The sequence below is a fragment of the Salvelinus fontinalis genome, chromosome 2 (assembly GCF_029448725.1).
Source record: "Salvelinus fontinalis isolate EN_2023a chromosome 2, ASM2944872v1, whole genome shotgun sequence".
In the NCBI taxonomy this organism is placed as follows: domain Eukaryota; kingdom Metazoa; phylum Chordata; class Actinopteri; order Salmoniformes; family Salmonidae; genus Salvelinus; species Salvelinus fontinalis.
The window spans coordinates 14,721,227-14,849,081 of record NC_074666.1 but is presented as its reverse complement, the minus strand read 5'-3'; the positions used below and the strand labels follow the sequence as shown (position 1 = coordinate 14,849,081).

General features: G+C 44.1%; 2 protein-coding genes and 1 non-coding gene across 6 annotated transcripts; 2 read left to right on the top strand and 1 right to left on the bottom strand.

The window, feature by feature from the left end:
* The first annotated feature begins 6,155 nt into the window (after positions 1-6,155).
* On the top strand, positions 6,156-43,711 carry LOC129812787 (macrophage mannose receptor 1). Its single transcript, XM_055864662.1, has 49 exons — positions 6,156-6,345; positions 8,115-8,260; positions 8,354-8,466; positions 8,759-8,892; positions 9,175-9,398; positions 18,367-18,482; positions 18,590-18,708; positions 21,345-21,480; positions 21,566-21,648; positions 21,861-21,980; positions 22,090-22,191; positions 22,335-22,493; positions 22,621-22,703; positions 22,991-23,135; positions 24,272-24,316; positions 24,556-24,723; positions 24,853-24,972; positions 25,517-25,627; positions 25,711-25,743; positions 26,275-26,409; positions 26,557-26,703; positions 29,838-29,972; positions 30,091-30,245; positions 30,452-30,596; positions 30,696-30,750; positions 30,959-31,025; positions 31,139-31,272; positions 31,388-31,431; positions 31,771-31,944; positions 32,089-32,243; positions 32,370-32,483; positions 32,569-32,684; positions 32,920-33,071; positions 33,163-33,368; positions 36,259-36,658; positions 36,791-36,960; positions 37,083-37,153; positions 37,256-37,356; positions 39,233-39,352; positions 39,447-39,584; positions 39,686-39,840; positions 40,009-40,108; positions 40,220-40,455; positions 40,586-40,772; positions 41,025-41,273; positions 42,694-42,876; positions 42,967-43,023; positions 43,129-43,274; positions 43,542-43,711. Exons 1-49 carry the CDS (start codon positions 6,303-6,305, stop codon positions 43,584-43,586), a joined length of 6,492 nt encoding a protein of 2,163 aa, XP_055720637.1. The 5' UTR covers positions 6,156-6,302; the 3' UTR covers positions 43,587-43,711.
* Positions 43,712-53,667: 9,956 nt separating this feature from the next.
* On the bottom strand, positions 53,668-121,053 carry LOC129812767 (AF4/FMR2 family member 1-like). Of its 4 annotated transcripts, none has more exons than XM_055864622.1 (19): positions 120,848-121,053; positions 112,676-112,793; positions 103,410-104,243; positions 82,218-82,277; positions 81,403-81,489; positions 81,047-81,083; positions 76,040-76,094; positions 71,500-71,653; positions 68,923-69,885; positions 66,900-66,991; positions 64,463-64,676; positions 64,190-64,281; positions 64,020-64,083; positions 63,766-63,902; positions 63,439-63,510; positions 63,155-63,248; positions 60,886-60,932; positions 57,540-57,769; positions 53,668-57,244 (listed from the first exon to the last, which is right to left on the bottom strand). In XM_055864622.1, exons 1-19 carry the CDS (start codon positions 120,862-120,864, stop codon positions 57,120-57,122), a joined length of 3,492 nt encoding a protein of 1,163 aa, XP_055720597.1. In that variant the 5' UTR covers positions 120,865-121,053; the 3' UTR covers positions 53,668-57,119. The 4 variants fall into 4 exon arrangements, with proteins under 4 accessions (XP_055720597.1, XP_055720605.1, XP_055720614.1 ...); XM_055864630.1 differs by having other exon boundaries at positions 57,540-57,766; XM_055864639.1 differs by having other exon boundaries at positions 82,218-82,259.
* Positions 111,882-111,958, top strand: trnaa-ugc (transfer RNA alanine (anticodon UGC)). Its single transcript has one exon. It is a non-coding gene; the product is annotated as a tRNA-Ala (tRNA).
* Positions 121,054-127,855: the final 6,802 nt, after the last annotated feature.

Genomic DNA, 127,855 nt, shown 5'->3' with positions numbered 1-127,855 from the left:
CCAGCTTCAGAGATTTTTGCAATTCGTTCCAGTCATTGGCAGCAGAGAACTGGAAGGAAAGGCGGCCAAAGGTGGTGTTGGCTTTGGGGATGACCAGTGCAATATACCTGCTGGAGTGCGTGCTACGGGTGGGTGTTGCTATGGTGACCAGTGAGCTGAGATAAGGTGGGGCTTTACCTTGCAAAGACTTATAGATGACCTGGAGCCAGTGGGTTTGGCGATGAATATGAAGCGAGGGCCAGCCAACGAGAGCATACAGTTCGCAGTGGTGGGTAGTATATGGGGCTTTAGTGATAGACTACATCCAGTTTGTAGAGTGTTGGAGGCTATTTTGTAAATTACATCACCGAAGTCAAGGATCGGTAGGATAGTCAGTTTTACGATGGTATGTTTGGCGGCATGAGTGAAGGATGCTTTGTTGCGAAATAGGAAGCCAATTCTAGATTTAATTTTGGATTGGAGATGCTTAAAGTGATTCTGGAAGGAGAGTTTACAGTCTAACCAGACACCTAGGTGTTTGTAGTTGTCCACATATTCTAGGTCAGAACCGTCCAGAGTAGTGATGCTAGTCGGGCGGGTGCGGGCAGCGATCGGTTGAAGAGCATGCACTTAGTTTAACTAGCATTTAAAAGCAGTTAGAAGCCACAGAAGGAGTGTTGTATGGCGTTGAAGCTTGTTTGGAGGTTTGTTAGCACAGTGTCCAAAGAAGGGCCAGATATATACAGAATGGTGTCGTCTGCATAGAGGTGGATCAGAGAATCACCAGCAGCAAGAGCGACATCATTGATATATACAGAGAAGAGAGTCGGCCCGAGAATTGAAACCTGTGGCAGGGGCTGCTGAGATGTTGGCCAGGGTAGGGGTAGCCAGGTGGAAAGCATGGCCAGCTGTGGAAAAATGCTTATTGAAATGATCGATTATCGGTGGTGACAGTGTTTCCTATCCTCAGTGCAGTGGTCAGCTGGGAGGAGGTGCTCTTATTCTCCATGGACTTTAGTGTCCCAATACTTTTTGAAATTAGTGCTACAAGAAGCAAATTTCTGTTTGAAAAAGCTAGCCTTAGCTTTTCTAACTGACTGGGTATATTGGTTCCTGACTTTCCTGAAAAGTTGCATATCGCGGGGACTATTCGATGCTAATGCAGTACGCCACAGGATGTTTTTGTGCTGGTTAAGGGCAGTCAAGTCTGGGGTGAACCAAGGGCTATGTCTGTTCTTAGTTCTACATTGAATGGGGCATGCTTATTTAAGATGGAGAGGAATTCACTTTTGAATAGCAACCAGGCATCCTCTACTGACTGGATGAGGTCAATATCCTTCCAGGATACCCAGGCCAGGTCGATTAGAAAGGCCTGCTCGCTGAAGTGTTTTAGGGAGCGTTTGACAGTGATGAGGGGTGGTCGTTTGACCGCAGACCCAGTATGCACGCAGGCAATGAGGCAGTGATCGCTGAGATCCTGGTTGAAGACAGCAGAGGTGTATTTAGAGGGCAGGTTGGTCAGGATGATATCTAAGAGGGTGCCTATGGTTACGGATTTAGGGTTGTACCTGGTACGTTCCTTGATGATTTGTGTGAGATTGAGGGCATCTAGCTTAGATTGTAGAACGGCCGGGGTGTTAAGCATGTCCCAGTTTAGGTCACCTAACATTACGAACTCTGAAGATAGATGGGGGCGATCAATTCACATATGGTGTCCAGGGCACAACTGGGGGCCGAGGGGGGTCTATAACAAGCGGCAAAGGTGAGCGACTTGTTTCTGGAAAGGTGGATTTTTAAAAGTCGAAGCTCGAATTGTTTGGGCACAGACCTGGATAGTATGACAGAATTCTGCAGGCTATCTCTGCAGTAGATTGCAACTCCGCCCCCTTTGGCAGTTCTATCTTGTCGGAAAATGTTATATTTAGGGATGGAAATGTCAGGATTTTTGGTGGCCTAGCCAGGATTCAGACATGGCTAGGACATCGGGTTGGCGGAGTGTGCTAAAGCAGTGAATAAAACAAACTTAGGGAGGAGGCTTCTAATGTTAACATGCATGAAACCAATGCTTTTACTGTTACAGAAGTCAACAAATGAGAGCGCCTGGGGAATATGAGTGGAAATGGGGGCTGCAGAGCCTGGATTAACCTCTACATCACCAGAGGAACAAAGGGGGAGTAGGATAAGGGTACGGCTAAAGGCTAAAAGAACTGGTCATCTAGTGCGTTTGGAACAGAAAGTAAAAGGAGCAGGTTTCTGGGCGCGGAAGAATAGATTCAAGGCATAATGTACAGTCAAGGGTATGGTAGGTTGTGAGTACAGTGGAGGTAAACCTAGGCATTGAGTGATGATGAGAGAGGTTTTGTCTCTAGAGGCACCGTTTAAGCAAGGTGCGGTCACCGCATGTGTGTGGGGTGGAACATAAGGGCTAGCTAAGGCATATTGAGCAGGGCTGGAGGCTCTACAGTGAAAAAAGACAAAAATTACTAACCAAAACAGCAATAGACAAGGCATCTTGACATTACGGAGAGGCATGTGTAGCTGAGTGATCACACTCTTATCAAGAGAACATCCCTGGTCATCCCTACTGCCTTTGATCTGGCGGACTCACTAAATACATGCTTTGTTTGTAAAATGATTGTGTCAGTGTTGTGCCCCCCCTCTATCCGTAAAAAATAATAATAATGGTGCTATCTGGTTTGCTTAATAGGAATTTGAAATAATTTTTACTTTTGAGAATTAAGTTTATTTGAGCAATTACAATGACTTGATACTTAAGTATATTTAAAACCAAATACTTTTAGACTTTACTAAAGTAGAATTTTACTGGGTGACTTGCATCATTTACTACAAAGGTGTGTCTACTTTTACTCAAGTATGACAATTAGGAACATTTTCCACCGCTGTATATCAGTGAACAGGCTAACTTAGATTCAGATGAAGGTACAGATTCAACCGTTTTATGTATGTAAATTAGGATTCTATGCTTTTATTGTTGTGCTGATGGTTTTGCTGCGCCACCAATTCACCATACATAAATCAAGGCCTCGATAACAAGCGATAACCGACACCCGCATAGCTGATGCTTTGGCCGTGTTGGAGGTGTCAAATAGGTGAGCAGCTGCTCTTGATCACAGAAGTCATACCGTCCTACTCGTGTGAGAAGTTCAGAACGAGAAAGTGTAGGCTATATAGAAATAATGATGCTGAAATTGAAAAATCCTTCAATTAAATAACGAGGGTTTCTATCATCGTAATGGAGGTGTAGATTACATCTCACATTCCAGTGTTATAACTTGTAAACAAGGCTAAACGACGCTAAAGCGGGTCTGAGTAAAAAGTTAAAAAGTAACCATTCAAGGCAGTTTCGGTGATATAATGTTTACAGACTAAAAGTATGTGGGGTTTAGGAGAATCATAAAAACATATTTTGGACTTTGAGATTTCATAATTGACATCGTGTCAAATGTACCTCCTGATCATGAATCAGCCCATTATTTCATTCAACTCGAGACATGGATGTGAGAAAACGTTACACTGACACGCTCTTTCCATGACATAGACTGAACTGAGGGCAACTCAGTATTAGGGTTCCTAATGTTTTTTTACTCAGTGTATAAACACCAACAACTATGCCATCAACCAATGTTTTTATTTAACTAGGCAGTTAAGAACAAATTCTTATTTACAATGACGGCCTACCGGGGAACAGTCGGTTAACTGCCTTGTTCAGGGGATTTTTACCTTTTCAGCTCGAGGATTCGAGCTAGCAAATGTTCGATTTCTGGCCCAACGCTCTAACCACAAGGCTACCTGCTGCCCCGTTAATGGGGCAAAATGTTCACGTCAATTTGATCAGATCATGAAATCTATAAGAAATGTGATGTATATATTCGAATATATGTCACGGACTACCTCCCTTTTATTTAAATATTCCGCCCCACTTTATGAACTACAATTTATGAGGGCTTTTTAGGGAATTCATAAAGACTATTTATGACCTTTTTATTTAATCAGCGAGTCACCGTTGAGACTAGTGTCTTTTTTTACGAGGGAGCCTTGCATATACAATTTCATAAAATAAATAAAAAATCGAATGCAATATAAATCTAACAACACATATTGAACAGACAAGCATTAATATACACAAAACACAGTCAACTCAAACACATTCTTCATTGTACAAATCCTCTGTCTGCTGCCTGAACTGCCCACTAACACATCTATTCGAAATGTATTTTGGAGATGTGGAGCAAGACAACTAAAGGCTGACTTACCAAACTCTCTGGACACCAAATGAGTCTCCAGAGTTAACCGACCCTGTGAATGAGTTTGTTAACTTGTCATTTTAAATCTTTACCAGTAATGTTAGGTAAGTCGGAAGCTTGTGGAGCAGGGCTTTGTAAACAAAAAGAGTGTAATGATGTGATCTACTGTGCCTTCAGACGGTTTTCACACACCTTGACTTATTCCACGTTTTGTTGTGTTACAAAGTGGAATTAAAATTGATTAAATTGTCATTTTTTTTGTCAACGATCTACACAAAATTCTCTTTAATGTCAAGGTGGAAGAAAAATTATAACATCTGTAAAAACTAAAAGATTATAGAAAATAAAACATTAATATATCTTGATTAGATAAGTATTCAACACACTGAGATAATATATGTTAGGACCATCTTTTGCAGCGATTACAGCTGTGATTACGGCTCTCTGGGTCAGTCTCTTAGAGCTTTTCACACCTGGCTTGTGCAACATTTGCCCATTATTGTTTTCAGAATTCTTCAAACTCTGTCAAATTGGTTGTTGATCATTGCTAGACACCCATTTTCAGGTCTTGCCACAGACTTTCAAGCAGATTTAAGTCAAAACTGTAACTAGGCCACTCAGGAACATTCACTGTCTTCTTGGTAAGCAACTCCAGTGTAGATTTGGCCTTGTGTTTTAGGTTATTATCCTGCTGAAAGGTGAATTCATCTCCCAGTGACTGGTAGAAAGCAGACTGGACTTTCCTCTAGGGTATTGCCTGTGCTTTGCTCCATTCTGTTTATTTTTTTATCCTGAAAAACTCCCCAGTCCATAACAAATACAAGCATACCCATAACATGATGCAGCCACCACTATGCTTTAAAAAATGGAGAGTGGTACTCTGTGATGTGTTGTGTTGGATTTGCTCCAAACATAACACTTTGTATTCAGGACATAAAGTTCATTTCTTTGCTACATTTTTTGCAGTTTTACTTTCGTGCGTATTTTGGAATATCTTTTATTCTGTACATGCTTTCTTCTTTTCACACTGTCAGTTAGGTTAGTATTGTGGAGTAACTACAATATTGGCCTCATGATGAAATCCCTGAGCAGTTTCCTTCCTGTCCGGAAACTGAGTTAGGAAGGATGCCTGTATCTTTGTAGTGACTGGGTGTATTGATACACCATCCAAAGTGTAATTAATAACTTCATCATGATAAAAGGAATATTCAATGACTGTTTTTTTTTGTGAGGAATTGGAAAACCTCCCTGGTCTTTGTGGTAGAATCTGTGTTTGAAATTCACTGCTCGTCTGAGGGACCTAACAGATAATTGTATGTGTGGGGTAAAGAGATGAGGTAATCATAAAAAAACAATGTTAAATACTATTATTGCATATAGAGGGAGTCTGTGCAACTTATTATGTGACTTGTTAAGCACATTTTTACTCCTGAACTTATTTAGGCTTTCTATAACCAAGGGGTTGAATACTTATTCACTCAAGACATTTCAGATTTTCATTTTTAATTCATTTGTAAAAATTTCTAAAAACATAATTCCACTTTGACATTATGGGTTACTGTGTATAGGCCAGTAACACAAAAAAGTTATCAATTCCATTTTAAATTCTGGCTGTAACACACCAAAATGTGAAAAATGTCAATGGGTGTTAATACTTTCTGAAGCCACTGTAGATTACATTTACAACAGATTGACCAATAGCGTTTCTATAAATAGTGAGAAGAACAGGTCCTAGTATCGACCCCTGCGGAGCACCTTTATGTACTTCAAAGACATGTGGACTTAACCCCGCCAACAGTAGGCCACTTTTGGTGATGGTTTGGCATCACAGCTCAGGTCAAGTGTTTGTCATCCCTGGTTTACTGCCCCTCAATCTTTGGACCTTGGGCTGGTTCTTAAAAGAAGAGAAACTGTGCCAGGGTGCTCAAAGCTGTGTTGAGTTGCAGCAGGTACATACCCATTTCTAGAGAACGTTGAGAAGACTACTCCTTTAGGATGTATTAGACCCTGAGAACTAAACCAAGACTATATATTGATCTGCTGGATAAAACACATAGCATGCTGCTACTGCTTTTCACCCTCTGTAGTCTGATCAATTGTGGTAAGTATAATCATTATTTATATCCAGAATTGTCTTTCTATAGAACCTAAATTCATCTAGTTTAATATCAAGTTCACATTGCTATAATTTACATGGAATACTTACGCTGCCCTATGTATTTATTTGGACAGTGAAGCTAAAACCTTACATTTGGCTCTATGCTCCAGCATTTTGGATTTGAGATCGATTGGTTCATGAGGCAACAGTACAGAATGTCACCTTTTATTTGAGGGTATTTTCCTACAAATCTGTTTGTACCGTTTAGAAATGAAAAGCACTTCATGTATTGAGTCCCCTTCATTTGAAGGTGGCATAAGTATTTGGACAGATTCACTTATATGTGCTTTAAAGAAATCAAATGTGTACTATTTTGTCCTATTTCCCTAGCATGCAATGATTACATCAAGTTTGTGACTCAAACTTGTTAGATGCATTTGCTGTTGGTTTTTGGTTGTGTTTCAGATGATTTTGTGCCCAATAGAAATGAGTGGTAAATAATGTATTGTGTCATTTTGGAGTCACTTTTATTGTAAATAAGAATATAATATGTTTCTTATCTACATATCTACTTATTCTACATTAATGTGAATGCTACCATGATTACGGATAATCTTGAATGAATTGTGTGTAATGATGAGTGAGAAAGTTACACAGGTATAAATATCATACCCCCCCAAAAATACAAACCTCCCCTGTTATTGTAATGGTGAGAGGTTAGCATGTCTTGGGGGTATGATATAAAATGCTAACCTCCCCTGTTATTCTAATGGTGAGAGGTTAGCATGTCTTGGGGGTATGATATAAAATGCTAACCTCCCCTGTTATTCTAATGGTGAGAGGTTAGCATGTCTTGGGGGTATGATATAAAATGCTAACCTCCCCTGTTATTCTAATGGTGAGAGGTTAGCATGTCTTGTGGGTATGATATAAAATGCTAACCTCCCCTGTTATTCTAATGGTGAGAGGTTAGCATGTCTTGTGGGTATGATATAAAATGCTAACCTCCCCTGTTATTCTAATGGTGAGAGGTTAGCATGTCTTGTGGGTATGATATAAAATGCTAACCTCCCCTGTTATTCTAATGGTGAGAGGTTAGCATGTCTTGGGGGTATGATATAAAATGCTAACCTCCCCTGTTATTCTAATGGTGAGAGGTTAGCATGTCTTGGAGGTATGATCTTTGTGCCTCCGTTACTTTCTCACTCATCATTTATACACGATTCATTCAGGATTATCCGTAATCATGGTTGCATCCACATTAGCGTTAAAGTTTATGATGGAAGGAGGGCACGATGCCCTTTCAACATTGGCACGAAGAGGTTGTGGAATGTTTCCTCATGTAACCCAATAGAAATAAGGATAAAAATAACAACACTGGGAATAGCCATGATAAGTTACGATCAGTTATACTGGACTGAAGTAATTTATTTTTTCTTGTTGTGTAATTAAGCAATAATGCACAAGGTCGTGCCTAAGAACAGCCCTTAGCCGTGGTATATTGGCCATATACCACAAACCCCAGAGGTTCCTTATTGCTATTATAAACTGGTTACCAACATAATTAAAGCAGTAAAAATAAACGTTTTGTCATACCTGTGGTATACGGTCTGATATACCACGGCTCTCAGCCAATCAGCATTCAGGGACCGAACCACCCAGTTTATAATGTTCCATACATCTTATTGTATTTGCTTTGTTATTTTCCCATAAAGTGAACTATGATCAGTTAGACCTGCAGCTAAACATACCTGTGATTGTTGTGTTGTCAGCCTTCAGTCAGTGTGAGGAGGGATGGAGGCCCAATGAGGACAAGTGTTACTACTTCTCTACCGACACAAAGTCCTGGGATGATGCCCGTACAGACTGTGTGCGACGGGGGAGCCATCTGATGAGCATCCTGGACATTCATGAGAGGGTGAGCTTCTGGGTTTGAGATGCGTTCTACAGTAGTCTAGTTCATAACTACTGTATATGACTCTGTACTGTGACCTCTGCTCTCTCCTGGTAGACATGGGTACGGACTCAGGTTGGTACAGAGATTTTCTGGATCGGTCTGAATGACATTGCTGCTGAGGGAGTGTGGGAGTGGACTGACGGGAACACTTTCCTCCCCTTCTTAGCGTACGTAGCCATCTTATGATCTTCAATGATCTGACACTATATTGAAACATCAGCAAATTATGGTTCCATGAAATGAACCATTTGGTTGGGGGTAATCAAGTGCTGTTAATCATTGACTTGTATCAAGCACAGTAACACTCCATAGTAGCCTTTTGTTGTGTGAAGGTTGTTGGTGATTGGTTGATGGGCACCATACTTCGCAGGATGGTTGGGTATCAAGCCATCATTTGACCACATGATTATTAATATTCACCTCTGATTTTCTCATGTGTGCTTTGTGCCCTCGACACAGATACTGGAAACCAGGGAATCCTGACAACTGGGAGGACAACGAGGATTGTGGGGAGGTGGTGGGGGGAGAGCAAGGACGATGGAATGATGACGTCTGCACTAGTCGGCGGAAGTATATATGCAAGCGCCCTAACCGTAGGTTTAACTGGCCAATCGACATATGTGCAATTGAGAAAACCCTTTTGCAATTTTGTTAGCACAGCTGAAAACTTGTGCTGATTAAAGCAACAATAAAACTTGCCTTCTTTAGACTAGTTGAGTATCTGGAGCATCAGCATTTGTGGATTCGATTACAGGCTAAAAATTTCCAGAAACAAAGACCTTTCTTTGTAATTGAGATAATATGTTGTCTACAATAATGCTTATGGGACCTAAGAAGGTGAATGATATACGTACACATTTCACTCCTTTCCTCAGCTAATCCTCCAACAACGTGCGACACAGCCAACGGATGGAGCCAGTATGGATCCAACTGCTACAAACTAAAGACAGACACCAGGAAGAGCTGGTTGGGAGCCAGACACGACTGTGTTAGAGACGGGGCGGACCTGGTGTCCATCGCATCACCGGAAGAGGAGCAGTACATCACAGGAAGACTGGACGATTCCTTCTTTGACCTTTGGCTTGGCTACACCACTCTGGTAATCAAAACATACAGTATATGACCCATCCAAAAGATATCAGACCCAAGCCCCTAAATCAATATAGTCAGTACAATCCAGGATTAATTAATGAAAGAAAATATAATCCTTAGACAGATATCATTTCAATGTACGTTACCCACTGGGCACACACTGGTTGAATCAATGTTGTTTCAACATCATTTGTCAAGGGACTGTGACGTAGAATCAACGTGGAAAATTACATTGTATTTGAAAAAAGTCATCCACCAGTATTGTTCTCATCTAATTTCAACCAGCGTTGTAAACTTTGAAATTAGGGTAAAACTTTAACTTAAATACATTGACTTAATCTGAATAACAGGTTGTGACATCAATCTAATTTCAACATAATCATCAGAACTATGTATATGTTGAAATTGCATTGAAAATTCCATATAGAATAATTAAATATTGGGTGGTTAAAATTGTTGAATTTAATTACACAGATTTTATTTGACGTTGTTTCAAAGTTGATAGTAATGGTAATTGTGAATCAAAGCCAGTGTTTCATCATGCCATCAACCTAAATAAAGAGTTTAGGCCTTATATTGAAATCAAATGTGATGTCACAGTCCTACCTGAACAGTGACTCCTACTGGCATTTGAGGGGTAATGCTCTTCAGTGAGAATGAGTCTCCCATCCAGATGTCTACCTCTACATACCCTGCTTAGCTTTGGCAACAAGCGGTGTACAATTCAGCTGAGCTATCTTGTCAACACTGATCAGCTTCAATACTCATTTGTGTTGACTACTTTTTTATATATTTAATTAACTAAGCAAGCCAGTTAAGAACAAATTCTTATTTACAATGACTGCCAAACCCGGACGACGCTGGGCCAATTGTGCACCGCCCTATGGGACTCCCAATCACGGCCAGTTGTGATACAGCCTGGATTCGAACCAGGGTGTCTGTAGTGACGCCTCAAGCACTGATATCAAATCAAATCAAATTGTATTTGTCACATGGGCCAAATACAACCTTACAGTGAAATGCTTACTTACAAGCCCGTAACCAACAATGCAGTTTTAAGAAAATACCTAAAAAAGTAAGAGATAAGAATAAGAAATAATTAAATAGCAGTAGTAAATAACAACAACGGGGCTATATACAGGGGGTACCGGTACAGCATCAATGTGCGGGGGCACCAGTGTAATTGAGATAATATGTACATGTAGGTAGAGTTCTTAAAGTGACGATGCATAGATAATAACAGAGAGTAGCAGCAGTGTAGAAGAGGGGGGGGGGGGGGGCAATGCAAATAGTCTGTGTAGCCATTTGATTAGAGGTTCAGGAGTCTTATGGCTTGGGGGTAGAAGCTGTTTAGAAACCTCTTGGACCTAGCCTTGGCGCTCCGGTACCACCTGCCGTGCTGTAGCAGAGAGAACAGTTTATGACTACGGTGGCTGGAGTCTTTGACAATTTTTAGGGCCTTCCTCTGAACACCGCCTGTTATAGAGGTCCTGGATGGCAGGAAGCTTGGCCCCGGTGATGTACTGGGCCGTACCCACTATCTTCTGTAGTGCCTTGCGGTCGGAGGCCGAGCAGTTGCGATACCAGACAGTGATGCAACCAGTCAGGATGCTCTCGATGGTGCAGCTGCAAAACCATTTGAGGATCTGAGGACCCATGCCAAATCTTTTCAGTCTCCTTAGGGGGAATAGGTTGTCGTGCCCTCTTCACGACTGTCTTGGTGTGCTTGGACCATGTTTGTTTGTTGGTGATGTGGACGCCAAAGAACTTGAAGCTCTCAACCTGCTCCACTACAGCTACATCGATGAGAATGGGGGCGTGCTCGGTTCTCCTTTTCCTGTAGTCCACAATCATCTCCTTTGTCTTGATCACGTTGAGGGAGAGGTTGTTGTCCTTGCACCACACGGCCAGGTCTCTGACCTCCTCCCTATAGGCTGTCTTATCGTAACTTGTCGGTGATCAGGCAAACTGTTGTGTCATCGGCAAACTTAATGATGCTGTTGGAGTCGTGCCTGGCCGTGCAGTCATGAGTGAACAGGGAGTACAGGAGGACTCTGAGCACGCACCCCTGAGGGGCCCCCGTGTTGAGGATCAGCGTGGCGGATGTGTTATTACCTACCCTTACCACCTGGGGTCGGCCTGTCAGGAAGTCCAGGATCCAGTTGCAGAGGGGGGTGTTTAGTCCCAGGGTCCTTAGCTTGGTGATGAGCGTTGAGGGCACCATGGTGTTGAACAACGAGCTGTAGTCAATGAACAGCATTCTCACGTAGGTGTTCCTTTTGTCCAGGTGGGAAAGGGCAGTGTGGAGTTCAATAGAGATTGCATCATCTGTTGATCTGTTGGGGCGGTATGCAAATTGGAGTGGGTCTAGGGTTTCTGCGATAATGGTGTTGCTGTGAGCCATGACCAGCCTTTCAAAGCATTTCAATGGCTACAGACGTGAGTGCTACGCGTCGGTAGTCATTTAGGCAGATTACCTTAGTGCTCTTGGGCCCAGGGACTATGGTGGTCTGCTTGAAACATGTTGGTATTACAGACTCAGACAGGGAGAGTTTGAAAATGTCAGTGAAGACACCTGCCAGTTGGTCAACGCATGCTCGGAGTACACGTCCTGGTAATCCGTCCATCTGAATGTTGACCTGTTTTAAGGTCTTACTCACATCGGCTGCGGAGAGTGTGATCACTCAGTCGTCCGGAACTGCTGATGCTCTCATGCATGTTTCAGTGTTACTTGCCTCGAGGCGAGCATAGAAGTTATTTATCTCGTCTGGTAGGCTCGTGTCACTGGGCAGCTCTTGTCTGTGCTTCCCTTTGTAGTCTGTTATAGTTTGCAAGCCCTGCCACATCCGACAAGTGTCGGAGCCGGTGTAGTACGATTCGATCTTAGTCCTGTATTGATGCTTTGCCTGTTTGATGGTTCATCAGAGGGCATAGCGGTATGTCGTATAAGCTTCCGGGTTAGAGTCCCGCTCCTTGAAAGCTGCAGCTCTACCGTTTAGATCGGTGCGAATGTTGCCTGTAATCCATGGCTTCTGGTTGGGGTATGTATGTACAGTCACTTTGGGGACAACATCATCGATGCACTTATTGATGAAGCCAGTGACTGATGTGGTGTACTCCTAAATGCCATCGGAAGAATCCCGGAACATGTTCCAGTCTGTGCTAGCAAAACAGTCCTGTAGTTTAGCATCTGCTTCATCTGACCACTTTTTTATAGACCGAGTCACTGGTGCTTCCTGCTTTAATTTTTGCTTGTAAGCAGGAATCAGGAGGATAGAATTATGGTCAGATTTGCCAAATGGAGGGCGGGGGAGAGCTTTGTACGCGTGTCTGTGTGTGATGTAAAGGTAGTCTAGAGTTTTTTTCCCTCTGGTTGCACATTTAACATGCTGATAGAAATGAGGTGAAACTGATTTAAGTTCCCCTGCATTAAAGTCCCCGGCCACTAGGAGTGCCACCTCTGGATGAGTATTTTCCTGTTTGCTTATGGCGGTATACTGCTCATTAAGTGCGGTTTTAATGCCAGCATCGGTCTGTGGTGGTATGTAGACAGCTGCGAAACATACAGATGAAAAGTTTTTAGGTAGATAGTGTGGTCTACAGCTTATCATGAGATACTCTACCTCAGGTGAACAAAACCTCGAGACTTCCTTAGATATCGTGCACCGGCTGTTATTTACAAAGATACATAGGCCCCCGCCACATTTCTTACCAGAGGCTGCTGTTCTATCCTGCTGATAGAGTGTATATCCCGCCATCCGTATGTTATTAATGTCGTCGTTCAGCCACGACTCGTGAAACATAAGATATTACAGTTTTTAATGTCCCGTTGGTGGGATATACATGCTTTCAGTTCGTCCCATTTATTTTCCAGCGATTGAATGTTAGCTAACAGTACAGACGGCAAAGGCAGATAGCCACTCGTCGCCTGATCCTCACAAGGCACCCAGATATCTTTCCGCAAAATCTCAGTTTCTTTCTCCAGCGAATGACGGGGATGAGGGCCTGTTCGGGGGTCTCGGAGTATATCCTTTCCATCCGACTCATTAAAGAAAACTTCTTTGTCCAATTTGAGGTGAGTAATCGCTGTTCTGATGTCCAGAAGCTAATTTCGGTCATAATAGACGGTAGCAGCAACATTATGTAGAAAATAAGTTACAAACAATACAAAAAAACAAACAAAATAGCACCGTTTTTTAAGAGCCAATAAAACTGCAGCCATCCTCTCCGGCGCCATCTTTTCTTTTGCCTTAGACCGCTGTGCCACTCGGGAGTCTAAATAACATTGAATAGTTAAAAGTAATTCCTCTAACTTTTCTTACAGAAGTTTTATGCAAAAGTACATTTCGAATAAATTTGAATTTGGGTTTATGTAGGCTTAATTGACATGTGATTTGCCCAAAGGACACCGTCATTTCAATGTGTAGCTAGGTATACTATCATTCATCTCTGGTTGATTGGATCTTTGGAAGTTTAAGAGTTGTCACCATTAGCCCTATAAATAGAATGCCAAATTCATGATATTAATAATACACTTTTACCGTTAAATATTGTCTTGTATATGAAGAATGGTTGGTTGACTTCAAATTGAATCTCCAAGTTTTCATCTCAACCAAAATTATAAGTTGAAGAATGGGACTAAATCAAATCAAACTTGATTTGAAATGCTTTTAAAGTTGGTTTTGAATTAGTGCTATTCTTCAACTTTGATTTTTGGTTGAGATGGAGACATGAATCCAACATCTCAATCATTAATTTGTAGACAAACTGGATATTAAATTGTGAACGCAACCAAACATAAACATTTGAAGGAAATGTATCTTCTGCTTGGATAGTATAAAGAGTTGGGGATTGCCAGGGTCCTCGAGACGATATTATCACCATACTTAGGTGCCGCTACGGTATGTATTGCGATTCTCACAATTCTACATGTATTGCAATTCGATACTGCACATTAATTGGAATTTGAAGTTCCAAACATACTGCTCACCACATACAGTTGAAGTCGGAAGTTTACATACACCTTAGCCATATACTTTATATACATATACATATATATTTAAACTCAGTTTTTCACAATTCCTGACATTTAATCCTAGTAAAAATTCCCTATTTTAGGTCAGTTAGGATCACCACTTCATTATAAAATTGTGAAATGTCAGAATAATAGTAGAGAGAATGATTTACTTCAGCTTTTATTTCTCTCATCACATTCCTAGTGGGTCAGCAGTTTACATACACTCAATTAGTATTTGGTAGGATTGCCTTTAAATTGTTGAACTTGGGTGAAGCGATTCGGGTAGCCTTCCACAAGCTTCCCACAATAAGTTGGGCGAATTTTGGCCCATTCCTCCTGACAGAGCTGGTGTAACTGAGTCAGGTTTGTAGGCCTCCTTGCTCGCACACGCTTTTTCAGTTCTGACCACAAATGTTCTATAGGTTTGAGGTCAGGGCTTTGTGATGGCCACTCCAATACCTTGACTTTGTTGTCCTTAAGCCATTTTGCCGCAACTTTGGAAGTATGCTTGGGGTCATTGTCCATTTGGAAGACCCATTTGCGACCAAGCTTTAACTTCCTGACTGATGTCTTGAGATGTTTCTTCAATATATCTACATAATTTTCCTTCTCATGATGCCATCTATTTTGTGAAGTGCACCAGTCCCTCCTGTAGCAAAGCACCCCCACAACATGCTGCCACCCCCGTACTTCACGGCTGGGATGGTGTTCTTCGGCTTGCAAGCCTCCCCCTTTTTCCTCCAAACATAACGATGGACATTATGGCCAAACAGTTCTATTTTTGTTTCATCAGACCAGAGGACATTTCTCCAAAAAGTATGATATTTGTCCCCATGTGCAGTTGCAAACCGTAGTCTGTTTTTTTATGGCCGTTTTGGAGCAGTTTCTTCTTCCTTGCAGAACGGCCTTTCAGGTTATGTGGATATAGGACTCGTTTTCCTGTGGATATAGATACTTTTGTACCTGTTTCCTCCAGCATCTTCACAAGGTCCTTTGCTGTTGTTCTGGGATTGATTTGCACTTTTCACACCAAAGCACGTTCATATCTAGGAGACAGAACGCGTCTCCTTCCTGAGGTGTTATGACGGCTGTGTGGTCCCATGGTGTTTATACTTGCGTACTATTGTTTGTACAGATGAACTTGAAACCTTCAGGCGTTTGAAAATTGCTCCCAAGGATGAACCAGACTTGTGGAGGTCTACAATTATTTTACTGAGGTCTTGGTTGATTTCTTTTGATTTTCCCATGATGTCAAGCAAAGAGCCACTGAGTTTGCAGGTAGGCATTGAAGTACATCCACAGGTACACCTCCAAGGTACACCTAGTATATACAGTGCATTCGGAAAGTATTAAGACCCTTTGACTTTTTCCACATTTTGGTAGTTTACAGCCTTATGCTAGAATGGATTTTTTTTAAATCACTCATCGATATACACACAATACCCCATAATGACAAAACAGATTTTTAGCTACTTTTACAAATTTATAACAAATAAAAAACTTAAATATGACATTAACCTAAGTATTCAGAACCTTTTCTCAGTACTTTGTTGAAGCACCTTTGGCAGCGATTACAGCCTTGAGTCTTCTTGGGTAGGACGTTACAAGCTTGGCACACCTGTATTTGGGGAGTTTCTCCCATTCTGAGCGCTCTAGAGAAGGTTTTCATCAAGGATCTCTCTGTACTTTGCTCCATTCCTCTTTCCCTCAATCCTGACTAGTCCCCCAGTCCCCGCTGCTGAAAAACATCCCCACAGCATGATGCTTCACAGTGGGGATGGTGCCAGGTTTCCTCCAAACGTGAAGCTAGGAAGAGTCTTTGTGGTTCTAAACTGCTTCCGAATGATGTAGGTCACTGTGTGGACCTTCAATGCTGCAGACATTTTTTGGTACCCTTCCCCAGATCTGTGCCTTAACACAATCCTGTCTCGGAGCTCTATGAACAATTCCTTTGACCTCATGGCTTGGTTTTTGCTCTGACATCAACTGTGGGACCTTATATAGACAGGTGTGTGCCTTTCCAAATCATGTCCAATCAATTGAATTACCACAGGTGGACTCCAATCAAGTTGTAGAAATGTCTCAAGGAGGATCAATGGAAACAGGGTGCACCTGAGCTCAATTTCGAGTCGCATAGCAAAGGGGCTTAATACTTATGTAAATAAGGTATTTCTGTTTTTGATTTTTTTTAATGAATTTGCAAAAACTTCTAAAAAACTGTTTTTGCTTTGTCATTATGGGGTATTGTGTGTAGATTGATGAGGGAAATGTAATTTAATCAATTTCAGAATAAGGCTGTAATGTAACAAAATGTGGAAAAAGGGAAGGGGCTGTTTTTGTGAAGTGGAAACATCAGGGGTCTGGTGTAGCTCAGTTGGTAGAGTCTGGTGTTTGTAATGCTGGGGTTGTGAGTACAATTCCCACAGGGGACAAGTATGAAAATATATGTACTTAAGATGTTCTGGATAACAGTCTCTTCTAAATGACTTAAATGTCTAGGAGCAAGAATGGCTTTCAATGAGGCGCCTTCATAGGATGCCACCGTTCCAACAATAATTTTGTCAAATTTCTGCCCTGCTAGAGTGGTAGGCCACGTGAGTGCTGAAGTGTGTAAAAAATGTCTATCTTCGGTTGCAACACTCACTACTGAATTTCAAACTGCCTCTGGATACAACGTCAGCACAAAAACTGTTTGTCAGGAGCTTCATGAAATGGGTTTCCATGGTCAAGCAGCTGCACACAAGTTTAAGATCACCACGTGCAACCCCAAGTGTCGGCTGGAGTGGTGTAAAGCTTGCCTAGTTAAATAAAGGTTAAAAAATAAATAAATTGGGATGCTGGAGCAGTGGAAATGTGTTCTCTTGAGTGATGCTTCACTGTCTGATGGATGAATCTGGCTTTGGCGGATGCCAGGAGAACCCTGCATGCATAGTGCCAACTCTAAAGATTGGTGGAGGATGAATAATGGTGTGGGGCTGTTTGTCATGGTTCCAGTGAAGGGAAATCTTAATGCTACAGCATACGATGACAATCTAGATGATTCTGTGCTTCCAAATTTGTGGCAACAGTTTGCAGAAGGCCCTTTTCTGTTTCAATATGACAATGCCCCTGTACGCAAAGCCAGGTCCATACAGAAGTGTTTTTTTGAAATTGGTGTGGAAGAACTTGACTGGCCTGCCCTGACCTCAACCCCATCGAACACCTTTGGGATGAATTGGAACACCGACTGCGAGCCAGGCCTAATCGCCCAACATCAGTGCCCGACCTCACTAATGTTCTTGTGGCAGAATGGAAGCAAGTCCCCGCAGCAATGTTCCAACATCTAGTAGAAAGCCTTCCAGGAAGAGTGGAGGCTGTTATAGCAGCAAAGGGGGGACCAACTCCATATTAATGCCCATGATTTTGGAATGAGATGTTCGACGAGCAGGTGTCCACATACTTTTGATCATGTAGTGTAGCTTTTTATTTAGGTTGATGGCATGATGTTGAAACAATGACTTGATTCAAACAACCATTTTACTTTCAACATTGAAACGAGGTCAAATAACATATGTCTAATGAAATATACAATTCTACATCATTTCAACAACCCAATATGTATAGAATATAGGATGACAAATATTTGTTATGTTTCTATGTGGACTTTTCAACATATACATAGTTCTGATGATTATGTTGAAATTAGATCAATGTAACAACCTGTTAGTCAGGTTAAGTCAATGTATTTAAGTTTAAGGTTTACCCTAATCAATTGATTACAAAGCTGGTTGAAATTAAAAGAGTAATGGTTCATTTTTTTTTTTTTTTTTAATAAAATGTATTTTCCACATTGATCCCTCTTCACAATACATAGACAAATTCAGTTGAAACAACATTGATCCAACTAGTGCGTGCTAGCTACATGTATTCTAAAACTTACCCCTTGGTATAATGAGTTTTCATTTTTGTTTTTTCACAGAAATGCACAACAATATCATGTCAGGTTGAAATTGACAGCACTCAGTTCAGCTGGTCTGATGCTTCTCCTGCGGCCTACACCAACTGGGGAACTGATCCTGTGCAGCCAGATCTCAGGTAGGACAGGACATGTAGGGTGACAGATCTATATAATCAACTGTATCACAGTGATTGTGCAGGGTGTATTCTAGCTTCGTAGTCAAAATATGTTCTCTCCCCAACAGTGAAAAGCAGAACGGGATTTGTGTGGCAGTGATCAAGGAGGCAGGACAGGACTTTGGGAAGTGGAAGTCCCATATATGTCGTCATGAGCGTCCTTACATGTGCAAAAGAGCACTCAACAGTAAGCTCAGATCTTCAGAAAAACATTACTGGATAAATAACCATGTGAATTATGTGGTATTAGCTCAAATTACTGTGACATGACATGCGATCTTGATTCAACTTAATACATTGCCAATTATTATATGGTTTGATATGGTCCTATTTAATTTTCTCAAGGCAATTCAATACAACGCAACAATGCAGATAAAAGTGGTCACTGCTCAATAGAACTCTGTGGCGCTGCTCGGCGGCAGAACGGCGCTAACTCCAAACGTCTACTGAGGCTCCTGAGTGAAAACATGGGCTTTTTCTAAATGAAATCTGCTCAATTCAAAACTAAATAGGGAGTAAATATATATTTATTTTCAAAGCTAAAAGACTGAATTTCAATATCCATCCTCCGTGAAGAGGATCCTGTTTTTATTGTGTATTTCTGAGTCTTTCCATTTACGTCGCCATAGAAACGGCCCCTCTCAACGCAGATTGATCGCGGTTATATGCAATGAAAGCCAATATGTGAAAATGACGAAGGTATCAAGTTGATTTTGATTTGTCCAACCAGCGGAAACACCTCCAAATGGTACCACCTCACAACACCAAATATGGAAGAGATACTGCCAAGAGCAGCGCAGTATAAACTAGCAACGATCACAGCAAATTCATGTTCTTATTTCATCAACACTGTCAAGTGCACGTATATTAGCTAAGGTGACAATATTGTAGAGAACAATCTAATGATTAATTATATGTAATTTTATAATAACACAGGGCAAAATAAAACAACGTTTTGACATTGATTTCGTAGCACCCTCTTGAATGGCCCGTTTTTTTCTACCTTGTACAGCAGTGAGTGAATGTTATATACCAGTGGTCACCAACCTGAGTCAAGATCACTTTGAATCAAAATGCAGATTTGTTTTAAACTTTACTTAAAAAAACGTAAGCCTATGCAACATTAACCAATTAAAAACAGAACTTTAGCAATGAGGTTTGTGCAGTAAGTGTAACGGTCTGTCTTGTGGTGAATGAGCGGACCAAGGCGCAGTGGGTGATGAATACATGATGATTTATTTACAGAGGAAGACGAACACGAAAAACACTATTGAAAAATTACAAAACAACAAAACGAACGTAGACTGACCTAAAACATGAGAACTTACAAATACACAAAGAACGCAAGAACAGGTACAGACTACAAACAAACGCTACAGTCCCGTGTGGTACGAACATACATACAGACATGGAAGACAATCACCCACAAACAAACAGTGTGAAACAGCCTACCTATATATGATTCTCAATCAGAGGAAATGAACACCTGTCCCTGATTGAGAACCATATAAGGCTAACAGACAATGAACCTAAACATAGAAACACATAACATAGAATGCCCACCCCAACTCACGCCCTGACCAACTAAACACATACAAAAACAAGAGAAAACAGGTCAGGAACGTGACAGTAAGCTAATACAGCTAATACATTATTACCACATATTGGGCTTTGCTTGAATTGCTCTGCCAATGCATTGTTGTTCAGGCCATTTAAAAAATATATATTTAAAAATTTGAGGTAGGCTTTATGATCACCCCGGTAATAGATCCGTTGTTGTATTACTTGTGAAGCACAGCTGAGTGAGCATACATTTAAATAATTTGCTTTTTATTTTTTATTTTCACCAGGCTGATGGTGCCTGCATCTGATGGTCAGTCTCAGCGGAGGGAGAGAGAAGCAGACTGAGAGTCTGTCTCTCATCATCCCTCTGGTCTCCCTTCCCTCCACTGACACCTTCCAGATGATAGCGAAACTTGAGTCGCACCGCATTAATGCACAAATTCATGGTGTCACTCCTATGAACAGAGAATGTGAAATATTCCTCGATATTAAAAAATACCCAAGCCGCTAATAACAACAACGCAAGCCTATATGTAACCAATGTGAAATGGCTATCTAGTTAGCGGTGGTGCGCGCTAATAGCGTTTCAATCGGTGACGTCACTCGCTTTGAGACTTTGAAGTAGTGGTTCCCCTTGCTCTGCAAGGGCCGCGGCCTTTGTGGAGCAATGGGTAACGATGCTTTGTGGGTGACTGTTGTTGATGTGTGCAGAGGGTCCCTGGTTCGCGCCCGGGTCGGGGCGAGGGAACGGACTAAAGTTGTACTGTTACATATAGATACACTTTCCTACTCATTCATTACTGCTGCACTGCTTGTTGTAGCGCTGAGTGGAAATAGGAAGGATGTGCATTTTATGGCTTATAAAAGTGTTAAATACAAAGTGCTTAAAAACATAAACTAAAACATAAACTCACTCATAAAAACAGCAGCTCTTTGCTGTATTCGTATGACAGTTTCTTTTATAATCATGGTTTTAAACGTTCTGATATCTCACAGTATAAACTTTTCTGTAGCTATCTTTTATGCCTACATTACTGCAGACACTGCCATCTGAGCCATCTGTTTGGCCAGCGGTAGACCTAGCAGTAGTGCACTTGATTTGCTACCTAGCAAACCTAGCAAACCTAGCGGTAGACCCAGCGGTAGTGCACTTGATTTGCTCTCTGGGCCCGCCCGGGTAGGCAGAGTTTGTACCAGTCGAGCGTGATCTACTGGTTGGTGACCACTGCTCTGTACTGTGTTGTATTTTCCTCTGAAAAGCAATTTGCCCTCCCGGTTGGATCAGCTTCAGTGGGAACTGTTACTGGGTGGTCAGCAACAAGATGTTCCTGACCAGCTGGCATGAGGCTCAACAGAAGTGTTCAAGTGAGGGGGCTAACCTGGTGACAATTAAGACGTAAGAAACAACACATGATTTACTGAACATAATGATTGATAAGAAAATGAAAACATTTTCTAATTCGTATCACTTGTTGTTTTAGTCAAGAGGAGCAATACTTCATCAACACTCATCTGCCAGAACTGAATCAAGGGGAAGTGCCTGATGTCTGGATTGGTGTTGCAGGTATAGCAGACTTACAGATTTAACCCCTAGCTTTATTTGGCTAATATCATATGAGTTTTTCACTGTAATCTGTGACACTTGACCGATTTGGCATTGACAAGCACTGCTGGTTGCATCGTTGTAAAGAGAGACTGCAAAATATTTACTAAAACTCACATTTTAAATCAATGAAAAGGCCAAGTCTACAATTTCCTGATTTGTGATGTCACTAGATGAGGACCAGGATGGTACATTCAGATGGGTGGACAAAACAGATATTACGTTCTCCAATTGGAAACCTAGCTTTCCCAAGAACACAGTAAACCTCTGGGACTGTGGTCAAATCTACACCGGTAAGGGCATGTGGTCTATACTACACGTATCACTTAATCAATCAACAAACTCCCTGGATCATAGACGAAGAAATGTACAAAACTTTGTTTTATTGTTTTTGTCTTACAGGAGATTTCTCTGGAAAATGGGAAACAACCAATTGCTTCAAAAACCTGGGATACATTTGTAAAATGGTGGGGGGTCAAAATGTTAAGCCTACCTCTGTTCCAGGTTAGTGGAACAACTGTGGCTGACAACTGGAAGCCCTTTGCTTTGTATTCCTTCAAATCATATCAATGCAAACTAATACGTTCTTTATTCTATCAATATATTGTTTGACATTTAACATAATACTTTACATTGTGTTGGTGTAGATTCTCATTGTGATGCTGGGTACCTTCTCTATGGAGACTACTGCTATCACTTTGAGACTGAAATGGTGAAAAATTGGCAAGATGCAGAGAGTTACTGTGCCAGTCAAAGAGGCCATCTGGCAAGTTTTCATACTCAAGAGGAACTGAGCTTCATAACTAGTGAGTGGTTGACTAAATGTAAAAAATAAATAAAATAAAAATAAAAACATCTATATTTTGTACAAATAACAGGTAGTATTTTCTTTTCTTAAAAATATTATATTCCATTGGAAATGTTATTTTGCAGCTCATATGCCCGCACCATCCTGGGTTGGTCTTAGTGACAGTAGGACAGAAGGAGTGTGGGTCTGGTCGGATGGGACTCCATCCGTGAGTGACAAATATTACATTTACATTTACATTTAAGTCATTTAGCAGACGCTCTTATCCAGAGCGACTTACAACTTGGAAAGTTCATACATATTCATCCTGGTCCCCCCGTGGGAATTGAACCCACAACCCTGGCGTTGCAAGCGCCATGCTCTACCAACTGAGCCACACGGGACCACAAATATGCCATTGATTAAAAGTTTGTGGGCCAATTTTTTTTGTGGTATACACATTTGAGAGAGTTTAGCTTAAATTAACATTCAGTTTGGCTTCACTCTCTCTTCCAGGACTTTCTACCATGGGCGTCCAACCAGCCTGATAACTGGCAGGGCAATGAGGATTGTTCCAATATTAGGGGATTCAACCACCATGAAGCAGGGCTACTCAATGATGACTTCTGTACCTCCACATTAGAATTTGTCTGCAGAAAAGGTCTGATTTGTCCTTTCACCACTTCCCATTGCTGAATGTTCTTTGTAAAAAATATACACATACAGTGCATTCGGAAAGTATTCAGACCCCTTGACATTTTCCACATTTTGTTTCTTTACAGCCTTATTCTAAAATTGATCAAATTTGTTTTTTCCCCTCATCAATCTACACACCACACCCCCCACAAAGCAAAAACAGATTTTTAGATTTTTTTGTGAACGTATTAAAAATATGAATAAAATATCACATTCAGAGACTTGTCCCGAAGCCACTCCTGTGTTTTCTTGATTGTGTGCTTAGGGTTTATGTCCTGTTGCAAGGTGAACCTTTGCCCCAGTCTGAGGTCCTGAGCACTCTGCAGCAGGTTTTCATCAAGGATCTCTCTGTACTTTTCTCTGTTCCTCTTTCCCTCAATCCTGACTAGTCTCCCAGTTCATGCCGCTGAAAAACATCCCCACAGCGGATACTGCCACCTCCATGCTTCACCGTAGGGATGGTGCTAGGTTTTCTCCAGACGTGACACTTGGTATTCAGGCAAAATTGTTCAATCTTAGTTTCGTCACACCAGAGAATCTTGTTTCTCATGGTTTGAGAGTCTTTAGGGGCCTTTTGGCAAACTCCAAGCGGGCTGTCATTTGCCTTTAACTGAGGAGCTGCTGCTGTCTGGCCCCTCTACCATAAACGCCTAATTTGGTGGAGTGCTGCAGAGATGGTTGTCCTTCTGGAACGTTCTTTCATCTCCACAGAGGAATTCTGGAGTTCTGTCAGAGTGACCATTGGGTTCTTGGTCACCTTCCTGACCAAGGCCCTTCTCCCGCGATTGCTCAGTTTGGCCGGACGGTCAGCTCTAGGAAGAGTCTTTGTGGTTCCAAACTTCTTCCATTTAACAAAGATGGAGGCAACTGTGTTCTTGGGAACCTTCAATGCTGCAGAAATGTTTTGGTGCCCTTCCCCAGTAGCTTGCTGAGGATTTTTTTTTAAATGTAATCAATTTTAGGTCTGTAACGTAACAACATTTGGAAAAAGTCAATGGGTCTGAATACTTTCCTAAGACACTGTATATTGGCTCACTATTCAAAAGTAAATGCCTGTTGACCACAGAATGTTCATCACTCAACTGTATTTCTAATCCTCAGCAAAAGGTCAAGGACCTCCACCCATACCTCCCACATCGGGGCCAGGTAAAAGGAGCAGCTTCTCTCCTAAGTTTACCATTCTTTGCCTCTCAAAAATCTTTCACTTGCAATTTCCAACAAGAAATCAGTTTGACAGTTGTCCATTTTAACCACACACAATTATTTTTGTGCAGTTAAAATGCAAAAAAAAAACTGGTTTATTTTTTTCAGAGTGTGTTGTAAGACAGGGCTGTAGTCTAAGCCCTAACCTATTCCAAAATATATCATCCGAATTTTTCCTGCAGATTGGAATGAGAAGTGTGGCTCTTGGATGTCAGACCCGTTCAATGACTACTGCTACCTGTTTAACTACCTGTCCATGAGGAAATGGGCTGATGCACGTGCCGACTGTGTAAACCAGAAAGGGGACCTTCTCAGCATCACCGAGCCCTTTGAGCAGGCCTTCATTCAATGTACAGATGGGTTAAAAAAAGTGCTATTAAGCTTCTCAGTTTAATTTTTTTTTTTTATTACAATAATGTTGTTTATTCACAATGGCAATTGAAGTGAATAGTACTCTGATGTGTTGTGTTCATGAACAGCTAAGGTTCAGCTGATTCCTACGGGGGTCTCTGTGTGGATGGGGGGACACGACTCCATTACAGAGGGGGGTTGGGAGTGGACTGATGGCTCTCCTTTCAGATACATCCACTGGAACGCAGGTAATAGTCCTAATGCTTTCAGATACATCAAATCAATTAAAATTGTATTTATCACATGCGCCGAATACAACAGGTGTAGACCTTACAGTGGAATGCTTATTTACAATCACTTTTAACCAACAATGCAGTTTTAAGAAAATATTTACTAATATACTTAAAAAAAGTAAGACAATAAAATAACAATAACGAGGCTATATACAGGGGGTACCAGTATCGAGTCAATGTGCAGGGGCAGAGGTTAGTTGAGATAATTGAGGTAATATGTACATGTAGGTAGGGGTAAAGTGTCTATGCATAGATAATAGATAATAAACAGCGAATAACAGCAGCGTAAAAAAAGGGGGGGGGGGGATCAAAGCAAATAGTCCGGGTAACCATTTGATTAGCTGTTCAGCAGTCTTATGGCTTATCCACTGAAACGCAGATAATGCTTCTTTTTCAAAACGTTTTTTTGCATGTATTTTAGGGGGGTGACTCCCCCGAGTGGCGAGGTGGTACAAATACCAAGCACCACATTTCTCTACCTCCTCTTTGCCTCACTCAGGCAACCCAGACAACTATGGAGGAGAGGATTGCCTTTCCATGCTTATCAACACCGGCTACTGGAACGATGACAACTGTGATTACAATAGAGGATATATATGCAAGCGCAGAGGTAACCTGGTCCTGTACAGATGGTTGTGTTTTTGAACATTTTCAAATGTTATTTTTAAACCCTACTTCCATGGTTTCTTTCAGGAAACACACCAGTTTCTCCTCCACCCCATGATGGTAAGATAAATGAACCCTGCTCTTATAGATAAATCATTTATTTTACTAGGCAAGTCAGTTAAGAACAAATTCTTATTTTCAATGACGGCCTAGGAACAGTTGGTTAACTGCCTTGTTCAGGGGCAGAACGACAGATTTTTACTTTGTCAGCTCAGGGATTCAATCTTGCAACCTTTACGGTTACTAGTCCAACGCTCTAACCACTAGGCTACCTGCCGCCCCAATAAACTTGGCGAGGAGGGTTTGACCTGTAGTAGAGTTAGATAAAACCACGTCGTCCATCAGAACAGCCACATTATTCAATGGTAGTTTTAAACTATTTCCCTTGTTCACAGTAATCTCAGATGCCTCTACTGTTAGAAGTGAGTTAGAAAGCTCTCTACCTGGGATGGTCAAGGAATAAACTGTGGACTATTAATGCTCTTTGTTTACTATTGCCTTTTTAAAATCTGATTTAAGAGTCTGGAGACTCCTTTTTCACTGTCTTTGAAACCTGTTGACCGTGTTTGTACGGGTTGTGATCTCCTGTAGGGTTTGAAACTGCTTACATCTGCGAGGACTCCAGTGCTGTCCTCCACTGTGATACCAACAGTGTCATCAACATTCAGTCAGCTTTCCTTGGCCGCAAGAGTGACAAGATCTGCCCCCACCAGGAAGGAGCTTCAGGTACAGAACAAATTGCTTTTACCTCTGAAACTCAAATAGGTTATAGCTATAAGAGCAACTAACTCCTAATGGCATATCATTTATGTGTTGGGCTTAATACAGTGCTTCAGGCAGTCATGTTACTAACGCATTGGTTATCCCTATCAGGAACATGCACTGTAGATGGCATCCTGCCTTTGGTACGAAAGGCGTGTGACAACCGACCCTTCTGCTTCTTGTATGCCTATACTGAAACTGACCCCTGCCCTTCAATCTCCAAATACCTGGAAGTGGTGTACAGCTGTGAGCAAAATGGTAGGCAACCAGACCCAACCCCCACCACATCCAACCCTAACCAGACCCAACCAGACCCTAACCAGACACAACCCCCACCAGACCCAACCAGACCCTAACCAGACCCAACCCTAACCAGACCCAACCCTAACCAGACACAACCCCCACCACATCCAACCCTAACCAGACCCAACCAGACCCTAACCAGACACAACCCCCACCAGACCCAACCCCCACCAGACCCAACCAGACCCTAACCAGACCCAACCCTAACCAGACCCAACCCTAACCAGACACAACCCCTACCAGACCCAACCCCCACCAGACCCAACCAGACCCTAACCAGACACAACCCCCACCAGACCCAACCCCCACCAGACCCAACCAGACTCAACCCCCACCAGACCCAACCAGACCCAACCCCCACCACATCCAACTCCCACCAGACTCAACCAGACCCAACCCCCACAAGAACAACCCCCACCACATCCAACCCCCACCAGACCCTAACCAGACCCAACCCCCACCAGACCCAACCCCCACCACATCCAACCCCCACCAGACTCAACCAGACCCAACCAGACTCAACCCCCACCAGAACCAACCAGACCCAACCCCCACTAGACCCAACCCCAACCCCAACCAGACCCTAACCAGACCCAACCCTAACCAGACTCAACCAGACCCTAACCAGACCCAACCCCCACCAGACCCAACCAGACCCAACCCCCACCAGACCCAACCCCCACCAGACCCTAACCAGACCCAACCCCCACCAGACCCAACCCCCACCACATCCAACCCCCACCAGACCCAACCAGACCCTAACCAGACCCAACCCCAACCAGACCCAACCAGACACAACCCTAACCAGACCCATCCCAACCAGACACTAACCAGACCCAACCCAACCAGACACAACCCAACCAGACACAACCCAACCAGACACAACCCCAACCAGACACAACCCCAACCAGACACAACCCTAACCAGACACAACCCCAACCAGACACAACCCTAACCAGACACAACCCCAACCACACCCAACCCAACCAGACCCAACCCCAACCAGACACAACCCAACCAGACCCAACCCTAACCAGACACAACCCAACCAGACCCAACCCAACCAGACACAACCCCAACCAGACACAACCCTAACCAGACACAACCCCAACCAGACACAACCGTAACCAGACACAACCCCAACCCAACCAGACCCAACCCAACCAGACCCAACCCCAACCAGACACAACCCAACCAGACCCAACCCTAACCAGACACAACCCAACCAGACTCAACCCAACCAGACACAACCCCAACCAGACACAACCCTAACCAGACACAACCCAACCAGACCCAACCCAACCAGACACAACCCAACCAGACCCAACCCAACCAGACACAACCCAACCAGACACAACGGAACCAGACACAACCCCAACCAGACCCAACCCAACCAGACCCAACCCCAACCAGACCCAACCCAACCAGACCCAACCCTAACCAGACACAACCCAACCAGACACAACCCAACCAGACACAACCCAACCAGACACAACCCAACCAGACCCAACCCAACCCGACCCAACCCCCACCAGACCCAACCCCCACCAGACCCAACCCCCACCAGACCCAACCCCAACCAGACACAACCCCCACCAGACCCCACCCCCACCAGACCCAACCCCAACCAGACACAACCCCCACCCGACCCAACCCCCACCCGACCCAACCCCCACCCGACCCAACCCCCACCAGACCCAACCCCCACCAGACCCAACCCCCACCCGACCCAACCCCCACCCGACCCAACCCCCACCAGACCCCACCCCCACCAGACCCAACCCCCACCAGACCCAACCCCCACCAGACCCAACCCCCACCAGACCCAACCCCCACCAGACACAACCCAACCAGACCCAACCCAACCAGACCCAACCCTAACCAGACACAACCCAACCAGACCCAACCCAACCAGACACAATCCCAACCAGACACAACCCTAACCAGACACAACCCCAACCAGACACAACCGTAACCAGACACAACCCCAACCAGACCCAACCCAACCAGACCCAACCCCAACCAGACACAACCCAACCAGACCCAACCCTAACCAGACACAACCCAACCAGACCCAACCCAACCAGACACAACCCCAACCAGACACAACCCTAACCAGACACAACCCAACCAGACCCAACCCAACCAGACACAACCCAACCAGACCCAACCCAACCAGACACAACCCAACCAGACACAACGGAACCAGACACAACCCCAACCAGACCCAACCCAACCAGACCCAACCCCAACCAGACCCAACCCAACCAGACCCAACCCTAACCAGACACAACCCTAACCAGACACAACCCAACCAGACACAACCCAACCAGACACAACCCAACCAGACCCAACCCAACCCGACCCAACCCCCACCAGACCCAACCCCCACCAGACCCAACCCCCACCAGACCCAACCCCCACCAGACCCAACCCCCACCAGACCCAACCCCAACCAGACACAACCCCCACCAGACCCCACCCCCACCAGACCCAACCCCAACCAGACACAACCCCCACCCGACCCAACCCCCACCAGACCCAACCCCCACCAGACCCAACCCCCACCAGACCCAACCCCCACCAGACCCAACCCCAACCAGACACAACCCCCACCAGACCCCACCCCACCCCCACCAGACCCAACCCCAACCAGACACAACCCCCACCCGACCCAACCCCCACCCGACCCAACCCCCACCAGACCCAACCCCCACCAGACCCAACCCCCACCAGACCCAACCCCCACCAGACCCAACCCCCACCCGACCCAACCCCCACCCGACCCAACCCCCACCCGACCCAACCCCCACCGACCCAACCCCCACCCGACCCAACCCCCACCAGACCCAACCCCCACCCCACCCGACCCAACCTAACCAGACCCAACCCAACCAGACCCAACCCCAACCAGACCCAACCCAATCCAACCCCCACCAGACCCAACCCCCACCCGACCCAACCCCCACCAGACCCAACCCCCACCAGACCCAACCCCCCAAAAAACTGAAACCATGAATCAGTGTTACATTATTTTACTGCACTTATTTACATTATGTGCCTCTTGTGGTTGTGTTTTGATCGTTCAGTGTGTCTGAGGGGACTGGGTGTGGAGGATGGTAACGTCACTGACGCCATGCTGTCCGCCTCGTCCTCACAGAGTTCACACGGTCCGAACGGAGCTCGTCTGAATGGTGGCTCTTGCTGGATGCCATCAAATCCCTGTACGTTCCACCTGGCACCTCGTCCTTCATCTCACATTTGGAATTTGTGAAAGAATTCGATTTTTCCAGAAATTAACTTCAATCACGTTCATTTCCCTCTCCACTGACATCACCACAGTAAACTCCTGGATCCAGGTGAACCTGGGTGAGGCCAAAAAGATCACAGGTGTTGTGATCCAGGGGTGTCCTACTGCAGATCACTGGGTGACTAAATTCAAGATCCAGCACAGCATGGATGGAAGCAAATGGACTGACTACAAAGACGATGGAGGGGTAAATCACATCAAACATACACAGCCGGTTTCCCAGGTACAGTTTATGCCTAGTCCTAGACTAAAAATCAGTCTAAGACCAGGATCAATATGTGTCTGGGAAGCCAGCCCACAATTTGTAGGTCTTTGGTCCAAATGCCCCATATTGGGATAGCTGGATTATAAACTCCAGATCATAATTGCACTTTGTTCTTCCTATTTGTCCAGGTATTCACAGGCTGTATGGACAGAAACACTCCAGAGACACAGCTTCTGGGCACTCCTGTCTCTGCCCAGTATGTCAGGATTCTTCCCCAGGAATTCAACGGACAGACTGGTCTTCGCTTTGACATCCTGGGATGTATACCTGAATGTAGGTGAAAACTGTTTTGCTAACCTCTTAGCATTTCTTTTTGTTGAGAAATGTTTTGTGTCCACTCAGAATACAGAGAGAGGTGTTTTCTTTTCACAGATGCTGTGTCCTGTGATGCAAAGCCCAACTTTAACTTTGCAAATGATCGTATGACGTAAGTCCCTGCAACTACTGCCCTCTACTCCAAAATGCCTGCTCAGTTGCAGTAGTTCCTAACGACTACGCCAAGATCCTGACGACTACTGTGTCAAGTTATTTTGGGTATGGGCTGAGCAGGCAGTGTGAAGTAGAGGCAAAATAGGATTTTAATAAAACATGAATGGAAAATACATGAAGCTAATTTCACATTGTGTATCTTTCAGTGTACACTGCCCAGCAGGATGTGCACAAGCACTATATACCGTTTATGGCTCTGGCATATATCGTGGGGTGAGTGAATTAAGTGATTTTAACCATCAACTACCCAATGATACAACAGAAAATGTGGAGTGAGGAATGTGAGGATATTGATGTATGTTGATATGTGCTTGCATTACACGAAGGACTCCGACATCTGTGCAGCTGGTATCCATGCAGGAGTAATCCTGAATGATATCGGAGGAGACTGTACTATGTTGAAAGAACCAGGCCAGAACTTCTACAGCGGCTCCACCAAGAACGGCATCACCTCCAGGCAGTGAGTGTCTCATTATTGCACGATGGTGCACTGTCTACACTAAATTAATTAATTAATTAATTACGAACCAAACCATGCAGCCAATACCAACATAGTAACCTTTGACCCTCAACAGGTATGATGGGAACTATCAAATATCATACCAGTTTGCAGATCAAGGTATGTTAGACTACACCAATGCTCAGACATCAATCAAGTAACCTAAGGACACTAATATGGGCTCCCGAGTGGCGCAGCCGTCTAAGACACTGCATCTCAGTGCGAGGTGTCACTACAGACCCTGGTTCGATCCCAGGCTGTATCACAACTGGCTGTGATCGGGAGTTCCATAGGGCGGCGCACAATTGGCCCAGCGTCGTCCGGGTTTGGCCGGTGTAGGCCGTCATTGTAAATAGTAATTTGTTCTTAACTGGCTTGCCTAGTTAAATAAAAAAAATATGATTGGAATGTTATTGAATGTGCTGTAGGCTACATGCTGTCTCAACTCCTACTTTGCAGAGTTGAGATGCTCGGGGCCTGACTGGTATGAATTTGGAGAGTTCTGCTACAAGCCCTACGGAGATAAAAAGACATGGCATGCAGCCCGTGGAGAGTGCAGGAAGCTGGGAGCTGACCTGGTGTCCATTCAGTCCATGACAGAACAGAGCTGGCTGGAGAGCTACCTTTACATGGGTAAGAGTCCACCGGGTCTCTATGGGAAAGTATGGGTCCGTATGGGAAAGTATGGGTCTCTATGGGTCCGTATGGGGGAACATGAACGCTACTTATTGTTGGAAAGCTTAGCTGACGACTCCTTTTGATGTGTCTTCCTCGTAGCCACCAATGATGTGTGGATTGGGCTGAATGATGTGGGCTTCTCAGGCCTGTTCTCCTGGTCAGACAACCACTGGGTCACTTTCACCTACTGGGCACCAGGAGAACCCAACAACCATCAAGGCTTCAATGAGGACTGTGTGGAGATGTTTTATCAGGTAACACGGTTAGCTTGGGCACACATGCTTAACTCTTAACTATTACCCCAGACTCTTATCCTTACTGTTATCGTCACTTTAACCTGACGTTTGTCCAACCGAAAGTTTTATGTTCTTTTATTACAGACTGGTAGATGGAATGATGTCCCCTGCACAGAACTGAACACTTATATATGCAAGATGCCCAAAGACCACTACCCGCTTCCCTCCGTCATGCCCACTGTGTACGGATGCACACAGGTGAGTGCTTGTCCTGTTGTACTTGTACCTGCCTATAGCTGTCCCTCTGCAGCACCACATCAGTGTGTGTGTGTGTGTGTCATAGGGCTGGGACGCCTATGGCTATTCCTGTTACTGGATGGAAGAGACCGCCAGAACCTGGTCAGACGCCAAGGCCTTCTGTGAGCAGCAAAACAGCAAACTGCTACACATTGGGGACATGTGAGTGTGATTACCTCAGCATCTCACAAGATGTGTGTATGTTGTGGCAGATACAGATCATCAGTCTGGTGTATTTCAATCTGTTGGAAACTGGCTGGTCCATTTTTATTTCTTATCCAAAGGGGCCATCACATTCAAGACCAACAAACCCTTAGAATCTTGGCATGCCTCAAGATGTCTATAATGCTGGTCTTTGATTGGTGTTGAATTGTAATGTCTGTGATGTCTTTCCCAGTTATGAACAGTCCCACTTCACGGTGAAACTGGCTGGATACACTGGTTTGTGGTGGATCGGACTGAGGGCCGGGGGTGATTCAGGAGGGGTGGATTACATCTGGGATAATGGAGCACCTCTCACCTTCACACACTGGGATCGAAACCAACCAGGTACAGTCATTTTACACCCATTAACGAATCTGAAGTATTTTCATGTTAGTATATCAGTTGAATTGTTTACCATTGATTTGTGATACTCCAGATAACCATGCGGGAACCTGTGTTGGCATGACTACGGGCCTTACTGGTGGGTTCTGGGATGACAAGCCATGCACTGAGGTGTTCCCATTCGTGTGTGAGACACCAAGGCCTGACATCACCCCGCCCACTAAACCTCCAACTCCTCCCCCTTCATTGGACTGTGCGGACGGTTGGACGGCTGAGCGACACTTCAGGAACTGCTACAGGGTAAAGATACAGACTAGCTTCCTCTGAACTGTTACAGCGTAAAGATATAGACTAGCTTCATCTGAACTGTTACAGCGTAAAGATATAGACTAGCTTCATCTGAACTGATAAACTGTAAAGATATAGACTAGCTTCATCTGAACTGCTACAGGGTAAAGATATAGACTAGCTTCATCTGAACTGATACACTGTAAAGATATAGACTAGCTTCATCTGAACTGCTACAGGGTAAAGATATAGACTAGCTTCATCTGAACTGATACACTGTAAAGATACAGACTAGCTTCATCTGAACTGATACACTGTAAAGATATAGACTAGCTTCATCTGAACTGCTACAGGGTAAAGATATAGACTAGCTTCATCTGAACTGATACACTGTAAAGATACAGACTAGCTTCATCTGAACTGCTACAGGGTAAAGATATAGACTAGCTTCATCTGAACGGATACACTGTAAAGATACAGACTAGCTTCATCTGAACTAGTACAGGGTAAAGATACAGACTAGCTTCATCTGAACTAGTACAGGGTAAAGATATAGACTAGCTTCATCTGAACTGATACAGGGTAAAGATACAGACTAGCTTCATCTGAACTGATACAGGGTAAAGATACAGACTAGCTTCAACTGAACTAGTACAGGGTAAAGATACAGACTAGCTTCATCTGAACTGATACAGGGTAAAGATATAGACTAGCTTCATCTGAACTGCTGAACTAGTACAGGATAAAGACACAGACTAGCTTCATCTGAACTGCTGAACTAGTAGAGGGTAAAGATACAGACTAGCTTCATCTGAACTAGTACAGGGTAAAGATACAGACTAGCTTCATCTGAACTGATACAGGGTAAAGATACAGACTAGCTTCATCTGAACTGCTGAACTAGTACAGGGTAAAGATACAGACTAGCTTCAGCTGAACTAGTACAGGGTAAAGATACAGACTAGCTTCATCTGAACTAGTACAGGGTAAAGATACAGACTAGCTTCATCTGAACTAGTACAGGGTAAAGATACAGACTAGCTTCATCTGAACTAGTACAGGGTAAAGATACAGACTAGCTTCATCTGAACTAGTACAGGGTAAAGATACAGACTAGCTTCATCTGAACTAGTACAGGGTAAAGATACAGACTAGCTTCAACTGAACTAGTACAGGGTAAAGATACAGACTAGCTTCATCTGAACTAGTACAGGGTAAAGATACAGACTAGCTTCATCTGAACTAGTACAGGGTAAAGATACAGACTAGCTTCATCTGAACTAGTACAGGGTAAAGATACAGACTAGCTTCATCTGAACTAGTGCAGGGTAAAGATATAGACTAGCTTCATCTGAACTAGTGCAGGGTAAAGATATAGACTAGCTTCATCTGAACTAGTGCAGGGTAAAGATACAGACTAGCTTCATCTGAACTAGTACAGGGTAAAGATATAGACTAGCTTCATCTGAACTAGTACAGGGTAAAGATACAGACTAGCTTCATCTGAACTAGTACAGGGTAAAGATACAGACTAGCTTCATCTGAACTAGTACAGGGTAAAGATACAGACTAGCTTCATCTGAACTAGTGCAGGGTAAAGATACAGACTAGCTTCATCTGAACTAGTGCAGGGTAAAGATACAGACTAGCTTCATCTGAACTAGTGCAGGGTAAAGATACAGACTAGCTTCATCTGAACTAGTGCAGGGTAAAGATATAGACTAGCTTCATCTGAACTAGTGCAGGGTAAAGATACAGACTAGCTTCATCTGAACTAGTACAGGGTAAAGATACAGACTAGCTTCATCTGAACTAGTACAGGGTAAAGATACAGACTAGCTTCATCTGAACTAGTACAGGGTAAAGATACAGACTAGCTTCATCTGAACTAGTGCAGGGTAAAGATATAGACTAGCTTCATCTGAACTAGTGCAGGGTAAAGATATAGACTAGCTTCATCTGAACTAGTGCAGGGTAAAGATACAGACTAGCTTCATCTGAACTAGTACAGGGTAAAGATACAGACTAGCTTCATCTGAACTAGTACAGGGTAAAGATACAGACTAGCTTCATCTGAACTAGTGCAGGGTAAAGATACAGACTAGCTTCATCTGAACTAGTGCAGGGTAAAGATACAGACTAGCTTCAACTGAACTGTTACAGCGTAAAGATACAGACTAGCTTCATCTGAACTAGTACAGGGTAAAGATACAGACTAGCTTCATCTGAACTAGTGCAGGGTAAAGACACAGACTAGCTTCATCTGAACTAGTACAGGGTAAAGATATAGACTAGCTTCATCTGAACTAGTGCAGGGTAAAGATATAGACTAGCTTCATCTGAACTAGTGCAGGGTAAAGACACAGACTAGCTTCATCTGAACTAGTACAGGGTAAAGATACAGACTAGCTTCATCTGAACTAGTACAGGGTAAAGATATAGACTAGCTTCATCTGAACTAGTGCAGGGTAAAGATACAGACTAGCTTCATCTGAACTAGTACAGGGTAAAGATATAGACTAGCTTCATCTGAACTAGTGCAGGGTAAAGATATAGACTAGCTTCATCTGAACTAGTACAGGGTAAAGATACAGACTAGCTTCATCTGAACTAGTGCAGGGTAAAGACACAGACTAGCTTCATCTGAACTAGTACAGGGTAAAGATACAGACTAGCTTCATCTGAACTAGTGCAGGGTAAAGATATAGACTAGCTTCATCTGAACTAGTACAGGGTAAAGACACAGACTAGCTTCATCTGAACTAGTGCAGGGTAAAGACACAGACTAGCTTCATCTGAACTAGTGCAGGGTAAAGAGCCTCAAACACTATATGAACTGAAGAAACAACAACATAGCGTTATCTGAAGTGCTACAGGTTGAATCTGGAAATGTTTGTTGTAGCTCTTCATGGTGGACTTCTCCAAGAAGAAGAGCTGGTCCGCAGCCCGTGAAGACTGTACCTCCAGGGGGGCAGACCTTGTCAGTATCCATAACATGGAGGAAGAGAACTTCCTGTCCACGTACACCATGGGGAAGACCAAGTGGATCGGTCTGAAACACAACCCTACAGATGGAGGTTACCACTGGAGTGACGCTACTCCTGTGAGCCACACCAACTGGGGACACGGGGAGCCCAACAACCACGAGGGTCGTGAGGACTGTGTAGAGATGGTGAGCAACACAAATGGAACGTCCTCTTGGTGGAACGATCTCAACTGTGATGCCCATCAGGACTGGATCTGCATGATCTCCAAGGGGAAGAAACCCATCATACCCCCAGTGCCCCCTCCTCCTGTTCCAGGTAGCCAGCTTAGTGCACCTCTGATCGCACTGTTAAACCATAAGATAGCACCATAGAGTCGTGATCATTGATTTGTTCCGGAAGTTTATATGACCTGTATGACCCCTGAGAAATGGCTTGTATGTTTTCCAGCACCTGACTGCGGTACCAACGCTGTCTGGAGGAAGAACAATGGCATCTGCTACTACTACAATGACACCGACATAGTAGACTTCCAGACAGCTATGTCCCGCTGCTACGATGAGAAGGCTCAACTGGTCTCCATCTTAAACAAAGATGAACAGGAGTACATCAACACGATGGTGTGATATGCTTGTCCAAGCAGACCCTTTTTTTGTTTTGTTTTTTTTGTTTATCGGTTGTGCAGATGTTACAAAAAATCTCAGTGGGCGGCTCCTCTCAGTAACGTTTCTTGACATTGCAGATTGGGACGGGACGAGCTGAATCATCATGGATTGGAATGTATGTGTTTGGGATTGCAGCAGACCAATACCAGTATGTATTTTTTTTTTGTATTGATACTACCCATACTGTTGTATAATATGGTGTGGGACATTGTCAAGACTGCTAACCACCTATCTCTGTTCCCCTACCCAGGTGGGTGGACTGGTCCCCTGTCACATATGTTTTCTGGGGTCCGGGAGAGCCTAATAATGCCAATGGGGAGGAACAGTGTGTCCAGATGAACAGACATCAAGGTACTGATGTCAACAGGTTGAACTTTCTGGAGAGAAAAAATAGAATAAAAATAGAAATAAAAATATTAAACACCCATCCAACAATTTTGGTCGCATATTTTGCTGTACAACCTGAAAGAGATTTGCGTCAGTTCAAATCTGGCATCAGGACAAAATGTGATTCATAGTCACCGAATATATTTTAAGTAGTTTAATTAAACTCAAACGATAAATGACAAATGCAATTTTCGTATATACGGGTTCGCTGTTTCACCGCGCAGGATGAACAGAGAACTGGCAAGAAGTACGTAAACAGCTGTTCTTATACGGTGATGACATCGTTTCAACGCGTCTGTTGGCCTATCACAGTAGAGGCTGGGCCTGGTTTAGACTCTGCCCCCCTTTGCTGGCCCCTTGGCGCGTTCCTTTGTCCACCTCTGGTTGCTGGGTAGATTAGCTCCGTCTTGGGTCTGTCGATTCTACACTAAAACAGTTCCTAATATGGTATTGTCCAGTATTCTAACCTCTTGGTTGGCCTAGAGAGATGCACCCTTCCCCTCTCCAGACTGTCCACAACTTTTATGGCCTGTGTTGGTCAGTCCTTACACCTACACACACTATACAGAGGGGGGTGTGCGTACATGTGTGTAACAAAACAATATTCCTCTTCAACCAATATGCTAACAGGCTATTATGCATAAACATAAATCCTAACAAACCTGACATTACGGTGCCTACAACAAGAATCAACCAGATAATAATGATTAGTCTTCGCTGTACTGTTGTTTTCGAGTGCCTTAGAGATAAAAGTGCGCGCAGATTCGTTACTGTTGTTGTTTCATCATTACTACAGCGATAAACGGATTGTCAGGTAAAAAGATACTGTATGACCCATATACTACCGACTCAATGTTTTCTTTTTTTCCTATCGTGAATTGTCTATACTGTAGCGACCCGCACAGACAGCTGTGTGTTATGTGTTAGGCTAGTAGGTGGTTGTGTTCGCGGGGTCCGACATGTCAGTCAACCTGCTATCTGCCAATCACGGGAATGCCTGGAATGTTCTGATGCCGGGCATCCTGGCGGTTGGCGGAGTGGCGTGGAGGGGGGTTGGGCAGGGGGATGGAGCATTGGAAGTTAAGACCAGGTTTTGCCTTTGTTCTCTCTCTTACGTCTGGGCTTCACAAGAGAAGGTCACGATTGGCTTGTGGGTTATCTTTCATTTATTTGGCGTGGGCTACGGCCAAACAGTAGCCTGTGTAAAGTTGGTTTAATAAACCGTCCATTCGTAAACTCAATCCTCTGTCTGGACAGTCGTTCTTTTATGATCTAGTCAGGTCATTACAATACGTTCGTTAACCATTTCGCAGGCTGTACCAAAACCTCTCGCGGGAATTTGTTGACACCTTGTTCAGTCATGTAAATTCATTAGCTAGCTAGCAAACTTAATTAGCAGCATATCCAAACATTTGAGGAAAGAAAGAAAAAGGGCTACTTCTTCAGAAGATATATCATATCATTGCAATGAACTTGACGCTCTTAAAGAGACAGTGTAGAATTTTCAATGGGATGCATCTCAATACACTATGTAGAAACCTAGTATTCCACAAATGACTGGAATGTCAATGACAGGTTTTTGTATCAACATTTTAGATTTTTATAAGAAACAATGGCTTTTTACAGGGTTAAGGCACTAAAGTAGCTAAAACTTTATATAGGCCCAATATAGGCTGTATCTCAATCAATTTATAAATCTTATTTTCTGGTGCTTTTATGTTGTGTTCCTAACTTTTATGTCGTGCTACTAACTTTTTCATTTTGGGAGCACCATTCTACCACTGAAAATTGTTAATTTAGTGCCCTGCATTCAACATATTCTGCATGTTGTGTCTCGTAGGTAATTGGAATGATGTCAACTGCGCCCGTACCAATGCAGGTTACCTGTGTAAGAAATACCCTGGTGAAGACCACACTCCTCCTCCTCCCACCCAACCCTGGACGGGATACTGCCCAGCGGGTACGGCAGACACATCCCCATTAATACTACAGGTGCTGATTGTGAAATGATCCCCCAAAACACTAGTAGTAACCAGTGTCTATGTCTGTTCTAGGATGGATGCTGTTCCGAAACAAGTGCTTCATGTTCCAAGGGCACAAGCACGGGATGAAAGCCAACTGGGACTCTGCTCGGAGTTGGTGCCAAAGTAAAGGAGCAGAATTAGCTGTCATCGACAATCAATATGAGAACGGTAAGCTACAGAAGAAACTCTAGCTTTAGAGATCCAGTCGATCAAAGTTCCTTTGAATTTTTTCACGGTGGTTTTATATTTGAATGGCCTCTGTTCTCCAGACTTTGTGTCCAGCTATCTAAGGGATCTGAAGCTGCCAACATGGATTGGTTTGACAGACAGCCTGGTGGAGGGAGGGTTTGGCTGGAGTGATGGTGTGAGTCCAGTGTTGTACACCAACTGGGCCGACAAGGAACCCAACAACAATGGAGGACGGGTGAGAATCATGCACAGCTCCAACATACTTCAGATGAGGGGTTTTTGAAGGTCACCATGAATGTCAAAGATTCTAAGGTTTTTCAACTCATAGACTGGATCGGTTTAAAACGAGATAATAAGCTACAAGTTTCACAAAGATTAGACTTTGACCTATTTCCTCCCCCAGGAGCACTGCACCGCCATTACCCATAACCACTTGGTGAGTGGACGCTGGAACGATGACTTGTGCACTGAGGAACATAGCTGGGTCTGCTCCATGAAGAAATGTTAGTGCTGACTTTTTAAAAAACAAAACTTTTTTTTGCACACAACTCACTCTTTGTAGCTTAATGATTTTGTGACTTTTTGTTAAAAGTTCTATAATTTAATTTTGACAGCAAGTAGTATGGCTCCGCCAGCTCCAACCCAAAACCCCTGCCCCTCTGGTTACGTCTCCTGGTATAAGAACTGCTACAAGCTGGTGGAGGAGCCGAAGACGTGGGAGGCAGCTCAGGTGGCCTGTGAGCAGGAAGGTGGTAACTTGGCCAGCATAGACATGAGCTACGACCAGGCCTTTGTGGCTGGGGCTATACTCCAGGGCAAAGCAGACGCATGGATTGGACTAAGACGCAAGGTACTTGCCAAATCCTCTTTTATAGAATTGAACTGGCATTAATCACAACAAAGATCATTTGAAGTTGTCATTTCTTTGATTACGGTAAGTGGACAGGGTGCTCTTGGTTGATGGTTTGTTGTATCTGCAGGATGATAGCAGTTCATATAAATGGACAGATGGCTGGACAGTGTTCTTCACTCACTGGGGACCTGGGGAGCCTAGTAACCACAAAGCAGAGGGCTGTGTGAGCATGCATGCAGACCCTATATTCCACGGAACATGGAACGACACCGATTGTAATTCTGCTAAGGCCTACATCTGCAAGACCTCCTCGGGTAGGAGCTACAGAAAGGATTCACATCCCTTGACGTATTCCACATTTTGTTGTGTTAGTAGAAATTTCTAGTAGTAGCTTAGTAGAATCCCCTCCCCCGGCTTAGACAGGGCTTAGACTCGTATGGCATAAGCAGACTAATTTAACTAGCCCACTCTTGACAAGTGCACTATATTTTCCACAAGTTACCATAATTGCAGTTTCAAAATGTCACCTGTTAAAATACTAAATGTTTATATTCCTCTCTCCTCAGAGTCTCCTCCTCCAACCCCAGCCCCTGGAGATGGGAAATGCCTTTTTGGCTGGGTTCCCTATGGTCGCTACTGCTACTTTGTATACAACGGGCCCCAGGGATTCTCCTGGCCAGAGGCCAGACACTACTGCCAAATAGTGAGAGGAGACCTGGTGTCCATCCACAGTAGAGCAGAGGTGGAGTTCATCACGAAAATGAATTACACCAGAGAACACAACGTCTGGATCGGCCTGACCAGGGACAACAACTGTAAGTGGGTCGTTCTACAAAAACGTGCCTTTTGCATACCTTCTTTATTTGAAGTAGAAATAAAAACCTGTTATATTAACTGAAGTGCCCTTTAAAATAGACCCATGGAGAATTCAATATATCCGATTTTTTAATATGAATAAAGTCTTGCTAAAATGCCCAAAAATTCAGCATTTTGACAGGTCCCTCTACCAGCCCTGTGTCACTTCTAGGAAGATTTCAACCCACTTAATCCAATAATTTCTCTAATGTTAAGACCTAGTTATTGTGTTGCTTTGACAAAGTCATTTCTGGAGATGATTATTATTATTATTTTTTTATTATTATTATTATTTTTTATCCCCTTTTCTCCCCAATTTTTTCGTGGTATCCAATCGCTAGTAATTACTATCTTGTCTCATCGCTACAACTCCCGTACGGGCTCGGGAGAGACGAAGGTCGAAAGCCATGCGTCCTCCGAGGCACAACCCAACCAAGCCGCACTGATTCTTTAACACAGCGCGCCTCCAACCCGGAAGCCAGCAGCACCAATGTGTCGGAAGAAACACCGTGCACCTGGCCCCCTTGGCTAGCGCGCACTGCGCCCAGCCCGCCACAGGAGTCGCTGGAGCGCGATGAGACAAGGAAATCCCTACCGGCCAAACCCTCCCTAACCCGAACGACGCTAGCCCAATTGTGCGTCGCCCCCCGGACCTCCCGGTTGCGGCCGGCTGCGACAGAGCCTGGGGGCGAACCCAGAGACTCTGGTGGTGCAGTTAGCACTGCGATGCAGTGCCCTAGACCACTGCGCCACCCGGGAGGCCCTGTGAGATGATTATTTATTTAATGTGATTAGTGATTCATTTACATCTGTCACTCATTTTTAAGGACAACCCTGTTACGTGACCTGAACTCTCATTTTAATGTGGTGAAACTATTCTTTTAAATATTTGGTTCAATAGAAACATTAAACATCTAATAGTTAAATCATAGTGTAAAAGCAGGTGAGATGCTTCTACTCTTTTTTTGCCATTTTCTGGTGTTTTGTGGTGAAAAACTGAGCGGGTCGAGTATAACACGTCAACCCCGTTACCCATAGATAGACAGGCTAGAAATGTTTGAGCAATTACATTTTTTGGGGAAGCTTGCATTCAATTGCCAATCCCTGTTGCACACAACCAGCTTCCATTCCCCCTGTCACGAGAGGATTTATGGCTGATTTAAGATGACAGAGTTACGTTCAACCGTGTTACTTCTGGAAAAATTGTTTTGTATTAAGTTGAACATGTGCTCTTCATTACAGACTTTTAAACCAAGTTACACTTCTCAAAAGGCATCAAATTGGTGGAACGACCCAAGTCCCATTGTGCACTGACCTTTAACCGTATGGTTTTCTCACCTAAGTGTCTAACGTTATACTAATATTTATAACTGTTTCCAGTTGGCTGGAGTTGGACAGACATGCAGGCCTTGGCTTTCCTAAACTGGGCACCTAACGAGCCCAACGAAGCCTTCCACCAAGGAGACGTGGGAAGAGAGAACTGTGTCGAGATGTACCCTGACGGCCAATGGAATGATAACAACTGTGTGCAGAAGAGAGGATATGCCTGTCGCCACCGCCAATGTGAGTACTCAGTATAACTGATACAGACAGGCGCAGGGTCCATCGATGCAGTATTTTCACAAGTGAATGCCAATGTTATTTCTCCTGCAGACTACACCACAGATGGCGGTGGTATAGTCATTCCCACTGATGCTCCCGAGGCTAGCAGTAAGTTTGCTATACTAGTTGCAACATTGAAAAAATAAACATAGATCGTTCCCGAAACCATAGATCATAAAAATATTCATTCATATTTTGTCCTTTGTTAAACAGGTGCAGGACTGATAGCTGGGGCTGTGATTGGGGCTATTGTTGTCTTCACCTTGATATTTGGACTGCTATATTACGTCTTCAGCATCAGAGGAGTCAAGCTGAGTGACGTCAGCTTTCCAACAAGAACAGGAAGGAGCGTTGATGTGGTAAGTGAAGCTTATGCTTAAGAAACCACGGTTGCTATAAAATATGTACATGATGGTAACAGAGCACCAGAGAGGAACTAGCACTTAGCTGTAAACAAAGCAAATAACAACAGGGATAATAGACATCCTTGCCTAGTTCCTCTTATCTATATTTGAGATAAGGGGCGATGTTCATGTGAGGAGGTTTACAGGGATTCATGAACACTCTCCAAATGTTCAAATTTAAGAATCTTCCCTCAAATGACACGATTTGTTCTTATATTGCAGCCTGCTTTCAACAACCCCAACTTTGGAGGAGAATCGGAAACATGAAACATGGGATTTGGATCAGTTTTTGTATATTTGTAATGAACCATGATTGCCACAGTTTCTCTTGTATAAGAAATCACCATGTCAATAACTTAGGTCTGTTTAAATAAAGCATTAATACAACAATCTCTAAGAACTTTTTGAGACATACATTTTTGAGAGAATATATTTTCTATTAATCTCTTTAATTCTTATAAATCAGTCGGCAACATATAATATTTTAATTTCAAATGTTTATACTTTTTTAGGTTGATGCTTGTCTGTGGTAGTATATATCGCACTACATTAGTAATAAAATCCCTTTTCTGAATACCAAAGAAACTGGGCTACAACGACCACCGGAGATTTAATATATCTGCCAAATGGTCAAGCTATTTTACGATAATGTATGGAATATTATTATTTACTGTTGTATTTAATGTATTGATAATGCACTATTTTCTAAAGGAGGTTTGAATTTTTAAAATACTATTTCTAGGTGTCTTGCGTGCCCGGAGACCTTTCAAATGTGTCTGTGGCTGAAAAAAATCATAGTTATATTTTCCCTTCATTTACTTTTGTTATTTTTAACCTTTATTTAACTAGGCAAGTCAGTTAAGAACAAATTCTTATTTACAATAACGGCCTACCAGGGAACAGAGGGTTAACTGCCATGTTCAGGGGCAGAACGACAGATTTGTACCTTGTCAGCTCGGGGATTGTGACCTTGCAACCTTTCGGTTACAAGTCCAACGCTCTAACCACTAGGCTACCTGCCGCCCCGAATATAGCATCTGATTTTACTTTTGTTTTATAAATGTTTTGTTATCATTTCACCTCATAATTCAGTTTGCTTGTGTTAGACTGCAGTCCCTATGTCCAGAACAGACTGTGGGAGGCACACTGTACTACATAGAGCCATGACTACATGGAACTCTATTCCACATCAAGTAACTGATTTTAATAGAGAAAGTACAAAATGTTTTGTAAATTCATACACTGTATGCTGTAGCTTGTGTTGTGCTTTTATTAATAGTTTGAATGTTTTTAAAGTACACTACGTGGCCAAACTTATGTGGACACCCTTCCAATTAGTGGATTTGACTATTTCAGCCACACCCGTTGCTGATAAGGTGTATACAATCAAGCACACAGCCATGCTATCTCCATAAACAAGCATTGTCAGTATAACGGCCTTACTGAAGAGCTCAGTGACATTCAACGTGGCACCATCATAGGATGCCACCCTTCCAGCAAGTCAGTTCGTCACATTTATGCCCTGCTAGAGCTTCCCCAGGTCAACTGTAAGTGCTGTTATTGTGAAGTGAAAATATCTAGGAGCAGCAACGGCTCAGCTGTGAAGTGGTAGGCCACACAAGCTCAAGGATCGGGACCGCCGAGTGCTGAAGCACGTAAAAATCGTCTGTCCTCGGTTGGAGCACTCACTACCTAGTTTCAAACGGTCTCTGGAAGCAACGTCAGCACAAGAACTGTTGGTCGGGAGCATCATAACATGGGTTTCCATGGCCGAGCAGCCGCACACAAGCCTAAGATCAACCATGCGCAATGTCAAGCTTCGGTTGGAGTGGTGTAAAGCTTGCCGCCATTGGACTCTGGAGCAGTGGAAACACATTCTCTGGATTTGTTGAATCCCACTTCACCATCTGGCAGTCTGACGGACGAATCCAGTAAAACGCTACCTGCCCAAATGCATAGTGCCAACTGTAAAGTTTGGTGGAGGAGGAATAATGGTCTGGGGCTGTTTTTCATGATTCGGGCTAAACCCCGTAGTTCCAGTGAACAGAAATCTTAACGCTACAGAATACAATGACATTGTAGACGATTCTGTACTTCCAACTTTGTGGTAACAGTTTGGGGAAGGCCCTTTCCTGTTGCAGCATGACAATGCCCCATGTAGTGTATTTGTGGATTCTGGGATTAATTTATTTTCTACCTGATACCTTTCATCAAGGTTTTCGATTTAGTTTTTTTTGTAAAAGGTCAAGGTAAATTAATCCATGAAAATAATATAATTTAATGTGTCTTAAATTACCCAATTTTTATGAATTTGATGATATAAGCTTGAAGCCCATTCAAAAACAGTACGAGACTTGAACCAGGATGAAGACTTTCATAGGGTATATAACGTTACCCAGGACCTTCTAATTAGCAGGTTTTGTATGGGTGGAGTTTTGGCTTGCCAGGTGACATCACTAGACAGTATTAATGAATAGGCCAATAACAAAGAGAGTTACAAACTAGAGGGCAGCATTCCAGAAAGAACTTTCGGATGAAAATGTATTTTTCTCCTGCAAATGATTTAGAAGCCGATTGTCTTCCTGCTTTGTATGCATTAGCTTACCTGTTGTATTAAACACTCCTCTTTCTGACATTATTCACACACTCTCAGCATTCGCTGCTTCAAGTTCAGTAGCCCACCGCTCCTCTCCTAGTTAGAGACATACAGTACATTCGGAAAGTATTCAGACCCCTCGACTTTTTCCACATTTTGTTAAGTTACAGCCTTATTCTAAAATGGACTAAATAAAAAAATGGCCTCATCAATCTACACACAGTACCCCATAATGACAAAGCAAAAACAGGTTTTCAGAATTTTTTGCAACTGTATGTACAAATAAAATACAGAAATACCTTATTTACATAAATAAATGCTACATAAGTATATGCTATGAGACTCGAAATTGCTCAGGTGCATCCTGTTTCCATTGATCATCCCTGTTTCTACAACTTCATTGGAGTCCACCCACAGTTGACAATGCAAGGCAGAGCAAAAACCAAGCCACGAGGTCGAAGGAATTGTCCATATAGCTCTGAGACAGGATTGTGTCGAGGCACAGATCTAGGGAAGGGTTACAAAACATTTCTGCTGCATTGAAGGTCCTCAAGAACACAGTGGCCTCTATCAACCTCTACAGCACAGGTGTCAAACTCATTCCACGGAGGGCCGAGTGTCTGCGGGTTTTCTCTCCTCCCTTGTACTTGATTGATGAATTAACATCACTAATTAGTTAGGAACTCCCCACACCTGGTTGTCTAGGGCTTTATTGAAAGGAAAAACCAAAAACCTGCAGACACTAGGCCCTCTGTGGAATGAGTTTGACACCCCTGCTCTACAGGATCGGTGGGTCCCCCACTGGACGGTTGAGCTAACGTAGGCTAATGTGATTAGCATGAGGTTATAAGAAACAAGAACAACTCCCAGGACATAGACATATCTGATATTGGCAGAAAGCTTCAATTCTTGTTAATCTAACTACACTGTCCAATTTACAGTAGCTTTTACAGTGAAACAGAGGAAGAGGAATACCTATGTGAGAATGCTGTTCATCGACTACAGCTCAGCATTTAACACCATAGTACCCTCCATATTCGACCCTGGGTCTCGACCCCGCCCTATGCAACTGGGTCCTGGACTTCCTGACCGGCCGCCCCCCAGGTGGTGAGGGTAGGTAACATCTCCCCCCCCGCTGATCCTCAACACAGGGGCCCCACAAGGGTGCGTGCTTAGCCGCCTCCTGTACTCCCTGTTCACCCATGACTGCGTGGCCACGCACGCCTCCAACTCAACCATCAAGTTTGCAGATGACACAACAGTAGTAGGCTTGATTACAAACAATTACGATACAGACGACAGGGAGGAGTTGAGGACCTTGGGGGTGTGGTGCCAGGAAAATAACGTCTCACTCAATGTCGACAAAACAAGCGAGTTGATTGTGGACTTCAGGAAACAGCAGAGGGAGCACGCCCCTATCCACATTTACGGGACAGCAGTGGAGAAGGTGGAAAGCTTCAAGTTCCTCGGCGTACACATCACTGCCGATCTGAAATGGTCCACCCACACAGTGTGGTGAAGAAGGCGCAACCGCGGCTCTTTAACCTCAGGAGGCAGAATAAACTTGTCTTGGCACCTAAAACACTCACAATCTTTTACAGATGCACAATTGTTGTTGTACTTCATAATATTTTTGGCCTTCCTGTGACATCGGGTGCTGTAGGTGTCCTGTAGGTGTCCTGGAGGGCAGGTAGTTTGCCCCCGGTGATGTGTTGGGCAGATCACACCATCCTCTGGAGAGCCCTGCGGTTGTGGGCGGTGCAGTTGCCGTACCAGGCCACGATACAGCCTGACAGGATGCGCCGCACCTGAGCCACGGACAGTTTTTATTCAATTGAATCTTTATTTAATTAGGCAAGTCAGTTAAGGACAAATTATTATTTACAATGACGGTCTACCCAGGCCAAACCCTAACGACCCTGTGACAATTGTTCACTCCGCTACCACCCAGAAGGCAAGGTCAGTACAGGTGCGTCAAAGCTGGGAATGAGAGACTGAAAAACAGCTTCTATCTCAAGTACATCAGACTGTTAAATAGCCATCACTAGGCGGCTTCCACCCAGTTATGTAAACCTGCACCTTAGAGGCTGCTGCCCTATATACATAGACTTGAAATCACTGGCCACTTCAATAATGTAAAACTAGTCACTTTAATAATGTTTACATATTTTGCTTTACTCCTCTCATATATATATACTGTATTCTATTCTACTGTATTTTAGACTATGCCACTCCAACATTGCTTATCCTAATATTTATATATTGCTTAATTCCATTATTTTACTTTTAGATGTCTGTATCGTTGTGATTTGTTAGATATTACTACACTGTTGGAGCTAGAAACACAAGCATTTCGCTACACACGCAAAATCATCTGCTATACATGTGTATGTGAGTAATAAAATTAGATTTGAACCTGATGGTCCCACTGACAGAGCTCAAGAGTTTGTTCTTAACAAAATACCGGTCTCAACGTCAACAGTGAAGAGGCGACTCCAGGATGCTGGCCTTCTAGGCAGAGTTCCTCTGTCCAGTGTCTGTGTTCTTTTGCCCATCTTAACCTTTTATTGTTATTGGCCAGTCTGAGATATGGCTTTTTCTTTGCAACTCTGCCTAGAAGGCCAGCATCCCAGAGTCGCCTCTTCACTGTTGACGTTGAGACTGGTGATTTGCGGGTACTATTTAATGAAGCTGCTAGTTGAGGACTTGTGAGGCGTCTGTTTCTCAAACTAGACACTATAATGTACTTGTCCTCTTGCTCAGTTGTGCACCGGGGCCTCCCACTCCTCTTTCTATTCTGGTTAGAGCCAGTTTGCGCTGTTCTGTGAAGGGAGTAGTACACAGCGTTGTATGAGATCTTCCGTTTCTTGGCAATTTCTCACAGGGAATAGCCTTCATTTCTCAAGAATAGACTGACGAGTTTCAGAAGCCTTCATTTCACAAGAATAAACTGACGAGTTTCAGAAGAAAGTTATTTGTTTCTGACCATTTTGAATCCACAAATCCTGATGCTCCAAATACTCAACTCGTTTAAAAAAGGCCAGTTTTATTGCTTCTTTAAACAGAACAACAGCTTTCAGCTGTGCTAACATAATTGCAAAATGTTTTTCTAATGATCAATTAGCCTTTTAAAAAGGATAAACTTGTATTAGCTAACACAACGTGACATTGGAACATAGGAGTGATGGTTGCTGATAATGGGCCTCTGTACACCTATGTAGATATTCCATAGAAAATCTGCAGTTTCCAGCTGCAATAGTCATTTACAACATTAACAATGTCTACACTGTATTTCTGATCAATTTTATGTTATTTTAATGGACAAAAAAAATCATTTTCTTTCATAAACAAAGAAATGTCTAAGTGACTACAAACTTTTGAACAATAGTGTAGCTCAAGAGAAAGTGCAAGTGTCCACTCTCATCTTTCTTGCGGCTTCAAGTTCAGTAGCCTACCTCTTTTCTACTATAGGGCGTAAAATTGCTTGGACCATGGCTGCCAAGCAAACTGCGTCACGACTAAAATAACATTTGCTGTACTGCGGTCTTGTCCCGAGACCAGTTGTTGTGGGTGCCGGATAGGACAAAAAGCCAGCGGGAACAGATGACTTGCTGTATGAAAAACTGTGTGAGCGGGATGAAGAAATCCCATTAAAGCCCCTCCACTGCTTAATTGGTGCCCATCCCATCACCACTCACATAAATCGCTTTTTTGCTAAAAAAAAAAGTTTTTTTTGGACTATATTAATAATGGAAAACTATTACAGTAAGGTACTTAGGTTAATGATTTGATATTAAGATAATGGCTGGATTGGGCCTTTTATAGCCTAGCTATCTAACGTTAGTAGCTAGCTAGTTGACTAGAGTTCTTAATCCCCCATTGATTGGGGATGGCCTTTTAGCTGTAGCCCCAGAGAGATCCTATTGAATTACTATCATTAATTAGTATTTTAATTCCTAATTCTATGTGTAGCCCCCTATCCAAACTTCTAATATGCTAGCTAGCCCAGCAGTAGGAAACGTTACTCAAGCCACAAGCTGGTGGTGGTATCACCGGGGTATCACAGATACGCTTGATAACATCGTAGTAACGTTAATTGTACTGAATGGTTTACATGGTGATTGTGGATCCTTGTTTAACTGTTCATATTTAATTTAATACAGTGCACATATTAACGGGGGATTACATTTTTTAAATAATAATATATAAATATAGGACAAAACACATCACGACATGAGACAACACTACATAAAGAGAGACCTAAGACAACAACATAGCAAGGCAGCAACACATGACAACAACATAGCAAGGCAGCAACACATAACACCGCATAACACACAACATGACAACAACATGATAGCAACATAACATGGTACAAACTTTATTGGGCACAGACAACAGCACAAAGGGCAAGAACTGAAGGTAGACACAACAATATATCACGCAAACAGCCACAACTGTCAGTAAGTGTGTCCATGATTGAGTCTTTGAATGAAGAGACTGAGATAAAACTGTTCATTCCAGTCGCTAGCTGCAGCGAATTGAAAAGAGGAGCGATCCAGGGATGTGTGTGCTTTGGGGACCTTTAACAGAACGTGACTGGCAGAACGGGTGTTGTATGTGGAGGATGAGGGCATCAGTAGATATCTCAGATAGTAGGGAGTGAGGCCAAATAGGGTTTTATAAAGAAGCATGACCAAGTGGGGTTGCGACAGGTACATAGAGATGACCAGTTTACAGAGGAGTATAGAGTGCAGTGGTGTCCTGTAAGGAGCATTGGTGGCAAATCTGATGGCCGAATGGTAAAGAACATCTAGCCGTTCGAGAGCACCCTCACCTGCCGATCTATAAATTACGTCTCCGTAATCTAGCATGGGTAGGATGGTCATCGAAATCAGGGTTAGTTTGACAGCTGTGGTGAAAGAGGAGCAATTACGATAGAGGAAACCAAAGTCTAGATTTAACTTTAGCCTGTAGCTTTGATATGTGCTGAGAGAAGGACAGTCTACCATCTAGCCATACTCCCAAATACTTGTATGAGGTGACTACCTCAAGCTCTAAACCCTCAGAGGTAGTAATCACACCTGTGGGGAGAGGGTCATTCTTCTTACCAAACCACAAGACCTTAGTTTTGGAGGTGTTCAGAACAAGGTTAAGGGTAGAGAAAGCTTGCTGGACACTAGGGCCAGCTGAGTATAAGACTGTATCATCTGCATATAAATTGAATAGAGAGGTTCCTACTGCCTGAGCTATATTGTTGATGTAAATTGAGAAGAGCGTGGCGCCTAGGATCGAGCCTTGGGGTACTCCCTTGGTGACAGGAAGTGGCTGAGACAGCAGATTCTGACTTTATACACTGCACTCTTTCAGAGGTAGTTAGCAAACCAGGCCAAAGACCCCTCAGAGATACCAATACTCCTTAGCCGGCCCACAAAAATGGAATGGTCTACCGCTAGTATTCCCAAACTGGGGTATGCGTACCTCCAGGGGTACGCGCAATGTTGTCAGGGGTATGCCAAATAACAATGTGATTCACATTTTTAAAAAATATATATATTTTCTTTTTACTTCACATTTTCAAACAGTCAATTTGTATTTTCCAATGGGGATATACATTTGGGTGAGTTTTTTTTCTCGCCTGAGTAGCCTTGTTTCACTGCCATAAAATAAAATAAAAACATCTAGTGTTTAGCGATATAACAACACAATGTCAAATACAGGAAGCCTTATCAAATAATGAACATCCAATCACATTAACCGTTACTCTCTCACGGGAATTCCACTAACGGTCCATATGTAGCCAAACGTAGCTGCTGCTCATGTTGGTGTCTGTACTGATGGTGCAAAAGCCATGACAGGGAGACATAGTGGAGTGGTAACACGTGTGCAAGCAGTTGCTCCCGACGCCACTTGGGTACTCTGCAGCATCCACCGAGAGGCTCTTGCTGCCAAGGGAATGCCTTAATGGACACTACAGTGAAAATGGTTAACTTTGTTAAAGCAAGGCCACTGAACTGTCTTGTATTTTCTGCACTATGCAATGATATGGGCAGCGACCATGTAACGCTTTTACAACATACAGGAAGGAGTGCGCTGGTTATCAAGGGGCAAACTATTGACACATTTTTTAAAAAGTGAGACGAGCTTAAGGTTTTCTTTACTGACCATGATTTTCACTTGTCTGACCGCTTGCATGATGACGAGTTTCTCACACGACTGGCCTATCTGGGTGATGTTTTTTCTCACCTGAATGATCTGTATCTAGGATTACAGGGACTCTCCGCAACTATATTCAATGTGTGGGACAAAATTGAGTCTATGAATAAGTTGGAGCTCTTTGTCTGCATTAACAAGAACAACACACAGGTCTTTCCATCATTGTATGATTTTTTTGTGTGCAAATGAACTCAAGCTTACGGGCAATGTCAAATGTGATATAGCGAAGCACCTGAGTGAGTTGGGTACGCAATTACGCAGGTTACGGATGACACAGAACAAATTAATTTGTTATCCCTTTTATGCCCTGCCTCCAGTCCACTTGCCGATATCTGAACAAGAGAGCCTCATCGAAATTGCAACAATCGGTTCTGTGAAAATTGAATTTAAACAGAAGCCACTGTCAGATTTCTAGATTGGCCTGCGCTCAGGAAATCCTGCCTTGGCAAATCGGGCTGTTAAGACACTGATGCTCTTTGCAACCATGCACCTATGTGAGAGTGGATTCTCAGCCCTCACTAGCATGAAAACTAAATACAGGCAGACTGTGTGTGGAAAATGATTTAACACTGAGAATCTCTCCAGTACAACCCAACATTGCAGTTATGTGCACCCGTTCAAGCACACCCTTGTCATTAACCTGTGGTGAGTTATTCACAATTTTCAAGGAACATATAAGGTTTATATGTAAGATGGTTAAACAAAGAGCAAGATTAATTATTATATTCTTATTTGTCCCTTGGTCCTATAAGAGCTCTTTGTCACTTCCCACGAGCCAGGTTGTGACAAACTCACTCATGTATAATAAATGTATCGCGTTGTGTGTGTGTGTGTGGCAGGCTTACAATGATGTAAAAAAAACAACACATTTGAGTGTGCTGACCCTGGTGCTAGAGGGGGTACGCAGCTGGAGGTGAATGTTAAGGGGCAGGGGACTATAAAAAGTTTGGGAACCACTGGTCTACCGTGCCAAAAGCTTTGGCCAAGTCAATAAAAATAGCAGCACAACATTGCTTAGAATCAAGGGTAATAGTGACATCATTGAGGAGCTTTAAGGTTGCAGTGACACATCCATAACCTGAGCGGAAACCCGATTGCATACCAGAGAGAATACTATAGACATCAAGAAAGCTGATCAGTTGATTATTGACAAGTTTTCCCCAACACAAACAGGGCAAAGTAGAAATAGGTCTATAACAGGTAGGATCAGCTTGATCTCCCCCTTTAAATAAAGGACGAACCGTGGCTAACGGGAACCTCCCCAGAGAGGAGATGGGTTAAAAAAGGTCAGCGATAGGCTTGTCAATGATAGGGACAGCAACCTTGAAGGGTCTAAACCACCTGACCCAGATGTTTTTTTTGGGGGTCAAGTTTCAGGAGCTTTTCTCCCGTTTTTTGAAAGTATTCAGAGGGGGGTTACATGTTCTTACATTGAATTCATGTTGTATAGCAGACGTCATAATTATGAAATAAATCAGAATGACATAGTTCGATGTGGCACTACTGTAGTTATAGCAGAATAATTCACACAGTCAGCACATTTTCCCCAAAGTTTATTGCCTCAAACATTTTACAGTACAGAGGTCTGGTCTAGATGTATTGTTGAGCCAGTTAAAACATTATCAACAATTCATCTTCAGCTACAGCAGCCAAGCTACAAAAAGGTCTGCAAAACAGCATCTTTGGGGGAAAGGAACTTGAGTCAAAGAAAACCAAAATTCATTGTCAATCAGTCTTTATACATCTCTGTACATTGCAGCTCAAACTATTTACATATTTCCACAAGGCAAAAAAGTTTAATTACAAAAGATTTCTGCACATTTTCCCAGTAAATGACCAAGGTGATGTTGTTCCTTTTAGTGTGATATCATATATTTATGGACAATAATTATACACACAGAATACCTACAACTGAAACGCAACATATTTTTTTTTAAAGATTGAAATGAAGCATGACAATAAACCTTCAAAAATATGAAAAGGACATGTAACATGACATAGAAACCAGAGCAACGTTTTAGTAAGTACAAAACGTAGAACGTCGTCTCAAAACAGGACAACGTTTCATTTCATGTGCAGTTTGACATCCAAGTTGGGTAACTCAAAGTATGATTGATTACTTACAAAGCAGCCTACCTTGGAGAAAAAAAGCAGAAAATTATATATATATATATATATATATATATATATATATATATATTTATAAAGCCATGGTACCAGTATACTCTATTCATACGGTTCATATTTGTGATAAAATAAATACAAACCCATTTTTCTTTTGTGGTTCCATGTGCAGCCCTTATATATTTGTCAGCCAATAGAAATAGCTTTTCCAGTGAGCTCCATTTTTTTTTAACAGTATAGTAACAATAAAACAATTCAATTAACTAAACGGCACAGATTTTGTCAATTTTAAGCAAAGCATGGTGATGTAAACCAATCTCCAATCTTTCATCAAAAACAGTATTTTATTAAATGTTCTATGTATTGTTTTGCATTTACCGCTCGGTTTTATTGCTCTTAACCAAAGCTTTACGACAAGCAAGAGGACTGTGACACGTCAAAGTTGTCTTTTCTGTCCAACCCGGAGGAGAACACTGAAGGAAACCGAAAATACACTGAAACAAGTGCAAATGATACACGTTGTTTAATCTTGCTGTAAAGCATTGTTATGTTAATGCTGAAATGAGAGAGGCAGGGTTGTATATAGGCTTAAATATCAGAATATTGATTGACTGGTACAAAATAATAAAGGATCACTAGTATTTCGCCATCAATAACATCCGTTAAAACATTAAATAAACCACTGATTTAATCAAATACAAGTGTGTAATTGTAATACCATCAAACCACCACCTTTTTGAAATCAGAAAAACAAAACACCAAGTCATTCATTCTACAGAAATTGAACAGGGCGCTTTAAAAAGGGAAATTATATCAATTCATTCTACAGAAAGGCATCGTCTTCGTCTGGTAATCTTTGATCTCCACGAATAGATAAATGTCCATGATAAAAATTAATACTCCCCTAGAGACATTGACTGTGTCCCAAATTGGACCCTATATTAGTAGCCTACTTGGTCAAAAATAGTTCACTATATAGGGAATAGGGTGCCATTTGGGACGTCTTGTCATCTAGGGAGTTGTGTGGTCTAAAAATGGTGGTAATAGGTACTGAAGAGATACAATGGGCAATAGGGTCAAAGGCCAGTTGTAAGATTTAGCCAATCATTTGCCCAGTCACTTCTGCTAACCTGTGTGGTACATAAACTGTAATTTTCGACTACCGTACGGAGAAAAAACCCCAGCAATCATTTAGATGTGTTGACAAGTGTTATTTTCAAATGACATGGGCTGTTATCGTATGTACGCACAGGATGTGACACCAGAGCTACGCAGAGGAAGTAAACAAAACAGCCTGTCAACGCTTCCTCACAGGTTGCCAGTCCTACAGTGAATCATTTCCAACGGTCATGGCTGTTAGTAAAGGGAAGAGTCTCCTGCTTTCAAAACTCCTACCACATACTCAATCCACTTTTGACTTCAGTTAATGGGACTTGCTTTGTAAATGATCAATACAAGTTGATGATATATTCAATAAGTATTCCATTTGGGAAGACAGACGCAAGTGTCCTTAAAAAACCCCATCTAAGGCACTTTTATATCTACTGAACGATGCCATGTCTGTATAAAAACTGGTTTGATGCGCAGCTTCAGCCTGCGTGTTAAAAAGCATGTATGCTGAATAGATTGCAGCACTAGAGAAAACCCTCACAACCATCACATTAGGCCACAGTCCCTCCCTCTCTCCCCTACCATCAGACAGCGTTGCTCTGCTTCCCATGTGCAGTGAAGATGAGGTAGTTACTTCCTGCTTCCTGTCTGAAGAGTAGGGACCAGTGCTACTGGTCAAATCAGACTATTTGGTTTCTTATCTAAATTTCTCAGATGAACAGTTGTTGATAAAAAGGGAAAGGAAGTACGAAATCCAACTCAAATCATATTTCTGTTATGACTGATTGAACATAGTGGACCCGCCCTGGCACGTAGAATCCATCTCTTTTGAAGAGAAAAATGGGAAAAATAATAATATATCTCCACAAAAAGCATCAAGGACCATCTGTCGTCTCCATTCAAGAATACTGATGTCCATATTTCAGGACAATGCATCTAGTCACTTAAATACTTTATGGTAGAGCAGAGACATACTAAACTATATCCTGCCGAATTCGACCAGTATTATTATAGACGTGTCTGGGATGGATAGATCACTTCTATAGGACCTTTTTAAGTTGGCTGTGAAGTAAAACATTGGCCATATCAACGCTTTTGATCAAAAAAAAAAAAAAAAAAAAAACAATATATTTATAGTTATATAATAATAAAGATCATGATAATGAGACTAATAAATAAGCTTTTTGTCATCACTGCTTTGCATTACCACAGGAGAAAGGTGAGAGGCCTCTCTGAACCCCAACCAAAAAAAAGCAGGTATCTTCAGACAACCATCCCACAGGGACACGCCCTCACTGACCTCCAAGACAGACAGGGCAGGCCATGAGAAGACACCCCTACTGACCCCCAGAGGGGTGTGGCTTTCCACGGGGAGACACCCCTACTGACCCCCAGAGGGATGTGGCAGGGCCAGTCAGCTGGCTGTGTGGCCCGTTGTTGAGAAAGGGAGGGAGTCCTATTCAGCTCAGCCCCCCCTGAGCTCCAGAGGATGTGATAGTTGTTTATTGATGGACCCTTCAATGTGACCAACAGAGGACAGGGAACCGGAAAATGCATGTAATCCGTGTGTGTGTGAGATATATATAGATATATGTAGTTGAGAGAAAATGAAATAAAAGGTTACTTGGTATCCATGTGAACAACTTGTAGAGGGACTTGGGATCCTGCATTCATCTGATGGCCCGTCAATAAATAAAACCAAAAATGATGTTGTGGACAGGGCAAGCCAGGGCTGGGGCGGGGATGAGAAGCGGTCACTGTGCCTCACGGGTGTCCAGTCGGAGCCACTGCAGTCCCTGCCGTGTGTGACGCACCAGAGAGCTCATGGTGGACGTCAGGCTCAACGGGCCCAGAGTCAAGTCCAACTCAGACAGCAAACCTAGAGAGTCATGGAGAGATAAGGAAATACACTGAGTAGGAGAAATTAAACACTTACATGAATATTACTACAATCAAAATCAAATTTATTTATAAAAGCCCTTTCTACAATTAGCCGATGTCAAAGTGCTGTACAGAAACCCAGCCTAAAAACCTCATCCCCAGTATCTTTTCCCCACGGTGATCCTGACCTCTAGTGGTGACATGAAGAACTACAGGTATAAAGAACCCATTCCTGTGTAATAATATCCCTGTGACTTTAACCCTCCCTTCCACCATCCCTTGCTCCTCCTCACCACTGCCTTTGTGGGCCAGCTCGTCAGCCTGCTCCCAGATGTCGTGAGCACTCAGGAAGAGTGCCGTGATGTTGACGTAGGAAGACGCCACCTGCTGGATGACCTGTGGAATGGCCACGGTGCTGACGGTACCTGCCCCCGCCCCGCTGCTGTGGTTGGAGCCCGGCCCAGAACTGGCTGTGCTGGCAGGAGATGGCATGGGAGACATGGGGGATGGGGTACCCGTGCTTCTGGGGAAGAGAGAGCAAGCCAGGGCATGAGACTGAGGGACAAATCATTCACTAAACCCTAAAACTCAACTAAATTGTCTAAGAAATAAATGTGGAAATTGAGCAAGTTCAGGTGACTAAACTGCTTGGATTGTAAACTGTCATGGTCAAAACATACTGATACAACAGTAGCTAAGATGGGGAGAGGTTTGTTCATAATAAAACACTGCTCCACCTTCTTAACCACACTATCAACAAGGCTGGTCCTACAGGCCCTAGTTTTGTCACACCTGGACTACTGTTCAGTCGTGTGGTTAGGTCCCACAAAAAGGGACTTAGGAAAATTGCAATTGGCTCAGAACAGGGCAGCATGGCTGGCCCTTGGATGTACAGAGATCTAATATTAATAGAATGCATATCAATCTCTCCTGGCTCAAAATGGAGGAGAGATTGACTTCATCACTACTTGTATTTATGAATGCACCGAGCGGTCTGTCTAAACTACCGGCACACAGCTCGGACACCCATGCATACCCCACAAGACATGCCACAAGAGGTCTCTTCACAGTCCCCAAGTTCAGAACAGACTATGGGATGCACACAGTACTACATAGAGCCAAGACTACATGGAACTCTATTCCACATCAAGTAACTGATGCAAGCAGTAAAATCAGATTCTTTTAAATAGATAAAATACACCTTATGGAACAACAGGGACTGTGAAGCAACACAAACATACACACACACACTGTATATATGTGGTAGTAGTGGAGTAGGGGCCTGAGGGCACACAGTGTGCTGTGAAAGTATTGTAAGATTTTTTTAAATGGTATAAACTGCCTTAAGTTTGCTGGACCCCAGAAAGAGTAGCTGCTGCATTGGCAGAAACTAATAAGAGATCCACAATAAACCCCAGGAAGAGTAGCTGCTGCCTTGACAGGAACTAAAATGGGGATCCATAATAAACCCCAGGAAGAGTAGCTGCTGCCTTGGCAGGAACTAATGGGGACCCATAATAAACCCCAGGAAGAGTAGCTGCTGCCTTGGCAGGAACTAATGGGGATCCATAATAAACCCCAGGAAGAGTAGCTGCTGCCTTGGCAGGAACTAATGGGGATCCATAATAAACCCCAGGAAGAGTAGCTGCTGCCTTGGCAGGAATTAATGGGGATCCATAATAAACCCCAGGAAGAGTAGCTGCTGCCTTGACAGGAATTAAAATGGGGATCCATAATAAACCCCAGGAAGAGTAGCTGCTGCCTTGACAGGAATTAAAATGGGGATCCATAATAAACCCCAGGAAGAGTAGCTGCTGCCTTGGCAGGAACTAATGGGGATCCATAATAAACCCCAGGAAGAGTACTATAGCTGCTGCCTTGGCAGGAACTAATGGGGATCCATAATAAACCCCAGGAAGAGTAGCTGCTGCCTTGGCAGGAACTAATGGGGATCCATAATAAACCCCAGGAAGAGTAGCTGCTGCCTTTTTTTATTTTATTTTTTATTTCACCTTTATTTAACCAGGTAGGCTAGTTGAGAACAAGTTCTCATTTGCAACTGCGACCTGGCCAAGATAAAGCATAGCAGTGTGAACAGACAACAGAGTTACACATGGAGTAAACAATAAACAAGTCAATAACATGGTAGAAAAAAGAGAATCTATATACAATGTGTGCAAAAGGCATGAGGTAGGCAATAAATCGAATAATTACAATTTAGCAGATTAACACTGGAGTTATAAATCATCAGATGATCATGTGCAAGAAGAGATACTGGTGTGCAAAAGAGCAGAAAAGTAAATAAATAAAAGCAGTATGGGGGTGAGGTAGGTAAATTGGGTGGGTAGTTTACAGATGGACTATGTACAGCTGCAGCGATCGGTTAGCTGCTCAGATAGCAGATTTTTAAAGTTGTTGAGGGAGATAAAAGTCTCCAACTTCAGAGATTTTTGCAATTCGTTCCAGTCGCAGGCAGCAGAGAACTGGAAGGAAAGGCGTCCAAATTAGGTTTTGGCTTTAGGGATGATCAGTGAGATACACCTGCTGGAGCGCGTGCTACGGGTGGGTGTAGCCATCGTGACCAGTGAACTGAGATAAGGCGGCACTTTACCTAGCATAGCCTTGTAGATGACCTGGAGCCAGTGGGTCTGACGACGAACATGTAGCGAGGGCCAGCCGACTAGGGCATACAGGTCGCAGTGGTGGGTCGTATAAGGTGCTTTAGTAACAAAACGGATGGCACTGTGATAAACTGCATCCAGTTTGCTGAGTAGAGTATTGGAAGCTATTTTGTAGATGACAACGCCGAAGTCGAGGATCGGTAGGATAGTCAGTTTTACTAGGGTAAGTTTGGCGGCGTGAGTGAAGGAGGCTTTGTTCCGGAATAGAAAGCCGACTCTAGATTTGATTTTGGATTGGAGATGTTTGATATCAGTCTGGAAGGAGAGTTTGCAGTCTAGCCAGACACCTAGGTACTTATAGATGTCCACATATTCTAGGTCGGAACCGTCCAGGGTGGTGATGCTAGTCGGGCGTGTGGGTGCAGGCAGCGAACGGTTGAAAAGCATGCATTTGGTTTTACTAGCGTTTAAGAGCAGTTGGAGGCCACGGAAGGAGTGTTGTATGGCCTTGACAGGAACTAATGGGGATCCATAATAAACCACAGGAAGAGTAGCTGCTGCCTTGGCAGGAACTAATGGGGATCCATAATAAACCCCAGGAAGAGTAGCTGCTGCCTTGGCAGGAACTAATGGGGATCCATAATAAACCCCAGGAAGAGTAGCTGCTGCCTTGGCAGGAACTAATGGGGATCCATAATAAACCCCAGGAAGAGTAGCTGCTGCCTTGGCAGGAACTAATGGGGATCCATAATAAACCCCAGGAAGAGTAGCTGCTGCCTTGGCAGGAACTAATGGGGATCCATAATATATACAAACAGATCTACAACAGTCTATATAGGTATTATGTGGGTTCACTGGGCTGTATATTTCACTGTCAATCAATCATTACTTATAAAGCCTTTTTCATATCAAACGTTGTCAAAGTGCTATTGATTGATTGTGTATGAGAGAAATTGTACATGTCTAAAAGGAGACAGGCTGGAGAGAAGACATATTGTACATTAGGTGAAAGACTTACTTTGAGATACACGGTGAAGGAGCCTGGGCTGCAGACTTTAAGGAACTCTGAAAAGGAGGATGTGAGACAATGTCTTATTTTTTTATATTTCAAACGTTTAAATAAATAAATAAAAACATAGGTGCTCCAAAGATCACTTTCCCCAGAATCATATACTGAACAAAAATATAAAACGCAACATGCAACAATTTTACTGAGTTACAGCGGTCTAAGGCACTGCATCTCAGTGCAAGAGGCGTCACTACAGTCCCTGGTTCGAATCCAGGCTGTATCACATCCGTCCGTGATTGGGAGTCCCACAGGGTGGCACACAATTGGCCCAGCGTCATCCAGGTTTGGCCGGGGTAGGCCGTCATTGTAAATAAGAATTTGTTCTTTACTGACTTCCCCAGTTAAATAAAAAAGGTTAAAAAAATGTATTTAAGGAAATCAGTCAATATAAATAAATTCAACTACTTAGCGCTCCTACTTCCAACAGCGAAGATGGGCCCAACACCTTACACAAGTTGCGTTAATAATTGTGTTCAGTATAGATTTAAACCAGGGGAGAATGACTGCCCCCTCTCATTGAAACCATGGAAGTTTAAGACCGACCACAGTACTGCAGTCATTGTTTGCAGAAAACAGGACCCCCATGATAGTGAATGGAAAAATCCCAATCTTCTTGGTCAATCTTCATGTAAATAAACAAAATGTGTAGAAGACAAATCATGGTACCAATAATTGCTTCTAAAATCAACCAGATGTATGTCCTTGAACCAATTATTTGAAAATCGCACAAAGAAGAAGTTCTAAGGAACATTTAGTTGCTAATTGCAGAACCCCGGTCGAGCTTCAACTTCGAGTTACTCATTGAGAGGAGGCAGCACTGAGCTAGCCTGCAACATCACTTCCTGGAGTAGCTCAAACGGCATGTTGTCTTCTCCACGAGACGCCATCTTAACCAACTTCATTTGGCTTCAAAAATCGGTGGCTTTGTCCATTCATATTTACAGTCATTGATCTAGACCTGGACCAAAAAAAATGCACTTCAACAATGATATTCTTTATAACTAACACAAATATTTTATTATATTTAACCTTTATTTACTAAGCCAAGATGGACCACAGCCTGTCGTTTCCAATGGGAGCAAATTAATCATATTGGGCAGAACAAACAAGGAGGTGGGCAGTGCCAAGCATGAGCTAACGAGATTTTATTGTCACGTTCTAGCATGTATTTGCATATTTCCATTAGCGAACACCTACTCTGAAATGCGTGTGTGCAATAACTATATTCAATTTTCCACTCCTAAACAATGACATTTTTGGAAACTTGGGCAAACAGTAAAGAAAACAAAAGATGTAGTCTACTCTTCATAAAACAGATTCTAGCTTTGGAAACAGAAAACTGTATGAGGATCAAATGTTTAAATTAAATGAGAAAATGTGCAGAATGACGGCCAAAATCCATCTCGCTCCATCTTCATCCACTTCCTCTCGTCATAATATTTGGGGGTGAGTGGAAATGCCAACCGGATGATTCAGATTTATACATCCAGTGAAACTTCTGGCTCGTCTGTGACTTCAGAACCCCCCTGGTCGCTTCCTCAGAACCCCCCTGGTCGCTTCCTCAGAACCCCCCTGGTCGCTTCCTCAGAACCCCCCTGGTCGCTTCCTCAGAACCCCCCTGGTCGCTTCCTCAGAACCCCCCTGGTCGCTTCCTCAGAACCCCCCTGGTCGATTGCTCAGAACCCCCCTGGTCGATTGCTCAGAACCCCCCTGGTCGATTGCTCAGAACCCCCCTGGTCGATTGCTCAGAACCCCCCTGGTCGATTGCTCAGAACCCCCCTGGTCGATTGCTCAGAACCCCCCTGGTCGATTGCTCAGAACCCCCCTGGTCGATTGCTCAGAACCCCCCTGGTCGATTGCTCAGAACCCCCCTGGTCGATTGCTCAGAACCCCCCTGGTCGATTGCTCAGAACCCCCCTGGTCGATTGCTCAGAACCCCCCTGGTCGATTGCTCAGAACCCCCCTGGTCGATTGCTCAGAACCCCCCTGGTCGATTGCTCAGAACCCCCCTGGTCGATTGCTCAGAACCCCCCTGGTCGATTGCTCAGAACCCCCCTGGTCGATTGCTCAGAACCCCCCTGGTCGATTGCTCAGAACCCCCCTGGTCGATTGCTCAGAACTCCCCTGGTCGATTGCTCAGAACTCCCCTGGTCGAATCCTCAGAACATGTGTGTAGACTAAGAAACAAAACGACAAACACGTAATCCTAGAAGCCTACCTTGAAATGATCTGTGAGGGTCCTTGAATACTTAAGTGCTGCTTCTCGTTTGTAGCGAAACATGGCCATCTGTAGAAGGGACAGGCCCCTCATACTGCCAGACAGAAAATAACAAGGTTACATTCTCATAATCCTCTCCAAGGAACATTTCATTTAAATGACTTCTGAGGTAAAAAATGGATCCAATGTGCCACTACTTTACATTTAGGTTACATTTAACATAAATATGGTAAACTGTGGTGTTGCAGGGTAAACATTAAACATAGTTGTGGTTATCTATTTACCATAAAACTGTAAAGTCCTTGTCTGTAGCAGGGCCCGAGGGGTTCACAGAGCCCTTTAGTTTCAGTATGAACCTGTGAAGACCGGCAGACGTGGTATATATAAAAAAAAAACAACACAACTAGCCAAAGCACAGCAAACACAGTAAAGCAAAGGAAAGTTTCACATCCTGTCCCAGATCACACATCCAAATTGTGTTACGTCAGCAGTCAGAAGGGGACTTTGATCATAATTTCATTCCATTTTTCTGTTTCTATGTCTCAGTGCATAGACTACTCCCTACAGCTAAGAAGCCCTATCTAGAACATATTTGTTTTCAGGTTGCTCACCTGATCAGATCCAAGGTTTCGGCGAACATCGTATATGCCGACTTCGGGGTCTGGGGATCGGTTTCCATAGCGATGCCGCTCTCCACGAAGGACATGGCAGCATCTAGGTAGTTGAAAGCTTTGCCCACCTTATCCGGCTGGATTAAAACACACAGACCTTGATTTAAATTGGGACACCGATTCCACTGAGCTCGTCTCTTTATGAGAAGGTGAAAGAGATATGGAGAATTGAGAGAGAAAGAGGGGACAGTTACCGTGGCATCTGCCTTGTGCTTGAGTGTTTTGGCTTCCTTCATATGATACTCCACTGGCTGCTGCCTGTGGGTGGCAGGAACAGAGTTACTGATCAGACACAACAACACCCCTTAGAGCGATGGAGAAATGGCCACTCAAACAACAATGACAAACAGGGAGGAACGTTTACCTGTCTTCAAACTGGAGCAGGGGTCTGGAGGACAGGGCAGCCCCGGTGGGCTGGGAAGGCACGGAGAAGGCAACGCTGCTCTTGGGGGCTTTCTGCCAGAACCACAGACGAGACAGTATTAGAACAGCCTTCATATCAACATCTGATTCTCATTTGCTTCATACAACCAATTAATGCAACATAAATACTGAGCTTCTTTCCTTTGTATAACATTAAAAACATCTGACACACATGCGTTAATGTATACAATAAAAATGGAGTGAAATATACTACCTTGGCATGCTCAGTGCGTCGTTGTCCAGCGCTCTTCTTGTGCTTGACAGGTGTGGAGGCCTCCCTGTCCCTGCGGTGGGTTGCAGATGCTGTGCTAGGCTCTGGGGCATCCACCGCGTGCCGTTTGTGGCCCCCCTGCCCTTTCCCAGGGTCCTGAGTGGTGGTGGGCTGCAGCAGAGGGACAGGAGGCCCCTTAGACCGCTTCCTCTCAGTCCTGTGAGAAAGCGGGCCAGACAGCATGTTACAGAGGGGAGAGTAGAATGAGGGGAGTAGGAATGTTGTTGATCTCTACTGGGGGGGGGGGGGGGCTTTCCAAGTCTGACACCCAGACCAGTCTCTAGGGTTGCATATGGCCAAATGAGAGGTAATTAAGGTGCTTGGAAATCACCAAACCTTTTCTTTGATGCATCTCCAATATCTTTGTAATGTTAAAAAGGTAAACAAGAAGAATGATATACCAGAAGTAGTTTGGGGCAGAGAAGCTATGGGTGGATGGATCCGCTGCATAGATATGAAGACACTAACTAGGAGGGGAGAGAGAGACAGAGCAGGTGTAGCGTTACTCACTAGCTAGGAGGAGAGCGAGCGAGCAGGTTTAGCGTTACTCACTAGCTAGGAGGGGAGAGAGAGACAGAGCAGGTGTAGTGTTACTCACTAGCTAGGAGGAGGAGAGCGAGCGAGCAGGTGTAGTGTTACTCACTAGCTAGGAGGAGGAGGAGAGAGAGCAGGTGTAGCGTTACTCACTAGCTAGGAGGAGAGAGAGCAGGTGTAGTGTTACTCACTAGCTAGGAGGAGGAGAGAGAGAGCAGGTGTAGTGTTACTCACTAGCTAGGAGAAGAGAGAGAGCAGGTGTAGTGTTACTCACTAGCTAGGAGGAGAGCGAGCGAGCAGGTGTAGCGTTACTCACTAGCTAGGAGGAGAGAGAGCAGGTGTAGTGTTACTCACTAGCTAGGAGGAGGAGGAGAGAGAGCAGGTGTAGCGTTACTCACTAGCTAGGAGGAGAGAGAGCAGGTGTAGTGTTACTCACTAGCTAGGAGGAGGAGAGAGAGAGCAGGTGTAGTGTTACTCACTAGCTAGGAGGAGAAGAGAGAGAGCAGGTGTAGCGTTACTCACTAGCTAGGACGAGGAGAGAGAGCGAGCAGGTTTAGCGTTACTCACTAGCTAGGACGAGGAGAGAGAGAGAGAGCAGGTGTAGCGTTACTCACTAGCTAGGAGGAGAGAGAGCAGGTGTAGCGTTACTCACTAGCTAGGAGGAGAGAGAGCAGGTGTAGTGTTACTCACTAGCTAGGAGGAGGAGGAGAGAGAGCAGGTGTAGCGTTACTCACTAGCTAGGAGGAGAGAGAGCAGGTGTAGTGTTACTCACTAGCTAGGAGGAGGAGAGAGAGAGCAGGTGTAGCGTTACTCACTAGCTAGGAGGAGAAGAGAGAGAGCAGGTGTAGCGTTACTCACTAGCTAGGAGGAGAAGAGAGAGAGCAGGTGTAGCGTTACTCACTAGCTAGGAGGAGAGAGAGCAGGTGTAGCGTTACTCACTAGCTAGGAGGAGAGCGAGCGAGCAGGTTTAGCGTTACTCACTAGCTAGGACGAGGAGAGAGAGAGAGAGCAGGTGTAGCGTTACTCACTAGCTAGGACGAGGAGAGAGAGAGAGAGCAGGTGTAGCGTTACTCACTAGCTAGGAGGAGAGCGAGCGAGCAGGTTTAGCGTTACTCACTAGCTAGGACGAGGAGAGAGAGAGAGAGCAGGTGTAGCGTTACTCACTAGCTAGGACGAGGAGAGAGAGAGAGAGCAGGTGTAGTGTTACTCACTAGCTAGGAGGAGAGCGAGCGAGCAGGTTTAGCGTTACTCACTAGCTAGGACGATGAGAGAGAGAGAGAGCAGGTGTAGCGTTACTCACTAGCTAGGAGGAGGAGAGAGAGAGCAGGTGTAGCGTTACTCACTAGCTAGGAGGAGAGAGAGCAGGTGTAGCGTTACTCACTAGCTAGGAGGAGAGAGAGCAGGCGTAGCGTTACTCACTAGCTAGGAGGAGAAGAGAGAGAGCAGGCGTAGTGTTACTCACTAGCTAGGAGGAGAGCGAGCGAGCAGGTTTAGCGTTACTCACTAGCTAGGACGAGGAGAGAGAGAGAGAGCAGGTGTAGCGTTACTCACTAGCTAGGAGGAGGAGAGAGAGAGCAGGTGTAGCGTTACTCACTAGCTAGGAGGAGAGAGAGCAGGTGTAGCGTTACTCACTAGCTAGGAGGAGAGAGAGCAGGCGTAGCGTTACTCACTAGCTAGGAGGAGAAGAGAGAGAGCAGGCGTAGTGTTACTCACTAGCTAGGAGGAGGAGAGAGAGCAGGTGTAGTGTTACTCACTAGCTAGGAGGAGGAGGAGATAGAGAGCAGGTGTAGTGTTACTCACTAGCTAGTAGGAGGAGGAGAGAGAGAGCAGGAGTAGCATTACTCACTCAGACTTGCGGGAACCAGGACCTGAGGAGGGTTTCAGATCTTTCTGCAGCTTTGGCTTCTTCCTTGGCACGGTTTTCACATCCTTCTCAGCCTGAGAAACAAAACGTATTAGAGACAGGCTTGCTCTTCTTCCAGTTATAAAAAGGGCAAACCAAGCATCTATGGAGAAATGACCATTATTATTTATATTGTCTGAAAGCAAAACAGCCTCAAGTAGACATCATGCTCCATAGTACTACCACTTTAACACGTTAGTCAACCGTACAGGTTGGCAGCCCTCAGATGGGCAATGACGCACAGCCTAGATAAGAGCCTTGTGAAGGAGGCAAGGCTGCCCTGTACACCTCAACAGCAGAGAGCCAAAGAAAACAAACCAGATTCTGTACACAACAATTCGACTCCATTTTGGAACTAAGCCCTAGATTGGTCTCTCTAAATGTAATCAAAATCGGTCGCATACACATATTATCGTAGGTGCAGCTAAATGTTTCTGGCTTCAACAGTGCAGCAATATCTAACAATACACACAAATGACCAAACAACAAAGAAATAAATATTTTTTTAAATCAAAAACGAGCCTATGCAGAGTTCGGAATATATATTATAAAATGGTGTGTATCGACAGTATATGAATAGAAAAGGTGTGTACAGCAGTAGTTATATATTTATTAGGTACACCACATCGTTTACAAAAATGGTTTAGTCCTACAGACAGTGAGAGTCACGTGGCTTGCTATATATAAAGCAGGCAGACATCGAGACTTTCCGTTACGGTTTGATTGAACGCTAAAATGTGCAACAACGAGTGACCTAAGCAACTGAGCGCGTTACGATCGTCAGAGCCAGGCGCGTCGGTTACAGTGTCTCAGAAACAGCTGGCCTCCTGGGCTTTTCACGCACGAGTGGTCTATGTTTTACAGAGGACGGTGCGACAAACAAACATCCAATCAGCGGCAGTTCCAACGCGCAAAAAAAAGCTTGTTGATGAGAGAGGTCGAAGGAGAATGGCAAGAATTGTGCAAGCTAACAGGCGGACCACAAACAGGCAAATTACAGAGCAGTACAACAGTGGTTTGCAGAACGGCATCTCAGAACGCACAACTCATCGTTCCTTGTCACGGATTGGCTATTTGCAGCAGACGACCACACAGGGTTCCACTCCTATCAGCTAAATAAAGAAAAGAAGAAGAAGCAGCTTCCGTGGGCACGACATCACCAACACTGGACAATTGAAGAGTGGAAAAACATCGCCTGGTCCGACGTATCCCGGTTCCTGTTGCGTCATGCTGATGGCAGAGTCACGATTTGATGTATGCAGCATGAGTCCATGGACCCATCCTGCCTGGTGTCAACAGTACAGGCAGGTGGCGGTAGTGTAATGGTGTGAAGAATGTTTTCCTGGCATACGTTAGTCACTAAGGTACTGGGTGATAGCTGGCCAGTAACAGTGAGTGAAGTTCAGGGCAGGGTACTGGATGAAGGCCTGCTAATGGTGACTGTTTAACAGTCTGATGGCCTGGAGATAGAAGCTGTTTATCAGTCCCAACTTTGATGCACCTGCACGGTCTCTGCCTTCTAGATGGTAGCAGGGTGAACAGGCTGTGGCTCGGGTGTAGCGGAGGCCCTTGATGATCTTCAAGGCCTTCCCTGTGACACCGGGGGGGTGTATGTGTCCTGGAGGGCAGGCAGTGTGACCCCGGTGATGCGTTGGGCTGACCGCACCACCCTCTGGAGAGACCTGCGGTTGCGGACGGTGCAGTTGCCGTAATCGTTACGTAACAGGAAGGTGTACAGGTAGTACGGGATACGATGCCTGCCGGTATGATAGCAAGCACAACCCCATTGTGTTTTAGAGTACGATAGCACTGTTGATACACCTACACCTGGATAGGAGTGGGAGAAGGTTACTACTACTACAAAGGGCTGCTGAACCCAAACCAGCTCATCAAGCAAAAACAACAACCACTACAATCAACAACACCACGAATACCATTTCATCATAACAATAAAAAGCCAACCTACCGGTCTCTTCTTGCAGACTTTGGTAGGGATGGGGGCAGCAGGGTTGGTGTCCCCCCTCTCTGGGGCCGTGTTGGGTCCCTTCCTGATGGCTGGCTCCTGGCCCCCTGAAGAAGGCCTGGAGCCCTGGGAGGGAACCCTGGACAGCAGGCTCAGTTCTATCTTTACCAGCAGGGCCCGTGGAGGCCCCTGGCGGACCCTGGAAGGTTTGGCTGAGGACTCCCGCTTGGCCTTGTGTGCTGGGTCTAGAGAGTGGCGCCGGGGCTTCTTTTGGCCCTTCTGAGGGGCCGGGAGGGTCTCTGTCCTGACACTGGTGGTCTTCACCACAGCTGGGGCTGGCTGGTCTACCTCCTGGGCAGGGCTGGGACTAGGAGACTTCTCCCTCTTACAGTCCAGCACCAGAGTCACCTTGGGGCCACCCTGTGACTCTGGTTGTTCGGTCTTCTTCTCAGAGGCGCCACGCTTGGCAGGCTTCCTACTGTTTATTTTGGCTCCGCTGCTCTTGCTGCTGCGGCCGGTTTTCGTTTTGACCTTTGGCCTGTCTGTGAACGAGGAGTCTTTGTCACGGGGGACAACCTCCACACTCTCCACCTGTAACCCAGCCTGAGGGTCTTCAGGGCGGGGAGCCTTGGCTGGTCTGGAGGGGTGTTTGTTCCCCACTGTCTTTCTCTGGTTGCTGCTGCTGTTCCCAACGTGCGAGACGACCGGGGACTTGTGTTGGACATGCTGGTTGTGGGCAGCGCCTTCACTGCGTTGAGGTTTGGCTTCACCGTCACTGAACTCTGGGCGATGTGGGGGTGTGTGGGATTTGTAGTCCCTGGGAGGAATGGTCTCCTCCTCATGGCTCTGCTGCTGTTTGGGTAGAGGGCTCAGTAGAGCGTCACTCTGGCTCTCTGTGCTGGGGTTCTGCTGGCTCACTCGGATCCAGTTGTTCAACTGCCAGTTAGTTACCACGGGGCCCTCCGTCTGGACAGACAATATATGATCAATGAAAAGAAACACAAATATATATATTAGTGGAGGCTGCTGAGGGGAGGACGGCTCATAAGAATGGCTGGAACAGAACGAATGGAATGGCATCAAACACCTGGAAACCATGCTACTCCAGTCATTACCACAAAAATAAATAAATAAATACATATTTTAGTACCAGTCAAAAGTTTGGACACCTACTGATTCAATGATTTCTTAATTTTTACTATTTTCTACATTGTAAAATAATAGTGAAGACATCACAACTATGAAATAACACATATGGAATCACGTAGTAACCAAAAAAGTGTTAAATAAATAATTTCAATTAACAGGTGTGTGACTTGTTAAAAGTTAATTTGTGGAATTTCTTTCCTTAATGCGCTTGAGCCAATCAGTTGTGTTGTGACAAGGTAAGGTTGGTATACTGAAGACAGTCCATCATAACTTTAAGACATGAAGGTCAGTCAACATGGAACATTTGAAGAACTTTGAGTATTTCTTCAAGTGCAGTCGCAAAAACCATCAAGCGCCATGATGAAACTGGCTCTCATGAGGACCGCCACAGGAAAGGAAGACCCAGAGTTACCTCTGCTGCAGAGGATAAGTCCATTAGAGTTTCCAGCCGCAGAAATTGCAGCCCCAATAAATGCTCCACAGAGTTCAAGTAACAGACACATCTCAACATCAACTGTTCAGAGGAGACTGTGTGAATCAGGCCTTCATGGTCAAATTGCAGCAAAGACACCACTACTAAAGGACACCAGTAATAAGAAGATACTTTCTGGGGCCAAGAAACACGAACAATAGAATGGTAGAAATCTATCATTTGGTCTGATGAGTCCAAAAATCTCAAATTTAGACTCATCAGACCAAACAACAGATTTCTACTGGAAGAAACATTCAAAGTTCTTCAAATGTTCTATATTGACTGTTGTTTCTCTTTGCTTATTTGAGCTGTTCTTGCCATAATATGGACTTGGTCTTTTACCAAATAGGGCTCTCTTCTGTATACCACCCCTACCTTGTTACAACACAACTGATTGGCTCAAACGCATTGAGGAAAGAAATTCCAATAATTAATTTAACAACGCACACCTGTTGATTGAAATGCATTCCAGGTGACGACTTCATGAAGCTGGTTGAGAGAATGCCAAGAGTGTGCAAAGCGGTCATCAAGGCAAAGGGTGGCTACTTGGGAAGAATCTCAAATATATTTTGATTTGTTTAACCCTTTTTTGGTTACTACACGATTCCATGTGTTATTTCATAGTTTTGATGTCTCTATTATTCTACAATGTAGAAAATAGTACAAATGAAGAAAAACCCTTGAATGAGTAGGTGTGTACAAAACATTTGACTGGTACTGTATCAATTAAAGGACAAAGCAAGTTGCCTGAGGGTTACAGACAAGACAGACAATATAGCATCAATGTAAAGAAACATATAGGACCAGGCACAGATTAGAGGCCTAAATCTAGTTCTGAGATTGTCCATTGAGCAAGTTTCTTTAGTCCAGGACACTGACCCCCACAGTGTATATATGATCAAAGCACATTACTTAAGTGTTCTGAGTGCATGACTAATCAGTGTGCTGTGTGATTGTACCTTTGTCACAGGTGGGCTGCTACTCCTGAGGGGCTGTGGGGGGGCCTCTGTCCCACTCTCACTGCTCTCACTGCCTGACTCAGACCCCGAGCTGCTCTCAGAGTCACTGGAGCTGGCTGACTCCACCCCACTGGAATGTGCTGCTGTAACCGTACTAAGGGACCAGAAAGAGAAACAGGGTTTACAACCATACTGAGACCGAGTAGGGTTACTCGCAACCAGAGGCAGACACAGATTAAAATCAGATCAGCAGGTTAAGATAGGACAGAGACTACTGTTTATTACTGTTTACTGTTTATTAAAAAGTGATGTATTGAGTTAAGATTAAGGGGTGAATCGGTGATGACATTTACTCAGCCGGTTATGGTCATGCAGAGGACTCCCGGTCTCCCGTTAATTAATAAAAACACATTTAGCATCTCTAGCCTTCCACACATTAAAAGCCGCTGATATGCGCCTTTGCAACATCTACATTTAAAAATGTCTCATTAAAATCCATTTAATATTCACCATCACAAAATGTGGATTTGCAGTCAGATGGAACAGAGTAAATAGGCATTTTAAACATCATAGATTTAGCCAGTGGTAATTTGTGGAATAGCTGGAATGTGGCTGGAATGTGGTTTTAACTAACCAGCCTTCAGGATTAGACCCACTCTTGTATAAGTGGCTGGCTGTGGCCACAGGCCAGTCCATTGCAGAGCGAGTGATCATATGAAGTGGCTATGTTGAGCATAAACGTGATGTGTAGCAAGTCCATCCACTATACATAATAATATAGTCCACACTCAAAAAGGTGTATAGCCTAGCTAGACCAATTATGTACCAAAGACATCTTTTTAAAAAATCACTGTGTAGGGTGCCGTCTTTCAGATGGGACGTTAAACGGGTGTCCTGACTCTCTGTGGTCACTAAAGATCCCATGGTACTTATCATAAGAGTAGGGGTGTTAACCCTGGTGTTCTGGATAAATGCCCAATCTGGCCCTCATACCATCATGGTTACCTAATCATCCTCAGCTTCCAAATTGGCTCATTTATCCCCCCCCTCCTCTCCCCTGTAACTATTCCCCAGGTCATTGCTGTAAATGAGAATGTGTCCTCAGTCAACTTACCTGGTAAAATAATAAAGGTAAAAAAAACATTTGTAAACGTTTTTCTGCCATGCGTAATATACAGTAGGCTAGGTTTGGGCTCATATATAGGCCTATGCATATGGATAAACTCTTATATTCCTATGGGTGTTTTGAATGAATCACCCCCTTAGAAAGCGCTGTCCATTTCATTATGTTAGGCTTTGAAACAACATCCCCAATGACCATGTTTTACACTCAGTTCCAACCTGCTGTTGGAACTTCCATCTTTAAAATTGATCAAATCATAGTGGAAGTGAGTTTTAAAAGCACGGTACTGTTTGAATCATGTGTTTGATGTGATTTTTAGATTGAATTGTCATTGATGTCGGAGTGGTTAGAGGGACAATAGATCCCTGAGTACCAGGCCATTAGTGGCCTGACGGTCGTTAGCGAGTTGGGTACTACAAACGTATGTCCTGAGTGCATAACAGATTACAGAGACCCAGCGTTCACGTGGAATTTTTACTGCGGTCATGACTCCCGGTGTGGCGGTAATACGGTCACCAGAACAGCCCTAGTTAAGATGGTGATTTTCCCCTGCAGCGTCACTATAAGCCCTGTGTTGAGCGCTACCTACACAAATTAATATAGCCTAGGCTAGGTGGCATAGCTGCAATTTAACAAGAGAAGGACACATTCCATGCGCTTGCAAAATATTTTCCGCCCTAAAAGTGAGCGGAGGTTAATGAGGCGCGTTGTTGACTCATCACCAGTGGTCAACCGTGGTTAATAAAGAGAATACAATTCCTTAAAAACCATTAATGTATAATTTTTGTGAAATGTATATCTACAGGGTACATTTAGGTTTCTCTTTTCATTATTTTCGGGCTATCTGGCATCATTGACTAAAGCCTAAGGCTTTTAAGGCTAAACTGCACTCACGCCAAATAGCCTGCCTACAAGCCAACTGCCAAATCCTTTTGGAGATGGGCAGGGGAAAAAAAGTTTACGTCGATCCACTGAGGCAAAAAAGGACAATGTCGTAGTTTAATTCAGTAAGAGAAAAAGAGAGTTGAAAATAAATGTTTGCTAAAGATTTGGTGACGTGGTAAAAAAAGATGATAGCAGTGATGTTATGCGTGATGATTGTGAGGCGCTATACATATTTCGACAGTCACAAGACAGGTACTTCTAATAGGCCTAAGGGAACTTGCAGGGATACTGTTCAAATGGGTGAAATGTAAACTAAAATCTGGACACTGACTGTACCTCTTTAACCTCTCACATTGCCTTAATATTAACTCCTGCAGAATTAAGCATTCCTTGCATTATCATGACACACCAAATTAAGGCAACATTTTCACTCGGGAACAAGAGTGATATGATTTATTTCTATCATAATCTTGAGAGAGTGTGAATGTGCAGTTAGGGACCGTCTGTAGAGGTGCTTTCTTCACCAACGTCATAAAAGCTGATATTTTAAATTTATACTATTCATCCAGGCCAAACTGAAATATTATCAGAAACATGTCGAGTGGTTTTTCACAGATTTCTATTTCCTTATAACCGGTTAAAAGTTTAGACGGAATTTTTTTGTTTTTGTTATTGCATTTTCTCCCCGGTCCCTAAACGTCTTTGCTCCACGAAAGAAGCAGAGATGACAGAAAACGTTACCATTGTTAACTAGATTGAAGCATTCATTCTATCTATCTATGACATTCTGGTGAGCAAGGGTTGATTTAGTCTTCTAGGGCAACATATAATGACAGAAGAGAAGCTGCATGTATCTAATTATAGACAAAGTTGACTAACAATTAGCCTACCAAAATGTTGGAAGTGATAAGCAGGAAAATATCTAAAATCAGGCAAAAATAAATCCTGCAAGCATGCCAGTCACTCTGACAGAGCTCCAGAGGCATGCCAGTCACTCTGACAGAGCTCCAGAGGCATGCCAGTCACTCTGACAGAGCTCCAGAGGCATGCCAGTCACTCTGACAGAGCTCCAGAGGCATGCCAGTCACTCTGACAGAGCTCCAGAGGCATGCCAGTCACTCTGACAGAGCTCCAGAGGCATGCCAGTCACTCTGACAGAGCTCCAGAGGCATGCCAGTCACTCTGACAGAGCTCCAGAGGCATGCCAGTCACTCTGACAGAGCTCCAGAGGCATGCCAGTCACTCTGACAGAGCTCCAGAGGCATGCCAGTCACTCTGACAGAGCTCCAGAGGCATGCCAGTCACTCTGACAGAGCTCCAGACTTCCTCTGTGGAGATTTGGGAACCTTCCTGTTTTCAGGTGTAGGTGAGTGAAAGGGGGATCCTGTAGAGCTCTTTCACCATCCACCCAACCTGTATTTTACTGCGGTCATGACTCCCGGTGTGGCGGTAATACGGTCACCAGAACAGCCCTAGTTAAGATGGTGATTTTCCCCTGCAGCGTCACTATAAGCCCTGTGTTGAGCGCTACCTACACAAATTAATATAGCCTAGGCTAGGTGGCATAGCTGCAATTTAACAAGAGACGGACACATTCCATGAGCTAGCAAAAAATATTTGGCCCCCTAAGAGTGAGCGAAGGTTAATGAGGCACGTTGTTGACTCATCACCAGTGGTCAACCGTGGTTACATTTATATCCGCCGGGCGGACGGGTTTACAGTCATTAAATATTGTGTGGATGAAGGGTTGAATAAAGAGAATCCAATTCCTTCAAAACAAGATGTAGGTGAGCGAAAGGGGATACTGTAGAGCTCTTGCACCATCCACCCAACCTGTACTGTAGCTATAAATAGGATTGTCAGCCCACCTGTCTATTGTAATAGGACTGTCCCCTGGGTGCATACCCCAACAGAATCCGTTTACGCTTGGGGGCCCACTAGCCTGAGCTCTCAACTCCTTCCTGTGCTCAGGTGGCTCAGGTGTTGTGGGGGGAGGTCACTTGGGGGACACTTTGTTTCGGAGGTCCCCATCACACACAGGTGAGGCGCATGCATGACATGGCGTTTTTGTATGTCATATTGTAAGGGGACTTCATCTCACCTCAAATAGTTTTGGTACGTAATTTCGCGGCCATTTTTTTGTCCTCACTGATGTCCTCACTGACGTTAAAGAGACGGGGTGGGAATTTCCCAGCTGTGTTCTACTACAACACATAGAAAGGTGTTTAGATAAGAAACCGTGACACACTGTGTGAGGACGCTGGCCCTCTGCAGGCCTCAGTCTGTAAAGAGAGAAGTGGAATATGTCGCACTCATGCAAATGGCACTCCCACATGTGACTAGAAGAGGCTCCTGCTATGTGTCCCTGCCGGTGAAACCTCTAATCTGAGAGCAGGGGGGGGGGGGGCTACCTATACACACACACTACATAGGGTCACCGCAACGTTTTCAACCCGAACGGAAGGCCAGGGCCTGGGGCACATCGAAGCCCCTCGTTGGGGACTTGCCACAGGGTGAGGAAGGTATACTCACCATGAGCTCTGTTGACAGATGGAGGGCGGGGCTAGTGGAGGTGATCCATAGTGTTCTGGGAAGAGAAGAGGGGAACACCAAACATCATTACTAAAAATGCAGACAAAATAAAGGATTCAGCAATAAACAGCATCACGGCCCGTCAACCAAATCAGTGAGCTCAGTGGAGGAGATTCAGGCATACGAGGTCAAATCAAAGGGTCAGAGGTCATTTGAGAGAAGCTAACGGGTTTATTATTTATTGGCCAGCCAGTTCAATAGACGGGAGATGAACAACATGGTTGTGATCAACAACCTTCTAACTGTGGGGGACAAGAGGTGTGACGGTGTCCGGCGGAGATGACAAAAGAGAGAGGGCGGGCGGGCGAAAGAGAGAGAGAGAGGGCGGGCGGGCGAAAGAGAGAGAGAGAGAGAGGGCGGGCGGGCGAAAGAGAGAGAGAGAGAGAGGGCGGGCGGGCGAAAGAGAGAGAGAGAGAGAGGGCGGGCGGGCGAAAGAGAGAGAGAGAGAGAGGGCGGGCGGGCGAAAGAGAGAGAGAGAGAGAGGGCGGGCGGGCGAAAGAGAGAGAGAGAGAGAGGGCGGGCGGGCGAAAGAGAGAGAGAGAGAGAGGGCGGGCGGGCGAAAGAGAGAGAGAGAGGGCGGGCGGGCGAAAGAGAGAGAGAGAGGGCGGGCGGGCGAAAGAGAGAGAGAGAGGGCGGGCGGGCGAAAGAGAGAGAGAGAGGGCGGGCGGGCGAAAGAGAGAGAGAGAGGGCGGGCGGGCGAAAGAGAGAGAGAGAGGGCGAAAGAGAGAGAGGGCGGGCGAAAGAGAGAGAGGGCGGGCGGGCGAAAGAGAGAGAGGGCGGGCGGGCGAAAGAGAGAGAGGGCGGGCGGGCGAAAGAGAGAGAGGGCGGGCGAAAGAGAGAGAGGGCGGGCGGGCGAAAGAGAGAGAGGGCGGGCGGGCGAAAGAGAGAGAGGGCGGGCGGGCGAAAGAGAGAGAGGGCGGGCGGGCGAAAGAGAGAGAGGGCGGGCGGGCGAAAGAGAGAGAGGGCGGGCGGGCGAAAGAGAGAGAGGGCGGGCGAAAGAGAGAGAGGGCGGGCGAAAGAGAGAGAGAGGGCGAGCGGGCGAAAGAGAGAGAGAGAGGGCGAGCGGGCGAAAGAGAGAGAGAGAGGGCGGGCGGGCGAAAGAGAGAGAGGGCGGGCGGGCGAAAGAGAGAGAGGGCGGGCGGGCGAAAGAGAGAGAGAGAGGGCGGGCGGGCGAAAGAGAGAGAGAGAGAGAGAGGGCGGGCGGGCGAAAGAGAGAGAGAGAGAGAGGGCGGGCGAAAGAGAGAGAGAGAGGGCGGGCGGGCGAAAGAGAGAGAGAGAGAGAGGGCGGGCGGGCGAAAGAGAGAGAGGGCGGGCGGGCGAAAGAGAGAGAGGGCGGGCGGGCGAAAGAGAGAGAGGGCGGGCGAAAGAGAGAGAGGGCGGGCGAAAGAGAGAGAGGGCGGGCGAAAGAGAGAGAGAGGGCGAGCGGGCGAAAGAGAGAGAGAGAGGGCGAGCGGGCGAAAGAGAGAGAGAGAGGGCGGGCGAAAGAGAGAGAGGGCGGGCGGGCGAAAGAGAGAGAGGGCGGGCGGGCGAAAGAGAGAGAGGGCGGGCGAAAGAGAGAGAGGGCGGGCGGGCGAAAGAGAGAGAGAGAGGGCGGGCGGGCGAAAGAGAGAGAGAGAGAGAGGGCGGGCGGGCGAAAGAGAGAGAGAGAGAGAGGGCGGGCGGGCGAAAGAGAGAGAGAGAGAGAGGGCGGGCGGGCGAAAGAGAGAGAGAGGGCGGGCGGGCGAAAGAGAGAGAGAGAGGGCGGGCGGGCGAAAGAGAGAGAGAGAGGGCGGGCGGGCGAAAGAGAGAGAGAGAGGGCGGGCGGGCGAAAGAGAGAGAGAGAGGGCGGGCGGGCGAAAGAGAGAGAGGGCGGGCGAAAGAGAGAGAGGGCGGGCGAGAGAGAGGGCGGGCGAGCGAAAGAGAGAGATTGCGAGCGAAAGAGAGAGATTGCGAGCGAAAGAGAGAGATTGCGAGCGAAAGAGAGAGATTGCGAGCGAAAGAGAGAGATTGCGAGCGAAAGAGAGAGATTGCGAGCGAAAGAGAGAGACTGCGAGCGAAAGAGAGAGACTGCGAGCTTAAGAGAGAGACTGCGAGCTTAAGAGAGAGACTGCGAGCTTAAGAGAGAGACTGCGAGCGAAAGAGAGAGACTGCGAGCGAAAGAGAGAGACTGCGAGCGAAAGAGACTGCGAGCGAAAGAGAGAGACTGCGAGCGAAAGAGAGAGACTGCGAGCGAAAGAGAGAGACTGCGAGCGAAAGAGAGAGACTGCGAGCGAAAGAGAGAGACTGCGAGCGAAAGAGAGAGACTGCGAGCGAAAGAGAGAGACTGCGAGCGAAAGAGAGAGACTGCGAGCGAAAGAGAGAGACGGCGAGCGAAAGAGAGAGACGGCGAGCGAAAGAGAGAGACGGCGAGCGAAAGAGAGAGACGGCGAGCGAAAGAGAGAGACGGCGAGCGAAAGAGAGAGACGGCGAGCGAAAGAGAGAGACGGCGAGCGAAAGAGAGAGACGGCGAGCGAAAGAGAGAGACGGCGAGCGAAAGAGAGAGACGGCGAGCGAAAGAGAGAGACGGCGAGCGAAAGAGAGAGACGGCGAGCGAAAGAGAGAGACGGCGAGCGAAAGAGAGAGACGGCGAGCGAAAGAGAGAGACGGCGAGCGAAAGAGAGAGACGGCGAGCGAAAGAGAGAGACGGCGAGCGAAAGTGAGAGACGGCGAGCGAAAGTGAGAGACTGCGAGCGAAAGTGAGAGACTGCGAGCGAAAGTGAGAGACTGCGAGCGAAAGTGAGAGACTGCGAGCGAAAGTGAGAGACTGCGAGCGAAAGTGAGAGACTGCGAGCGAAAGAGAGAGACTGCGAGCGAAAGTGAGAGACTGCGAGCGAAAGTGAGAGACTGCGAGCGAAAGTGAGAGACTGCGAGCGAAAGTGAGAGACTGCGAGCGAAAGTGAGAGACTGCGAGCGAAAGTGAGAGACTGCGAGCGAAAGTGAGAGACTGCGAGCGAAAGTGAGAGACTGCGAGCGAAAGTGAGAGACTGCGAGCGAAAGTGAGAGACTGCGAGCGAAAGTGAGAGACTGCGAGCGAAAGTGAGAGACTGCGAGCGAAAGTGAGAGACTGCGAGCGAAAGTGAGAGACTGCGAGCGAAAGTGAGAGACTGCGAGCGAAAGTGAGAGACTGCGAGCGAAAGTGAGAGACTGCGAGCGAAAGTGAGAGACTGCGAGCGAAAGTGAGAGACTGCGAGCGAAAGTGAGAGACTGCGAGCGAAAGTGAGAGACTGCGAGCGAAAGTGAGAGACTGCGAGCGAAAGTGAGAGACTGCGAGCGAAAGTGAGAGACTGCGAGCGAAAGTGAGAGACTGCGAGCGAAAGTGAGAGACTGCGAGCGAAAGTGAGAGACTGCGAGCGAAAGTGAGAGACTGCGAGCGAAAGTGAGAGACTGCGAGCGAAAGTGAGAGACTGCGAGCGAAAGTGAGAGACTGCGAGCGAAAGTGAGAGACTGCGAGCGAAAGTGAGAGACTGCGAGCGAAAGTGAGAGACTGCGAGCGAAAGTGAGAGACTGCGAGCGAAAGTGAGAGACTGCGAGCGAAAGTGAGAGACTGCGAGCGAAAGTGAGAGACTGCGAGCGAAAGTGAGAGACTGCGAGCGAAAGTGAGAGACTGCGAGCGAAAGTGAGAGACTGCGAGCGAAAGTGAGAGACTGCGAGCGAAAGAGAGAGACTGCGAGCGAAAGAGAGAGACTGCGAGCGAAAGAGAGAGACTGCGAGCGAAAGAGAGAGACTGCGAGCGAAAGAGAGAGACTGCGAGCGAAAGAGAGAGACTGCGAGCGAAAGAGAGAGACTGCGAGCGAAAGAGAGAGACTGCGAGCGAAAGAGAGAGACTGCGAGCGAAAGAGAGAGACTGCGAGCGAAAGAGAGAGACTGCGAGCGAAAGAGAGAGACTGCGAGCGAAAGAGAGAGACTGCGAGCGAAAGAGAGAGACTGCGAGCGAAAGTGAGAGACTGCGAGCGAAAGTGAGAGACTGCGAGCGAAAGTGAGAGACTGCGAGCGAAAGTGAGAGACTGCGAGCGAAAGTGAGAGACTGCGAGCGAAAGTGAGAGACTGCGAGCGAAAGTGAGAGACTGCGAGCGAAAGTGAGAGACTGCGAGCGAAAGTGAGAGACTGCGAGCGAAAGTGAGAGACTGCGAGCGAAAGTGAGAGACTGCGAGCGAAAGTGAGAGACTGCGAGCGAAAGTGAGAGACTGCGAGCGAAAGTGAGAGACTGCGAGCGAAAGTGAGAGACTGCGAGCGAAAGAGAGAGATTGCGAGCGAAAGAGAGAGATTGCGAGCGAAAGAGAGAGATTGCGAGCGAAAGAGAGAGATTGCGAGCGAAAGAGAGAGATTGCGAGCGAAAGAGAGAGACTGCGAGCGAAAGAGAGAGATTGCGAGCGAAAGAGAGAGATTGCGAGCGAAAGAGAGAGATTGCGAGCGAAAGAGAGAGATTGCGAGCGAAAGAGAGCATAACAGAGCGAGCGACAGGAGTGGGGGAAGTGACCATTCTCCAGTAGTTTTGATGTTAAGAGGCCATGGGAGGGTTTTAAAGTCTCCTCTGTCATGAGGATAATACAATCTGACACCAAGGTGTCGTTGTGGTGGATTGAGAGAGAGAGGAGTGAAAGGGAAGGAAGGAGAGGGAGCAAGACACACAGAGAAACAAATGTAGAGAGAGAAAGCAAGAGAGGGCCCCCAGGTGGTATTTAGAGCACAACCACGGAAACAGGGCTGCACAAGAGCGACCCCCCCCCCCCCCCATCAACTGCCAAACTGCCAATGAGCTAATAAAAGCCTTGTTCTACTTTGAGAAGTACATTGCTGAGCTAGTGTTTAACTTCATGCTGTAATATGGTATATCCAGTGAGTATAGACTCCCAATCCCCCCCCACATTAACGTGTTGTAATATGGTATATCCAGTGAGTATAGACTCCCAATCCCTCACATTGACTTACTTTGTACTGGAGATGCAGGTGGGACATGCTGTGCTTCCTGTGAGGGGACAAAGTAGAGGCAACCAGCCTTAGTGTCACACACACACACACACGACAAGGGAGGCGTTATGCTTCCCCTCAGAATCTACGACAACAGACTACAACACTGATGATTAATGTATGTAGTAGTGTAGGTGCTGTGAATGACTGACTAAGTGGAACATACGTAAGAGGACATTATGGGGGGGGGATTCTAAGTTGCTATTCAGAGTAGAATGACCTGAAGTGTTTGAGGTTGAATACCTAAAGCTAATACAATAGTGTGTAGTTGCAGTAGGTTGTGCAGCTCAGGCAACGCAGAGTGCCTTCAGGCTCACCTTGGCTGGGAAGGAGAACTTGGAGGGCTCGACTGTGCTGGGTGTCTGGATGGCAGTCAGGAGAGGAGGCCAGGAGTGGGTCATTTCCTGAAGGAGGGAGAGAGGGAAGTCAACCCAGAGAGGAGGACTAACTACCCTACCCAGCAGGACGAGGAGGACTAACTACCCTACCCAGCAGGACCCAGAGAGGAGGAGGACTAACTACCCTACCTAGCAGGACCCAGAGGAGGAGGACTAACTACCCTACCCAGCAGGACCCAGAGGAGGAGGACTAACTACCCTACCCAGCAGGACCCAGAGGAGGAGGACTAACTACCCTACCTAGCAGGACCCAGAGAGGAGGAGGACTAACTACCCTACCTAGCAGGACCCAGAGAGGAGGAGGACTAACTACCCTACCTAGCAGGACCCAGAGAGGAGGAGGACTAACTACCCTACCCAGCAGGACGAGGAGGACTAACTACCCTACCCAGCAGGACCCAGAGAGGAGGACGAACTACCCTACCCAGCAGGACCCAGAGAGGAGGACTAACTACCCTACCCAGCAGGACCCAGAGAGGAGGACTAACTACCCTACCCAGCAGGAACCATATGACTCATTCATACAGCACATGAAGTGGGGTTCTGTCCTGAATAAATGCTAGCTAGCTAGCTCTTTAAACATGGGTTGGATTTAACACAGGAATGTGAAAGTGGCCATGTTCTCAGTGGCTAAATCACTCTTTAGCCATGATGATAATGCACACTAGCAAACTGAGCCACCTCCACCTCTCCACTCTGTACGATTCATTAGTAAAGATTTGAGAAGTGCTTACCCTCAGAATGTCTTCCACACAGTCAGCTTCATTTGACGGAGTCTGGAAGGCAGCACAACACTGTTTGAGTGACACAGAAACCAGCCAATAGGGGAAGCTTGAACAAAACACATACATAAACACAGGCATGGTGGTAAATGCTCTGAAACAACTACAATCATGTGACTTTCCCCTGACACACACACACACACACACACACACACACACACACACACACACACACACACACACACACACACACACACACACACACACACACACACACACACACACACACACACACACACACACACACACACACACACACACACACGATACAGTCCAGTGAGCTTGAGAAGAGGCCCCTTCTCAGAGGTCAGACTGAGGCCAGGCCAGGACAGGGTGTGTGTGTCCTCCATGATTGGAATCTCAGAGCTCAAAGATGGTCACAGGATTTCAGTTCAAGTTCGGACCATCAAAGAATTTGCCTTTTTGGGTGGACTTTCATATTTAACAGCTTGCCTTTTTTAGTTCTCTCCCTCTCTCGTCATTGTATGTCACACAAACAAATAATAAATGTTCAAGATTTGGGATAATTGTTTACAGCAATGTTTTAAGTTGTTTCTTATAAGAACAGCAACGTCTTGAGTGCACAGACGTGTCAACTAAGGCTTACATGATTTAGGCTATTCATTGATAGGAATGTAAAAACAAGGCAGGAACGATGAGGCGCGCATCAAATGATTTGATCAGATTAACATTCTGGGACACATTCTGACAACAGTATTCGGTTGTCACTTCAGCTTGGTCAGCTGAGCCCAGGCAGTTTTCAGTGAAACAGTTCAACTGACTGGTTTCAGTAGCCTAGCCTATAGAGTACCAAAGACAGACTTTTAAAAGATGTAGGCCTAAATTACACCATGTCAGGGATTTTTCTGCCATTGTAATCCTTGGGCGGGCCACCTATGCGTTTTTTTCAGGGTCGTTTAAGTCCAAACAGTGTTAAAATCTATTTTTTTTTAACTATACATTGGGATTAAAATATGCTTTCAGTGTAAACTACTACAACCAGATAAAAAAAACACACGTAGATATCTAACATATAGAAAAGATCATGGACCAGTATATTATTAAATAAGCATCTTTGGGAACTAACAAATCACCAATATAAAAGTTAACCAGGGGGTTCCCAAACTTATTTCACCCTTGACCCCATTTTGATCAAAATATATATAGATATGCGACCACACCATGTAGAAAAGTGATGTAATCTAATGCCAATGTTTGTTTTATCTTAAATTGGGGTTATGACAGTCAATCTAACAGTACTTTTGACAGTCTTTTATTGTGAAAGAAGTATGGTTTGAAGTGACTGAAATAATTCAGAAAGGGAAGTTCAGAAGATCAGGCAATCGTTTAAAAAAAAAAAAAAATCTGTGTAGAAAAGCAGCTCATCATTGAGGTACTTTCCTCCCCAGTCTTAGTGTCTGGTCTCGTCCACTCTGTTCTAATGAGGCTTGTGGGCAGTGTAGAGGGAAACAGAAGGCATTATACAGTGCATTCAGAAAGTATTGAGACCCCTTGACTTTACCCACATTTTGCTTTGTTACAGCCTTATTCTAAAATTGATTAAATGCCCCACCCTCAATTTACACACAACGACAGGCCAAAAACCTCATTTTTTTAATGTTTGCAAATGTATTAAAAATAAAAAAACGGGAAATATCATATTTACAAAAGTATTCAGACCCTTTACTCAGTACTTTGTTGAAGCACTTTTGACAGCAATTACAGTCGAGTCTTCTTGGGTATAACGCTACAAGCTTGGCACACCTGTATTTGGGGTTTCTCCCCTTCTTCTCTGCAGATCCTCTCAAGCTCTGTCAGATTGGATGGGGAGCGTTGCTGCACAGCTATTTTCAGGTCTCTCCAGAGATGGTCGATCGGGTTCAAGTCTGAGCTCTTGCTTGGCCACTCAAGGACATTAAGACTTGCCCCAGAGGCACTCCTGCGTTGTCTTGGCTGTATACTTAGGGTCGTTGTCCTGTTAGAAGGTGACCCTTCACCCCAGTCTGAGGTCCTGAGCAGGTTTTCATCAAGGATCTCGCTGTACTTTAGTCAGGATCGAGGGAAAGATGAACAGAGCAGTCTCCCAGTCCCTGCGGCTGAAAAACATCCCCACAGCGTGATGCTGCCACCACCATGCATCACCGTAGGGATGGTGCCAGGTTTCCTCCAGATGTGACGCTTGGCATTTAGGCCAAAGAGTTCAATCTTGGTTTCATCAGACCAGAGAATCTTGTTTCTCATGGTCTGAGAGTCTTAAGGTGCTTTTAGACAAACTCCAAGTGGGCTGTCAAGTGGCTTTCATCTGGCCAATCTACCATAAAAGCCTGCTTGGTGTAGTGCTGCAGAGATGGTTGTCCTTCTGGAAGATTCTCCCATCTCCACAGAGAAACTCTGGAGCACTGTCAGAGTGAGCATTGGGTTCTTGGTCACCTCCCTGACCAAGGCCCTGCTCTCCGCCGATTGCTCAGTTTGGCGGGGTGGCCAGCTCTAGGAAGAGTCTTGGTGGTTCCAAACTCCTTCCATTTAAGAATGATGGAGGCCACTGTTCTTGGGGACCTTCAATGTTGCAGAAATATTTTGGTACCCTTCCCCAGATCTGTGCCTCGACACAATCCTGTCTGAGCTCTACGGACAATTCCTTCGATATCATGGCTTGGTTTTTGCTCTGACATGCACTGTCAACTGTGGGACCTTATATAGACAGGTGTGTGCCTTTCCAAATCATGTCAAATTAATTGAATTTACGACAAGTGTACTATAATTTAAAAAAAACTTAAACATCAAGGATGATCAATGGAAACAGGATGCACTTGAGCTCAATTGAGTCTCATAGCAAAGGATTTGAATACTTGGGTAAATCAAAAAACATGTTTTTGCTTTGTCATTGTGGTATTTTGTGTCGATTGCTGAGCAAAAAAATAAATACTATTTTCCGAAGGCACTAAGCATGTTTGGAGTTCCATAGTTGTCGGGGGAGATAGGACAGTGGGTGTGTTCCTGCCACATCTAGCAGCTACTGAGGTTACGTCAGTTCCATGAACCAAGCACCATTTTATTTTAATTCAGAGTGTCTCGTGACCCATAGCTTGGAAACACTGAGCTAGACAGTCAGGGAGAATAAAAAAATTCCAAAAACCAAGAATTTAGAGAGTATTGATTATATTATTTTGTTCGAGCAAAAGAACACAGCACTAACCATGAGAAAATGCACAGAATTGCAGGAAATTAGGTTAACGGCAAAATTAGCTTTAAATATAAAATAATCTACTTCATATTTATCTCCAGCACAACCAACATGTGAAAATTGCACGTTATGTTTTGTAGTAAAGACAGAGGACAATATGTTTTCAATGGGGCGGCAGGGTAGCCTAGTGGTTAGCGCATTGGACGTGAAATTCTCACGTCTTGTTCGCTAACGTTACCTCCGGAGGTCGTGCCCGACAGTGGTCTCCCTCAAAGCAGGACCGTGTAAAACAAAATATCATTCAGCCGAACACTCCTACAGTATAAATGGTAATGGCAGAGCAATGTTTTTGTAAAAACTGAAAATGTAAATGTAAAATGGGCTACCTGCGGTTGGTCATGGGTAGGCTACCTGCGGTTGGTCATGGGTAGGCTACCTGCGGTTGGTCATGGGTAGGCTACCTGCGGTTAGTCATGGGTAGGCTACCTGCGGTTGGTCATGGGTAGGCTACCTGCGGTTGGTCATGGGTAGGCTACCTGCGGTTGTCATGGGTAGGCTACCTGCGGTTGTCATGGGTAGGCTACCTGCGGTTAGTCATGGGTAGGCTACCTGCGGTTAGTCATGGGTAGGCTACCTGCGGTTGTCATGGGTAGGCTACCTGCGGTTGTCATGGGTAGGCTACCTGCGGTTGTCATGGGTAGGCTACCTGCGGTTGTCATGGGTAGGCTACCTGCGGTTGTCATGGGTAGGCTACCTGCGGTTGTCATGGGTAGGCTACCTGCGGTTGTCATGGGTAGGCTACCTGCGGTTGTCATGGGTAGGCTACCTGCGGTTGTCATGGGTAGGCTACCTGCGGTTGTCATGGGTAGGCTACCTGCGGTTGTCATGGGTAGGCTACCTGCGGTTGTCATGGGTAGGCTACCTGCGGTTGTCATGGGTAGGCTACCTGCGGTTGTCATGGGTAGGCTACCTGCGGTTGTCATGGGTAGGCTACCTGCGGTTGTCATGGGTAGGCTACCTGCGGTTGTCATGGGTAGGCTACCTGCGGTTGTCATGGGTAGGCTACCTGCGGTTGTCATGGGTAGGCTACCTGCGGTTGTCATGGGTAGGCTACCTGCGGTTGTCATGGGTAGGCTACCTGCGGTTGTCATGGGTAGGCTACCTGCGGTTGTCATGGGTAGGCTACCTGCGGTTGTCATGGGTAGGCTACCTGCGGTTGTCATGGGTAGGCTACCTGTGGTTGTCATGGGTAGGCTACCTGTGGTTAGTCATCAGTAGGCTGCTACCTGTGGTTAGTCATCAGTAGGCTACAGTTGATCAGACGGAAGAACGTTGACAAGTCCTTTCTGGTGGTGGGTATAGCTTCCATATAAAAACAGCCCGATTCAAATCCTCAGTGAATTCACTTAAACCCCCATTTTCCATCACAATTTTCTTTCACCATATGTAATGATATGCATGATATTGATAAAAAATGCAGTCTGGTTTGCTGTAATGTTGTACAGTAAGTATACTGTACTTTTAACGATTAACCCTCATATGAATGTATTTTTTAATAGGCTAATGTTACTTGAAGACATTCTGTTAGCAAAAAAAAAAAAAGCTCTGCGCTTTTGTCTTGAAGCTAAAATGAAAGGAGTGTAGCCTACAGACGAGAAAATAAACCCTTTGTCTGCACGTGATTGTTAATTGTTGCATTACTCAAGAGTGTAATGTGGTTAAGATGAAGTCGCTTGCATAGTTCAAGCACCCATCCACACACACAACAGTGAGTTAATTAGTTTTAATTCAACTGTGTAGGTGTTTTATTTGTTTTGTCTGTCAGACAGACTGACTCATCAACATAACAGCACTCAGACGCTTACCCACTGACTCCTAGGCTATGCCCCCAAATTCCCCATATAGTGTACTATTTTTGACCAGGGCCCTATGGTTTCTAATCAAAAGTAGTGCACTTTGTAGGGATAGGGTGCCATTTTGGGACAAACACCACAAAACAGTAGAGATGTCAAACCACAGGCAATACAAAATCAGACTTCTCTCCTCAGACTACTGCTGCACCATAACAGTGGTTAGGGGTTAGTGCCTAACAACTACTGTACTCCAACATACCATCTTGAAGTGAAATATTTGTTTATAAAAACTGTGGAAGGGATTATGTCCCCGATACGGTAATTCTTCTCAACAAAAAGCTTCAGCACAAAAAAAAACACGGTGTTGTGTGACAAGTCTTTTCGCTGTGTTTCCCTCCCCTCAGGTTTCCATGTTTCAGGGGACTAAAGTGGTCCTCACTCAGCTCACAGCAATAGTTACGTAAGGTGGTGATGACAAAGCAAATGTATTGTACTGCTGAAGAGAGGGCTGAGTGGAGAACTGCTGCTGGCAAGCTCTCAGTGGCAGCTGAGGTCAATAGCTGCCTGGCTGGCTACCACACAAACAGCACTAAGCGTGGAGGGGTGGAGGAGGGCTTTTCTCTCTGTAGGAGTGAACAATGCCACACCACAGCACAAACACAGCCTGGACCGGAGAGCCACTTAATACTTAGCCAACCAGTGCTGACTAGGTCATTAAATGTAGATAGACACACATCAAGGGTTCCAGGATTTAGTCTTTAGAAGAGGTGTGTGTGTGCCTCGATCCTGACTAAAGTACAGCGAGATCCTTGATGAAAACCTGGGGGGGGGGGGGGGTGCTCGCTGGTTACTACTGCTCAGACAGAACTACACCACCTGGGGCTGGGCGAAGAGAGCATCCCAACCTAACATGTAAATCAAAGTTTATATGGTCACATACACAGATTTGTGGACGTTATCGCAGGTGCAGTGAAATGCTTATGTTTCTAGCTACAACACAACAGCAATATCTAACAACACACACATCCACAAGTTTATAAAATAATTGAGACAAAATGAGCAGTATGAAAAAGAGCAATGCAAGTCCGGAATATAAATATATACAGTTGAAGTCGGAAGTTTAAATACACTTAGGTTGGAGTCATTAAAACTCGTTTTTCAACCACTCCACAAATTTCTTGTTAACAAATTATAGTTTTGGCAAGTCGGATAGGATATCTACATTGTGCATGACACAAGTCATTTTTCCAACAATTGTTTACAAACAGATTATTTCACTGTATCACAATTCCAGTGTGTCAGAAGTTTACATACACTAAGTTGACTGTGCCTTTAAACAGCTTGGAAAATTCCAGAAAATGATTTCATAGCTTTAGAAGCTTCTGATAAATGATGTCAATTAGCCTGAGTCAATTGGAGGTGTACCTGTGGATGTATTTCAAGGCCCACCTTCAAACTCAGTGCCTCTATGCTTGATGAGAAAATCAAAAGAAATCAGCCAAGAACTCAGAAAATAAATTGTAGACGTACACAAGTCTGGTTCATCCTTGGGAGCAATTTCTAAACGCCTGAAGATACCACGTTCATCTGTACAAACAATAGTACGCAAGTATAAACACCATGGGACCACGCAGCCGTCATACACCTCAGGAAGGAGACGCGTTCTGTCTCCTAGAGATGAACGTACTTTGGTACAAAAAGCGCAAATCAATCCCAGAACAACAGCAAAGGACCTTGTGAAGATGCTGGAGGAAACAGGTACAAAAGTATCTACAGTGGGGCAAAAAAGTATTTAGCCAGCCACCAAATTGTGCAAGTTCTCCCACTTAAAAAGATGAGGCCTGTAATTTTCATCATTGGTACACTTCAACTATGACAGACAAAATGAGGGGGGAAAAATCCACATATTGAACTTTTACTTTCTTCTCCAACACTGTGTTTTTGCATTATTTAAACCAAATTGAACATGTTTCATTATGTATTTGAGACTAAATTGATTTTATTGATGTATTATATTAAGTGTTCATTGAGTATTGTTGTAATTGTCATTATTACAAATATAAATATATATATATATATATATATGCCGATTAATCTGTATAGTCTTTTTTTTGGTCCCCCAATAAAATCGGTATCGGCGTTGAGAAAAAAAAAATCATAAGCAGTCGACCTCTAATATCAATACATACACACAAACTATCGAGTTCAAATAAGGGAGAGGCCTTGTGTCCTGAGGTGTTGATTTATCTTTTTTTTTTTTTTTTTTACCAGGTTTGGTTTTTATTTGAGCAATATGAGATGGAACAGAGTTCCATGCAATAAGGGCTCTATATAATAGTGAACGCCTTCTTGAATTTGTCCTGCATTTGGGGACTGTGAAGAGACCCTTGGTGGCATGTCTGGTGAGTTAAGTGCACATGTCAGAGCTGTGTGTTATCAACACTTTCTCATAAAAAGAAGAAGTGATGCAGTCAGTCGCTACGCAACTCTTAGCCAAGAGAGACTGGCATGCATAGTATTTAGAAACAGCTCTCGGATTACAATGGGCCAGCTAAAGCTTAACTATGTATTTTTTAGCAGCACTTGACTACATGACTGAACAATAATCAAGATAAAACTAGAGACTGCAGCACTTGCTTTGTGTAGTGTGTCAAAAAATCAGAACATCTACTACGGACTGACCTTTCCCTATCTGTACAACCACTGAATCTATATGTTCTAACCATGACAGTTTACAAGCCAAGGTTACACCAAGCAATTTAGTTTCCTCAACTTGTTCAACAGCCACACCATTCATTACCAGATTCAGCTGAGGTCTAGCGCTTTAGGGAACTATTTGTACCAAATACAACACTTTAAGTTGTTTTAGAGATGTTCAGGACCAGCTTAATACTGCCCACCCATTCCAAAACTGACTGCAACTCCTCGTTATGGGCTTCGGTGACTTAATTAGCTGTGGTTGCTAACATGTACATTACCAGTCAAAAGTTTGGATACCTACTCATTCAAGGGTTTTTATTTTTACTATTGTAGAATAATAGTGAAGACATCAAAACCATGAAATAACACATATGGAATCATGTAGTAACCCAAAAATGTATTTTGAATTCTTAAGAAGCCACCCTTTGCCTTGATGACAGCACTCCTGGCATTCTCTCAACCAGCTTCATGAGGAATGCTTTTTCAACAGTTTGAAGGAGTTCCCACATACGCTGAGCACTTGTTGGCTGCTTTTCCTTCACTCTGCGGTCCAACTCATCCCAAACCATCTCAATTGGTTTGAGGTTGGGTGATTGTGGAGGCCAGGTCATCTGATGCAGCCCTCCATCACTCTCCTTCTTGGTCAAACAGCCCTTACACAGCCTGGAGGTGTGCTGGGTCATTGTCGTTTTGATAAACAAATGATAGTCCCACTAAGCGCAAACCAGATGGGATGGCGTGTCGCTGCAGAACACTGTGGCAGCGTGTACCTTGAATTCTAAGTGTCACCAGCAAAGCACCATCACACCTCCTCCTCCATGCTTCACGATGGAAACCACACATGTGGAGATAATCCGTTCACCCACTCTGCGTCTCACAAAACAAGCGGTTGGAACCAAAAAGCTCAGATTTCCACCGGTCTAATGTCCATTGCTCGTGTGTCTTGGCCCAAGCAAGTCTCTTCTTATTGGCGTCCTTTGGTTGTGGTTTCTTTGCAGCAATTTGACCATGAAGGCCTGATTCACGCAGTCTCCTCTGAACAGTTGATGTTGAGATGTGTCTGTTACTTAAACTAATATATTTGGGCTGCAATCTGAGGTGCAATTAACGCTAATGAACTTATCCTCTGCAGCAGAGGTAACTCGGTCTTCCTTTCCCGTGGCAGTCCTCATGAGAGCCAGTTTCATTATGGCGCTTGATGTTCTTTGTAACTGCACTTGAACAAACTTTCAAAGTTCTTGAACTTTTCCAGATTAAGACATGAAGATCAGTCAAAGTAATGGACTGTTGTTTCTCTTTGCTTATTTGAACTGTTCTTGCCATAATATGGACATGGTATTTTACCAAATAGGGCTATCTTCTGTATACCACCCCTACCTCATCACAACACAACTGATTGGCATTAAGAAATTCCACAAATTCACTTTTAACAAGGCACATCTGTTAATTGAAATGCATTCCAGGTGACTACCTCATGAAACTGGTTGAGAAAATTCGAAGCGTGTGCAAAGCTGTCATCAATGTGGCTACTTTGAAGAATCTCAAATATATAGACACACAGGCTTTAATGCCAGTGGCGTGTCATCGGTAAAAATATAAAAAACTAGAGGGCCTACATGTTTGACATTCCATTTAAGAAAACCTTCTGAGGTCTATTAGGTACATAGCTCTGAAGCCACGATATAGCAAAGGTTGAAAAGCCATAAAACAAGTTCAACAGGTTATGGTCAATAATTTCAAAGGCTGCACTGAAATCTAACAGTACAGCTCCCACAATCTTCTTATCGTCAATATTTTGCAACCAATCAGTCATGTGTATCAGTGCAGTCAGAACATGTTGATTGCCTTTTCTACAAGCATGCTGAAAGTCAGTTCATTTGTTTACTGAGCAATAGCATTGAATTTGGTCCCAAAAAAATACCAACTGTTTGCTAAGAGTTGGCAGCAAGCTTATAGGTCTGCTGTTAGAGCACGTAAAGGCCGCTTTACCACTCTTGGGTAGCGGAATGGCTTTGGCTTCCCTCCAGGCCTGAGGACAAAGACTTTCCTCTAGGCTCAGATTAAAGATATGACAGATAGGAGTGGCTATAGAGTCAGCTACCATCCTCAGTAGCTTTCCATCTAATACCCTGACAACAACGCTCACGTCGCATGCGCGAGCATTACAAAATACATTTAGAAATCTATATTATTCAATTATTGCACACACACTGCTCGCACGCGCCAATGAGCATCTGCGTTGTCAAGGGCTAAAATAGAAGTCAGTTTTATTTGTGACGCAGATCACGCTGCAAGTCCTGCCTCTCCCATCTCCTCATTGGTTTATAGATGCAGGAACCCACGTGCCATCTCCTCATTGGTTATACCCACGTGGGTGACTGAAAGACGACGGAGGTCAGTGGTGGTAATGCACCTAATTTATGAAAGTTGCCAACCGCAATATAAAGTCCAGAGAAGAAAAGGCCTGGAAGGAGGAGAGATGACTAGAAACGATTCGGTTGACCGTTTTATGTGTGGATTAATTGTCAGAGTAGATGACCTTGTGCATTTCAGGTAACAACAACTCAATGTTTATATCCCAGGACAAATTAGCTAGCAACAGCAAGCTAGCTAAATAGGACAAATTAGCTAGCAAGTGCAAGCTAGCTAAATTGCCATAAATGTTTAATGCTTTTCGACCTCTCCCCAAATTAATGTAATTGGTTGAGAGTTTGTTTTGATATTTTAACCTGTGTGTCATGATCGCGTTTGGTGTGGGGGGACATTGATGCACGATGGCGCATGGGCGCAGCCGGTTTGAGTTCCGTGTTAGTTGTTAATGCCAGGAGTTGTGCCAGTATTGAGCAATCATTTTTCCACCTGTCCCACACTAACTTTATAAAATTATAGCTTACAATGCTTTTCTTACATTATTCATTTTTTTTATGCATGAATACGATGGCTCACTATTCGTTGTTGGCATTTCCTGCTTAAGTTCGCCCACCTTGCCAATGAGGTAATCATTAAAATAATAGCCAACATTACATAGTTTTGTGATGAATAAGCCATCTGATTCAGTGAAAGCGAAAGGAAGCCATCTGATTCAATGGAGTTCAATGTGTCTTTCTACCCATAATGTAATTTAAAGTATGCCAAAGCTATTTTCCATATCATTGATATTGGCTTCATAAAAGTTTCGTATTTTTGTTAAGCTTAGTCACAATTTCCAGTAAGTCAGCCAGACTTAGCCACTCCTTTTGACCCCCCCCCCCTTCAACCATACCGTTGTTCAATTCCTCATCAATCCATGGAGCCAGTTTTAAAAGTTAGTTTAACAGTTGCACGTTTATCAATAATTGGAAGAAGCAATTTCATAAATTCATTAAAAGTGTAGCATCTGGATGTTCCTTATTAAATCACATCAGACCAACACATTTTTTTTTTTTTTTTACATCATTCACATATTAGTCACAGCAAAAACTTTTGTATGATCTCTAATACACTATTTTAGGCCCAGCTTTAGGAACCTTGGTTCTCCTAGATATAGTCACTATATTGTCATCACTACATCCAATGTGTGTGTATACAGCTTTAGAACAGAGTTCTACAGTATTAGTAAACATGTGATCGATACATGTGGATGATCTTGTTCTTGTAGTGTTTGTAAACACCCTGGTAGGTTGATTAATAACCTGAACCAGATTACAGGCTCGGGTTAGTGAAGCTTCCTCTTGAGCAGACAGCTTGATGAAAGACAGTCAATATTCAGGTCCCCAAGAAAGTACACCTCTGTGTTTACGTCACACACACCATCTAGCATTTCACACACATTATTTAGATACTGACTGTTAGCACTTGGTGGCCTATAGCAACACCACAAAATAATAGGCTTTAGATGAGGCAGGTGAACCTGCAACCACAACACTTCAATAACACTTTACATGAGATTTTCTCTAAGCATTACTGGGATATGTCTCATATATATATATATATATATATATATATATATATATATATATATATATATATATATATATATATATATATATATATATATATATATATATATATATATATATATATATATGCATGCTATCTGATGTTAGCAAGTTATTGATTTCATGAACCTTATTTCTAAGGTTACATATTAATATGGGCTATTTTCAGCCCTTTCCTGGGTAGCTTCTCCAAGATAACAAACAAAGCAAAATATACATTTAGTCCATTAATCATTTGGTGTGTGTGTGTGTGTAAGTGTGTGTGTGTGTGTGCGTGCGTGCGCTGCGGCGTTGAAGCTACGAACCCATAGGCTTGGTTCTCTCCTTCCTTTCAGGCTCCTGGTGGACAATGAGCCGGTCATATCAGATGTAAGCAATGTCCCTATGAGCTCTGGCAGCTTTCATGGCTGGGATAGTTATTTTCTCTTCTGGCTCACAGCTTCAGGATAATCCTCGTTGAGGAAGATGTACGCTCCTTTCAAGTTCTTGGCTCTTTCCAGAACCGCTACCTTGTCCTTGAACCTCAGGAACTTGACGACTATCGGCCTGGGCTTGTCACCTGGGCCGGTGGTGGGTTTTCCAGTCCCGTGGGCGCACTCCAACTCAGATCTTCCTGTGTATCTTCAGTTTCTCCGAGACAATTTCCCTCACTTTGTCCTCAGACTCAGTCCAATCTGGAATAAGCTAACCACTTAGCTTTCTAGCTAGTAAATTAGGTTTGCTAATCTATAAATTAGGGCCTAATAAAAAAGGTATTTCAATTGACTAATTGCCTTTTATGAATTGTAACTCAGTAAAATCATTGAAGTTTGTTCTTCAGTATAGATAATGTATGGAAAAACTGTCTACAATGTACATATGAAGTGGGTAAAACAGTATGTAAACATTATTCAAGTGACCAGCGTTCAATGACTATGTATATAGGGCAGCAGTCTCTAAAGGGACAGTGTCTAAGGTTCTGGGCAGGCTACCGGGCAGAGGCCGGCTAATGATGACTAACAGCCCAATGGCCTGGAGATAGAAGCTGTTTATCAGTCTCTCGTTCCCAGCTTGATGCACCTGTACTGTCTCTGCCTTCTAGATTGTAGCAGGGTGAACAGGCCGTGTGGAGGCTCGGGTGGCTGAGGTCCTTGATCTTCTTGTGACACCGGGTGCTGTAGATCTCCTGGAGGGCAGGCCGTGCAGAATGCTCTCATTGGTGCATCTGTAGAAGTTTGTGAGGGTCTTCGGGGGTCAAGCCGAATTTCTTCAGCCTCTTGAAGGGGGGGGGGGGGGGGGGGGGGGTCGTTATGACAATATCGCAATATAATTTTTGCAATAGTTGGCTGCATCTGAATCGAAATGCCAGTATGTTTCCTTCATAGCTTGTTCTCCATCTTGTTTTTAAAACAAAATGTCTGTGCTAGTATTTCCATGACTGATCAAAAGTAGTTGTCTCATGTCTCTGTCTTGTCCCTCTGCAGCAGACATGTGGTGAGCAATGTTTGGAACGTCGAATTACAATACATATAGAAACGTAACACACGTTGTATCAGTGCCTAAGTATCGTGATAATATGGTATCACGAGGTCCCTGGCAGTCCTACAGAGTATGCCTCGAAATGTCAAGATTAGTTTTTTTTTAAAACAACTCAGTAGCCAAGATTAATTATATTTACTGCTAACACGACACACCCTTTTTTCCAAACCCCATACTACTGTAGAGCCAGCCACCAGACTACTGCTCGACCACATTCCAACACACACACACACACGACTAACCAACGCTGGGGGATCTAGGATGGGGTACAATGGCATGGACTGTTTCCAAACAGGAACCAGGTCTGGATCACAACATAAACAATCACCATAGCAACACCACCTCACTGCATTCCTTATGTGTACCAGACAGGTAGTATAGTCTAGCTACTTTGAGCATTGCAGTTCTAAGTGAGAGACTTAGGCAGCCCAATTATGGCCAAAGGATCTGATTGGTTAAAAGACCAAATAGTAGAAAAACATCAGAATTCGGCTGGTGTGTAAATACAGCCTCAGAAACGTACAACTGTGTGATAAAATCTAGGAATCCGTTTGGCCTACCTTGAGTTTGGCCAGTGGCTACAGAGAAGCCTCCTCAACAACCATGTATTACTACTGACTGTGATTGTCTCACTGCGTGTTAACAAGCACCAGACTGCCGGGCCTGACGACAGTGTGTGCGTGTGGGCGTTTTGCTGAAATGCAAAGCCACAGATACACACACACCCCCATTTCTCGGAGCGCCTTTACTTCAGCCTCGTCACTGACCCAAGAAGACTTTCCTGACTGTCCCCACTACTAAGCATACATCATTATGGCCAACATGTGTGCTACAGATCCAACACACTACTATGTTTAGTCTCGGCTTCACTTTTGTAATCAGTACTTTATTTAAAACAGCAAACATTTGCTGAGCGTATTGAAGCTCATTCACAAGCAGGCATTTCTTTAGGTTTTAGTTCGTAGGTCTACGTGGAAACTTTTTTGAACCATACAGTTTCTCTCAGTACCTTCAGTCCCACTCTAAAGTTCCCGGGTGTCTCAGAGTCTGAGTTGCCCAGGCAAACAACCAGAGAGAGATTGTGCTAAATTCCATTGTTAAATCGCAGAAGCATTACACTACTGTATGACTGAGGCAGGGCTTAGATAGCAGAGTAGAGCACAGTGCTTCAAGTAGCCGGGGAGGGAGAGAGAGCAGGCAGCTTCAAGCTCGATAACCAAATGGAACCCCAGACACAAAACACCTCTACATCACCCACTCTCCAGGACATTCACTATGGATTTAAAATCAAATGGACCATCAGGGCTGCATGTGTTCAGTAGGACACAACATTGTGGAATGTTCAGATAGAAATATATAATCTAGAACAGATGTGCCCCTCTGACAATGACTAGGGGAGTTATCTGACCCGTCAGCTCTATTCGTGTTCAGTTTGTAGAGTGAGGGTTGGGGGGGGATAATGTGAGTTGAAGGGTCGGGGGTTATGAGTCACTACACAGCAATCCTCTGCTGGATTAGAGCCCACAATGGGTGGAAACGGCAGCCTGCCAAATCAGCACTGCTGGGTTAGTGTCCACGTGTACCAGTGCCAGGCGAGGCAGAGGCCAGGGCAGGGCGAGAAAGGGGTCCCACGACAATGAGCAGAGCTGCTGCAGGTGCAGCCTGGGCTGTGGGGAGGGAGGGGATTGGCCACATTCCACATAAGAGAGACGTTTAATATATCTGCATTGTGGACAGCCTTGAAAAGGCTGCATAAATAATACTATGACGTGTGCTGCTCTGCTCTCAGAAGATGTCCTCTCTGGGTGGAGAGAAAGTTGGAGAATAATCTTGGCTCAAAACAGTATCGTCAACAAGCTCTGCTCTTCCAGGGTTTATGCATAGAAAAGTCTTGGACAGGCAACATTAAAAATAAAAATCATCAGGGAGAATCGAAAATTCCCCAAAATATCATGGTATGATTGGTTTTGTTATAATGTTTGAGTCACTCAGAATAAGAATACGGCATAAAGCATTGCAAAATGTGTAAAATAGCAGGAAACTAGGTTTAAAAAATAGTAAAGATTTCTCTCCGCCCCATGGCAAAATGTGAAGAACCACTTTAAAAACAGTTCAAATGTTCTCTGCTACCGAGAGGGGCACTAAAATATTAGATCGGAGACCACGCCATTGGTCATACCCTCGCCGTGCCCACCACCTAAGCCCCATTTTGATCCAGAAAAAAACCCTGTGAAAACAACCCGAGGGAGAATTCTCTAGTCGGATCTGAGGCTTTCAGAGACATAATTCTGATCTGCAAGTATGATGAGGGCTGTGAGGTGATTAGTGGGGGGAATGAATTCATTGCAAAGTGAATTTGTTAGGCCTACAAAAACATACAGCACCCGATTAGTCAAGTTTACTCAAGTAGGGTTGTAACAATTCACAGATAAACATTTGAAAAATCGGGGGCCGATGCATAAGATACAAGTGAAATCGGTCCAAATTTAGCCTGCATAGCTCCGAAAATGGATTCAAACGTTACAAAATCTATTGATTATATTACATTCTTTCTACCCTCCAAAAATACATCATCTTTTGTGACAATTGATGGGTCTTCTTCATTTGAGTGACAACCCATGTAATTTCCTTGGTTACTGCCATCTATCCTGAAAAATCTGTTTTACTGGATAAAAGCTCCCGGAGACAACTCATCTGGTTATACCTGCTGAACGGTGCTGACAACACATTTTATGTTGATTGTTTAATATCACCATCAGCAATAGCTTTGAAAGTGTTTCTTTAAAACAAAATCAGTGTATATGGTCATTTTTAGATATGAAATTATCAACTAAACCCTGTGTAACGAGGAATCTTTCGCGAGGCGCACACTGCATGGACGAAGCGAGAAGAGAGGATCACTCCATCAAAACTTCCAAACGGTCAAAACCGTTCGATTATACAGTGTATTCGTGAAGTATTCAGACTCCTTTGACTTTTTCCACATTTTGTTAAAATTACAGCCTTATTCTAAAATCTATTAAAATAACAATCCTTGTCAACCTACACACAATACCCCATAATGACAAAGAGAAAACAGTTTAGAAATTTAAGCAAATGTATTAAAACTAAAAACAGAAATACCTTATTTACATAAGTATTCAGAACATTTGCTATGAGACTCGAACATTGAGCGCAGGTGCATCTTGTTTCCATTGATCATCCTAGAGATGTTTCTACAACTTGATTGGAGTCCACCTGGGATAAATTTAATTGATTGGAGATGATTTGGAAAGGCACACACCTGTCTATATAAGGTCCCACAGTTGACAGTGCATGTCAGAGCAAAAACCAAGTAATGAGACCGAAGGAATTGTCCGTAGAGCTCCGAGACAGGATTGTGTCCGTGCACAGATCTGGGGAAGGGTACCATTTTTTTTTCTGAAGCGTTAAAAGTCCACACAGTGACCTCCATCACTCTTAAATGGAAGATGTTTAGAACCACACAGCCTTTTCCTAGAGCTGGCCGCCCGGCCAAACTGAGCAATCGGGGGAGAAGGGCCTTGGTCAGGGAGGTGACCAAGAATCTCGATGATCACTCTGACAGAGCTCCCGAGATCCGCTGTGGGGATGAGAGAATCTTCCAGAAGGACAACCATCTCTGCAGCACTACACCAAGCAGGCCTTTATGGTAGATTGGCCAGATGGAAGCCACATGACAGCCCGCTTGGAGTTTGTCAGAAAGCACCTTAAGGACTCTCAGACCATGAGAAACAAGATTCTCTGGTCTGATGAAACCAAGATTGAATTCTTTGGCCTGTGTCATATCTGGAGGAAACCTGGCACCATCCCTACGGTGAAGCATGGTGGTGGCAGCATCACGCTGTGGGGATGTTATTCAGCAGCAGGGACTGGGAGACTAGTCAGGATTGAGGGAAAGATGAACAGAGCAAAGTACAGCAAGATCCTTGATGAAAACCTGCTCAGGACCTCAGACTGGGGTGAAGGGTCACCTAACAGGACAACGACCCTAAGAACACAGCCAAGACAACGCAGGAGTGGCTCTGGGGCAAGTCTCAATGTCCTTGAGTGGCCAAGCAAGAGCTCAGACTTGAACCCGATTGACCATCTCTGGAGAGACCTGAAAATAGCTGTGCAGCAACACTCCCCATCCAATCTGACAGAGCTTGAGAGGATCTGCAGAGAAGAATGTGAGAAACTCTCCAAATACAGGCGTGCCAAGCTTGTAGCGTCACACCGAAGAAGACTCGAGGTTGTGGGGTGGTAGATGTCTAGTATCCCTTATGGCTCAAATCAGGTGCCTACATTGTACACACCATAGACATGCATCACATTCACATATCCCCCCAACCCAAACAGATCCAGGTCAGAGTCCGAGCTCTTGAGCCCCATCAGCAGCAGATTTTAATTTAGAATGGAACATGAAGGTTTATGCAACAAATGTCAGTGCATTGAATCTTATCAAACCGATTCGTTCTCTAATCAAAACACATCGTTCCTGCGTCGTATTAGTGCCCATGTACAGAGCCTTCAGAAAGTGTTCACACCCCTTGACTGTTTACACATTTTGTTGTGTCTGAATTTAAAATTGATTGAGATTTTTGGTCACTGGCCCACACACACACACAATATCCCCAAATTGTCAGTGGAATTATGTTTTGTTGGATAAATTCAATAAAAATGAAAAAGCTCAGTCAATAAGTATTCAACCAATTTGTTCAGGAGTAAAAATGTACTGCCTCCCGGGTGGCGCAGTGGTCTAGAGCACTGCATCGCAGTGCTAGCTGCGCCACCAGAGTCTCTGGGTTCGCGCCCAGGCTCTGTCGCAGCCGGCCGCGACAGGGAGGTCCGTGGGGCGACGCACAATTGGCATAGCGTCGTCCGGGGTAGGGAGGGTTTGGCCGGTAGGGATATCCTTGTCTCGTCGCGCTCCAGCGACTCCTGTGGCGGGCTGGGCGCAGTGCGCGCTAACCAAGGGGGCCAGGTGCACGGTGTTTCCTCCGACACATTGGTGCGGCTGGCTTCCGGGTTGGAGGAGCGCTGTGTTAAGAAGCAGTGCGGCTTGGTTGGGTTGTGCTTCGGAGGACGCATGGCTTTCGACCTTCGTCTCTCCCGAGCCCGTACGGGAGTTGTAGCGATGAGACAAGATAGTAATTACTAGCGATTGGATACCACAAATTGGGGAGAAAAGGGGATAAAATGTATTTAAAAAATTAAAAAATGTACTTAACTAGTCACATAATGAGTTGCATGGGCTCACTGTGAGCAATAATAGTGTTTAACATGATTTTAGAATGACTACCTCATCTCTGTACCCCACATATACAATTATCTTTAAGGTCCCTCAGTCGAGCAGTGAATTTCAAACACAGATTCAACCACAAAGACCAGGGAGGGTTTCCAATGCCTTGCAAAGAAGGGCACCTATTGGTAAATGGGTAAAACAAAAAAAAACTGGACAAATATCCCTTTGAGCATAGTTTAGTTATTAATACAATTTTGGATGGTGTGTCAATACACACAGTCACTAGAGAGATAAAGGTGTCCTTCCTAACTCAGTCACTGGAGAGGAAAGATTTCAGCATGAGGCCAATGGTGTCTTTAAAACAGTTACTGGGTTTTAAAGGCTGTTACAGGAGATAACTGAGGATGGATCAACATAAGTTAGTCTTGTGGAATAACTAATTGACAAAGAACAAAGCCTGTAGAGAATTTTTTTTAATATTCCAAAACATACATCCCTGTTGGCAACAAGGCACTAAAGTAATAATTCAAAATATTTGGCATAGCAATTCATTTTTTATGTTTGGGGCAAATCCAATAAAACACATTACTGAGTACCACTCTCTATATTTTCAAGTAGCAGCTGCATTATGTTATGGGTATGCTTGTAATCGTTAAGGACTGAACCAGGTATATCAAGGAAAAAAAGAAGAAGAGGGAATTGAGCTCAGCACAGGCAAAATCCTAGAGGAAAACCTGGTTTAGTCTGCTTTCCACCCGACACTGGGAGATAATTCAACTTCCCTCAGGACAATAACCTAAAACTAGAGGTCGTCCTGGCATGGCCGATTTCAAGTTTTCATAAATCGGTAATCGGCATTTTTGGATGACGATCATGGCCGATTACATTGCATTCCATGAGGAAACTGCGTGGCAGGCTGACCACCTGTTACGCAAGTGCAGCAAGGAGTCAAGATAAGTTGCTAGCTGTGTTTTTGCATTATTTAAACCAAATTGAACATGTTTCATTATTTACTTGAAACTAAATAATGTATTAAGTAAAAATAAGTGTTCATTGTTCATTCAGTATTGATGTAATTGTCATGTCATATATATATATATATATATATATATATATATATATATATAAAAATGGCCGATTAAATCGGTATCGACTTTTTTTGGTCCTCCAATAGTCAGTATCGGTGTTGAAAAATCATAATTGGTCGACCTCTACCTAAAACAAGGCCAAATCTACACTGGAGTTGCCGACCAAGAAGCAATGAACGTTCCCGAATGGCCGAGTTACAGTTTTGACTTAAATCTACTTGAAAAATCTACGGCAAGACTTGAAAATGGACTCACAGCTGTACAATAGCTGCCGAAGGTCACTAGCATGCATTGAGACTCAGGGTGTGTGAATACTTACGTCAATTAGATAATTAACTTTCAATAAAATGTGCAAACATGTCTAAAAACCATGTTTTCACTTTGTCATTATGGGGGTAGTGTGTGAGATTTATTTTTAAGAAAGAAAAAAAAAGAAAAAATGCATTCATGTTGCAACAAGTGGAATATGAACACCATCTTAAGGTGCTGTATCTTAGTAATTTACCTCTGATCCAGAGAGACTTACAGGAGCAATTGCTCAAGGGCACAGACAAACATTTTTTTTTTACCTAGTCGGCTCAGGGATTCGAACCAGTGACCTTTCGGTTACTGGCCCAATGCTCTTAACCGCTAGGCTACCTACCGACCCTGTATCAAGACACGCGTGAAATCTTCATGAAAAAAAAGGGAAAGATGCACATCCCTAACGATTAGGCTAATTATGCCAGCATTCACTTGTTGAGACAAATTGTCACCAGTCTGTCTCAGTGACCGTTCATTATCATTGGAGACTATAGGACACAGGCGTGAATACACTAAAGTTAGGGGACAGATTATTTCCCCGTTGGTGTCCGTCGTCTGTTCCTCCCACAGGTAAACAGGCAGGATGAGGTCCCATCGCAAAGCCTGCTTCCCAAATGGCACCCTATTCCCTTTATAGTGCACTGCTTTTAAAAATCAGAGCCCTTATGGGGTCCCGCTCAAAAGTAGTGCACTAGGTAGGGAACAAGGTGCCATTTGGGACACAAAGTCAATTATGGAAATATTCCCCCATAGAGAGAATAGAACTAGACTAGAGCATGCAAATCTCTCTGACATTTCATTCTGCATGACTTCCACTGAGCTGACCTAGCCTCACAGGGTGTGTCAATAAGCTAAATCGACACTGGGCCTGAACGCAGTCTCTCCAAAAAATTGTCATCCATCTGTAGTTTTAAGCTGATCAAACTTCGAAGTGCTACTTTCCAGAGTAAGTCGAGGCATCCAAAAGTTCAATATTAACCAACTAAGAAACAGGCCTATCTGATACATGTTCCAATTTAGGATATGTTCAAGGTTTGTTAGTTTGATGTTACGTAATGTTTATCTTTTCCTTTGCTGACCAACTATTTTTTCCATCTAAAGTCCACCGTCCAGTTCTAATCTAAAGTCCAGTTCAAACCCAATCTCCCAGGCTTGTGTGTTCATTATGCGTCTGGTATTAACTGATATTTCTCACACAGCAGGCTATATAGGCTAATCAAAAGGAACACAAACACACACACAACCATGGTTAAAAACAGAACATGGTTCTCCTTACCTCTATAGACTGTGATGGTATCTTCAGTTTGGAAAGGCTGGGCTTGGTGCTTTTCAAGTCTGGTAAGGGTTCATGATAAGACTGCCCATGGAAGTCTTCTGGAGAAGGCTTGAGGTCCGGAGACTCGCTGGTCACCTGGTCTTGCCCGTCCATGGGCCGGACGTAGGCTGTGGGCTTCTGAGGCATAACCAGGTTGGGTTTGGAGGCCAGCGGTGGAGGGAAGGTCTGAGAGGGCAGGGTAGTCCCATCGATGGCCGGAGGCGGGATGTCTCTCTGGGGGTCATCCAGGGGGGACACCATGGGGAAGTGCGAGTCGGGGTGTTGGGGAGAGGTCGGGTGCCTCTCAGGGTGCAGGGGGGAGTCCTGGTGTTCAGATCCGCTGGGGTCACTGGAATGTAGGGGGGATAGGGGCTCAGTTGGGGGGGACAGGGCGGAGAGCACCGGAGGAAGACTGGCACACTCCCTCAGGTCTGGCCAGAGCTCAGTCTTTCTCTGGTGTGGGTCTGGGCAGGCCTGGCCCTGGCTGAGATCCAGGGAGGACTGGGTGTAGGAGGAGGAAGGACCCTGGATCTTCTTCAGAGGCTGGCCAGAGTGGCTACCACGGGACGGACCACCACTCTGGCTCTGGCTCGCCCCGTACTGAGGAGGGTTCTGGAATGGAGGCTTCGCTCGCTCTCGGCTGCGAGATGGCCGCCCATACTTTGTGGCGACGTGAGATTGAGGGTCCTTAGAGAAGCTGCTGTCCAAACACTGGTGAGTGTTGGGATTGTTCACGTCTTCATAACTACCCAGCATCCTCTGGATACGGCTGGACAGCTCATCTCCTTTGTTCGTCTGAAACAGAAAAAGAAAAAAGGTTACTCAGGTACATCAGTGTTGTTAAGATGGATCATAGCAGGGTTCTTATCAGCTCTGCAGTCGTTGTTCGCCTTGAAAATGAATAAGAACGATACAGTCTGAGACTGAGGAGGAGGATAACATCTTGCTACACGCTCTTTGTTGTTTGCGAAAGTTGACCTTATACTACTAAAATGTTTACTTTGTATCGCTGAGTCTACCTTTAAAAAAAAAAAAAAAAAAAAACACCTTAACATGCAGTGAGGATAAAACTGTAGCTTCACAGTTAGTAATCTGTTAAACTGTGTTCTTTCTAGATAAAGCCATGGTTTAACTAAATATTAGTGTTGCCCTTCATCTCTGTATGTAGCTGACTTTTAGGCAACCAATCAATATGACCTTTAAAAAAAAGAGGGAGAGTAGACAAGATGAAGTTCTCTGTTACAGTAGCTAGCTAACCCCACGGACTGTGGGTTGCATGTATGGGCTCACTGCGTCACTCCAAAACATCCTCCTCAGAAAAAGGGCAACGTTGGGCTGTGGTTCAGGAGATAGATATCAAAATAATCCGGACGCAACCTTCAGCCTTCACCAACACACTCCCCGTCACGGATTTTTTTTAAAGTATAGGATTGGTGTGAAGGGAGTTTGCATTGGCTTGAAGGGAGTTTCCACTATTGTGGAATGCATGGCGGGGAGTGTGCAAGAGTACACGTCAGGAGAAGGGTGGAAAATAAGGTTGCCAAAGTCCCTACAGTAGAAGACACAGAAACTGAAGAGGAAGCGAGACAACTCGCTTGCTCCTTATTTCTGGTTCATATACAGTCAATGAACTAAGTAGACCAGGCCAAGCTGCTATCACATTGGTGCCTATGGGAGAGCCACCCCTTAAGCAGACAGGAACTGTGCAATTTTTTTTGGTCAAAATGGTAAAACGGCCTGAGTAAGACATCTTCATTTATCCAGCACCTTTGGTACAGCATCACCTCGTGAAGACAAAGAATCCACCTATGCTTCACCATCAATTCACATGGCCTGGGCAAGTACAATGCCTGCTCCTAACAAACTCCTACCTCACTTCTCTCTGGTCAATATTTATTTATTTATTTAACCTTTATTTAACCAGGTAGGCAAATTGAGAACACGTTCTCATTTACAATTGCGACCTGGCCAAGATAAAGCAAAGCAGTTCGACACATACAACAACACATAGTTACACATGGAGTAGAACAAACATACAGTCAATAATACAGTGAAAAATAAGTCTATATACAATGTGAGCAAGTGAGGTGAGATAAGGGAGGTGAAGGCAAATAAAATATATTAATAAATAAAAATATAAAAAAGGCCATGGTGGCGAAGTAAATACAATATAGCAAGTAAAAAAAACACTGGAATGGTTGGTTTGCAGTGGAAGAAGGTGCAAAGTAGAGATAGAAATAATGGGGTACAAAGGAGCAAAATAAATAAATACAGTAGGTAAAGAGGTAGTTGTTTGGGCTAAATTATAGATGGGCTATGTACAGGTGCAGTAATCTATGAGCTGCTCTGACAGCTGGTGCTTAAAGCTAGTGAGGGAGATAAGTGTTTCCAGTTTCAGAGATTTTTGTAGTTCGTTCCAGTCATTGGCAGCAGAGAACTAGAAGGAGAGGCGGCCAAAGGAAGAATTGGTTTTGGGGGTGACCAGAGAGATATACCTGCTGGAGCGCGTGCTACGGGTGGGCGTTGCTATGGTGACCAGCGAGCTGAGATAAGGGGGGACTTTACCTAGCAGGGTCTTGTAGATGACCTGGAGCCAGTGGGTTTGGCGACGAGTGTGAAGCGAGGGCCAGCCAACGAGAGCGTACAGGTCGCAGTGGTGGGTAGTATATGGGGCTTTGGTGACAAAACGGATGGCACTGTGATAGACTACATCCAATTTGTTGAGTAGGGTTTTGGAGGCTATTTCGTAAATGACATCACCGAAGTCGAGGATTGGTAGGATGGTCAGTTTTACAAGGGTATGTTTGGCAGCATGAGAGAAGGAGGCTTTGTTGCGGAATAGGAAGCCGATTCTAGATTTAACTTTGGATTGGAGATGCTTGATGTGAGTCTGGAAGGAGAGTTTACAGTCTAACCAGACACCTAGGTATTTGGGACGCTAATATGAGACGCTATGCATCGTGAATCACCCAGCAGTACCTAACCCTAAGCCCTGGGATGTTAATGACAGCTAATTCACATCCTACAACATTGTTCACCTGGAGAGGCTGGCCTTGTTCACAGACCCAGCTGACGACAACACAACATAAGGATTTGCCAGAATGAACCAAATGCACCACAACAGGCAGCCAACCAAGGAAACATAGCCTCCCATTCATCCAGTGAACAAACAAAGCAATCAGCTTAGCCATGGTAAAGAGATATACTTTACAGCTGCCAGCCACCAAGGGAAAGTAGTGCTTCTTTATAAGAAATTACTGAGTTTACAGGAGAAAAAGGGAGGATAGACTGAAAGAAAGAGTGATTGAGACGGTGTTAAGTAGAAAGGGTGGTATGCTACTTGAGGACTATAAAATGATCTCATAACATATTAGGTTCATATTTTCACAATTATTTCAAATTTTCTCATGTTTTTTTGTTTTGTTTTAAGGATTGCTTAGAAACATCTCAAGCCTTGGCCTACTTCCCTGACCACACAGAAAATGCATCCCTTCCCGTGTGCCCAATAATGTTTGTACCATGTTTTGTGCTGCTATCATGTTGTGCTGCTGCCGCCATGTTGTTGTCGTCGTAATGTGTTGCTATCATGCTTTGTTGTCTTAGGTCTCTATGTAGTGTTGTGGTGTCTTTGTCGTGATGTGTTTTGTCCTATATTTTTAAATCCCAGCCCCCGTCCCCACAGGACGCCTTTTGGTAGGCCGTAATTGTAAATAAGAATGTTAACTGACTTGCCTAGTTAAATAAAATATATATTTTTTTTAATGAATACAGCCTCTCTCTCACTGACCCACTGGGCACCAAGGCCAACCAGCACACAGACACAGAATTAAAAAAGAGATTAAGATTAAAAAAGAGGTCACCAAATTGCATTATTTTAAGATGCACCCGCTTATTTTCTAGGGAGCCTAAATAACTAACTATGGTCCTTTAAAATCAGGGGTGGGCAACTTTGATTGTAACTCATGATGAAGTGCAGTGGCTCGAGGGTCTGCGTACCCACATCCATAACGACAAAAGCCCTAGGATTTTGGGGGCCCGAAATTGTGTTTGCAGGGCACCCCCCCACAAGCAAAACATTTTAGCAGCCCCACTTGACTGCAGAGATAAATGTAGAGTTCTTTTTATGCAATTCTACACATTTTGCCATTGGGCGGAGAGAACATTTAGCAATTTTGTAACTAATTTCATGGTCGGTAATTTGACCATGAATTAATACAAGTTCAGATATCTGAACCGTTAGTCTAAATTAGTCTAACTAGCTTTTGTCAAATTTACATCAAAAATATATATTTTCTGTATTTTAGCTAACCCAAACCATTTTCCTAACCTTAACCTAATTATCCTGAGCTGCCATGTGAATTCTCCCAGCCTGCTGCACAAGTTATATTAACCTACTATGAAAAGTCAATTTAGACAAAAGCTGTATACATTCTAGACAAAAACCACCTATGCTTTAAATATCAAGCGGCTGCTGGAGCTGACAGGCTCTGATGGGGGACAGGACTAACTGGTTGGCCCTCCGGTTTAGAGTACTCCTCAGGGGTTGCCACTCCCTCCTGAGTAGTGACAAGGTAGGGGGCTCCAAGAGGCCTCATTAACCGAACAGCTCTATGGTCTACAGAAGACGTGGCTGGCTGGGGATTCCATCTGTTTCCAGAGGACATGGCTGGCTGGGGGTTCCCCATCTGTCTCCAATCACATGCTGGGATTTACATGCTCACTAGGGGACTTGCAGTCCTCACCCAATCACAGGCTGGGATTTCCATCCACATGGCCCCATCCTCAGTGATGTCATCATCAACAACCAAACTGTGTGAGTCTAATAGCTACTTGCATAGCCTACTCTCTGTAGTCTGTAAGGCAGAGGTTCTCAAACCATGTGTGTTTGATCTACTCCAGAGCTGGCACACCTGATTCAACTAAATCATCAAGCCCTTGACTAGGTAAATCATGTGAGCTAGTTCAGGGCTACAACAACATCGTAAACCGTCTAGGGGTCCCCGAGGAGTTTTGAGCACCACTGCTGTACAGTGTATGAGGATGTAGTACCATAAACAATTCCACATGAAATGCTATTAGAAATCATTTAAGCACAGTTTCCTTGCTACAGCTCCTCAAGCTGCGAGTACTAAAAAACATGCACAATAACATATTAGCTAGATGTCCCTCGTAACAGACTCCCCTGTTACAATCTGATATGGATTTTCTGCAGTACACAACTGAAAAGCAATAAAGTGGTCCCTCTAACCTGGAAAGGCCCAGATTTACTCCTCTGGTATAAAAACTACTTACTTTTGGTAAAGTGGACACCTGCTCATCCAACATCTCATTCCCCAAAAAAATCATGGGCATTAAAATGGAGTTGTTCTCCCCTTTTTGCTGCATTAACAGTGTCCACTCTTCTGGGAAGGCTTTCCACTAGATGTTGGAACATTGCTGCGGGGACTTAACACAAGAGCATTAGTAAGGTCGGGCACTGATGTTGAGCGATTAGGTCTGGCTCGTAGCCGGCGTTCCAATTCATCACGAAAGTGTTTGATGGGGTTGAGGTCAGGGCTCTGTGCAGGCCAGTCAAGTTCTTCCACATCGATCTCGACAAACCATTTCTGTACGGACCTCGCTTTATGCACAGGGACATTGGCATGCTGAAACAGGAAAGGGCCTTCCCCAAAACAGTTGCCACAAAGTTGTAAGCACAGAATCATCTAGAATGTCATTGTATGCTGTAGCATTAAGATTTACCTTCCCTGGAACTAAGGGTCCAAACCCGAACTATGAAATAAAGCCCCAGACCATTATTCCTCCTCCACAAAACTTTAGTTGGCACAATGCATTGTGGCAGGTAGTGTTCTCCTGGCATCTGCCAAACCCAGAATCATCTGTCGGAATTCCAGATGGTGAAGCTTAATTCATCACTCCAGAGAACACGTTTCCACCGCTCCAGAGTCCAATGGCGGCAAACTTTACACCCCTCCAGCCCGCGCTTGGCATCGCGAGTGGTGATCTTAGTCTTGTGTGCTGTTGCTCGGCCATGGAAACCCATTTCATAAAGCTCCCGACGAACAGTTCTTGTGCCGATGTTGCTTCCAGAGGCAGTTTGGAACTCGGTAGCGAGTGATGTCAGCTGAATCCACTAATTTGAAGGGGTATCCATCAACTTATGTATATACAGTGCATTCGTAAAGTTCAGACCCCTTGACTTTCCACATTGTTTCGTTACAGCCTTATTCTAAAATGTATTAGTCTCCCCCCCTCAATCTACACACAATACCCAGATGACAAAGTAAAAACAGGTTTAGAAATTTGCAAATGTATTAAAAATAAAGAATGAAATATAACATTTACATAAGTATTCAGACCATTTACTCAGTACTTTATTGAATCAACTGTGGCAGTGATTGCAGCTTTGAGTCTTCTTGGGTATGACGCTACAAGCTTGGCACACCTGTATTTGGGGAGTTTCTCCCATTCTTCTCTACAGATCCTCTCAAGCTCTGTCAGGTTGGATGGGGAGCGTCGCTGCACAGCTATTATCAGGTCGCTTCAGAGATGTTCGCTGTGTGCTTAAGGTCGTTGTCTCATTGGAAGTGGACCTCGCCCCAGTCGCCCCAGTCTAAGGTCCGGAGCAGGTTATCATTAAGGATCTGTTCCATCTTTCCCTCGATCCTGACTAGTCTCCCAGTCCCTGAAAAATATACCCATAGCATGATGCTGCCACCACCATGCTTCACCATAGGTTTCCTCCAAACATGATGCTTGGCATTCAGTTCAAAGAGTTCACTCTTGGTTTTATCAGACCATGGTCTGAATGTCCTTTAGGTGGCTTTTGGCAAACTCCAAGTGGGCTGTCATGTGTATTTTACTGAAGAGTGGATTCCATCTGGCCACTCTACCATAAAGGCCTGATTGGTGGAGTGCTACAGAGATGGGAGAACCTTCCAGAAAGATGACCATCTCAGCAGAGGAACTATGGTCACTGACAAGAGCTCCATCAGGTTCATGGTCACCTCCCTGACCAAGGCCCTGCTCTCCCCCGATTGCACAGTTTGGTCTGGTGGCCAGCTCTGGGAGTCTTGGTGGTTCTAAAACATCTTCCATTTAAGAATGTTGGAGGCCACTGTTTTCTTGGAGACCTTCACCCCAGAAAGTTTTTGGTACCCTTCCCCAGATCTGTGCCTCGACAATTCCTTCGATCTCATGGCTTGGTTTTTGCTCTGACATGCACTGTCAACTGTGGGACCTTATATAGACAGGTGTCTGCCTTTTCAAATCATGTCCAGTCAATTTTAAAATTGACCAAAGGTGGACTCCAATCACGTAGTAGAAACATCAAGCATAATCAATGGAAACAGGATGCACCCGAATCAATTTCGAGTCTCAAAGCAAAGGGTCTGAATACGTATGTAAATAAGGTATCCGTTTTTTTTTGGTGTAAAAGTTTCTAAAATCCTGTTTTCGCTTTACCATTATAGGGTATTGTGTGTAGATTGAAGAAAAACATTCATTTAAATCCATTTTAGAATAAAGCTGTAATGTAACCAAATCTGGAAAAAGTCAAGGTGTCTGAATACTTTTCTAATGCATGTATATAGTATGCACACACCCTGGCCCTGCCCTCTACTCATTTCAGACATCCCTAAGAATGACTCAAAGCCAGGGCACTAGGCCTATTCCCTACATCAGGGATGGGCAGTGCCAGTCCTCCGGGGCTGGAGGCGTGTCACACCCTGGCCCTGCCCTCTACTCATTTCAGACATCCCTAAGAATGACTCAAAGCCAGGGCACTAGGCCTATTCCCTACATCAGGGATGGGCAGTGCCAGTCCTCCGGGGCTGGAGGGGTGTCACACACTGTCCACATCCCTAGTCAACACAGCTGATTAAACTAATTGCATTCTAAACTGAAGATCGTGATTGGAGTCAGGTGCCTTAGCTGGGGCAAAAGTGTGACACCAATCAGACCCCAGAGGACTGGAGTTGCCCATCCCTGCACTAGGCTGAGCCAGTTACATAAAAGAACGTCAAAAAAACGCCCTTGAGCCTGGAGCTAGCCTTTACTACAGCTGCAACAATGAGAGCATCTTGACTGGCTGCATCACCGCTTGGTATGGCAACTGCTTGGCATCAAACCACAAGGCGTGACAGAGGGAAGTGGGCACAGCCCAGTACATCACATGATGGCCCTACAAATTGCCAAACACTCCAGCCACCCACGTCATAGACTGTTCTCTCTGCTACCGCACGGCAAGCGGTACCGATGCATCAAGTCTGGAACCAACAGGACCCTGAACAGGGTCTACCCCTAAGTCATAAGAATTCTAAATAGTTAACCAAATAGCTACCTGGACAATCAGCATTGACCCTTTTGTCACTAACTCTTTATTATTATCTATGCTGTTGCCTAGTCACTTTAGCCCTACCTATACGTACATGTGGTCCCGTGTGGCTCAGTTGGTAGAGCATGGCGCTTGCAACGCCAAGGTTGTGGGTTCAATTCCCACGGGGGGACCAGGGTTCAATTCCCACGGGGGGACCAGGGTTCAATTCCCATGGGGGGACCAGGGTGAATATGTATGAACTTTCCAATTTGTAAGTCGCTCTGGATAACAGCGTCTGCTAAATGACTTAAAATGTAAAATGTACATATCTACATCAATTACCGCATACCCCTGCACATCGACTCTGTACTGCTACCACGTTACTCATTGTGTATTTATTCCTTGTGTTCTCTCTCTGCGTTATTGGGAAGGGCCCGTAATTATGCATTTCACTATTAGTCTACACCTGTTGTTTAGGAAGCATATGACAAATCCAATTTGATTTGACTTTAGTGGTAACTAGACCTAGGCCACAGAGGGGGGGGTCACGGTATAAAACGCAGGTCATCACATCCAGAGCAATGCCTAAATACATCAACGAGATGTTCTGAGGAGACTAATAAAAGGTTGGAGTCGGGTTCTCAACAGCTCATCGCTTAAGAGCGACACACTGACACGTGGGCTGTGTTACAAAACAAACGCATTGGTCATGAAGTCATCAAGCAAGACACTCTTCCTCTGGCCTCTTAATTCTCTTGTTTCAAATAGAATGGAATAATTAATAGCATCATATAAAATAACCTGCATTTTGGGAATACGTTGCATGTTTGTAGTTGTTAGTACGTCCTCCTGCAGTCCTAATAAAGGCCTAGAGAAGAAGAAAAAAAAAAAAAACAGGAAGTAGTCTGACCTTATAGGGTTCCCCAAACAGGGGAACGGTCTCCTGGTAGAACTCCTTCTCCTGGAAGGTTCCCTGATTCCGCCGCTCCCGCTCTCGGATGCGAAGGAGGTTCCTCTCTTCATTGTAGCTGTGGGGGGGGGGGGGGGGGGGGGGGAAATCAGACAGATAGGTTTAGAGTGGTCACTTTGAACACTACACATTTCTTAAGTCTGTGTACGCTTAACTCAGACTTCAGGGTAAATTAAATTATGCACGGATATCAAAAATGGAAGACTTGGGCGAAGAAAAAAAAAAAATCTAAATACTCGGGTAGATCTCAGGTTAGGATTTGGGCTTTATAGGAGAGCAAGTTGGAATGATAATGGATATTACACAAAGAACACCATTGCCAGAAAAAAAATATCCAATGACTGACCAAGGATTTTGAGGGTCCAAAATCACTTCTGTGTTGCCATAATTTCTGGGCACAGCTGTAATGGGGGATGTGTTCCCATCATTTCTGGGGACTAATTGGGGGGGGGGGGGGGGGGGGGGGTTGCCCATCATACAGTGAGTGCCTTCAATAAGTATTCACATCCCTTAACACTTTCCACAGTGTTGGGTTACAGCCCGAATTTAAAAAGTGATTCAATTGAGAAAACACATTTCACTGGTATACACCTCACAATACCCCATTGTGTCATGAAAATGTTTTGAGTTAATAAGTATTTAGACCCCTTTGTTTTGCCTGAATAAGTTCAGGACCACAAAAAAATATGTGCTAAACACAGAAGTTGCATGGACTCACTGTGAGCATAAACTGTTTAACATGAGGTAGTCATTCAAATATCATCCCTGTACCCCACACATACAGATAATTGTAAGGACCATCAGTCGAACAGTGAATTTCAAACACAGATTCAACCACAAAGACCAAGGAGTTTTCCAATGCCTCACAAAGGGCACCTATTGGTAGATGGGTAAAAAATAATAATAAGCTGACATTAAATATCCCTTTGAGTATGGTGAAGTTACTAATTACGCTTTGGGTGGTGTATTGATACACCCAGTCACTATAAAGATACAGGCGTCCATCGTAACTTAGTTGTCGGAAAGGAAGGAAACTGCACGGGGATTTCACAATGAGACCAATGGTGACGTTAAAACAGTTACAGAGTTTAATGCCTGTGATTGTATTCTCCTATGTGGATCCATCAGTTGTTACTCCAAAAATACTAACCTAGTGAAAAGGAAGCCTGTACAGAATAATAATATTCCAAAACATGCATCCTGTTTAGGCACGAAAGTAATACTGCAAAATATTTGGCAAAGAAATTGACTTTTGGTTCTGAATACAAAGCTTTACGTTCATATTTTCAAGCATGCTGGTGGCCGCATCATGTTATGGATATGGGAATTATTTTAGGAGAAAAAGAAACGGAACAGGCAAAATCCTAGAGTAAAACTTGATTCAGTCGGCTTTCCAAAGGACACTGGGTGGCTAATTCATCTTTTCAGCAGGATAATTAAGTAAACCACAAGGCCAAATGAACACTGGAGTTGCTTACCAAGAAGACAGTTAAGGCCTTTCAGTTAATGTACTTTAAAATATATGCCAAGATCTGAAATGGTTAAAAAAATGATCAACAACCAATTTGGCAGAGCTTGAAGAATTTTGAAAATAAATAAAAATTGGGCAAACGTTGCACCATCCAGGTATGGAACTCTTAGGAACTTACCCAGAAAGACTCACTTTTGGCATTGTAATCAATGCCAAAAGTGCATTTAAAAAGTATAAACTCAGGGGTGTAAAAACATATCTATGAGATTACTGTATTTCGTTTTCAATAAATTGGCAAAAATGTCTAGAAACATGTTTTCACTGTCATTATCGTGTATTGTGTGTAGATGGGTGAGAGAGAAAACACATTTATATCAATTTTGAATTCAGGCTGTAACAACAAAATGTGAAATAAGTCAAGGGGTATGAACACTTTCTGAAGGCACTGTATCTGGAGACAGGTGTAATTATAGACAGACACACAGTCCTATGGGGTTGACATCATATGTTTCAAACACTCCCTCTAGAATGGCACACTGCCAGAATACATGTCAAAATGGACGACGACTTACTATACTGGATTTTAAAATAAGCTCTGTTAAAGTAAGAAGGGTGTGTATAACTTGATCTGGGTGGAGAACTTGGATGTAGCTTCAATTGTCATTTGGAAATCTGGCAACAAAATAGACTGCCCTCAAAACAGCTTGGCCATCGTCCTGCTCTGCATCATGTAATTTTATAGGCGGTTCCTAGAACATGCTCACAATCCAGTGGTGTAAAGTACTTAAGTAAAAATACTTTAAAGTACTACTTAAGCAGTTTGAGTATATGTACTTTACTATTTATATATTTGACAACTTCTACTAAACTACATTACTAAATAAAATGCACTTTTTACTCCATACATTTTCCCTGACACCTAAAAGTACATGACATTTTTTTTTTATACTTAGCAAGACAGAAATTGTTAAACTCACACCCTTGCCAAGAGAACATCGCTGGTCATCCCCACTGTCTTTGATCTGGCGGACTCACTAAACAAATGCTTTATTGGTCAATTCTGTCTGAGTGTTGGAGTGTGCCCCTGGATATGATTGTAAAAAAAAAAATGTAAAAGACAACTTAATATAGTATTCAGACCCTTTGCTATGAGACTTGAAATTGAGCTCAGGTGCATCCTATTCCAATTGATCATTTAAACTTTTATTTAATTAGGCAAGTCAGTTAAGAACAAATTCTTATTTACAACGGACTGCCTACCCCAGGCCAAACCCAGACGACGCTGGGCCAATTGTGCGCCGCCCTATGGGACTCGCAATCACAGCCGAATGTGATACAGCCTGAATTCGAACCAGGGACTGTAGTGCACCGAGATGCCGTGCCTTAGACTGCTGCGCCACTCAGGAGACCATCATCCTTGAGATGTTTCCACAACTTAGTTAGAGTTCACCTGTGGTAAATTCAATTGGATTGGACATGATTTGGTAAGGTCCCACAGCTGACAGTGCATGACAGAGCAAAAACCAAGCCATGAGGTTGAAGGAATTGTCCGTAGAACCCCGGGACAAGATTGTGACACAGGCGGTTATCCGCCTATCAAGACACAGATCTGGGGAAGGGTACCAAAACATTTCTGCAGCATATAAGGTCCCCATTGACTCCTCACATACAGTGCATTCGGAAAGTTCAGACCACTCGACTTTTCCCACATTACGTTACAGCCTTATTCCAAAATGGATTAAATACCCCCCCCCCCCCCCCCCCCCCCCCCAATCTACACACAATACCCCATAATGACAAAGCATAAAACCGTTTAGAAAAAAAGTTTATTTTAATTTTTTATAATCATCATATCACATTTACATAAGTATTCAGACCCTTTGCTCAGTACTTTGATGAAGCACCTTTGGCAGCGATTACAGCTTCGAGTCTTCTTGGGAATGACGCTACAAGCTGGTCACGCCAGTTTTTTGGGAGATACTCCCAATCTTCTCTGTAGATCCTCTCAAACTCTGTCAGGTTGGATGAGAGCGTCAATGCACAGCTATTATCAGGTCTCTCCAGAAACGTTCGATCGGGTTCAAGTCCAGGCTCTGGCTGGGACACTCAAGGACATTCAGAGACTTGTCCCAAAGCAACTCCTGCGTTGTCTTGGCTGTGTGCTTATAGTTGTTGATCTGTTGGAAGGTGAACTGTCGCCCCTAGTCGGAGAACCTGCTCCAGAATGCACAGGACTTCAAAGATATCTGTACTTTGCTCCATTGATCTTTCTCTTGATCCTGACTAATCTCCCAGTCCCCGCCGATGAAAAACCTCCCCACAGCATGACGCTGCCACCACCATGCTTCACCATAGGGATGGTGCCAGGTTTCCTCAAGACGTGACGCTTGGCATTCAGTCCAAAGAGTTCAATCTTGGTTTCATCAGACCAGATAATCTTGTTTCTCATGGTCAGAGTCCTTTAGGTAAACTCAAATCGGGCTGTCATGTGCCTTTAACTGCGGAGTGGCTACCGTCTGGCCACTCTACCATAAAGGCCTGATTGGTAGAGTGCTGCAGAGATGGTTGTCCTTCTGGAAGGTTCTCCCATCTCCACAGAGGAACTCTGAAGCACTGTCAGAGTGACCATTGGGTTCTTGGTCACCTCCCTGACCAAGGCCCTTCTCCCCCGATTGCTCAGTTTGGCCGGGTGGCCAGCTCTAGGAAGAGTCTTGGTGGTTCCAAACTTCTTCCATTTAAGAATGATGGAGGACACTGTGTTCTTGGGGACCTTTAATGCTGCAGAATGTTTTGGCACCTTCCCCAGATCTGTGCCTCGACATAATCCCTTCCCGGAGCTCTACGGACAATTCCGTCGACCTCATGGCTTTGTTTTTGCTCCGACATGCACTGTCAACTGTGGAACCTTATAAATACAGGGGTGTTCCTTTCCAAATCATGTCCAATCAATTGAATTTACAACAGGCGGACTCCTATCAAGTTGTAGAAAGATCAAAAGCTGGATAAAAACAGGATGCACCTGAGCTCAATTTCAAGTCTCATAGCAAAGGATCTTAATAAATAACAAAAACATTTTTTCTTAACTGTTTTTGCTTTGTCATTATGGGGTATTGTGTGTAGATTTGAGGAAAAAGGTTAATTTAATCCATTTTAGAATAAGGCTGTAACGTAACAAAATACGGGGGTCTGAATACTTTCCGAATGCACTGTACACTGCTGCTACCTATCTGTCACTTTATTTCGAGTTATACCTGTATGTATACTGAACAAAAATAAAACGCAACATGTAAAGTGTTGGTCCCATGTTTTATGAGCTGAATGAAAAAGTCCCTAAATAAATTTTTTTATGGCAGTTTTGGAGCAGTGGCTTCTTCCTTGCTGAGCAGCCTTTCAGGTTATGTCGATATAGGACTCGTTTTACTGTGGATATAGATACTTTTGTACCCATTTCCTCCAGCATCTTCACAAGGTCCTTTGCTGTTGTTCTGGGATTGATTTGCACTTTTCGCACCAAAGTACGTTCATCTCTAGGAGACAGAACACGTCTCCTTCCTGAGCGGTATGATGGCTGCGTGGTCCCATGGTGTTTATACTTGCGTAATATTGTTTTGTAGAGTGGTTGAAAAACAAGTTAATGACTCCAACCTTTGTGTATGTAAACTTCCAACTTCAACTGTATATAGCTGGGACTCAGTGAGCATCTATTATTATGCGTTTTACTTGTGTATTCTTTTTCTATTTCCTTTCTCTCTGCATTGTGGGTAAGGACCTGTAAGTAAGCATTTCATCTGTTAGTCTACACCTGTTGTTTACAAAGCATGTGATTAATACAATTTGATTATTATCTTTCAAATCTTGGAATGTTCTCAAACCACTACGGTCCATGATATGGGCTCCTGAGTGGCGCAGTGGTCTAAGGCACTGCATCTCAGTGCTAGAGGTGTCACTACAGAGATCCTGGTTTGAGTCCAATCACAACCAGCCGTGATTGGGAGTCCCATAGGGCGGCGCACAACTGGCCCAGCGTCGTCCGGATTAGGGTTTGGCCGGGGTAGGCCGTCATTGTAAAATAAGAATTTATTCTTAACTGACTTGCCTAGTTAAATACAAAAATAAAAATCAGCAAGGGTACGGATTGCACATTTGGAACATTTGGGGGGGGGAGCAAAAGGCCACCCTCCAGAACGCAAGGCGTTATTGTGAAATATTGGAGTACGGGCATGACATTTTGATTCCCATGTGATGTTATTTACAGGTGTAAATCATGTACAGCCACTGTAGTAAAGCTGCCTGCCACAGTGGTGGTCTGATGCACACTAACCCCTAGATCCCCTTAAAACTGATTATCACCCTCCTCACCCAAAAAACTCATCTTACATCTATGCTTCTCATCTCCTCTCTCTTAAATGAAGGCACAAGAACACACCAGACTGATAAGGACTAGAAGGATCATTCATGAATCTAGGCCTACTTCTAAATCCAGCCGTCCCATAGACGTAGCCTAAGTGTAGTGTCTGGCTTTTCAGAAGGGATGCAAGAATGAGCCTTTATCCAAAATGTAGGCCTATAACACAACCATGTCTGCATGACATCATTAAAATACAAACTGCATACGATAACATAACGTAGGCCTAGCGGAGGCCTACAGGCAAAACTTTGGCAGGCGCCTGCACTGAAATTCCTTCGAACCACAAAAGTCGGCTGATGGCAGGCTTTTAAGTTTTATAAGAGGCGCAGGGCTGTCTGTAGTTAGCAAAGTAGAAGCAACACACAGCATTACTAGCCTCCACTAAAGAGAAGGGCTGTGTGATGAGTGGGGGAGGGGAAGGACAGAGAGACTCCTTCCCCTGCAGTGGGCAAAGGTCAACATGTGGTTCACCCTGTATCATTACTCACAATCCACTGACTCCTATACATTGGAGGTGAAAAGATATTCAGACACTTATGGTAAGCAAAGGAAGTTTGTTTCAGTAAAAAGATGGCTTTTTATTTAGCCAAACATCTTTATTGGTAAGCAAGTTGCAACCGCATTTATTTTTCTGTAGTCTAGATTTAAAACCAAACTATTTGTCACATGCGCCAAAGTGTAGAATTTACAGTGAAATGTTTAAAGAGAGATTTGAAGAGACTACTGAGTTGATATCTAAGCCCAATTAGCTAACGTTCTTTATATGAAAATGGGTCCATTTCTCCTGTGCTACACCTTTAAGGTTTAGCTTCATGAGGACAGTTTATCCCTCGACATCAGCTGGTGCAATTGTTTCTCCCAGTAGTAGACAATGGTAGGGTTCAATGCTATACAAAGGCAGTACACGGAATAAACTTTCATCAACCTAAACACAGGTGTGTGTTTGCGATGCTGCTGCATGCATGGGATGCGTGAGCCTGTACTCAATATAAGGATGTGATAGCAGGGTACTGTGGGCATATGTAACGTGTATTATTTGCCTTATTAGGCCAATCAATCTATATCTAGGACTATTCTGGCTTTACACAGAGACAGACAATATGGAGAGTTTTTAGACAAGGGACTATCAGTAACTATTGATGGGTTTCGTCAACAATAAACAATGCTCCTTCATGTGAATGAGACGCTCCGGTTCTAAAGTCAGTGGTGTAGTGTTCGACAACACTGACTCACTTGCTATTAATTTCAAACCTGATATTAAAGTTGTTGAGTAGCTAAAAATATTGTTATAAAAAGGTACAATGGAGACATGGTCAACTCGCCTTCCTTCCTTTCCCTGCGTTTAGGGCAATTGGATTTATTTGCTAAACAAACAAGTTTCGATTTGAGACCTCTAAAAAGGCAATCAGCTGTTCATGCGCGGTGGTTAGCTATTCGTCATATTCAATTCTGCTGGTTAGTAAGTAAAAAAAAATGTATAAAAAGGAATGATTGAAAGTACACTAGTAGCTAGTTCCTCTGTACGAAATTAAACTACGGTTAACGTTACCTATCAGTATCAGGTTAAAACGCAAAACCTAGTTAGCAGCTTGCGAACTGCTAGATAAGAGCTAGTTAGGCATCCCACTAACACTGCCAGGCTGGCTACGAGTGAGTGAATTATCAAACTTCTGACTTGACAAGTCAATGCCTAACGTTAGTAGCTAAATTCGTGAGTAACGTTTGCTAACTAGCTAGTTAAACTCGCAGGATCACATTACATAATGGCCAGTTATTCTGTTATCCAAAATATTGTTAGCTAGCAAACTACATAGACTTATTTTAAACACGACGGAATTGTTTTTAAATTACCCAACTAAATGTTAGCCGGTGAGGTTGTGCGCTAACTACTATCTAAAAATACACTGACATCGTCGATCAGCTGGTTAGCAGTGGCACCAGCTTGCTAGCTAAATCACACCACAGCTGTGGGAGTGAGCAGGCTAGTTCCAGCTGATTCCACCTTATTCGGCTACGCTAGCTGGGTTACCATTCAGTTTTATTACGCTTAAATGGCAAATAACTTTGCCAAACTCCGTTTAATGTTACAACACGCTTCTAGCGATATCCAAACGTAGTTATCAAAGTAACCAGCCAAACTCAACTTTTGGACTAGCGTCTTTTAGCTAGCTATGGTGTGTAAATTGACTTGCGATAGTTCGTAGGCTAGCTAACGTTATCGTTTTCTGCTTACCTTGAGCGAGCTGCCATGGTGCGCCTCAAAAAACAAATTGCAAGTTGCTTGCCATGTGTTTCTGACAATCCTTGATTGGATAATCTCCCCTCTTGATTACATTGTTTACCAGTCAAATGCCATCGAAATCTTTACATAAATTAACTGTCTATAACTGTTCTTTCATAGTTCTCTGCTGGTAACTGTGCATATGGATCCTGGTCTCAGGGCATACTGGGTTGTTCTATTTCATGCAGTCATCCGGGGGACACAGTGGAGTCTGATACGATGGCTTTTGTACTTAAACATAAAAGCAACCTGCAATAATCACAAAACGACTGTTCATATGTTCTACTTATTTCCAAATTGTATTTTTGTTGTCTATTATAGAATGTGTTTTCTTTCTCGCGTTTTTCAATTGTCAACTTAAACAACGTTTGCACAGTTCCCCCCTGCACGTAGGGAAATGGTACAGCCACACCATTCCTATTATGGACATGTTATTCTTCTCTCTGAATCACCACCTAAACTATTGCCAGGGATAGCGTTCAACAGTTTTATTTTATCTCTGAACTGAGAACTACACATACCATTAGACAGCAAAGGCTACTGCTGGATACATCATTATATTGAAAGAGTTCATCTTAATTTCCCCAATTAAATTAAAATTACTGATATATTTTATGATTATGTGGATATTTAAAATATGCCTTGCTATAAATGAATCTAAGTTATTGATAAATGTGAAGAATCTATCTGATAATGGCATCCCATAGATCCTGAACAACATTCCAGTAGTAGTTTTTTTAAATAAATTCTATTTTCGTAGAGACACTCATTGAATTGAATAGACTGATATGAAAAACAAAGTTCAATGGAGCCTTAATGGGTAGGAGAGAACGACTGCCACCTCGCAATGAAGCCAAGGAAGATAAAGGCCAACCGCAGTACTGCAGAAAACAGATCAGCATTATTAGACCAGCGTGCACAACTACGGGGGATTTTAGATAGTTTTTTACATTTACACCCATTTAGCAGTGCGCTCTTATCCATAGCAACAATTAGTGTTAAGTGTCTTCCCCAAGGTACATCGACAGATTTTTCATCTCGTCAAACTCGAGAATTCGAACCAGCGACCTTTCAGTTACTGGCCCGATGTTCTTAACCGCTAGGCTACCCTGCCAACATGTAAGCTATATTTGATCTCTAATATTTATTGAAAATATAAATACATTTGCACAATGAGCACTTGTTAGATATTGGTAGTTATTGCTGCACTGTCAGAACTAGAAGCACAAGCATTTCGCTACACTTGCAAAAACATCTGCTAACCATGTGTATGTGACCAATAAAATTTGATTTGATTTGATGATTTTTCTCTCAAATACATTGTTACAGTTGTTGGTTAGCTATTTAGAGAATTTGAGCTATATTAGAGTTGACATGAAATCAGTCAAAACACCTCAAAACAAGACATGGTATGAAGAACAAGATGAAACGAGCAACTTACGATTCACCACATGGCAGTTTCTTGTAATTCTTACTAACAATCTGGCCATCCAGAATCACAACAACACGCTTCTGCCCCATGAAAGCGCGCACATAATTTTCGTTAAGTCGACAGCTAACCCTTCTATAGTGAATGAACAAATGACAATCTTCGTGGTAATTCTTCGTGTAAATACAAAACTAATTCTAAGGCAATAATTGCTTCTAATACACCAGATGTACGTTCTTGAACCGATTATTATACAATCACACACAGAAGAAGTTAAAAGGATAATTTGGGGCCTCCTGAGTGGCGCAGCGGTCTAAGGCACTGCATCGCAGTGTTGCGGCGTCACTACAGCCTGGGGTTCTATCGCAGGCTGTGTCACAACCGGCTGTGACCGGGAGTACCATAGGACGGTCGTCCAGGTTAGGGGAGGGTTTTGCCAGGGGGCTTTACTTGGCTCATCGCACTTTTGTGGCGGGCTGGGTGCCTACAAGCTGACTCTGGTTGTCAGTTGAACAGTGTTTCCTCTGACACATTGGTGCAGCTGGCTTCCTGGATGAGTGAGTGGGTGTTAAGAAGCACGGCTTGGCGGGTCGTGTTTCGGCAGACGCATGACTTGACCTTCGCCTCTCCCGAGCATGTTGGGGAGTTGCAGAGACAAGATCATAATTGGATCGCAATTGGGGAGAGAAAGGGGGGAAAATTACAACAACAAAAAAAAGAATAATTTAGTTGATGTATACCGGTCGGCCTTCCACTTGAGTTACTCAATGAGAGTGTAACGGATGTGAAATGGCTAGCTAGTTAGCGGTGGTGCGCGCTAATAGCATTTCAATCGGTTACGTCACTCGCTTTGAGACCTTGAAGTAGTGGTTCCAATGGCACTGCAATTTATGCACATTTGTGGCCTGCTGGAGGTCATTTTGCAGGGCTCTGGCAGTGCTCCTCCTGCTCAAAGGCGGAGGTAGCGGTCCTGCTGCTGGGTTGTTGCCCTCCTACGGCCTCCTCCACGTCTCCTGATGTACTGGCCTGTCTCCTGGTAGCGCCTCCATGCTCTGGACACTACGCTGACAGACACAGCAAACCTTCTTGCCACAGCTCGCATTGATGTGCCATCCTGGATGAGCTGCACTACCTGAGCCACTTGTGTGGGTTGTAGACTCCGTCTCATGCTACCACTAGAGTGAGAGCACCGGCAGCGTTCAAAAGTGACCAAAACATCAGCCAGGAAGCATAGGAACTGAGAAGTGGTCTGTGGTCACCACCTGCAGAACCACTCCTTTATTGGGGGTGTCTTGCTAATTGCCTATCATTTCCACCTGTTGTCTATTCCATTTGCACAACAGCATGTGAAATTTATTGTCAATCAGTGTTGCTTCCTAAGTGGACAGTTTGATTTCACAGAAGTGTGATTGACTTGGAGTTACATTGTGTTGTTTAAGTGTTCCCTTTATTTTTTTGAGCAGTGTATATTGAGCCATTACATCACTAGGGTATAAAAATGAGGTAACACACATGCAATATCCCACTGTCATCCAACACCATGAAGAAAACAAAAGAACTGGCAGTTCAAAAGAGACAGATGGTCATAGACCTTTATAAATCTGGTAATGGCTACGAGAAGATCCACAAACGATTGAATATACCACTGAGCACTGTCAGGGCAATAATAAAAAAATGCAAAAGATATGGAACAGTTTAAAAACTCATGGGTAGAGGACGCAAATGCATTTTGCTCCCCAGGATAGGGAGAAGGATGGTGAGAGAAACAACAAAATCCCCAAGAATCACTGTGAAAGAATTGCAGGCCTTGGTGGCGTCTTGGGGTCACCAGGTTTAAAAATGCACCATCAGACGCCACCTCCACAACCACAGGCTCTTTGGAAGGGTTGCCAGAAGAAAGCCCTTTCTGACCACAAGACACAGATGCAAACGCTTGGAGTTTGCCAAACGTCATTTAAATTATGATTGGAAGAAGGTGCTCTGGTCAGATGAGACCAAAATTGAAAGTTTTGGTCAGATACAGCATCGGCATGTTTGGCGTCGAAACAGAGATGCATACAAGGAGAGGCACCTCATACCCACGGTGAAATGTGGTGGTGGGTCAGTGATGTTTTGAGGCTGTTTTAATTCCAGAGGAGAGGCACCTCATACCCACGGTGAAATATGGAGGGGGTCAGTGATGTTTTGGGGCTGTTTTAATTCCAGAGGAGAGGCACCTCATACCCACGGTGAAATATGGAGGGGGTCAGTGATGTTTTGGGGCTGTTTTATTTCCAGAGGTCCAGGGGCACTGGTTAAGATTGATGGCATAATGAATTCCACCAAGTATCAGGCAATTTTGGCTGACAATCTGGTTGCCTCTGCCAGAAGGCTGGGACTTGGCCGTAGGTGGACTTTCCAACAAGACAATGACCTGAAACATACCTTAAGATCCACACAGAAATGGTTCTGTGACAACAAAATCAATGTTCTGCCATGGCCATCTCAGTCGCCGGATCTCCATCCAATCGAAAACCTGTGGGCTGAGTGGAAGAGGGCAGTTGATAAGCGCAAACCCAAGAATGTGAAGGATCTTGAAAGGATCTGCATAGAGGAATGGTCCAAAATCCCTCCAAATGTGTTCCTTAACCTTGTCAAACATTACAGGAAAAGACTCCATGCTGTTATCCTTGCCAGAGGTGGTTATACTAAGTACTAAATGAGGAGTGCCAATAATTATGAAACCTTGATTTTGGTGAAATGTATTTTGTATAAAATAATTGTATGATTTTGGTTGGTTCCAATGAAACATTAATAAAGTACAGTATTTCTCACATGTTGGTATTTTGAGTTTAACTCTATAATTATTTTGTTTATATTTTTTTAAGTATTGTTTGTGCATTGCCAGTCAGGGGTGTCAGTAATTTTGGAGCCCACTGTCGATTAATGTACTTTGGTGCGAAAAGTGCAAATCAATCCCAGAACAACAGCAAAGGACCTTGTGAAGATGCTGGAGGAAACATTTACAAAAGTATCTATATCCACAATAAAACAAGTCCTATATATACATAACCTGAAAGGCCGCTCAGCACGGAAGAATACACTGCTCCAAAACCGCCATAAAAAAACAGACTACGGTTTTCAACTGCACATGGGGACAAAGATCGTCGTTTTTGGAGAAATGTCCTCTGGTCTGATTAAACAAAAATATATCTGTTTGGGCATAATGACCATTGTTATGTTTGGAGGAAAAAGGGGGGGGGGGCTTTCAAGCCGAAGAACACAATCCCAACCGTGAAATACGGGGGTGGCAGCATCATGTTGTGGGGGTGCTTTGCTGCAGGAGGGACTGGTGCACTTCACAAAATAGATGGCATCATGAGGCAGGGAAATCATGTGTATATCTTGAAGCAACATCTCAAGACATCAATCAGGAAGTTAAAGCTTGGTCGCAAATGGGTCTTCCGAATGGACAATGACCCCAAGCATACTTCCAAAGTTGTGACAAAATGGCTTAAGGACAACAAAGTCAAAATATTGGAGTGGCCATCACAAAGCCCTAACCTCAATCCTATAGAAAATGTGTGGGCAGAACTGAAAAAGTGTGTGTGAGCAAGGAGGCCTACAAACCTGACTCGTTTACACCAGCTCTGTCAGGAGGAATGGGCTAAAATTCACCCAACTTATTGTGGGAAGCTTGTGGAAGGCTACCTGAAACGTTTAATCCAAGTTAAACAATTTAAAGGCAATGCTACCAAATACTAATTGAGTGTATGTAAACTTCTGACCCACTGGGAATGTGATGAAAGAAATAAAAGCTGAAATAAATCCTTCTCTCTACTATTATTCTGACATTTCATATTCTTAAAATAAAGTGGTGATCCTAACTGACCTAAAACAGGGAATTTTTACTAGGATTAAATGTCAGGAATTGTGAAACTGAGTTTAAATGTATTTGGCTAAGGTGTATGTAAACTTCAGACTTCAAGTCATTGCTGTGTAGGTTACTGGAGCTGACGCTTAGGTCTCCTGACAATCCACGGCCTAGGCACCTTGGGGTTAATACTGTAAAGAGTTGGGAGGAAAAGCCTTGCCTGATGACTCAAACTGAATCCTTTCGCTGCTCTGTTGTTCAGTACATATTTCAGTCTGAGACTGCCATCATTGAAGTCGTTTGTGGTGACATAAAAATTAGAGTTTTTGTACAAAACAAAGTCATCAGCCATTGGATCATACTCTAACCACGCAGAGTATCAAAACCAACGATGAATTTTCTAAATGTCGCTTTACCCACGTGTGTTCTGGCTCTGGTCCAACAGATTGGTTTCTGGGACAAATCAGACAGTCTAGAATGGAAATCCATTCTAGAAATTGTCGTGGAGGTACTCAGATCCAGACTCATTGAGGAGAAGAAACTAACATCCGTGGATATGGCGTAGCATTTGGCCGGAGAAAGGAGTTTGGGTAGCCAGGCAAGGAGAAGCCTGGAACAGACCGCACACAGCAACACAGCAGGCAATGGTAGTGAATATCAGTCGCCAGCAGTCTTTGCACCGGGATTTCAAAGGTCACTGTACCCATTGCACCTCCCCACTCTGGAACCTTGAAGCTCAGAATAAGACCAAATGTTATTTTCTTACTAGACTAGGTCAGTGTTGATAATAATGGAGACGGCATATCCAATGTTTATTAATCTAATCATGTTAATATAATGTTACAATAAATCAAGAGTGTAAAAGATTATTATGATTTTTTAGTACAATCTAAAATCTATGTTGTAAATAAGTTATCTTAATTGTTGTGGTATTGTGCCATTAGATAACTGCGCGCGGGGAGTTTTATTATTCATCTGTTCTATTCACACAATCATGCTGAGTTGTAAAATAAAATAACTGATCAGACTGTTGTACTTGATGTTACATAGTTCATTTTTCACTTGGCTCTTAACCTAAGTCTTTAAAAAAAAACACATACTAGATTTGTATCAGTTATTCCACAATTACCAGTTCACCACAGCTGGGAGAGGGAGCTTCACTAAATGTATGTTCAAATGTCATGTATGAACTCACTGTATTGTATCTGTAACTGCCATGGACACAGATATTGTGATTGGGGACAGTAAATCCTCATTGCTCAGGTAAGAAATCATTTGAAAGGCAACTGTACTGTATGCTGTATTAGCCCGCTCTTACATAACGTGATGTGAATGAAGCACAGTGTTTAGATTCTACTGGATGTCTCTCTAGCTGGCAACACGTGCACCGCTTTTTTCATAGCTAGGGCTGTTGTGGTCATGTGATCAGGTCAGGCTTCTATGTTGAAAAGCTCTTAAGCCCTGTTTCTCCTCACCTCCCCATGGTGGAGACACAGAAATCACCAGGTCTCTAGAGCTAGAGCCAGTAGGCTACATAAGGGCATGGCTCTGTAGCATAGTGGCAGCCTGACCCACACAGAGACAGACGTAGATAGACAGACCAGACTAGTAGTAGGCGATTCTATCTATCGCCCTAACAGATCTGTTGAAGCCAGAGACAGAATACACACATCCAACC

Bases quoted from the DNA above. Each gene is read 5' to 3' on its own strand.
- LOC129812767 (XM_055864622.1), bottom strand. The intron at 82,278-103,409 runs GTAAGGAGAACC...TCACTCAAACAG, and splicing joins TACCATCACAGTCTATAGAG to TGTTGTGCTGCCTTCCAGAC. The intron at 64,084-64,189 runs GTAAACGTTCCT...TGCCACCCACAG, and splicing joins CTGCTCCAGTTTGAAGACAG to GCAGCAGCCAGTGGAGTATC.
- LOC129812787 (XM_055864662.1), top strand. From the start codon at position 6,303: ATGCTGCTACTGCTTTTCACCCTCTGTAGTCTGATCAATTGTG. The intron at 30,751-30,958 runs GTAAGTCCCTGC...TGTATCTTTCAG, and splicing joins TTTGCAAATGATCGTATGAC to TGTACACTGCCCAGCAGGAT. The intron at 32,244-32,369 runs GTAACACGGTTA...CTTTTATTACAG, and splicing joins GTGTGGAGATGTTTTATCAG to ACTGGTAGATGGAATGATGT.